At 41.0% G+C, this 144,179-nt stretch overlaps 6 protein-coding genes across 8 annotated transcripts in view; 4 read left to right on the top strand and 2 right to left on the bottom strand.

Annotated features, from left to right (window-relative positions):
• gfpt2 (glutamine-fructose-6-phosphate transaminase 2) overlaps positions 1-19,123 on the top strand; it is a 41,685-nt gene extending 22,562 nt beyond the window's left edge. The window contains exons 9-19 of the mRNA XM_088343876.1: positions 2,106-2,217; positions 2,283-2,446; positions 4,986-5,081; positions 5,783-5,880; positions 5,949-6,069; positions 7,618-7,775; positions 10,019-10,133; positions 12,847-12,974; positions 14,702-14,869; positions 15,994-16,155; positions 17,468-19,123. Of these exons, the coding sequence (XP_088200002.1) occupies positions 2,106-2,217; positions 2,283-2,446; positions 4,986-5,081; positions 5,783-5,880; positions 5,949-6,069; positions 7,618-7,775; positions 10,019-10,133; positions 12,847-12,974; positions 14,702-14,869; positions 15,994-16,155; positions 17,468-17,512 (1,367 nt within the window). The 3' untranslated portion in view covers positions 17,513-19,123. The remainder of the gene's footprint in view (positions 1-2,105; positions 2,218-2,282; positions 2,447-4,985; positions 5,082-5,782; positions 5,881-5,948; positions 6,070-7,617; positions 7,776-10,018; positions 10,134-12,846; positions 12,975-14,701; positions 14,870-15,993; positions 16,156-17,467) is intronic.
• Positions 19,124-22,422: 3,299 nt separating this feature from the next.
• On the top strand, positions 22,423-49,373 carry mapk9 (mitogen-activated protein kinase 9). 2 transcript variants are annotated; one of them, XM_088343873.1, is made up of 13 exons: positions 22,423-22,573; positions 29,189-29,328; positions 30,797-30,926; positions 32,578-32,636; positions 34,026-34,164; positions 34,252-34,417; positions 35,887-35,958; positions 38,920-39,102; positions 42,979-43,103; positions 43,174-43,237; positions 44,028-44,099; positions 44,172-44,300; positions 49,284-49,373. In XM_088343873.1, the coding sequence occupies exons 2-13, from the start codon at positions 29,213-29,215 to the stop codon at positions 49,292-49,294; spliced, it is 1,266 nt and encodes a 421-aa protein (XP_088199999.1). In that variant the 5' UTR covers positions 22,423-22,573; positions 29,189-29,212; the 3' UTR covers positions 49,295-49,373. The 2 variants fall into 2 exon arrangements, with proteins under 2 accessions (XP_088199999.1, XP_088200000.1); XM_088343874.1 differs by having other exon boundaries at positions 44,172-49,373.
• On the bottom strand, positions 48,513-55,647 carry LOC148360294 (uncharacterized). Its single transcript, XM_088343875.1, has 2 exons — positions 54,839-55,647; positions 48,513-49,659 (listed from the first exon to the last, which is right to left on the bottom strand). Exons 1-2 carry the CDS (start codon positions 55,645-55,647, stop codon positions 49,422-49,424), a joined length of 1,047 nt encoding a protein of 348 aa, XP_088200001.1. The 3' UTR covers positions 48,513-49,421.
• Positions 55,648-90,906: 35,259 nt separating this feature from the next.
• On the top strand, positions 90,907-131,445 carry LOC148360293 (ras-GEF domain-containing family member 1C-like). 2 transcript variants are annotated; one of them, XM_088343846.1, is made up of 14 exons: positions 90,907-91,149; positions 108,632-108,840; positions 110,801-110,923; positions 113,563-113,700; positions 116,959-117,177; positions 117,246-117,320; positions 118,981-119,082; positions 121,033-121,135; positions 121,204-121,283; positions 123,755-123,850; positions 123,910-124,005; positions 124,081-124,204; positions 125,893-125,965; positions 127,517-131,445. In XM_088343846.1, exons 2-14 carry the CDS (start codon positions 108,634-108,636, stop codon positions 127,539-127,541), a joined length of 1,461 nt encoding a protein of 486 aa, XP_088199972.1. In that variant the 5' UTR covers positions 90,907-91,149; positions 108,632-108,633; the 3' UTR covers positions 127,542-131,445. The 2 variants fall into 2 exon arrangements, with proteins under 2 accessions (XP_088199972.1, XP_088199971.1); XM_088343845.1 differs by having other exon boundaries at positions 108,628-108,840.
• A 2,040-nt stretch (positions 131,446-133,485) lies between these two features.
• tmem126a (transmembrane protein 126A) lies at positions 133,486-134,363 on the bottom strand. The gene has a single exon (XM_088343848.1). The coding sequence runs from the start codon at positions 134,247-134,249 to the stop codon at positions 133,632-133,634; it is 618 nt and encodes a 205-aa protein (XP_088199974.1). The 5' UTR covers positions 134,250-134,363; the 3' UTR covers positions 133,486-133,631.
• A 2,416-nt stretch (positions 134,364-136,779) lies between these two features.
• On the top strand, positions 136,780-142,676 carry clk4a (CDC-like kinase 4a). Its single transcript, XM_088343843.1, has 13 exons — positions 136,780-136,907; positions 137,323-137,483; positions 138,938-139,193; positions 139,721-139,823; positions 140,111-140,177; positions 140,246-140,362; positions 140,436-140,602; positions 140,672-140,766; positions 141,391-141,520; positions 141,589-141,671; positions 141,734-141,813; positions 141,888-141,978; positions 142,179-142,676. Exons 2-13 carry the CDS (start codon positions 137,323-137,325, stop codon positions 142,338-142,340), a joined length of 1,512 nt encoding a protein of 503 aa, XP_088199969.1. The 5' UTR covers positions 136,780-136,907; the 3' UTR covers positions 142,341-142,676.
• The last annotated feature ends 1,503 nt before the right edge of the window (positions 142,677-144,179 follow it).

Here is a 144,179-nt window from a genome sequence, read left to right as displayed (position 1 = left end):
GACTACGCCCCACGAAACCCGTTTTTCCCTCACTATCGGGAAATGTTCCTGCTACAAAACTAGCCGAATGAATCCATCACCATCATTAGATCAGCAGATTGCTTTTGAACCTTTATGTTATGTTTTGCGGTGTGGATAATGAACCCGTGTGGTGGAGCCAAGTACTGCAGGCATAGGTTTCCCAAAAAAAGACGGTATTTATTAACAGAAATCAATATCAGAGTACCAAACAAACAAGTGGGCACAAAATCAACTCACTTGAAACAAAACCCAAACTTGACAAAGTTCAAACTAGAAAAACTGGAAATGAAAACGGCAAGGTACAAAGTCACAAAGTAACAAACAAACATGGTTTTAAAGTAAAAACGAAACAGGGGATGACGGAAAAACTCCAAACGACCGGACAGAGCTTGCCGAATAAAAATGTCCTGTGAAAGGGTTGATTGATCATTGGACAAAGCTGTGTCCAGTTCAAAACACCATTTGGGGCCCTCTGGTGGTGGGAGCTATGCAAGACCATAACACATTAGCTTAACAAAGGAACGACCAGTGTTGGGCGTGTTACTGAAACTGTAATTAGTTACAGTTACTGGTTACTTCATTTAAAATGTAACTCCCTGATTGGTTGGTGGGTTGGATCCTTTAACCACACGGGTCGTAAGGGCACCATTTCCTGTGGTTTGTCTTGGGCAAGTTCACCCTGGTGACGCCCATCCCTCACCAAGCCAACATATGTTACTGACACCAAAAAGGCGTTGCTCCAAAAAGTAACTACGTATCTACAAATGAGCATCATCCAGTCGAGATGGAGAAACTGAAGCTTTCTGAATCAGTGAATCAATATGAAGCAATGTGTCAAAATGGTTCAGTGTTATGAAGCATTCGCCACGAATCAGAGTGGTGAATCCTGACACCACTTCATCAATGCTTTATGTACCATTGAAGCAAATGTGTCGAAATGGTTCAGTGTTATGAAGCATTCGCCACAAATCAGTGTGGTGCTTTACGTACTATTGAAGTAAATGTGCTGAAATGGTTCAGTCTTTCGAAACATTTGACACAATTTGGTGCGATGACCTCTGCTGGACAAAAATGGATTGACTTGACATCTAAGCAAAATGCAAAGTGTCATGATCAAAACGTTGCAATAGTTTAAAGAGACAGTATGTATTATTTGGTGCCTCCTAGAGGTTGAAAACAAACATTCATTCATTGTATAGAAAACGATAGAATTTCATAGTAGGGAAAAATGCATGAACTTTGATATGAAACTTAGTTAGAGATTGTTTTCACTAATTTGACATAAGATGAGGATCACCTAGGGAGCTGATATGTTTTTGGCCATCTTGCTGCTACGGGACCCCAAAAAAATCTAAAACTGAGTTTTTTCCCTTTTCTTTTTTTTTCTCTTTCTTAAATTTTTCTCTTTCCTTTTGTTCCATCTTATTTCAGTTCTCTCTCTCTCTCTCTCTCTCTCTCTCTCTCTTTCTCTCTCCCTCTCTCTCTTTTCTAGCACTAAGATATACAGATAATTAACATATTCTTTTTTTTCTTACCTTTCTATTTTCTTCTATTTTTCTTGGAATTTGCTCTTCTTTTTTCTACCTTATTTCATCCCCCCCTCTCTCTCTCTCTCTTGGCGGTGTCAGGGACGGAAAAAAACTGGTCGGTAGCCGGGACCGGGAGGGCAAAGTGTGGTCGGGGTCGGAAACGAGTCGTAAGCCAGGACGGGAGAGTAGACATAGTCGGGATCAAAATCGGTCGTAACCCGGGCCAAGAGAGCAGACGTGGTCGGGATCAAAACGGGTCGTCGCCGGAGACAAACGGGAGCAAAAACGGGACAGGTGGGAGTCAGGGTCGAGAAAGGCTTACAGACAGACTGACAAAAAAATCTTTTTTGAAGTAACAGAAATGTTACTTTTCCTGGAAACTGGTCACTTTTACGATAGAGTAATTCAGTGATTACATTTTTGGAAGTGGTGAGTAACGATAACGATTTCCTTTTTGAAAATAACGCGCCCAACACGGGTAACGACGTCGCCATAACGCGATAGTTTTATTTCGTAACGTCTTCAAACCTTCACCTTTCTTTTGCGACCCTTCAGCTCTCTTTAAGGAGGACATCCAAGAAAAGAACAACCACAACCGCCCCGGCGGCATCGTCAACTCGGTCGGGGACGGCAGACCGGTGGAGTATTACTTCGCTTCCGACGCCAGGTGAGCGGAAACGGCCGGCCTCCGCACGACCGGAACGGAATTCACCGTTTCCCGTTTTTCCGCAGCGCCATCATCGAACACACCAACAAGGTGCTCTACTTGGAGGACGACGACATCGCCTTGGTGAGAGGAGGGAAGCTCTCCATCCACAGGATGAACCGACAGGCCGGGGAAGATCCCGTCCGGGCCGTCCAGACCCTCAAAATGGAACTGCAGCAGATCATGAAAGGTGAGACTGTCGCCGCCGGGACGGAATCAGGACCCAAAAACCGAGCCTTAACCGCTAGTTTATCCAATAGAAAGAGGAAGGGCAGATCTTCCGTAGCGGGCGATGGCGGTGTCGGGGACGGAAAAACAGGTCGATAGCCGGGACAGGAGAGCAAAAAACGTGGTCGGGATCAAAAAACAGTCATAAGCCGGGACGGAAGTGCAGACGTGGTCGGGATCAAAAACAGGTCGTAGCCGGAGACAAACGGGAAGATTAGAAACGGACGGGTGAAAAAACGAGTGCAAAAACGAGACGGGCGGGAGTCAGGGTCAAATGCTTGCCTTGTAACAACAGAGGTTCGCTGACGAACTGACAACCGGAGAGTGAGAGAGAGTGTGAGAGAGCGATAGAGTGAGAGGGAGAATGAGAAATCCAAAGAGAAATAAAAAGAGAAAGAGAGAGAGAGAAAGATCCAAAGAGCAATAGAAAGAGAGAGTGGGAGAGAGAGAGAGAGAAATCCAGAGAAATAGAAAGAGACAGAGAGAGAAAAATCCAAAGAGAATTATAAAGGGAGAGAGAGAGCGATAAATCCAAAAAGAAGAAGAGAGAAGGAGAGAGAAATAGAAAGAGAAAAAGAGAGAAGGAGGGAGAAATAGAAGAAAAGAAGAAGAGAAAGAGAGAAGGGGGAAAGCGAGAGAGAAAAGAGAGAAAAAGAAAAAAGGAAGACAGAGCAAATTAATGTAAAAAGACAAAGAGAGAGAAAGAGACAAAGAGGAACAAGAAAGAGAAAAACAGGCAGGAGTCAGGGTTAAAAAGAAAGAAATACAAGTACAGCATCTTTGTGAGAGGCACCTGGCTTTGGCAACATCAAGTGGACTTATTTCAACCCGCAGCTTTTTTTTCCTCTTGTGCTTCTCTGAGCGTGGTATTTTTGTAATACTTCCAGCGGAACATTTTTTGTAGTATCGCTATAGGTGTAATTAGCAGTATTTTTGTTGTCATATTCCTCTAGTAGTCTTTTATATTATAGTAGTATGTATTGGTATTTTTTAGGATTTCAGTAGTATACTTGATGTATTCCCAAAGCAGTATTTTAGTAGTATTTTTGTTGTATTTCTGTAAAAGTATTTGGAGTGGACATACAATGTTGGCACCAAAAAAAGTCAACCAGTCTTGGGGGCCCCCTAGTGGTTGCAGGGCCCTAAGCAGCCGCTTCGCTCGCTTATGCCTTCTTGAGCGGGTTTTGAAAAAGACCTTTGAAAATAAAACAAAAAAACAAGACTCCGGCGCCCCCTGTTGGATAAAAACAGCCAGTACAAGCGTTGGTTTACTGTTACAATATCTCACTGGAATGAAATATAACAGAACACAACATGAAAGGCCTTAATGACAATATGTAATCAATTAAAAATATACTTTTCCGCCCCCTGCTGGCTAAAACATATATCGATACAAACATATTCCATTTCATAGCTTGCATTAACTGATTTCATCCAGCAGAGGACGTGATTTTTTTTTTACATAAAATATTACTCCATTCATTCATTTTAAACCATTTATCTTAACTAGAGTCTCGTTTTTTATTTCAATACGTATTGCAGTTTTGTTCTTATATATACATTGTTTTAAAGGGACAGTGTGTGAATATTTACAAAAAAACTTTCATTCTGTAAAAAACAAACATTGTGTCAAGAACAGGAACAGGACCCAAACGCGCGACGTTTCTCACGTTAGCCAGCGTGTAATGATAGGAAGGCAGAGGCCGACGAGATCGATACCAATTCCCCGGTTAGATATCGGACAGATGGGATCGATACCGGACAGGACGGACAGACAGGATTGATAATGAAACAGGATATTGAAAATGAACAGGACTAACTAGACAGGAACGAAACTGGAATCCATATTAAACAGGAACAATAAAAGGATGTTGAAATTAAAAAGGACAAACTAGACGGGAACGAAACTGGAAAGCTATATTAAACAGGACAAAATAAACAGGACAAAATAAACAGGAACGAAAACAGGATATCAAAATTAAACAGGACAAACTAGACGGGAACGAAACTGGAAACTGATATTTAACAGGACAAAATAAACTGGAACAAAAACATTACAGTACATCGAAATTAAACAGGATAAACTAGACGGGAACAAAACTGTAAACCGATATCAGGACAAAAATAAACGGGAACAATACCGGACAGGAAATACCAAAAGGAAACAGGACCGAGTAGGAACCCGTGTCTGGCGGGGCAAAGGTTCGTTGAAGGACTGACCAAGGAAAAGTGAGAGCAAAGTGAGAGCACTGAGCTTAAATGGACAGAAAGCTAATCTGTTAACGAGCCGTAGCTGGCGGCACAGGGGCGGGGCCAATTGGGCGCCATGGCAACCGTGACACATTGATTTGAAAAGTAGGCAAAAAAAACATGAACTATCATACTTTCTTTTTTACACAATTAGGTCGCCACCATGTTTGTCTGTCAGACAAACAGTGCCATCTAGTGCCATCAACTTATATTACACCACATTTATAGCATGATCATTTTCTTTTTTTCAGGAAACTTTGATTCCTTCATGCAGAAAGAGATCTTCGAGCAGCCGGAATCGGTGGTCAACACCATGAGAGGGCGCATTTGTTTCGACAACAACACCGGTAAAACAACTTATTCCTTTTTTTGATTTGTAACCAGATTAGTTTGACATCTTAAAGGGACAGTTAGTAATATTGAGTGCCTCCTAGTGGTAATAAACACATTGAGGGAGAAATTTTCATTTCTTTTATATCGTGGAATTGACACCTAAGGTTGCCGCCATATTTGTCTAGCATCTTGCTGCTTGCTGTGGCACTGGTTTTCGTTCGCATCAGACAACAGTGCCATCTAGTGGTCAAATATTACACACTGGAGGGTGGAATTTAGATTTCCTTTACATAGTGGAATCGATACCTAAGGTTGCCGCCATGTTTGTCTTGCGTCTTGCTGCTTGATGTGGAACTAGTTTTCGTTGGCATTAGAGAACAATGCCATCTAGTGGTCAAATATAAAACACCAGGGCAAGATATTCTCATTTCTTTTACATTGTGGAATTGATACCTAAGGTTGTCGCCTTATTTGTCTAGCATCTTGCTGCTTGCTGTGGTACTGGTTTTTGTTAGCATTAGAGAACAGTGCCATCTAGTGGTCAAATATAAAACACCGAAGCAAGATATTTCTATTTCTTTTACATAGTGGAAACAAAATTGAGGTTGCTGCCATGTTTTCCTGCGTCTTGCTGCCTGCTGTGGCACTGTTTTTTGTTTGTATTGGAGAACAGTGCCATCTAGTGGTCACATATCACACACCTGTCTTTTGGTAGTGATTCTGGGAGGACTAAAGGACCACCTCAAAGAAATCAAACGCTGCCGACGGCTCATCGTGATCGGCTGCGGCACCAGTTTCCACGCGGCGGTCGCCGTAAGTATGAAGTCGATGGTCGAAGGTGGAATAACAGCGGTGCTGATTTTCCTTTTTGTTTTTTTCAGACCAGACAAATTTTGGAGGAGCTCACGGAACTGCCGGTCATGGTGGAACTGGCCAGCGATTTCCTGGACCGCAACACGCCCGTTTTCAGAGACGACGTCAGCTTCTTTATCAGCCAGTCGGGTGAGAATCGCCTCAGGATTGAGATGATCTGATGAACGCGTTGTAGATTGGACATTTTTGTATGAGTAAAGTAGGGATGTCAGGACCAGAACGGAGACAGAACCCACTTGCGTTTCGTTTCTCTTAAGTTTTAATGGAAGAAAGAGAAAGGCTTGCGCCCACCATCCGGTAATCGCTCGACGCAGAAAGCAGGTCGCTCTGAAGAAGAAGAAAATCTAGCCAGCTCACAAAAATCAGGGCTCGAAATTGCTAATTAAGAAGCAAATGAAGTCAAAGTTACAGTGCATGAAGGTAAAATTACACGGGTTCCCCCGACGCTGTTTTTTAAATGCGGTATTTGGAAGTCAAGGTCGAAGTAGAACGAATTGGAGTCAAGTCAGTAGAGTTTTTCGAGAACCGGCTTCTTCGGCTCGGCTCACTAAAAAGAACCGGCTCTTTCGGGTCCCAAACGGCTCTTCAGGTGGTTTTTGCTTCTTTCATCCCTACACGACCAAATATGATGTCAAATTGTGCACAAAATGACTTAAAGGAAGGGGGAATAGAACAAAAAGGAAAAAAAAAGTAGTGAAAAGCTGAGAAAGAAGAAACAAAAGGAAGAGAAAAAAGAAGGAAAAATTCAGAAAAAAAGCCAGAAAAAAAGAAAAGAAAGAAACAAAGGAAAAAAAGTAAATAGAGAACAAAAAGAAAAAGTAACAGCTCGGCAAAAATAAACACAGATTTTTTAAAAAAAGGAATTTTAAAAAAAGGAGAAAAAAACAAGGAAAAAGGAAAAAGAGGAAAAAGTTTGTGTTGCATTCAAATAATTGGAAATTATATCAAGTGAATATTGTTGCCAACATTGTACTTCCACTCAAAAATGTAATTAAATACAGTTGTGTATCGTGCAACCGACTCCATAAGCCCCCCAAAATGTTAGTATTGTGCGACAAAAGATACCAGGAATAAAAGAAATGGAAATCTTGTGAAAGAATTGTAAAAACAAATGATGTTTGTAGGCCCTGCAACCTTTGCGATCATCTCATCTCTCATCTCATCTCATTAGCTGCACCGCTTATCCTCAGTAGGGTCGCGGGGATGCTGGAGCCCATCCCAGCAATCATCGGGCAGTGGGCAGGGGACACCTTAAACTGGTTGCCAGCCAATTGCAGGGCACTTTGCAATCATACATGAGTCAATTCATTCAAAAGAGAAAAATCATTTCGCATTGCCGGAAACTCAGCAAAATGTAAGGTGATGTCAAGTTTTGGACATGTTTGATCATGACTTAGTTGCCACACTTGGGATTGCCGTCGCTCACTGTTGTTTCAAGCGTAGCTCACCGACTTGGTGTCAACGCTCAGACCCGTAAGGAAAATGACAGGGTACACTGATTACCAGTACTTAAGTTTATGGCTGATGTTGACCATGCACTGTCTATCAATGTCCTTGCAACCTCCATTACAGCCTGGTCATCATGGGAAGGTGTTCTGTGCAGCCCTTTGAGACTTTTCGTGATTTAAGGCGCTATAAAAATGCGACTCGACCTGATCTTTTCTTGTCTCCCTCCAGGAGAGACAGCGGACACCTTAATGGCTTTGCGATACTGTAAGGAAAGAGGCGCATTAACGGTGGGCATCACCAATACGGTGGGAAGCTCCATTTGTCGGGAAACAGACTGTGGAGTCCACATCAACGCTGGGCCAGAGATAGGAGTTGCAAGCACCAAGGTATGGATATTTAAACTTCATAGAATAAAACAGGGGTCAGCAACGTTTTTGGTGTGGAGTGTCACTTTCAAATTTTCTTGTAAGTCAGTGTGCCACACCAAGATTCTGGACTTGCACAATATTTTTTTTTTTATATCCAACTGAGCTGCCATTTTGCACCAGTCCAAATATACAACATGGATAAATGTTGAAATCGTATAACTGACCAATTTATCTTCCTCTATTCTTGTTCATCAACACTTCTAGGGTAACCTTCTGTGACATAAATATGTCAGCACAGTGATTTTGAAGAGTTTCAGACGTTTTTCATAATATTACGATTATTAATCAATTTCAGGGTTGGGTAGGGTTACTTTAACTTGTTTATTTATAATGACTTTTGGATGACTCCAATAGCAAATATGCTCATAAAAGACAAAAGAAAGTAAATATGAATAAAATGATGACTCACAACACGTGGTAAGCTTTCTCTCCTGGCTTTGATCTCTTTGATCTCCGGCAAAACGAACATGAAATGCGACAGAAACAAAATTAAAATAAATCCAAACAGCTTGCCAACATCATTTTTGCTGTTCCATGTGTTCCGTTACTCCCCAAGCCTGCACAAAATTGAGTCATTTTATTCATATTTAGTTTATTTTATTAGCATTTTTGGCATTGGAGTCATCCAAAAGTCATTGAAAGTAATCCAGTTCAAGTAACCCTACCCAACCCTGTTAATAATAATAATAATAATAACATTAATAAAACGAACTAGATTTGTCGAACACCTTTTCAGTAAGACATCGCAAAGTGGAGGTATTCCTCTGTGGTTGGATCATAAAGCCCAAAAAAAACATAAAAGGTTTAAAGTGTGTCTTACTTTGCAAACAGTATAGGCAGGGAAGTCCGATTTTAAATGGAAAAAAACAACAACATTTGTTTACACCGTGGGATCCAATGCAACCAGGGTTTCATTCACAAAAAACCTGCATTCCGATAAGCAGTTCATTTGAGCTGTGAAAAGTGACGGGTCCCGGGGACTTGCATGCTCAAAAATCTATGGGTCCCGACAGAGATCTATGGCTCCCCAAATTTTAGTCTTATATTGAAATTGTAAATCGGCAACAAATATATCATATAAATCTATATATTCATTCCGTTTTAATCATCACACTTAATTGGTAATACAAAGCAGTTATCACTTCAGATTTTTCAGTTCACAAAAATATTGTCCATTGTACAAAATAATATTGTTGAAATATTGGTCTATATATTCATGCAGTTTTAATCACTTCAGAATTTTCAGTTCATATAATCTTCGTGGTTTGCTGTCCCGCCACCGTTGTAATGCCTTCTCAAGGTCCAATTGCAGCAACGGAATTTCCATAGCTAATTTGCGGTTTTCGTCGTCGTTGTGCCGATCCAATGTGCTTTTCTGAAAGTTCGTATTGCGAAATGATTTATGCAATCCAGTTTTTTTTGTCACGCTGGGTGCACGCATCACAGAACATGTAGCCTCCATTATCATCCTCCTCATAGCGTCACCAGGAATATAATTGAGTCCATTTTGGCAGAAATGTCCTTTTCTTGCTAGGAGTATTCTTTTGTTTATCTCTCGTCGAATCATTTGCTTCAAAACACTTGTTTTCCTTGCCTTCGCGGTCTTCCGAAGAATTTCTCAGCCGTTTTTTCGTGCCGAAATTATTGCAGGAGAGTCAGATTTAGGCACTACACGACACCGTACCTGGACACAGCGCGTTTTAATGTATCCGCCTTTTCAGACTCGTCCTTGAATTCATGTTCATGGTTCGTCTCGTCATGACGTTTAACACTTGAGGTGCGAGGTACAACGCTCTCGAGGCATCATGCACAAACAGCACGGTCTTTTTTTGCACAAAGCCCCAGTCATCTGTCCACGCTGGTTGAAAAGAACGAGATTCGTTCATTTATCGCGCTTCTGTGGGAGGGTTAAAACACGGATCTCTCCTCCTCTGTGAGGCACTGCGCAGACACATGCTCAACGTAAAGCTGCTAAACAACGTAGCGCGCAATGAAAATGTCAAAATTTCAGGTAAAAATGCGCATTAAAAAAAAAATCATTATTACTTTGCCGTGCGCTTGCATGCTACTGGTTAACCCCTCAAGTGTCACTGCTGGCATGCGTGCCATAGGTTGCCGACCCCTGAAATAGAACTTTTAGTTGCCTGGTGTTGCATTTGTATAAAACTTTCAGTCGTCATTTCAATGTGTTTTTTATCCAGGCGTACACCAGTCAGTTTGTAGCACTCACCATGTTCGGGCTGATGATGAGTGAGGACAGGATCTCACTGCAGAAGAGAAGATTGGAGATCATCAATGGCCTCCGAGAGCTCCCAGGTAAGAAAATCGGGCCCGGGGAGAAGACGAGGATGGAATTTTTTAGGAAATAAACAACATTAAAAATGTATCGTTTACCAAATTGTTCAAAAGAGTGATCTGACTCCATTCACCAAACACAACTTCCATTCTCCTAACAATGCATGCTCGTTTCTTTATGGAAAAATGAACAAGAGACCGGCATTTCCACACGAGGGCAGATTTAATTTCTTAAAGTATTTAACTAAGTGAATTCCATCGAATTAGCCAAATTAGTGTCGCTCTTCGTCGAGCCTCTCTCTCGATTGTCCCTCGATCGATCTCCCCCGATCTTTTCACAAGCTGCCGTGCCGACTCGTCCCGTGGGCGTGCCGACTCCTCCCATGGGCGCGCCAGGTGCCAGCTTCACCTCCTCGCCGAAGGGCGTCGAGATGTTTGTCCTTGTGCGTCTGGCCTTCTCCCGTCAACACTCACAGGAATTCTGTTCTCAAAATACGTCTGATGCATTCCAGACAGCCTAACTTTCTAATGTACCTTGAAGAGAAACAGTCAGTGAATCCCTCTACTGCATCAAACTGAGTACATGTACTTATTTTGTAGTTCATTTTATAATATCCTTTATAGACAAATGTATAAAATCCTTCAATGTAGAAAAAAATGAATTTGAAAATTTGAAAAAAATGTGCTGGATCGTAAAAATTGAGAATAGAAATGTAAGAATCAAATGAAATCCGTTTTTAGGGTCTGAAATTATGAAAGGGTGTATCTTCTAGTCAATCTTCTAATCCGATTATTGGATAATTTTCTTGGTTGCACCTCTACATTCATTGTGGATTTACCCAATGAAATCCATCTCTTAGTTCTTAAATCAACCGATTCATTGAGATGAACTCAATCAATTTAGCATTTCTCCCCTTTTGTCACCGAGAATTCTGATAGCAAAGTTGCTCAGGCATTCAGGTAACAGTTGAGCAATCAAATGGCCTTGTAGTGAAGTCCTCCCACCACTGGGGGTCAGGGTTTGGTCACCTGATCACTGGTGAAATGTGAGCGGTCGTTGTATCCTGAGCCACTGCATTGTCGTTGTGAATTGCAAAATGGCCGCATTTTAAATAAAACTCGTAAGGTTTCCAAACAATACATTATTGATAAAAAATATTTAGGTTTACACCTGTTTTTGTTGTGTTCGATTCTTAGTAAAAGTTGGTCAGATCCGATAAGAAAATTAGACACGCTGGCTAGGGATGAAAAAAGGCTTTGATGACTCAGATGAAGTGGGTTGGGAGGAGATTTGATCTCTGCTGAAGTCAAGGCATTATTGTGTCAGAAAATGATGCCGCCGGTCAAAAGTTTCTTGAGCCTTTTATATATTTGTCAAGGTTAAAACTTGAGATTGTATGAGGATGACGAAAAGAACACACTCTGAGTCGGAGATTTAGGTCTTATAAATCCAAAAGAAGAATCTGATTGGATTGGACAGAAAACACATGTTTAAATGGAGTGAATAATGCTGTTCGCTAGATGGCGTGTGAGACTAATAAATGAGCAATAAGAATAGTGAAACTTTGAAACAAGGAGGATACAAGATGAAAGAAATGTAGGAAGGGAGGCAAGCTCTTGAGCGGGCTTCCCGGCACCAAAGTGAAGGCCATCTTGATAAATAGTGAGCAGGGGTGTCAAACAGGTGGCCCGCGGGCTGGATCAGGCCCGCTAAGGGATTGAATCTGACCTGGCCTGCCAGACAATGCCGAGAGAAGCGCAAGAGAAAAATAAGCTGCAGGGTGATATATATCCACTTGATGTTACCAAAGCCAGGTGCCTCTCACAAACGCTTTACTTGTATTTCTTTCTCTCTCCCTTTCTCTCTCTCTCTCTCTCTCTCTTTCTCTTACTCTCTCTCTTCCTCCATTATTCTCTCACTCTCTCTCTCTCTTTCACTCTCACTGTCTCTCTTTTTCTCTTTCTTTGTTCCTCTTTGTCTCTTTCTGTGTCTTTTTACCTTCTTTTGCTCTCTCTTTGCTTTTTCCTTTCCTCTCTCTTTTCTCTCTTTTTCTGTTTCTCGCTGCTGTCTTGTTTTCTCCTTCTCTCTTTCTCCCTTTTTCTATTTCTCTCTTTCTCTTTACTGTCTTTGTCTCTTTGAATTTCTTTTGGGATTTCGTTCTTTCTCTCTCTCTTTCTTTACCGCTTTGTCACTATTTCTGTTTTTATTTATTTTGTTTATCACGCTCTCTCTCTCTCTATCTCTCTTTTACTCTCTCTTCCTCCTTTTTTCTCTCTTCCTCCATCTCTCTCTCTTTCACTCTCACTGTCTCTCTTTTTCTCTTTCTTTGTTCCTCTTTGTCTCTTTCTGTCTCTTTTTACCTTCTTTTGCTCTCTCTTTGCTCTTGTTTTCTCCTTCTCTCTTTCTCCCTTTTTCTATTTCTCTCTTTCTCTTTTCTGTCCTTCCCTCTTTTAATTTCTTTTTGGATTTTGTTCTTTCTCTCTCTTTCTTTCCCTCTTTGTCACTATTTCTGTTTTTATTTATTTTGTTTCTCACGCTCTCTCTCTCTCTCTCTCTCTGCTCTCTCTCTCTCTCTCTCTCTCTCTCTCTTTCTGCCTTTCTCTTTCTTTGTCCCACCTTCTCTACTTTTCTCTCCCTCCCTCTTTCGCTTTTTCCTTTCTCTCTTTTTTCCTTCTCTCTAATCTAAATAAACAAAAATCGTCATGACAACACCATTTTTTGTTTGTTTTCTAGATCTGATCAAAAAGGTCTTGTCTCTGGATGAGAAAATCAAGATTATTGCCGAGGAGCTCTACCAGCAAAGGTCTCTCCTGGTAATGGGTCGGGGTTTCAATTACGCCACGTGCCTGGAGGGGGCGCTGGTAAGTCCGACGTACCTTTGCCATGACCCTATTTTCCCGACTATAAGTCGCAGTTTTTTTTTTTCATAGTTTGGCCGTGGCTGAGACTTCTACTCCTATGTGAAATATTGAACGCAGTGGTCTATTCTTGCATTTTTCATTTTTATGACCAGTATATCATTTCTTTTGACACTAGAGGGGGCTCTAGCTTGTGTTGTGATGACATATTCTCATCACAACACCGCTAATTTATTAAAAAAAGACAACTGAGAAAAACTGAACAAAAATGGCACCGAGTATAAAATCATATTTTGCAGATCACAAACTGCAAAAAGTCAAATATGCAGCTAAAAACGGTAACCGAGCACAAGAAAGAGAGTTTGGTGTTAGCAAGTAGACGAAGTAACGATGAATATGATGTCAACGAACGAGGAGGAAGCGGCGCGTCTTGTTTACCGGTAAAAGTGAGAATGTGTCAAGAACCGGAACAGGACCAGGACCCAAACGCGCGACGTTCCCACACAAGCCTTTAATTTGACAGGAAATGGGGAGTCATGCCCGTTACACGGGGGTCTGGCATGAAAAGACAGGATCGATAATGTAACAGGATATCAAAATGAAAAGGACAAACTAGACGGGAACGAAAACTGGAAACCGATATTTAACAGGACAAAACAAACGGGAACAATACCAGACAGGAAAACAGGACCGTGTAGGAACTCACGTCTTACGGGGCAGAGGTTCGTTGACGGACTGACAAAGGAAGAATGAGAGCGCTGAGCTTAAAAAGACGGAAAGCCAATTCGTCAAGGAGCCGCAGCTGGCGCCCGACAGGCGGGGCCAATTGGGCGCCATGGCAATCATGACAGAAAGAGGATGAAGATTTTATTGGATTTAGTGATCTGTAAGTAAAACTGATAGTTCTTTATGCTAGGAATATCTGAATTCAATATTTGTAAATCCAATATATATTTTATTGTAATTTTAAATTGCTGTTCATGACAACATGTATGTTTTTGGTGATTTTTGTCACAGTTGCCCATTGCCCTCACTTGACTTTGCCCGTTTGGCGCCAGCTGAGGCTCATTGCCTGAATGGCTTCCCTCCTATTTAAGCTCAGTTCTCTCACTCACCCATTGTCAGTCCGTCAACGAACCTTTGCACCCGTAAGACGTGTGTTTTGACTCTGTCCGGTTTCCTGCTTGTGTTTCCTGTCCGGTATCGTTCCCGTCTATTTTGTCCGGTTTAAAATCGATCTCCAGTGTCTGGTAGCGTTCCTGTCTATTTTGTCCTGTTTGATATCGATCTCCAAAGTCTGGTATCGTTCCTGTCTATTTTGTCCTGTTTAAAATCGATCTCCAGTGTCTGGTATCGTTCCTTTCTATATTGTACTGTTTGATATCTATCTCCAGTATCTGGTATCGTTCCCGTCTTTCTTGTCCTGCTTGTTATCAGACTCCACTCTCCAGTGCCTGATATCGATCCTGTCTGTCCCGTCCTGTCCGGTTTCGACCCCTATCTATCCGGTATCTGCTCGTGTAGTTGGTGTCGAATCACTGGCGTTTGGGTTAACGTGCATGACTGCCCCATTTCCCGTAAAATAAAAGCTTGTGTGAGAAGCGTTACGCATTTGGGTTCTCCTCCTGTTCCGATCAAAAAAATTTGACTTCTACTCCGGGGCGACTTATAGTCCAAAATATACGGAAAATGTAATCATTCTGGGTATGTTCTCTTGAACCTACCTCCAGAAAATTAAAGAAATCACCTACATGCACTCGGAAGGCATCCTGGCCGGCGAACTGAAGCACGGACCTCTGGCTCTCATCGACAAACATATGCCGGTCATCATGATCATCATGAAGGACGCTTGCTACACAAAATGTCAAAACGCGCTGCAACAAGTCACCGCCAGATCGGTAAGTCTTCAAGATGAAATAACATTATTCACATCAAAAGGAAAAATGACTGAATTGATTTACCTCCGACATGACTTGAGTTGGTCAAGTGGAGTAACGGGTGGATGCAGAGGAGGACCTCATATTCAAACAGATCTTAATAATTTCACTTGCATTGTTCGTCGTGCCCTTAAAAGATTGCCTTGCTTCAGTCGCCTCCTCAATTGTCCCAATTGTTTATTGGTCAGACAGGCGGCCGGCGGGCCAGATCGGGCCCGCTAAGGGATTGAATCCGGCCCGCGAGACAACACTCAGAGAAGCGCAAGAGAAAAACAAGCTTCAGGGTGAAATATGTCCACTTGATGTTGCCAAAGCTAGGTGCCTCTCACAAGGACACTTTACTTTTTACATTTCATTTCATTTCATTTCATTTCACTTGTGTTTATCTCTCTCTCTCTCTTTCTTTCTTTCTTTCTTTCTTTCTTTCTTTCTTTCTTTCTTTTCCACTCCTTTTCTCCCACTCTAGGTCTCTGTCTCTTTCACTCTCCGTGTCTCTCTTTTTCTCTTCCTCTGTTGCTCTTTGTCTCTTTCTCTCTCTGTGTCTTTTTAACTTCTTTTGCTCTAACTTCCTTGTTTCCTTTTCTCTTTTTCTCTTCCTACCCTTCACTCTTTCTTGTCTCTTTTCTCTCCTTCTGTCTTTCTATTTCTCTTTGGATTTCTTTCTTCCTCTCCCTCTCTTTTCCCTCTGTCTCACGACTTTTTATCTTTTTGTTTCTCACGCTCTCTCCCTCTCTCTCTTTTTCTTTCTTTGTTTCGCCCTCTCTCCTTTTCCCTCCCTCTTTCTCTTATTTCTTTGTCTCTCTTTTTCTTTCTCTTTAATCTACTAGTCCGGCCCCCCAGTTAAAATGAGTTGGACACCCCTGGTTTAAAACATCCTATTTTTCAAGAAAGAATCATTTTACTCGAAGATGAGAATGACCTAGCATTATTTTCAGAAGAGGAAAATTGTCCTTTGAGGGCACCACGTCGGAGACGCTTGTTCTAGAGAATCTCACTACCTTAAGAAGACCACACGAAAAAGACAATCGCGATCGGAAAAGCAGGTCCAGGAGTTCCCGAAGCTCACCCTGCCATCCCTATTTCAGGGCAGGCCCATCATCCTGTGTTGCCAAGACGACCAGGAAGTGACCACCAACGCTTATCGGAGCATCGAGCTGCCGCGTACCGTCGACTGCCTGCAGGGAATTCTCAGCGTCATCCCCCTTCAGCTGCTCTCCTTTCACCTGGCAGTGCTGAGAGGATACGATGTGAGTCAAATAGACATCCTATTTACATTTTGGTGTAAGCTGGTACATTGGAGTAGCAGATGGATGCAAAAGGGGGGAGGAGACGGCGGATTGAAATTAAAACTGATTAGAAGGCTTGACTGCTTTAATCCCCTCTTTATACTTAATAATCGCCCCAATCTTCAATGAGTTATGCCCTATTTGTCAGGAACCGGATCAGGACCCAAACGCATGACGTTCTCACACAAGCCTTTTATCTTACGGGAATTGGGGAGTCATGCGTGTTCGACGGCGGTCTGGCGTGGGATGACAGGAAGACAGGAGATCGATTCCATTTGCCTGAATTAATATCGGACAGATAGGGTCAATACCGGACAGGACGGGACAGACAAACAGGATAGGTAATGAAACAGGATATCGAAAATAAACAGGACGAACAAGACAGGAATGAAAACTGGAGAGAATAATAAACAGGGCAATAATAGACGGGAATTAAACTGGAAACCGATATTAAACAGGACAGAAATAAACGGGAACAATACCAGAATGGAGATACCAACAGGGAAACAGGACCGAGTCAGAACCCACGTCTTGCGGGGCAGAGGTTCGTTGACGGACTGACAAAGTAAGACAGAGCGCACTGAGCTCAAAAAGACGGAAAGCCAATCTGTTAATGAGCCGCAGCAGGCGCCACACAGCAAAAACGTGGTCGGGGTCGGAAGCAAGTTGTAAGCCAGGGAAGGAGGGTAGACGTGGTCAGGATCAAAAACGGGTCGAAGCCGGGGGACTGTTCCCTTTCTTCTAATAAAGATTGTGAGAAACATAACGTAAGTGGGTCCTGTCTCAGTTCTGGTCCTGACAGGCACAGTGGTCAGCGCGTGTGCGACACAGTTCTAAAGTCATGAGATCGAACCTCTTGTGTGGAGTTTGCATGTTCTCCCTGTGCTAGCGTGGGTTTCCTCCGGGCACTCTGGTTTCCTCCCATATTCCCAAAACATGCTTGTCAGGTTCATTGACCGATCCAAATTGTCCCTCCCTGTGAATGAGCGAGCAAATTGTCTGTCCCTGTGTGCCCTGCAAATGGCTGGCAACCGGTTCAGGGATGGGCTCCAGCACCCCCGCGGCCCTACTGAGGATAAGCGGTGCAGATAATGGATGGATGGATGAGATTGAGATTTGATTTCATTTGCAATAGCCCAGATTGTTCCCATTTCTGTCATTAGAGAACCCCCTGGTGGTTGGTCCATAACTGTACAACAGTTGAATTTTATGCAGGCATATTTTGTCCAGCACTGGAATGGATTTTTATTAACCATAATTCACTTTTTTAAAGGTGGACTGCCCAAGAAACCTGGCCAAATCCGTGACGGTGGAATAAACTCACAAGGAACGCGAGAACATCAAAGCTCTCACGGAAAGCTGAAGTGCAATCGGACGTGACGTGCGTGAGTGTGTTTGCGAACGAGAGATGTGTAGATAATATTTTTTTTGAAATGTGAAGTTTGACCGATACACTGATGAGGGAGTCAAGTGCCTTTTCTATTATCGCTAGATGATCCCAAAAAACATCAGATGAATTGCAATATCCATGAATTAACAGTTGTGCAATACAAAGGTGAGCACCAAGTAGCTATCGGTGTGTGAGTGTGTGTGTGAATGGGTGAAGGCTATTGTAAAGCACTTTGGAGGTCTCCAGTGACTCTATCGATGCATTCCATCCATCCGTTGACTTGAGTAGCCCGCAGACTGGCTCTTGAAACGCCTCTCCGGTGGCATGTCATTGTGATTTTCAAGGAACTTTGATCTCTAACCGGCGTAAGAATTTATTAACATGATCGGTGTCTTTATGATACTTGATCGTTCATTCCAGTGTGCAATTTAGATCTACAAATCAGTGACCTTATTCAAGGCTGGTGTTTTAATGGTTTATGTAGCCTATTTTAAACAACTTCTAATAATTACAACCTGTTAATAACGCGATAAGTTGTAATATTAGGGTTGCATATCAAAAAAGTAGTTTTTGGCTTCAAAAAAGTTGGTGACCCCACCTCTAGTGACAACAGATTTAAAGGTTATGTTCAGGAACAGTAACTTGCTCACATTTTAATGCAGTTTTCTGCAGGGTAAGCTTTTTTTAAGTATTTATGTAAATTCATGGTGTTGCCACAGTAGCAAACCACTTGACCACACAAATTACACCTGGCATTGTCCTTTTCTGTCGTGAAATTAGTTGCCTTTCTCGCTAATCAGTCACAAACAAAAGTAGCTGGCAGTTTCAAAAAGGTTGCTAACCCCGCCACTAGTGACAAAAGAATTAAAGATTTTGTTCAGGAACAGTAACTTGCTCACATTCTATTGCGTTTTTCTGCAGAGTGAGCGGGTTTTTTAAGTGTTTATGTAAATTCATGCTGTTGCCACAGTAGCGGGCCACTTTACCACACGAATTACACCTGGAATCATTCTTTTCTGTCGTTGTGAAATCGGTTGCCTTTCTCTCTAATCAGTCACAAAAAAAGAAGCTCGCAGCTTCAAAAATGTGGCTGACCCCACCACTAGTGACAACAGATTTAGAGGTTTTGTTCAGGAACAGTAACTTGCTCACATTCTAATGCAGTTTTCTGCAGAGTGAGCTTTTTTATAAGTGTTTATGTACATTCATGGTGTTGACACAGTAGCGGACCACTTTACCACAGAATATTACACCTTGGTTGCCTTTCTTACTAATCAGTCACAAAAAAAGAAGCTCACAGCTTCAAAAAAGTTGATGACCCCTGCACTAAATGATCCTAAACACTTTCACTGAACATAATAACAAATACATTTCGGATGGAATTTCAGTTGTGCAATATGGGGATTAATTGCAATAATTACAACCTGGTAATAACATAGTAAAAACATCGTGACAACAGGATAAGTGGTTATTTTAGAAATACTTTGGCAGTAATGCGAATAAAGTACCAATGCTCCATTGCCATCGTGACAACAGATTTACAGGAACCGTAACTTGCTCACATTTTAATTTTCTGCAGGGTAAGCTTTTATTTTATGTGTTTATGTAAATTCATGGTGTTGCCACAGTAGCAAACCACTTTACCACACAATTTACTCCTGGCATAGTCCTTTTCTGTCGTTGTGAAATTGGTTGTTTTTCTCTCGTATCGAAACAAAAAAAGAAGCTCGCAGCTTCAAAAAGGTTGCTAACCCCACCACTAGTGACACACGAATTAAAGGTTTTGTTCAGAACAGTAACCTGCTCACATTCTATTGCAGTTTTCTGCAGAGTGAGCTTTTTTTAAGTGTTTATGTAAATTCATGATGTTGCCACAGTAGCAGGCCACTTTACCACACAAAATACACCTGGAATCATTCTTTTCTGTCGTTGTGAAATCGGTTGCCTTTCTCGCTAATCAGTCACAAACAAAAGTAGCTGGCAGCTTCAAAAGAGCAGCTGATTCTATGCACTCGATGATCCCAAATGAATACAATATAATGTACTTATAATTACAGTTGTGCAATATGCTGACTTAAAGTGCAATATCTATTCACGTAATTGTCCTCGATTTATTTTATTTTCACTGCATTAGGTACAGGAGTACAGTTTGTGCACTGTACCTTTATTTTACATTGTTTCATATTTAATCATGTCCTACTGAAAGGAAAGTACTTTTCACATTCTAACTTGTTGCTTTGTTTTTGTTACTTTCGAAGACCATTTGGTCGCTTGCAAAAGAAATGCTTTCATACTCCATTTATTCCGCTAAGCTCATCGTATAATTGCACTACAACAGGGGTGGAGAAGCTTTTTTTTTTATTGGCTTAAAATAAAGATTGATAGATTTGATTTATATACACAGTTTCGATACGGTACCTTGTGAATATATGAGGAAAAATATATATATATTTTCCAATATGTACTCATGAATAAATATACATGCGAATATTTATATGTATGTGTTATATTTGATTTTATATTTTTAAAAATCAAACGTTTCATCAAATTGGGTTTAAAAGACTCCGATTTCAAGAAAATGATCATGGCCATTTTGAGGCACTGAATTTTAGAATATGCATTCCAAAAGTCTTTTCTTTTGCATGTATATGTTGGTAAGTCAAATAAATATGTGATTTTGAAATGGAAATTTAGAAAAATGCTCGTGTGTCGGGAACGGAAAAAACGGGTCAGTCGCCGGGACAGGAGAGCAAAAAAAACGTGGTCGTGATCAGAAACGAGTCGAAAGCCGGGAGAGGAGAGTAGACGTGGTCGGGATCAAAAACGGGTCGAAGCCGGGAAACAGACGGGAGCAAAAGCAGGTGGGAGAAGGGACACTGGGGAAGACATGTCTTTTAATTTGTAGTACTTTTAAAAAAACTTTTTGTCCAGGGTGCCTTAGTCTCCCCACACTTCACTACAATCTACCAAAAATGAACTGAACAATATACCATTACTTTTATGAAAGTGTTTACTTTTTAGCTATTTGTATGTGTTTGTAATAATTTCTGTATTTATCTGATTTCTATTTTATGAATATAAAAAGTCAGATTTATATTTGTAAATGATTTTTGTATTGCTGACATGCTCTTTCAATCAGAACTTATATAAAGTATTCTATGCAAAAATGTGTCATTGTGCTTTTTTGATTTCTATTGACTGTCATGAACCGGAACAGGATCAGGACCCAAATGCGTGACGTTTCTCACACAAGCCTTTTATTTTACGGGAAATGGGGAGTCACGCACGTTAGGCAGCAGTCTGGTGTGAAATGATGGGAAGCCAGAGGCCGACGAGATTGATACCAAATGCCTGAGTAGATATCGGACGGATGGGGTCGATACCGGACAGGATAGGACAGACAGGATTGATATCAAAACAGGATATCGAAATTAAACAGGAGAAGTTAGACGGGAACGAAACTGGAAACCGATATTAAACAAGACAAAATAAACGGGAACAATACCGGACCGGAAATATCAACAGGAAACAGGACCGAGTCAAAACCCACGTCTTGCGGGGCAGAGGTTCGTTGACGGACTGACAAAGGGAGAGTGAGAGTACTGAGCTTAAAAAGAAGGGAAGCCAATCTGTCAACGAGCCGCAGCTGGCGCCACACGGGCGGGGCCAATTGGGCGCCATGGCAACCGTGACATTGACAGAATTTTACTGTTCAAATCAATATATACAGTACAATGAAAAGGAAATACTTGTTTGTAAATGAAGTACAAGTATTTAAGTATATATTCATATTATTAGACTCAACGCATAATTAATATCAATTTACAAAGTAAAATACAAAGAAAATACAATCGTCGAATTACCTAAAGGCGCAAAAAAAAATAATTAAATATATATACATATAACCAAGACACTGTAATTTTCACTGAAAAAAATCCTGCTACATGAAAATAAAAAAAACATTAAATTAAATAAAAATAAATACATTAAAAATGGAAAAATCGATTCGCGCATTTTGATCCTTTTGTTTTTAACCTTTACAAGAAAATATAGGCTAATTTGAAAATCTAAATAAAGATTAAAAAAATATTTAAGTAAAATAAGACCAACAATACTGTGCTCGTAAAGATAAGTAAGCAATTAATTTAAAATTAAAAAATAATAAATCGTTTATTTTTAGTGAAATAAGAAAAATAACACAAAGTCTATGTGAAAACGACAACGAATATAATAAACATAAATTATGAAAAGTAATATAAATAACAAATAAAATAACCAAATAACAATAAGAATATAAGCAAAAATACATATAAATCATAAATACTATACAATATTGTTCCCCTTTATCCCCAGTTATAAAAGAAAACTACTTGTCATGAGAAAATTATTTGTCAGTGGAAAATTATTATTTTTAAAAATTTAGATTTAGATTAAATTTGTTGACTGCGTTAATTAGTTGAGGAGATTAATTAGCAAAACGATAACACATGTTGAGTAATTATCGATTACTGTATACTTATTTGGACATTTTTTGCTGGAATGCTAGACTATGGAAGCCCCAAATTGCCAAAACACATCTAAAAAGCAAAAAATATATAATTATAATTATTCCAGATGTATTATGTATTTGTGTATGAATCCAGCATTACTCAAACGCCATATTTTGGGGAAAATAAATAGTTACTATTGTTTTTTAACTATACTCTTACTATTTTCTTCTTTTTGGACGTCTTTTGCGGCACACTGTCGTCGAAATCCCTTGAACCAATCAGAAGCCTTAGAATTGACGTCATTTTGCGTAGTGACGTCAGACGCCACACCGCCGCCTCCCGGTGACGTCGTCTCCTCCGCACTCGGCGAGTTGGGCTGCCGTCGTGACAGTAGGAAGCTTCTTCTTTTTCCCCCAAAAAGTTTTCCTCGTCGACTCCCCGAAAACGAGGGCGTCTTCTCCGTGCCGTCAATGTCCGCGAGGCGTCTCCGAGCGAGAAGGTAAGCGTCCGTTATCCGCCCTTTGGCGAGGCTGCGTGGACCCCGCCGGCTTTCACTTTCCCCGACTACCGCATTGCCTCCGTTAACTGGCAAAAAAATGGCGACATTTCATGAACTCAATAAAAATACACGATATATTTTATTACCAGACTATTTCGGTTGGCTGTTTGTTTTTGGGACCATTTTCGGCCCCGCTAAGCCAACGTCAAGGCCAGTTGTGCTGCGGCGGTTCGTTTTCGGCTTGTCACCCACGCGTGACTTCATACTCCCTGTTTGTGTTTTAACATTAAGCATGCGGGACATTAACCTGTCAAAATAAACAGGTTTTATAAGGTTAACAGGATTTTGATCTTCAACCATACCAATATAAATACATAAAGACATTAACAGACTGAGGAGATCAATTCTTCCTCATGCCATGAGGCTCTTTAACTCCACCCGGGGGAGTAAAATCCCGCATGAAACCCCACCCCCACATTTGCATATTACCCTATTTTTATGACAGTGTGTATATTCCGTAGCACTATTTAAATACTCCATCGACATATTGGGTATTTATGTATTCTATATCTTTTATTTTTCAACACAAGCATACTGCTGGAAGTGTGAATTTCCCTATGGGGATTAATAAAGTATCTATCTATTTATCCAGACATGTTGGAGAATTCGGACTGTTTTGGTCTCTTTTGTAAGGTAACGCTTTGAAGTTTTGTCCCCAACTGAAATAACCCCTGCAAGTGCTACTAACATTGAGTCATCTAAGTTGGAACACACGAAAATAGCAATCACATGCCCGCAGATGAGAGTAGCATGGACATCTTTGCCGGAAAACTGCTGAGACAATAGCATTAGGCTTTACCTGGTCCCAGGTCAAAGTTAATCACAATCTGAAAAACTAAAATTCGTATTTTCTGAATTTTTCTAAGAGTACGTCAAGGCGTTTCAAAAAGCGGCCATTCGGAGACTCTGAAAGTGTCATGATTACTGATGCGGGGCACCTGAGTCTGCTCCTTTGGCGCCAACTGCCTCGGATGCTGATTGGCTGCCTGTCACTTTTTAAACCGTCCGTCTTCCTGTCACCGCTTGTCAGTCCGTCTGTGAACCTCAGCTCACGCTAGGCAAGCCTTTTGACCTTGACTCTCTCCTGTCCTGATTCCTGTTTGATTCCCTGGCTCCAAACCCTTTTCTGAACTTGACTACCTTTCTGCTCCCCCCGTCCCGGCCATCGATCTGTTTTTTTCTCGCTCTCGACACTGCCTTCGCTCGCCACGGAAATACCACTTCCGCGTCTGAGTCACCTGCTTCCCACGATCAACGATCTTCGGATCGTGTATACGACCCGTTCCCTTCTTCCTAATAAAACTAAGAGAAATGCACGCAAGTGGGTCCTGTCTTCGTTCTGGTCCCGACAGAAAGGACCGGTGACATCATACAGACACTCTTTGCTTCTCAACAGTCTGAAAGGCCCTGTCACTTGTACTCACCCTTGGATGCATAAGTGGGGTCAAAAGTAACCCCATGGGTGGTTATTCTTCAAAATATTTAAAAATAATAACTCTTTAAATTGTAATATTCCAGGTACTCCTCATAAGTAAATGACATTAGTATTTTTATGTTTTCACCTTCCATTTTCGACCCCACTCATAGAAGAGTGTATATACTGGTAGGTCATCCATCCAACGAAACTAGCACAGGAAATGCACTTTTCTTTTAAAATCAAAAATCGCATCAAAATTGTAATACTGGTCTGAAAAATTGCAAAAGTATTTTTTTTCCCCCAAATTGTGCAGCCCTTGTTCATTTAGTGCCAAAATTCTGTCCATGTATGAAATGATGTTCTATTAGTGCTCAAATTCTGCTCATGTGTAGTTTGTCAATGTCATGCGGCAACTGTTGGCATTATGTGCCGTTGCTTGTGTCAATCACAGCAGCCATTGTATATGTGTAACCGCGGTGTACCTGTCCCACCAAGGATACACATTCAGGCTGGACTGGATGATGAGGCTTTTAATACAATTGTGTTAGCAGCGCGCTGGAGACTGCAATGAGCGACACAACATACAGACACCATGTGGTTAGGGAGCTGGTCATTGCTGGACACTTATACACAAACTACACAAACACTGGGCGGCAGTAGCTCAGGAGGTAGAGCGCTCGACTTGGGATCAAGAGATCGCAGTTCGAATCCCGGCTCCCCCGTGTTACATGTCGAAGTGTCCTCGGGTAAGACACTGAACCCCTAATACCCCCAATAAGCAGGTTAGCGCCGCAATTGGGAAATGTGAAGCACACTGTAAAGCGCTTTGGGAGGTCTTGACTTGAAAAGCGCTATATAAAATGCAGATCATTTCATTTCATTTCACATATTTCAGCAGCAATTTCAACAAGACCAAAGTTATTATTAAACCCGTTACATATGTACATGTGTGACATGTACTATGGGGTTCCATTTATGCCAAACATCCGTCTATGTATAAAATAACCTTCCGGTAATGCCAAAATTCTGCCCATGTGCAGTTTGACGATGCCATGCTGCGTCTGTTAGTGCTGCGTGTTGTTGCACGTGTCAATGTTAACTTTCCTTGTATGTGTGCACATGTTGTGTGTAAATGTCACGTAACATGTGCATACATACAAGACAACTTCACATCAAAACTGTGGAGGAATAACCTTTTTCCCCTTGTGTTTATTTCACTCAGTTTTGTGAGAAGAAAGGTTAGAGGCTGAAATTGATGAGCAATTCCGTCTGAGGTTTTGTTTACAGAATATTCTGGGCACGATTCTTGACGAACTTTATAAGTGCAAACATAAAAAAATGGCTGACAATCACTCTAATACTAAAAATGTGACATTGAAGGCCACTTGTGCCTACAAAATGAAGCACAATTGAAACAATGGTAGAATCTGTAATATTACAACTAAATAAATGAAAAAGATTATATATAAATAAATCATACAAACGGGACTAAATAGACGCATTTTAATATTACAACATGAGCATGTAGCTTGTAATAGTTTCACATCTATGATAACTATGTTAGTTATAGCTGTTCTTTTTCAAAATAAACTAATTGGCAAAAGTAAGCACGTTGCTCGTGATCAGACATTAAATATACAACACACAAATTCAATTATAATGTAAAAAAATAGTTCAAACCCAAAACGTACTGACATGTCAGAGCCACACTCCTGTTGTTTTGCAGGAACAATGCCCACAAAAATTGTGCAATGTTCTATTTACTTCCATTTGTGTTAGTGAATTCTGCAAAATATATATTTTTTCTTTAGAATAACGCCCCCTAAATTGTTTCATTTTAAACAACACATTGTTATTATAGTTATCGTCAATGTCTGTGCATGGGAGGGAGTGAAATGAAATTTTGATTCCTTGTATGTCAAATACATCTGAGGAAATTGGCAAAAATGAACTTTGACCTGATTTTGAAATGGGTCATTTTGTTGGGTTGTTTTGTGTTAGATGACCCAGAAAAAGTGATCCAATTGATCCAAGTATTGGGTTAATCCCAATTCGACCCGAAAGTGCAACGTCCCAGAAAGAATACCCACGTGAACGAGTAGAAATTGTTTGCTAGTAGCATGAACTCCTGTACACTTATATGAACATAAACAATAAAGGGGAACAAACCAATCCAGGAGAGGGAAATACATTTAGCTGGGGATTTCTACACAGAAATAGTTTTACCCTTACTTCCCTGTTCGTAGAGTGTCCAATGCAGTTTGACATAATTATCATACATTAAGAAATAAGGTCTGAAGGATTTTATACATTTGACTATAAAGCATTTTAAACGATTGAATTCAAGTTACATTTATTGAGTTTAATGCAATATATTCACTGACTGGGCTTTAGTTCAATGACGGGTCACACTGTTCCAAATGCAGAATATTTTGACTAGGGAATTTTGATAACAGGACTCGGACGGAGGACGGCAGGCGTTGTTTTGAGAACAAGACGTTCGTCTATGAGATTGTGAAGCCCACGTTGGGCTTCCTTGGCACGCCCATGGGAGGAGTCGGCACGCCATCTTACAAGAGACGCGGGCCTAGAAGGGAGAGCAAAAGGACTGGAGTACACTTTGTTAAATTGTTAATGAAATTAAATCTGCCCCCGTGTGGAAATGTCTGCTTTCCTGTTCATCTTTTCCGTCAAGAAACGAGAGCGCATAAATTGTTGTGTTTGGTTCATGGAGTCAGATAACTCGTTCGAAGAATTTGGTAAACGCTACATTTTGACGTTTAATTCCCAACAGGTCTTAGGATAATATTCATGGAAATGCCCACATTAGCATGAGTTTGAGAATCTCCGGGCAAGGCTAATCCAATCACCCACTCGGCTCACTGACTCCCGAATGCGAGCTACGGTCATGTAGGACCCCAAGGCTCGGACTTCAGAGTGAACATCAGTCGTGAAGAGTTGAGGACGGCGTTGTGAAGGTCACTCTTCATCATATCATAACCACATCATATGCTTACGTAACTGCGGGTTTGCAGGCTGGTATCATGAGATGTATGTTGGCAGGAAAACAAAAGGATTATACAATCGCACCCGCTTTTTTATTGTGTTGCAATGTCACTGTTATGAAGGCTGCGAAATTAAAAGAAAAATGGTTGCGTGTTATGTCACAAAAAACAGAATTTATAGTGATGATGTGGTAATCCGTGTTGGGAATGAAATATTAAAATGTATCATTTACCAAATTGTTGGAATGAGTTATCTGACTCCATTAACCAAACACAACCTACATTCACCCAACAATGCGCACTCGTTTCTTGATGGAAAAGATAAACAATTGAACAAGAAAAGCCAACATTTTCACACGGGGGCAGATTTAATTTCATTAACAATTTAACAAAGTGTACTCCATCGAATACGGCCGAATTAGTCGAATTAGTGTCGCTCGAGTCTCTGGGAAGCCCTCTCTCCTCCCATGGCTGTGCCAGGGAAGCCCCACGTGGGCTCCACCACCTCGCCTCGATGTCTGGAAAACTCAAAACAGCAGAGCGTGTCTCAAAACATTGCCTGCCGTCCTCCGTCATCAGGGGCCCTCCGCATCTGGATGCGCCGATTATCTTATGAGGCCTCACGTCCCGTTCCCGCCATTCCTGTAAACATCATTCTCCACTAGCGTGCCCTGAACTTTCACTGCTCATTGAACTTAACCTTACTCGGTGAAAATCTCCATTGCACTCAATAAATGTAACTTGTATTCAATCGTATAAAATCCTTTATAGTCAAATGTATAAAATCCTTCATCAGGAAATATGTTGAATTGAATTGATGTTATTGCCATTGATATCAACGTTGTGGAACATTGTATGCAACGAGATTAGAAATGTAACTCCAGGATAAAATTGTAATCAAGACTTTAAACTGAATTTCATGGCTACCTTAACTGCTAGGGTCGTAGTGGCACCACTGCCCTTGCTGTGTCTTTGGCAGGTACAGCCTTGCTGGGTCCATATTTTCAGAATAAATAGGCAAAAAATATTTACAACATATTGCTTAGAGACTGACCTTAGTTATAATAATAGTGCAGTGAAAAGAAATGCATTAACGTGTTCCTAATTCCTAGAGAAGTCTTTCCTTTGCCCTCACGAAAGAAATAGAAGGGTAGGGCAAAGAGGAAGTAATGGGATTTGAGCCTTAATCGTCAAGCTTTTGACCGATTTGAATAATATAACATTTCCATAATGAAGTTTGCTATTGCGCAGTGTGTTAATCATGTTTCTGATTGACAATGTTTATAAAACAACTTAACATGTTTTGCTTCTGTTGTGTTGTCAAACGTATCAGGAGTCTAACCATTTACATTTACATGAAAAATATTCTCTTTTTTTGGGGGGTTATTGGTTGCCGAAAAATCTGGTGTTACATTCAAAAAAATTGCCAATATATCAAGTTAGTCTTTTTGCCAATACTACTTCCACTAAAAACATGTGATTAAATACATTTCTGTATTGGGCAACCGCCTGAATACATGTTAAGTAAGCTTAAACGTAATTGCTCAATTCCATTCAGTTGATGTTCCTTTTGGCCGTCTCTTCGTCTTCCTGTCTTTGTTTAAAGGTGTCGGCGCTTTTCCATGGGGGTGGTCTATTGTCTTTTGTCTCTGTTTCAACATACCATTACTTTCCTATGTCTTGTGGTTTCAATCAAACACAGAGGCAGACGGCGGGTGACCCAGAGTGAGTGAGTGTGGACAAGCGAATTGCTTGTCTTCTTGCTACTCCCCCCTGCTACAGCCGGTTAAAAACTTTACAAGTCTTTGCCTGATATTTCTTCTACCGTTAGCCAATTTATAGCTCTCTCACATGTCAGTGGTCTACTTCTTAGACCCCACAATACATCCAACTATCTTGTGTTACACAAGATACTTTATGAAAAATGGAAATCTCAACAACACCTACTAATGGTATTTTTCTGAATAAAAGTGGTATTTAAGACAAATGGCTTTTTCCTCAGCGTGTTTGTTTTATATCTGGGTTGTGAGAAGATCACAAAACAATTTCTTTAAAGTTTTATTTTACAGAATATTCCAGGCACAAAATACATTCCTAGAACTTCTAGTGTATTTTTTATTTTTATTTCCACAGACACGCCCCTGACAATCCCTCAAAATGAGTGAGGCAGAAAGTCAGTTTTACAGTGTCCAGGTGGGCGACTCCACCTTCACTGTGCTCAATCGCTACCAGCAGCTCCGCGCTATCGGCTCCGGGGCCCAAGGCATCGTTTGGTGAGTGCTTTGAAAAATCAAGGAAATGCATTACTGGTGATAAAAACAAAGCTGTTGAAGAGTTAGCATATTTTCCAGACTGTAAATCAGGTTTTTTCTTTCCCTAGTTTGACCAGTTGTGCACCATGTACTTTTGTCTGAAAATGTCATTATGGGTATATCATTTCACTATGCTCCAGATTACGAGCTGCAAGTAGTAAAATATGCCGGCAAAATGTGAAGCTATCGGCAGAAAGAAGCAGGTATTCGGAAACACATGAATGGTTTTGAAAACTACTTGGTATTTTATTGTTGCTACTGTTATGAGAATAACTCTTAATAATAATAATAATTCTTGTTCCACGGACAGACTAAGGAGATCATTTCTTCCTCATGCCATGAGGCTCTTTAACTCCACCCGGGGGAGTAGAAGCCCACATGAAACCCCACCCCCACATTTGCATATTACCTTATTTTTATGACAGTGTGTATTTTCTGTAGCACTATTTAAATACTCTATAGCAACACGTTATATTGGGTATTTCTGTATTCTATATCTTTTAGTTTATTATTTTATTTTTCAACACAAGGATACTGCTGGAAGTGGGAATATCCCTATGGGGATGAATAAAGTATCTCGCTCTCTCGCTCTCTTTATCTAATATGTTAACATACCAGGCACGTTCTCAGCTTTGTCATGTAGTGTAAGCATACCATTCAGCCCATTTTGCCTCTATTTAAGATACGGTAATTAAATTGCTCACGATGCATAGATAATTCCGGGTTTTTTGTTTTTTTTTCTCCGTCACAGCTTTTGTTTTTTAACTTTGATTTAAAAGCTAGTGAGTAATTAAAAAGCACTTTGGCTTCAGCCTACTTTCTTTGCGAATTTTTTCAATTATACTATTGTATCGTACAGCTGTTTGTATTTTTTTTGCAAATATTTTTCCTTCCTTTTGTAAGTGGGTGGTGGCCTCAATAAGTCAATTGTAAACAAACGATAAAGAAAGTATGTCTCGTTTCCCTGCTCTTAAAAATACTGTGCCTTTAAAAGACATGGTTACATTCTGTTCTGTCCTAAATCCAGTTCTCAATATTCTCCATAAGTTTTTAGTTGTCAAGCATAAAATCGAAAGGAACTCATTTGCAGGGCAACAACCATGCGCTCTGCGGCTAATGACCAGGAATGCTAATGAACAGATTAGGATGCTCTTTTAATGCGTATGCGCTTGCTGAGCTATGACTTCAGCATGAAAGTGAAGAATTATCTTTGTGTAACCGAGCGTGCTTTGTCAACGGGCCCAATCGGCTGTCACCATGTTGTGCTCTGTATCTTAACGTCTTTCTTTAGTGGTTAGCACATCGTTCTACCGTTTTGCGCTTCATCAACTTTCTTGACTGTGGTCGCAAGTGCCAGATTGTTAAGTGTAACTACAAGTTATAAAACGAGTTTCTCGGCTGTGTCACATGCTCTGTATTCTCTGCCCAGCTCTGCCCTAGATACAGTCCTTGGCATCTCCGTGGCGGTGAAAAAACTCTGCCGGCCCTTCCAGAACCAGACGCACGCAAAACGTGCTTACAGGGAGCTGGTCTTGCTAAAATGCGTCAACCACAAAAATGTAAGACGAACAGAAACATATATTATGACAAAATATTAACGGGGTTTTGTCGGGTGCTTAAAATCCTTGAAAATGCTTAAACTTTAAAGTTTTTAATGTTTGAAAAGTGCTTACATTTTGGGTGAAGTACTTGGAATAGTTGCCATGTTTATGGCAGTCTGCTCAAAAGATGTAAAAAAATAAAACAAGTCTGCTTAAAAATGACGCCAACACGCCTTCACATTGCCATTGAATATCTCTTCCCCTCGTGATTTAACGGCAGCTGGCATTTGTTTGTATTTGTCGTTGTCATGTGAAGCGCCATAACCCTCTATGGGTCATGCCGGAAGGCCGCGGATATAATGAACCATGGCTAGAAAACGGGAAATCAAAACAATGGCTAAAACGTAGAAAAAATCCATGCACAGCTTGCTAAAAAGTGTGCAAAAAAAACGGGATTCGACTCTTCCCAATGGGAGGGCAGCTCTCTCCAGTCATATGATAGGTAATTTACAGAGATGGCAAGCTTAACTTTTTTTTGCTAGCTGTGTGCCACCTAGACCTAAACAGGACACTATAAAAACTACTAAATGTGTATTAGTACAAGGATTTCATCCCAATTATGGGCCATGTAAAAATAAGGTAGCGTTTCCCAGTAGTAAATTGGATTGGGAAGAACTCTCCGCAACTGAAAATGTAGGCTACATATTAACATATATATATATTACCTACAATGGCTTGCAAACCTATTTGGCCCCCTTGAACTTTGTGACAAACCACATTTCAGACTTCAAGCATAACGATAGAAAACTAATTTCTTGTGCAGCATCAACAATAAGTGGGACACAATCATGAAGTGGAACACACTTTATTGGATATTTTAAACTTTTTTAACAAACAAAAAACGAAAAAGTGCAAAATGATTTAGCCCTTTTACTTTCAGTGCAGCAAACTCTGTCCAGAAGTTCAGTGAGGATCTCTGAATGATTCAATGTTGATCTAAATGACTAACGATGATAATTGGAATCCACCTGTGTATAATCAAGTCTCTGTATCAATGCACCTGCACTGTGATCGTCTAAGAGGTCTGGTTAAAGCGCAGAGAGCATCGTGAAGAACGAGGAACACACCAGGCAGGTCCGAGATACCGTTGCGGAGAAGTTTAAAGCTGGATTTGGAGACAAAAGGATTTCACCAGCTTTAAACATCCCAAGATGCAGTGTGCAAGCAATAATATTGAAATGGAAGGAGTATCAGACCACTGCAAATCTACCAAGATCGGGCCGTTACCAAACAAATATATTGGTAATTTACTCAAGATCTAAAAGTCATATATCTTGATAAGTGCCCCCGCAAGATTAAAAATTGCAAATGTAAATAACAGATATATTTTTGGCTCTGTCAAATACATGATTCATACTGTTTTTTTCTTTCTTTAACGGTACTAGAGAAATAGGAAAATTTGCTGTGGAAGTTCTTAAAAAGTGCTTGGATTTGGCCATCAAAAAGGTGTACAAACCCTGTATTTAAATGTTTCCCCATATTGTTGCTTTTTAACGTTCATCCCTGTATTAGAATATCTTACTTGTAAGATTTAAACTGAAAGGAACAAAAGTGTTTTTGTCAATACATGAAACTTTCACCATAAACAAAGTTGTCTTTCTTCTTGCAGATCATACGTTTGATCAATGTATTTACACCTCAGAAGTCTCTGGAAGAATTCCAAGATCTGTAAGTCATCCTTTTTTCTTCAACCAAGGAATCCTTGGGTGCTGTTCATTTTTCAGGGGGAAAAAGCTGCTACACATGGCAACATTTAGCTTTCTCTGTCCCCGATCTCAGCAAAAGTCAACAGGGGATAATAAATTGCGGCAAAATCAGTGCGGTTCAATTTAAGCGGGTCACAAAAAAACTGAAAAAAAAGCCTTCTGCCAGGCCAACTTTCAGTAATAGTCTACCGGGGATAATGAATTTCGGCCACAGCGGTGCATTTCATTTAGGCGGGCCAGAACGGCACTCTTCCCAACAAAAAAATTTCTGACTGTCTTTCCTCGCAGAAATATGGGATAGGGGATAATGGATTGTGGCCGCACAAGTGCAGTTCATTTTGGGCGGGGATGAATTAACAGGGAAAAAAGAGGTATCGAGCCGGACAAAATTCAACCAGAAATAATGGATTGCTCCTGTACAGTTGTTGTTCATTTTAGGTGGAACTATAGGCTGTCAGGCTTGACAAAAGTGCGCCCTGCTGGTACCCGCTCGGAGCAATATATGATTGAGGATAATGAATTGCAGGCGCACGAGTACAGTTCGACTTTTGCTGGACCGAACAGCAAAAAAGAGCTGCCAAGCTCAATAAAATTGCGCTCTGCCCATATCGCTCGCAGCAAAATGCGTTCATTGAGATTGGATCAAGGAATATGTTTCACCCCTTGATGTAGTGAGTCTGCAAAGTAGCAAAAGATTTTAGTACCTACAGTATCGAACTGGAACAATTTTGCGTTAATCAATTCCAAAGAAGTAGCTCTAAGCCTCAAAAACTTTGGTGACCTCTATTATAAACCCAGTTTATATATTTGTCTGTGCTTGCTACGATAGAATAACAAAAATAATCATATTTAGTAGAATTACCTCGTAAAATTGAATGGTTTGTGAGGAAATCCTTTTAACTTCGGGCAGCACGGCGGAGCAGTGGTTAGCGCGTGTGCGGCACAGTTCTAAGGTCATAAGATCGAACCTCCTGTGGGGAGTTTGCATGTTCTCCCCAAGCTTGCGTGGGTTTCCACCAGGCACTTCGGTTTCCTCCCACATTCCAAAAACGTGCATGTCGGGTTAATAGGCCGGTCCAAATTGTCCCTAGCTGTGAATGAGTGAGTTGTCTGTCCCTGTGTCCCTGCAACTGGCTGGCAAGCAGTTGAGGGTGTCCCCTGCCCAAAGATAGGTGGGATGGGCTCCAGCACCCCCGCGACCCTACTGAGGATAAGCGGTGCAGTTATTGGATGGATGGATGGATCCTTTTAACCTCTTCAGGCTGATAGGAATACCTGGATTTCAATTTGCATTTTAATTGAAGATGGTCCTTCAAGTTTGGCAGTTTCTAATCATGACTTTGCGTTGTAGATATCTGGTGATGGAGCTGATGGACGCCAGTCTGTGCCAGGTGATTCACATGGATTTGGATCACGAGCGAATGTCTTACCTGCTGTACCAGATCCTCTGTGGCATCAGACACCTGCACTCTGCTGGTATCATTCACCGAGTACGAATATTTTTGAATCCGCTCTCGCTATTTCCACTATATTGAGAGTGGATTTGCAATTGATGGTGCACATTTGTGTGACTTCAGGATCTGAAGCCCAGTAACATTGTGGTGAAGTCAGATTGCACTTTGAAGATCTTGGACTTTGGCCTGGCGAGGACGGCATGCACCAACTTCATGATGACTCCGTATGTGGTGACCAGATATTACAGGGCACCGGAGGTGATACTGGGCATGAAGTACAAGGAGAATGGTGGGTGGAGGAACTCCAGTTGATGTTAAATATACTTTTTTTTTTTCACTAAATTTCACTATACCGAATGGTATTGAATTCACTTGAATATTTAAAAAACTGATGTTTTTCAGACTAATATTATTATGGGCTTTGCTTTTCCACTATTTCTTATGGTCTGTGTTTTTTATTTATTTTTTTTAAATTTATTTTTAATCTTTTTGGGTATGAATTTTTAATTTCGTTTGAATAATATTTTTTTTCCTGTTTATTGAAATTTTTTTTTTTTTTTTTGTGAATAATTATTTTCTTTCGGAATAAACTATTTTAAAAAAACTGGGGGGAGGGAACAAATATTTAAAGTTTAAAAAAATAGTTACTGAGAAAAAAACTTAAAATCTATTCAGAAAGATATATTTCTTTTAATGAAAAGAAAAAATTCAAAAAAGGAAAAATGGTTTTAAAAACATAAAAACTTCAGGTAACAGAGGACTTTTGGGGAAAAAAAACAGAAAAAAGATATTTCCAATAAAAAAAAAAAAAACTGTTTACGAAATGAGCAGCACGGCGGCGCAGTGGTTAGCGCGTGTGCGGCACAGTTCTAAGGTCTTGGGAACCTGTGTGGGTTCAAATCCAGCTACCGGACTTCCTGTGCGGAGTTTGTATGTTCTCCCCGTGCTTGCGTGGGTTTCCTCCGGGCACTCCGGTTTCCTCCCACATTCCAAAGACATACATTTCAGGTGGATTGGCCGGTCCAAATTGTCCCTAGGTGTGGATGAGCGAGCGAGTTGTCTGTCCCTGTGTGCCCTGTGATTGGCTGGCAACCAGTTCAGGGTGTCCCCTGCCCACTGCCCGATGATTGCCGGGATGGGCTCCAGCACCCCCGCAACCCTACTGAGGATAAGCGGTGCAGCTAATGAGACACAGATATTGTCAACATAAAATAGAGGTTATTCATATGCTATAGAAAAGAAGTGCTCCCAAATTATTTTTCGGAAGAAAAAAAAACAGAAAGAAAAAATGATTTAAAGACGGGGAAAAAATATTTTAAAGGTGAAAAAGAATATATAAAATCTGAACATGTGTTTTTTCAAAATAAAAAAACAAAACAATAAAACATAGACCCATAGTGTACGATCGTGCAGTTAACTTCAAACCCAACTTAAAAGTCGACTCGCGATGCGGCCACTTTCAATCGGACCGAAAAGAGTTGGCGGCTATTTGTCACACATCGAGCGGGAAAAAAGTCATCCCAGGGAAAAATTGAGAGAGGTCCCCGTGCCTCCCTGCCAGGCACGCGATGGCAGCAGCTGTGGGAAATGATAAGCGTCCGAGAAAGATGAAAGCGCTTCCGCCCGAGGACCAGCCTGATGATGAATGCGAGCGACAGACGAAAGCGTGCGACGCTTCGTGTTCACTTCAAAGGATTCGCCAGTACCGCTTCGGTCTGCTTGTTCCACGCCAAATGAAATCCGCTTCTCTCTTTGCAGTCGACATCTGGTCCGTGGGATGCATCATGGGAGAGATGGTCAAAGGGAGCGTCATTTTCCAGGGGACCGACCGTATCCTTTTATCTCTTCACGGGGAAGATCCGTTAAACAGTTTTACAATGTTTAGCGTGCAAAGCGAACAGTCCCGGAATACGACATGAATCTCTTCTGAGGTGGAGATCGGAAAGGTAAATTGCTGTATAGCGGGTGGATAAAATAACCTGTGGTGATTTGTGTTCCAAACCTCCGCATCCCCAGGTAAAGACAGTAGATTTGTATGTACCAGGGGTCAGGAACCTTTTTGAGCCGAAGAGCCATAAAAGCAAAAAATGTTTTCAAAAGAAATTGAGAGAGCCGCATCCTATATTTTCAGACAGAATTGAAAAAACTGCCAAACACGCTCTCTAGACAAAAGCTCATTCTTCAGCTCATTTGATTTCACTGAGTGTCATTTGATGATTTCATCAAATGTATGAAATGGAAAATAATGCCAAATCCTGTGTCCCAAATCAATGTCAATATGCAATTTACAATTTGTCGTCCACCTTCAGTTAAGAGTGTTGAGGCCATTTTTTTCCATGAAATTTGTCCTCAATAACGATTTCAAAACAATGTGCATGCAAAGTTCTTTCGTAAAAATGTCACCAATGACTGCAAACAATAAGCATATCGTCCTATTCACTTTGGGTGTAGACTGCACTGAGCGAAAGAGAGAGAGAAGGAAGGGATCCGCCCACCTGTACTGCTCACCCAATCAAAGTCCTTTGCCAGCGTTTTGATTGATCAGTTGAAATGGTTTCTTTTCGAACTTCTGCAAGAAGTTACTTCGGCTTTATATGAAGAAAAAAATCGGGATGAAATCAGTTGACTTTGGAATGCCACCGAGAGATGTGCAATAGTTACATTTGATTTCGGAGACATATATGGCTCCCGAGCCATAGATTCCCTACCCCTGGTATATACAGTTGCATATTTTGGTCTTTTTCTAAATGAGAGAGTTTTGAAGTGACTGGGTAGCCCAGGGGTCAGCAAGCCAAAATGTTAAAAGAGCCATATTGGACGGGGTAAAACTTGTCTGGTGCTGCATTAAAAAACATTATGTAAGCCTTATAATAAACACCTCCTGTATGTATCTATATGAGCGTAATTAGCCTACTATCTTTATGACTAAGTTGAATTTAGCACATCCTGAGAAGAATGATGCAACACGTGACTACTGTTTTGAAGGATACCACCTCAAGTTTAACGTCATTACATCATTAATAAATTACGATATGTGTCTTTGCATTGATAGAATCAAAGAAAAGCAATAAAGAAATCCAAAAACAGTACAATATAACGCAGTATGTTTTCATAAAGCTAAAACGGCAGCCTTTTGAAAAGCTGAATAAAATCAATTTAATACAATTTAAGTTTAATTTCTCAACGAATGTCACGAGTTAGTGCATGGGTAAAACGCAGCAGCATCCCCTTCTCTCTCTTTCGATACCAAATCAAAGCACCAATCCTTGGGCCTGAGCAGCAAAACACAAATAATATCCCTAAGAGTCATTAGAAATATAGACTGACAAAAATCAGGAGTCACTCTACTTTGTCACTAAAAAGTGCCTATGTCAGAAGTGTATTCTTAACCATTTAATATGTATTTTGTGTTTCAATTGGAGCTGTAGCAAGAGGTTGAATTACATCGTGATGCTGGCCCTTTAAGAGGGGCGGAACTTGTGCTACGCTCGACTCCGAGTTGGAGCCTCCGACACAGGAAACGCAAGAGAGAAGAAAACAAGCACAGGAGAAATGCGGCAAAGTAGTTGAAATTTATTATTTTACACATTTTTACAGCATTGGAAATTGGATTTTTGTGTGCATTAGTCCTCGTACGAAAACCATATTAAAAGAAAATATAATTCCCCCCTGTCAAGAGCCGGATCGGGATCAGGACCCAAATGCGTGACGTTTCTCGCACAAGCCTTTTATTTTACGGGAAATGGGGAGTCACGCACGTTAGGCAGCGGTCTGGCGTGGAAAGACAGGAAGCCATAAACCGACGTGATCGATACCAATTGCCTGAGCAGATATCGGACTGACGGGGTCGATACCGGACAGAACGGAAAAGACAGGATTGATGTTGAAACAGGATATCGAAATTAAACAGGACAAACTAGACGGGAACGAAAACTGGAGAGAATAATAAACAGGACAAAAGAATAGACGGGAATGAAACTTAAACCCGATATTAAACAGGACAAAATAAACGGGATGAATACTGTACAGGAAACGGGACCAAGTCAGAACCCACGTCTTGCGGGGCAGAGGTTCGTTGAAGGACTGACAAACGGAGAGTAAGAGCACTGAGCTTGAATAGAAGGGAAGCCAATCTGTCAACGAGCCGCAGCTGGTGCCCCACGGGCGGGGCCAATTGGGCACCCTGGCAACCGTGACACCCCCCATCTTTTTTCAATTTGTAAATATTTTTGGAAAAGTGCCCGAAAGCCACTCGGCAGCGCTTGAGAGCCGCATGTGGCTCCTGAGCCACAGGTTGTAAACTCTGGGGGTTGCCAAACATAACTTCCCCAGTGACCAAAAGGGGGCACTATGACAGTTAATTATATTCTAGGAGTGAAACAGACCATAAAACTCGGTGAAGGTCACTACATTTAGTCTGTAGATGTCATGATTTGTTCAACACGCACACTTTGAATTGATTGAATATTATAAACAGTGTTTATTCAATCTAAATGCCACTTAAAGCAGTGCTTTGATGAATCCGAGGATTGTCTTAGAAGACTCAGTTGCTCTAATTACCTCTTTATTCTTAGTCATTATTCCGATTGTCAATTGGTCAATGCCATATTCCTTGGCGAATGTAATGACGCCTTGACCATCGTCATCTTTATGATCGCAAGCTTCGTTTCCACTGTGATCATGTTTTGCTTCTCCCTTTAGCATCACTGCCATTCCTGGGACCTAAGAGTAGTCAAATCCGGAGGGTCCGCTTTACATGAATCTATTTTCCCTAACAAGTTTCTGCTCCAGACATCGACCAATGGAACAAAGTCATCGAAGTCTTGGGCACGCCCAGTTTTGAGTTTATGAACCGTCTGATGGAGACGGTGAGAAACTACGTGATGAACAAGCCGCAGTATCCCGGCCTCAGTTTCGCAGAGCTTTTCCCCGACTGGGCCTTTCCTTCCGAATCGGAAAACGACAAGCTGAAGAGTAAGATTGATTCCTTTTGTTTTAGATTTTAGGAGGCTGCTAGCAGAAACGCTGTTTGGGTCGGCTTGCTATAATGATGCGCTGTTTATCTACTAGAAGAATAATGGGCTTTGAAAAAGATAAATCCGGGCGTTTTTGCCGACAGCACCTTTAGGGGAACTTCTCAGCCCACTTAAACCTGAGTGGTTTCTTTGCTTCTGGAATAACTCTGGATGCACGTTGACTCTTGCTTCCTACTGATTCCAATACTCTATATAAGGGGTCAGCAACGTTTTCGGTGTGGAGTGCCACTTTCAAATTTTATTGTAAATCAGTGTGCCACCAAGATAAATGACTCGCACAACATATTTTTTAATATCCAACAGAGCTGTCATTTTACACCAGTCCAAATGTAAAAGATGGATCTACATTTTAATCGTATAACTATGGACAGCTACCATACCATTCATCAATGATATCTCGTTGCAGAAAATATAAAAACTTGAAATAACAGCAGCAAAGCAGAAGGCACGCTCGCGCTCATATGCACACACACGCGTGCACACACAGGCTTCTTTAAAATATTCGCCATCAGTCAATGGTTTTCTGTGCTTTGCTATGCAGTGAGCAATGTGATAGCTTGCTACAGTGGTGGTGTTTTTAGCAGTGACAAAGGTCTTCAGGGTCTGTGTTTGTTTGCCGTACCTGGACACAGCACGTTTTAATGTCTCCGCCATGTCGGACTCATCCTTGAATTCATGTTCATGTTTCGTCTTGTAATGACGTGTAACGCTTGATGTGGGAGGTACAACGCTCTCGGGGCATAATGCACAAACTCGACGATCATTTATTTTGCACAAAGCCCCAGTCATCTGGAAAGAACGAGATTTTTTTAGCTGGGGGAGCCGTCAGGATTTGTTCATTTATCGCGCGTGTGTGTTTTGTTGGCTGGGTTAAAACACCGATCTCTCCTGCGAGGCGCCGTGCAAACACACACTGACACAAAACCCACGTAAAGCCTAACGTTAAAGCCTCTAAATCACACGGCACGCAACTGAAAATGTCTATATTTCAGATAAAAATGCGCATTTTTAAAGTACTTGCTTATTAGGGGCATTAGGGATTCGGTGTCTTGCCCAAGGACACTTCCACATATAACACGGAGGAGCCGGGAATCGAACCTGCAACCTCCTGATCTCAAGACGAGCGCCCTACCTCTATCCTGCTATATCTAGAAAATATACATAAAAACACATGCGCAAAATGTTTGCCAGTGGGAGTTGGACTCCGCCAGGGCTGCCCTTTGTCACCGATTCTGTTCATAACTATTATGGAGAGAATTTCAAGGCACAGCCTTGGTGGGGAAGGGGTCCGGTTTGGGGGCTTCAGCATTGCATCTCTGTGGTGCTGTTGGCTTCTTTAGGCCGTGAACTTCAGCTCTCACTGGAGGGATTCGCAGGCGAGTTTGAAGCGGCCGGGATGAAGATCAGCACCTTTAAAGTCCGAGACCATGAGACTCAGCCGGAACAGGGTGGCATGCTCCCTCCGGGTTGGGGATGAGATCTTGCCCCAAGTGGAGGAGTTCAAGTATCTTGGGGTCTAGTTCTCCAGTGAGGGTCATGCGGACCCTGTACCGGTCCGTCGTGGTGAAGAACCAGTTGAGGTGGCTCGGGCATCTGACAAGGGAGGTGTTCCGGACATGTCCCACCGGCAGATGGCCCCGGGGACGACCCAGGACACGCTGGAGAGACTATGTCTCTAGGCTGGCCTGGGAACGCCTCGGGATCCTGTTGGATGAGCTGGAAGAAGTGGCTGGGGATAGGGAGGTTTGGGCTTCGCTGGCAACCCGACCCCGGATAAGCGAAAGTTAATGGATGGATGTGCAAAGTCGAATTATTTTTATGTGTGTCTTTATTTGTTTTAACAGTTACAATTGTATTCTACAGCATTGGTAAACGCATCTCGAAAGACTTGTATCTAGGAGAAAAAAACCTTGACCTAATCAATAAGTGGCAATAATCAATACTGTACTTACTTTGTTTGTCAGTAAGAACCATATAGTAATGCCAAGATGCATGTATGAGAACCATACCACTGACTAATAGATATTGCAGAAAATGATTGTGGGTGTGGTCGTTATGTGAAAATATATACTTCTTAACATTATTCAAGTGCTCTAATACTGAATGGCACACATGTCTCAGCTAAGAAACATAGATTCATGATTTTTATAAGTGACATTTCCTGATTGGGATGATTTGCTAATAATACATTCTCCGAAGCCTCACGCACATTATGAAGAGGTGAGAGGAGACACGACTAATTTTGCTACTACTATAGAAAATGAGAGTATATTCTAATAAGAAGCTTATAATTTAACAAGTAGTGTCAGATGATTTGATATCAAAGAATGTTGTCAAGTGATAATTGGCTTTTTTTTCTCTATCGGGATGATAACTGTGTCACAAATATGTGATGCCCTTAATCTCAAAGAACTGCACAGGCCACAATTACATCTCCTGATCTATAACCTCCTGAAGGCAAGGAAAAACTAACCTTGAGAAAGGGCCTCACAAGTGGTCATCACACTTCCAGGATGACCAGCCCACAATAGATGTTGCATTAGGTAACGACACACAAAACGTAGTGAACATCAAGAAAAGAAACATAGGTAAAATGTAAAAATTGTCGAAAAAGTCCAGGACAGCAACGACGCAGCTTCCCAATTCAGTTAGCTGGTCCATGAAGATGATGACATGCTTCAGGTCAAGGTGCTGATCCACCGACTCATCCCGATACATCCTTTTCCCTAATTTCACCACCAACCAGGCAGTCGGAAAAAGACAGGAAAAGGAAAGTATGAGATTGGCATAAAGCTGATTAAAGGTCTTTTTGGGGTCCTTGGACCTTCAGTTCTAAATATTATGAACATATCACTCCTCAGGTGTAGTTTCATCAGCTTTTAAGGCCGCTGTTATTAACCCTACACTGAAACGACCCAACCTTGATCCAGAAAGCTTTTGTAATTATAGACCTGTGTCAAACCTAGCGTTTCTTTCTAAAGTACTTGAAAAAGTTGTGGCACAGCAGCTGAATGATTTCATATCCGAGAACAATCTTTTTGAATCTATGCAATCAAGATTCAGGGTTATCCACTCTACTGAGACAGCCTTGATCTCATTGGCCATCCTCTCCCTGCACAACGGCGCGCCGACTCCTCCCATGGGCGCGCCAATAAAGCCCCCCGGGCTCCGCCACCTCGGAGAAGAGCGTCGCAATGTCTGGAATTAACCAAAACAACACTGAGCGTTTCTACGTCATCAGGGCCTTTTTCTTAAGTCCTGTTATCAACAGTACTAGACAAAATATTCTGCATTCGGAACGGCGCGACCTGTCATTGAACTATAGCCTGCTCGGTGAAAATCTTCATTGCACTCAATAAATGTAACTTGTATTCAATCGTATAAAATCCTTTATAGTCAAATGTATAAAATCCTTCAAAAGGGAGAAATCAATTAGGAGAGATGAAAAGCACACGTGCATCAAACATTTATATGTTAGTAGGAGAACCTTACAGTCACATCTTAAGTGAACCGGGAGCCAGTGCAAGTTAGCTTAAGGTCAAACGTTCTTGTCTTTGTCAAAAGTCTCAGAAGACCAGAGAGCAATACAGTACCTTACAGTCATCAAACTGAGATGTAATATGCATATATTACCAAGGTGGAAGAAAGCTATTCTCGTCGTATTTTCCACATCCAACTGAAGCAACGAATTGGAATCAAAATTAGGATCACACCTAGATTTTTGATCCAGTCAAGGTTCAGAGCTCTGTTTGAGAACAATAGACGATGCATCGCTATTAATCCCAATTTCTTTTTTCTCCCGTGGCCGTGACAGCGAGTCAAGCTCGAGACTTGTTGTCGAAAATGCTGGTGATCGACCCCGAGTGCCGCATTTCAGTGGAGGAAGCCCTCAACCACCCTTACATCCACATGTGGTACGACCCTGCCGAGGCTGATGCGGTAAGGCCTGCGCCTTCCCCACCCGAAGATAGAGTGTTTCTAGTCTGTCATGTTTCATTTGGCCCCTCAGCCTCCTCCCCAAATTTCGGACAAGCAGCTAGAAGAGAGAGAGCACAGCATCGAGCAATGGAAAGGTAGGATGCACTGTCCTCTAGTGGAGCGGTTAGGAATGACTTCATTTGCTAAAAGCTATTTTTAAATTGTTTTATTTCGACAAGACACCTTTTTCTGCAGAAATAAGTATTTTCTGCAGAAAATATTGAAAAATGTACTGCAATTCTCACATTTACTTTCGATTTTTCTTATTTCTTCTTATTTAACTGGGTTTTAAAACCCTTTTTTCTAGTATAAAAAACAATACTTAAAATGGCCAAAATTGTGTGTTAAAGGGGACTATTTATTTTAAATTATATCATTGAATAATTTGCCAATTATTTTTGACAAATAAAAAAGTTACTTAAAATAAGCCAAAAGAAAAAAAAAATTGAGTAGGAAATTTGATCATTTAATTTATTTTCTACTTTATTATTTTAATATTTCTTTTATAAAAGACAAAGAAAATATGAACTTAAAATGAACAAAATGAATTTTTAGTAAAACAAAAAATTTAACCAGGAAATATAATTATTTATTATTTACAATCTGTTTTAATCATTATTTTTGATTAAATAACAAGTAAATATAATAATAATAATAATAATAATTTCCTTTGTAACAATGTACACAGAACGAAATGTCGATACACCTGACCCGTTGTATAGACTATAAATGAGCATTTTCTTAATCCGCAGAACTATACATTTTGATTCGAAATATTATTATAATAACTATTTTACGATTTATTTTAATCGTTTTTATTTAAACCAGAAAAGAGACTATTATAAAAGGTTATGTGTGTAAAATGTTTTTTTTGTTTATTCTCAGAGCTCATTTATGAAGAGGTGATCGACTGGGAGGAAAGGAATAAGAACGGTGTTACGAAAGAGGACTGCTCAGGTAAGGTCCCTTGTAAGCAATTCATTCCAAGGCGAGCCTTCTAATGAAATCTACTTTCTGATGACTCCTCAGAGGCGGCGTCCCGTTCGGCCTCGCAATCGTCCTCGGCCAACGACATCTCGTCCATGTCCACGGAGCACACTTTGGCCTCCGATACGGATAGCAGCAGCATCGATACCCTCACCGGGCCCCTGGACGACAGTCAGTGAGCGCCGTCCGTCTTCCTCCTTTCGCCATCGTTTCTTTTCTTCCAAGTAGCGGAACGCACGCGCACAAAAACCAGGTCGGGACTGCAGCTTAGCGATCAAAACGCGCGCCATGCCGTTTGTTCTATTTTCAGGGTTCGTACAGGTGCTTGAAAAGCGCTGGGGTTAAATGCTTGTCAATGCTTGCAATCGTTGCCGTGTTCCACAACAAGTCGGCTTAAAATGACACCGACGCTGCTCTCTGGTGGCTTTGCGATTGATTTTTTTCTTGTGATTAACGGCAGCTGCATGAGTTTGTATGGTGTTGACCAATGTCGCATCTATGGGTTGCTACACTCAAACAGGGCACTATGAAATGTATTAGTGCGGATATTATGTATCCATTTCTTTTAATGGCCATGCAATTGAAGTAGTGTTTTCTAGTGCTAAATTCTAATGGGAAGAACTTCCTGCAACTGAAAATGTAAGCTACATATCACTCTCCAAAATCTTCAAACACGAACTGTTCAGATCCACAAATAATGTATATTTAGGATTTACTCAACATCTAAAAATATTGATAAATGCAGACGCAAGATTAAAAATCGCATATGTAAATCGCAGCTATATTTGTGGATATTTTAATGGTACTGGAGAAATTAGAAAATTGGCTTTAAAAGTCCTTGAAAGTGCTTGAATTTGGCCATGAAAAATGTACGAACCCTGTATTTTGGTGGATAGTGCATGCATTGATTTACCAGGAGCACACGCGGTTTGGTCATTATTGTTGTATTTCAATAGTTTTATTTTTGTAGCGAATATGATGTTGAAACAAGAAGTTTACTTTCATCACATGAATGCAGGAAGTGCACCAAATGCAGACCACAGACGTTAATAGTTCTCCACGAAAGCTCGTTGTCGCTTAAAATGGAGCTAAAACATGTGCATTAAAAGGAGACTCACTACAGAAGCCCAAAGGATTCCATTTAGCAACATTTGAAAGCTTAATTTCACATTTCCTTGCTATCAACCTTACATGAAAGCGAGTGTTAATCCCCGCAAGCTATAACAAAAGACAAGACTGGATACCCCTGAAACAGCTGGAAAGAGCCCATTACTGGAGTTGGTCAGAGATTGTGTACGTCGTCAACTTTAAAAGGAGAAGCTACTGTCAGGTTTTAACATTTCTTAAACTGACATCTGACTCCATGACACTTCACGTGTCTTCTCCAAACCCTTACAGTTGGAGCATGTCCAAAAGCCGGAGAAGCTATTGAGCCGAGTATAGTCCACATTTGAATTTATTTAGCCGAATCAGAGTTTAACAAATCAGGTCTCTGCCTGTGCCAATTTTACAATTGTGTGCAGGAGACGACGGGGGCTTCCGGGTTGCCCCTTTTATGACACATGGGATGAACTGTCCACGCCCCATGATCAAGCCTCTGGCTGATTAGTCCGCGCTGTGTTGATGCAATTTTCCCAATCGTCCTTTGAACAATTGGGAGAAGGGGTGATAGGTCATCGCCCCTGCCCCCAGGCGAGGTGGTAAGTCATTGTTATCTACACAAACAGAAACCAAAGACACATTCACAAGCAGAGGTGTTTTTACGACAGCCTTCTCTCAGAGTTTGCCCTCAAACACTGAAGTCTGATTTTAGAACAAGTATATTTGACTTTATGTAAGATGAAACGGTGTAAAATAGTATATAAATTCACTACTAAAAAGGCAAGTAAATGATTGCAACAGCAAAGCAGAATTTTTCAGGGATCGTAGGCCTGAATCACAAAACTTGGCGACATGAGTGGCTAGAGAAGGAAACAGTGCTGAAAAGCCTCGGATGCCCGGTTCATGGAACACAGTTGGGGAAGGCAAGTGGCTCTAAAGGAGCAGCTTACATAAACAATATCAGCGAATAATAACAAGCAGCCAAGTGGCTATCATAAGTGGCTAAAATTAGAAACTGAGAAAAAAAGGCCAGATGACTAAATCGCAGAACTTAGTGACATTAGCTTACATAAGCAGCTAGGGAAGGCAAGTGACACTGAAACATGAAGCAAGTTTTATTTACACAGAGAGGCTATTAAAAATAATAGAAGCTAGCGGGACGTCAAATTCTGCAGCTAAGTGGCTAACATGAGTGGCTCGAGAAGGAAACAGTGGGAAAAGTAGAAGATATCGGAATCACGAAACCTGTTCGCTTGCATGACAAGTTGTAGATGTGACCGACATTGAAGGATGAAGCAAGTTTCAATTACACGGAGAAGTTAATAGAAAAAATAGCAGTGAGCCGAAGCCTGTAGCCAGGTGGCTGAAATAAGTGGCTAGAGAAGGAAACCAGAAAAAATGCGCAAGATGCCTGAAACTGATAACTCAATGTCCGCTTGCATGGGCAGTAAAAGGCGGGTGACACTATGATGAAGCAGGAGCTGCTAACGTGAACAATAGTGGATGGCAGTGGGCCGTAGCCTGCAGTCAAATGGCAAGCCGAAGTGGCTAGAGAAGGAAACCGTGGGGAAGTAAGTGGAAGATACCTGAATAACAGGACTCTGCAACATTCATTTGCATGACAAGCTGTTGAAGACCAAGCAAGGAGCAGCTAACTGTGAGCCATAGTCTGCAGCCAAGTGGCAAGCCGAAGTGGCTAGAGAAGGAAACCGTGGGGAAGTAAGTGGAGGATACCTGAATAACAGGACTCTGCAACATTCATTTGCATGACAAGCTGTGGAATACCAAGCAGGATTAGCTAAGTGTGAGCCGTAGCCTGCAGCCAACATGAATGGCTAGAGAAGGAAACAGTGGGTAAAAAAAAGACAAAGCGAGCATCACTGCACCAACACTCACATAGGCAGGGCTTAGGTGTGTCCGGTAAATGCTAGAAGCACCATGCGGGACGAGCTACCTTTGCAAAATAGTCATTTGGGCTTTTGTAGTAGTTTTACCTGTTATTTAAAACAATCTTATTTTATTTAGATGAATGAAGTATTTTTACACCACCAGTGATTGTGATATAATTTGCACTTGTTTAGATTCATCCCTCTGTATTTTTTCTCTGTGGTCGCATTATTTCTTTCATGTAAAATATTGTATGTCAAGACTCACATTGTGGTTGTAGAGCAGATTCATTGCAAAAAGTGTTTCATTCAAAAAAAATTCTGCCTGTGGATATGTATATTCATTGCAATTGCTCCACATTTGTTGTGTAATTCGTCTAGAACAATGTTTTTCAACCTTTCTTTAAAAAAAAAAAAGAAATCCCACGGCCCATCAGCAGTCGGTGCCGTTGCATCTCCGGTAAAAGTAAATCCAAATGAAAGATGGCTATCGCTAGACCGCACAGGCACAGTACGACGATTGATCAATGCTCTGCGGCACAGTGGTTGAAAAATACTGCTCTAGAAAAGCAATGTGTACAATACATCAAATCGGAATATTATATCCCGTGAACTCACAGATCTGCTTTTATGATGTTGATAAGTTTTTCCTTGCAAATGTATGCACTTTATTTCTTTCTCTTTTTGCACACACACAACTTTTCTTCTTTTTTTTTTACCATTCCAAGACGACATCAGCCACAAACTGAACAACACACCGGGGGATGTTGCACGGAAATTCATTTCGGCAAAAATGTTTCGTGAGGAAAAAGTCATGATTGCAAGTCATACTTTCATGTTTTGTTCAGGAGGATTTAAGTGACCATCTAGGATGTTACTGTACAACTTCGTCTTATCATTTCAAGTTAACAGTTAGGGGCAGCACGAGGCGCAGTGGTGAGCGCGTGTGCGGCACAATTCTTGGGTCATGAGATCGAACCTCCTGTGTGGAGTTTGCATGTTCTCCCAGTGCTTGCGTGGATTTCCTCCAACATTCCCCCCCAAAAAAACATGAATATTAGGTTAATTGGCCGGTCTAAATTGTCCCTAGGTGTGAATGAGTGAGTGAGTTGTTTGTCCCTGTGTCCCCTGCCCACTGCCCGAGATATCTGGGATGGGCTCCAGCACCCCCGCGACCCTACTGAGGATAAGCGGAGCAGATACTGGATGGATGGATAAAAGTTAACAGTTACAGAATGTATAAGAAGTTGTTGGTAACCAGTCCCCTACAGCCTGGTACAAAACACAGAAGGCAAACCTTGTTACTTTCAGGTTTTGTGAAAGAATGTACTCCATTTTGTTCCTTATCTTGGTTTAACTGAGATCTGTCCAGGTTAACAAATAATAATATTATTTCTTTAAAAATCGAAAAGAAACCAGTTCAGGATGTCCCCTGCCCAATGCCTGACAATGGCCGAGATGGGCTCCAGCACCCCCGCGACCCTACTGAGGATAAGCGGTGCTGATAATGGATGAATGTATGTATGGATGGAAGTTAACAGTTACAGAATGTATAAGAAGTTGTTGGTAACCAGTCCCCTACAGCCTGGTACAAAACACAGAAGGCAAACCTTGTTTCTTTCAGGTTTTGTGCAGGAATGGACTCCATTTTGTTCCTTGGTTTAACCGAGATCCGTCCAGGTTAACAAATAATAATATTATTTATATTTATTTTTTGAATCAAAAAGAAAAGTACTAAACTCAGTCATTCAAATGAAGCGAACTTTATTTATGTTTTTTTTTTAAGAATGATAAGTTCATTATGTTATCCAGAAATGACTCAAGAACCAGAATTGGACTAATTAGAAAAATAAGGGAGCATGTATATTCCCAGGTGATATCGGTATCAGGAGAGAAAATGTTGTATCGGGACATCCCTACTCAATAGTTTTGCACATCATTTTACATTGTTATCCTGCACAATCACTTTTTCGGCGGAATTTAGTCAAATTGATTTCAAGTTGTATGTACTAGCAGAAGAAATGTTGACCTCGAAAGGGGACATTAGTGAAAAATGTTGAAAGAATGATATTTGCTTTCTGATAACACCGAGAGAAAAAAATGTGTCCAGTCACCAAATATTTGGCTAATGCAGCTCAACAGCTTTCATGTACGTATTTTTTTCCAGATTTTTCATGAACTCACCATTGAAACCTTTCCCAAAAGAAACCGAGGGAATGTTCTATCGAGGAAGAGATTAAAATTACATACAACAACATATTGTGTTCCGATTGTTGATTACAGGTAAGTAGCTTCTTTTTCTCTTTCAAAAACTCCTGATGATGCTCTCCGTTTTCTTGGCCTCGTTGTTCAGATCGCCGAAGGTGTCGAAGAACTGTTCCATGTCCTCCTGCAGCGAGGAGTTGCGTAGCTCGGCGGCGGCGCGTTCTTTTTCCGACTCTTTGATTTTGGCTTGCACGGCTCGGTACCAGTCGCGCTGCCGGGAAAGGTTGCTTTCTAACAGGACCACTTCTGCCTCCAGCTCCTTGTTTCTCTCCTCCAGGCTGAGGGAAAAGACAGGGGAATGCCATCAAAGACGGATCAGTTATGTTAGGAATATTCTTTCATTGCAATATTTCCTCAAGTTTAGCAATGGAGCCCTTATTACCATGGGGGCGCCGGCGCCCCAGTTCGGCAAGCACTTTTTTATTTACTGTTACTCCACGACTGTTGGATTCATGAGAAAATCCAACAGTTGTTGAAGATAGAACCCTTGATTTCAATAAAATTCAATCATTGTTCTTCAAAACACCCAAAAGATGGTAGCAACTTCCCACAATGGATTATCTCTCAGGCATCGGTATTACAGCCATCCACGTGTGGCAACCATCAAATCACAGGCCAGAAACGGAATTGGAGCAAAACAGAGATGGAGTGTTAGCCGTTTGAAAAAAATAAGTGAGTAAGAACATGTCTAGAAAATCTCTGAGAGTAACAATCCTGTCAAAACGGTTGATAGAGGAGGAGAGTGGAGAGTTTGCCTGGAGCAGATCAATTTCAACCTGAGTAATCAAAACAAATCCCGGCAGCCTTTTTGATACTTGGTCAGTAATCTGTTCCATGACCAGCCATATCAGGTGAATTTCTACAAACTAGAAACCCCATTCCGTATACATATAATGTATGTATTTGATATACATATAAGGTTGAGTTTCCTCATTTGCTAGGGTGTCGCATGTTGCATGCGACACCCTAGCAAGTCCAACCAATTGCATGGAAAGTGCTATGGGAGAACTGCCAGCCCCGCAACACCCAAAACCCAAGCCTACAACATATCCTGTCTGATTGCTAGACAGCACTGGTGCAGGGTAGGGTCAGGGTAGGAGGGGGCACGATCTGGTCTCGCTGAAGCTTGCAGAGGTCCTGGAGGAGCGAATCATGGAAACTTTCCAAAGCCCCTCCTTCCAGGATTCAATCACTGATATGATTTATTGGGCAAGGGTCCAGATGTCCTAACATCAGCCAAAGGGAGAGTCCACCACTTTTAACACCAGGATTTGACTGGAACTTCTGGATGCACCTCGATCGTATTCACTTTGAAAGGTCTGCCACGATTGAACCCGGAATGAATATATTCTGAATATTCTATAATAATTAAATAAGTTGGACTAAACTTAATTTTATCATGCAATCAAATGTTTTGAATTTCTATTTTACTTGCTGAATTCTACATTACCCAATTGTAATTGGAACCGTTAGAATGTGCTCAATCGCGCCCCCACTCCCCATCCTCCTTAAAAAGACTACAATTCCATAAAATCCTTAACAGGAAGTGACGTCGATTGATTTGAGCGGGAGTTTAACTGTGAAAAATAGGTAAGCTTCAACTTTTACTCTCCTTACTTTTTTTCATTTTTAAATGAGTTACACTTGTTTGAGGTGCACTCAAAGTTCTATCTTGTTATAGCAAATTATGGAAAACTGTTTATTGAGTAACGTTTTTTCAAACTCATATTAGGTTTGGTTATTAAAGTGTTGTTATTCTGTTGAAAATGAGCTAGCTTAAAGTTGACCAGCTAAAGAGCTACCGCTAGATTAGCCAAAAATCCACCTGTTGGGTCTTAACAGGTTGGGGAGTGATAACATTAATATTCTCTATTATTAATACCATTATATTATTAACTTCATATCGTATAGATGTATGTGTTTATGAACAAAACATTTTAAAAAAAGCTATTGATTCTATGTTTGTAGGGAAATGAAAGGATATGAAATATTTCGAGACACTGTTTAAGAAAACAAGCTAAAATTATAATTGTATCTTTTCCTGATTTTGACCAATATGTATTTCTAAGTGTTGTCATCAAATCATAAAAACACAGGAGGTTTTTTTTCTTTTTTTAAAACGATGTCGCGGATATCAAAGAATCAGCCACCTCCAATAGAAATCTGTCATTAGAAAACTTGTCTACTTTTTGGGTTTAGTTTTAGTCATCTTTTTGAATCCAAATTTGTATCATTCACCATTAGGTATTAATGCAAACACAATTTCATTAGCGGCTTACGGTTGTGTCAACAAAGCTAGCATTACTGTCATGAACTGGAACAGGATCAGGACCCAAATGCGTGACGTTTCTCACACAAGCCTTTTATTTTACGGCAAATGGGGAGTCATGCACATTAGGCAGCAGTCTGGCGTGGAATGATAGGAAGCCAGAGACCGACCAGGTCGATTCCATTTGCCCAAACAGATCACGGACACATGGGGTTGATATCAAACAGGACGGGACAGACAGGATTGATATCAAAACAGGATATCGAAATCAAACAGGGCAAACTAGACGGGAACGAAAACTGGAGATAATAATAAACAAGACAAAAACAGACGGGAACGATACCGGACAGGAAACATAGGCAGGGAACCAGACCGAGTCAAAACCCACGTCTTGCGGGGAAGAGGTTCGTTGACGTACTGACAAAGGGTGAGTGAGAGCACTGAGCTCAAATAGGAGGAAAGCCAATCTGTCTGGCGCCACGGGAGCGGGCCCAATTGGGCGCCATGGCAACCGTGACATTTACAATAAGTAGCAACGGTCCAGGAATTGTTTTTAGCTACAAAATGATCCAGCATTATCTTTTAAAGTGATGATCACGGCTAAATGAAGATAGCCACCAAAGCAATGTTATTTATGGATCCTAGCTGCTGCATAATAGAAGAACTTGCCCCAGAAAGAATCTAACTTTCCTTTTTTTTTGCGATTATAGTCTTGTTTCAATCCTTCACGATCTAAAATGTACAAAGATCTGTTCTTTGTTGCTGGCGGTTCTCGTTCTGTCCTGACCTTTTGGCTAGCCTTGCTCCGGCTATATTAGTAAAAAGGTATGCGTTGGGACCAGGTCGGTAGCATGGCCTCTCAATTTAGCACACCGCGCCCCCGTTGTGCCTTGAGTCTTTTTCCATACAAGCAATTACCCAGGAAATTACTTTAAATAAGGCATTTTGGTGATCATTCATTGAATCCCTTAAAACATTTCGACTGCTTTTCACTCTTTAGCATTGCCCTTGAGTGGCCTCCATTAAAGAGAATTTCCAGGAGTATCGGGAAATACAGTTCTGGCAATATTCTGTTCCAATTGGATTATGGTCTGTATGTAAACATACCCAGTGGATTATCAAGTTTTCTCTTAAAGGCACAGCACGGTCGAGTACATTATTTGAGGTGTCCTTAAAAAGTTACAATGAGATATGTTCCCCGTTAAGTATGCGTTAACAATGACCTGCTGAGTTCAAAGATAGATAGTTTATTCATCACTTCACTTCACTTCTACTCTATAGCATATGAATAACCTAAACTGCTCGTGTGTAATAACCCGTGAAGCCCTTTGAGACTCTTTGTGATTAAGGGCTATACAAATAAAAATGACTTGACTTGACTATCTCTATCTAGACAGCTAGATCCATCTATCTAAATCCAGGCAGCTAGATCTATATCTATCTAGACAGCTAGATCTATATCTATCTAGACAGCTAGATCCATCTATCTCTATCTACACGGTTGATTTATCTATATCTATTTCTATCTAGACAGCTAGATCTATCTATTTATCTAGACATCTACCTTGACATCTATCTATCTCTATCTAGGCAGCTAGATTTATATATATCTATTTCTATCTAGACAGCTAGATCTCTCTATTTATCTAGACAGCTAGCTCTATCTATCTAGACAGCTAGATCTATCTATCCATCTATACCTATCTAGACAGCTAGATCTATCGATTTATCTAGACAGCTAGATCTATCTAGACATCTATCTATCTAAGTCCAGCAAAATTCTCGTGTTAAAAAATAAAATAAGAGATATAGAATACAAAAGTGCATGTCTATATTTATTTTCACCGCGCCTATCTGCTATTATTTTCGGTGTTCCTGCCACAAAACTTATTAGGCCGGAGGAAAGGAGGTGAGAGGGATAGAGAGGGTAGAAGAGTGATTTCATGCATGGGCTCGAGGTTATGCTTTAACCTGGGATGAAAATGGTGAAAGTAAGAAATGGACCGTTTCAACTACAGTTTAAATGCCAACCCAGACCTCCCAAAAGATGAAAATAGTTTATTCAAGCGCGTCAAAGAGAGACACATCTGTGCACGAACCATACAAGCTGCTTGACAGAGGCTGCAATGAGAATTTCACCCAGAAGATGGCATCAGCAAGTCCAATATTTTGAAGTTACTGACACCACGTTTAAGAGCAGTGAAAAGTATGCGGTCGGCCAAAAAGTTGTCGTATGTGGTATGAAAATAAACGTAGAAAGTGACATTATCAAGTTGTCCCTTAGAGATACAGATTGTGTAAGAGCAGGGAAAGTTGTTAACTGAATAAAAATCAGATTATGAAATGTCAAAACCAGAACGGAGACAGGACCCACTCGCGTCACGTTTCTCACAGTCTTATTGGGAAGCAGGGAATGGAGCGCACACCCGATCCGGAGATCGCTGGTCGCGGGGAGTAGTTTGCTCAGACGCGGAAGTGGCACTTTCGTGGCGAGCGATGGCGGTGTCGGCAACGGAAAAAAAGTCGAAAACCAGGAGAGGAGAGGAGACGTGGTCGAGATCAAACAGATCGTAGCGGGAGAAAAACAAGAGCAAAAACACAGGACAGGCGAAAAAGGGCTTTGCCGCGAAAAAACGGTGATTCGCAGCCTGACCTACAAAAGGGGACTGACAGGACAAAGTTTAAATACTGACAGGGAGCCAATCCGTCAACAAGCTGCACCTGGCACCCACGGGAGGTCCCATTTGACCGCCATGGCAACCGTGACAATGAAGATTGACTATACTCTGCATATAATCGTACCCAGATACATTATCAAGTGGTCTCTTAAAGGAACAGTATATTCAAGAGTAGGCTAATATGCGCAGTAGGAAAAAAAATACATGAGAATCAGATTATGAATATTGATTATTGCTTGCCTATAAACGTACCCACTGACATCAAGTTGTCGCTTAAAGGCACAGTATGTTTAAGAGCATGGAAATCTGCACATTCTGTTCAATATAAATCGATGATTGCCTGCTGTAAACGTAGCCTGTGAAATTGCAGATGTTTTGAGGGAAACAGGATGATGGGGTGAAATGCCTGACCTGGAAATCCCAGCGGACATAAATGCGATCCTCGGAATTCCACACTTGGTGGAAACGCATTTAGATATGGTTTTAAGTCTTAAAATCTTGAGAAATTACCTGAGGATCCGGGCCTCATAGGCTTGGTGTTGTCGGACCATGATCTGCTGAATGTTGGTGAGGAGGCTTCGGAGTGCACTGGCGGAGGGGTCGGCCAACGGGAGAGGTGGGGGCACCTTGGGAGCCCGGTGAGGTTCTTCAGGGTTCTGCATTTCACTTTGGAGCCACGACGACTTGAGGTCTTGCTGAGGTGAGTCTGATTCTTGCAGCTGTAAGATTTGGTCCTCTTGGAGAAATCTAGTCATGAAAGGTTCTGGATGTCCGTCTTGGTTCTGGACGTCTGAGCTCCTTAATAAAAGTTTTGGCTCAGGTTCCTGCCAGTTCCTTTCTTGCTTCTGGAGGTCCAAACTTCTTGATAAGGGTTCTGGCATAGGCTCCCGCTGATGTTTCTCTTGGTCCTGGATCCCCAAACTTACTTTTAACGAGTCTCGAGTCGCCCTCATCTCAGGATCCCACACCATTTCCTGGAGGTGCCCCCTGAAGTCAGCTTCCATCTCAGTCCTTGCAGTTTCAGCTCCAGAGATGTTCTCATAAAAGGACAACTCGCTCTGGTGCTCCTCACTCGGCGTCGGGCTGGGACTGTCATACCGTTGAGATTTTTCTCGCCAGTGCTCATCCCCCCTCTCTCCTCTCGCTCTGTTTATTCCCAGATCATGCTTCAGTACTCCCAAGCCTCCACAGCTGAAAGGATCTGGACATCCGCCAGGTGACCCTGCGGGAAGCTCAGCCGCCACGGGGGCCACGACTGCCCGAGGGCTGCCAAGACCAAAGGTTCTGGTTACAGATGGGTACGCAACTCCGCTTTCCATTTCTGTTTCTCGGGTTCCAGAGACTAGGGACTGTTCTCAAACACCAAAATGATCTTCTGCTGTCCTGGACCTTCTGAGATTAGCAAGAAGTCCTCCTACTCTTAAGGGACATAGGTTGTCCTGATGTAGGGGCGTAACTATAGGATCAGCTGTTACTTTATTACCCACTTGATCGGGTGCGGAAGATCCGTGCTAAAAGACAGGACTGAGACCCCCGAAATAGACGCTATGAGTAGTCTTAAAATGTAGGCTAGATTATTTCTGTCTACGTTGCACAATCTGAGGAGATAGAATACCAAACCTGGGACATATACAGTACCGTATCACCTATTGATATTAAGAATGAATGAATGAAAACTGTATTTCGAACATTATAAAATAAAAACAGGACAAAAAACAAGAACTCAACAACAAAATAATGTTAACATGTTGGAAAAGGGGTAATAAGAAGCAGATGCTTCTTTTCCCTAGCCCTTCATCTTCCCTATGAAATACATTTGACAAATCCTCCTTTCCTCTCATGTCTAATATAACAAAGTCTCACAGATATACATATTACATAGGTCAGATATCAATCATTATAATCACAATAGTCAGATATTTTATACTCTAATCATCGTAGTACCCATCTATTAACGCACAGGTGTCAAAAAGGCAGCCCGCGGGCCGGAACGGGCCCACTAAGGGATGGAATCCGGCCCGCGAGACAACACTCAGAGAAGCGCAAGAGAAAAACAAGCTGCAGGTTGAAATAGGGCCACTTGATGTTGCCATAGCCAGGTGCCTCCAACAAAGACACTGTACTTGTATTTCTTTCTCTCTCTTTCACTCTCTCTCTCTCTCGCTTCCTCCCTTTTTCTCTCACTTTCTATCTCTCTTTCACTCCTTCCGTCTCTCTTTTTCTTTCTTTGTTCCTCTTTGTCTCTTTCTCTATCTGTGTCTTTTTATCTTCTTTAGCTCTCTCTTCCTTTTTTCCTTTTCTCTGTCTTCTCTCTCTCTCCTGCGTCCCCTCCTCTCTCTCTCCCCTTCTCTCTTTTTTTCTTTCTTTCTTCCTTTTGTTATTTCTTTCTTTCTCCCCATCTTTCCTTTTCATTCTTCCTTCCTCATTAGTCCGGCCCCTGAGAGAATGTTTGTTCTGTCGCGTGGCCCCCGAGTTAAAATGAGTTTGACACCCCTGTATTAACGTTATAATCCTACTAGTCACTTGATATCATTGTGACACCAATGATAATAACAAGATTAGCAATAATAACAGTTAACTTATAATAATAATAACAGTAACAACAAGGTTAACTTTAGTTGTAAACGCAGTATTTCCAATCTCTATTATCACTCATATGCCATTTTCTTCATCTCTGTATTCTGCCAGTAATGTTTTTTTTGTATTTAAATGTGAACACGTGAATCGTTGGACATTGTTTGATCTGGTCTTGTCAATTGTTCCAAAGTTGGACTCCGCACACAGAGACACACATACTTTTCCTGGTGGTTCTCACCTTTGGGATTATAACATGGAATTCAGGGAATGGAATGGAATGTATCCAACTTAAATCATGGAAAAAAATTGTTATGGTAGTTCACCTAGTATTCAAATCAATGTGTTTTTTTTGTACCACTAACTATGACACAATGTCCATTTAATAAAAGTACATGGTCTGCATTTCTCTAGCGCTTTTCAAGTCAATGAAGTCCTCCCAAAGTGCTTTACAATGTACTTCACACTTACCCATTCACACATACTCAGACACCAATAGCAGCGTCAGCCATGCAAGGCGCCGACCTGCGTATTGGGGGCATTAGGGATTCAGTGTCTTGCCCGAGGACACTTCGACATATAACTCCAAGGACCCGGGAATCGAACCTGCGACCTCTTGGTCCCAAGATGAGCGCTTTAACAAACAAACAAAGAAAACAAATACACAAATAAAACCACAAAGCTTGAAAAATAGTAGTAAAAGTGTGATCAGAGACTGCTTTATCACTCCAGAGACTGGACAATTTACTCTGATTGATAATATTAAAAAAAGAAAAAAAAAAAAAAATCCAGATTTCGTAACATTCAGATTGTTTTGTAGTAGTATTTTGAGTCCCAAAACAATAAAAAAATATAGTTAAATGTCCTTGTTCCACTGGCAGATGATATTGCTTATTTTAAAGGAATTGTATTGTATTTAATTTCAAGTAATTCTTATACGTTTATAAAAATGAGAAAATACAAGACATTGTAAAATATTAGTGTCAGTGTCTGTAAATTAATTAATTTATATTTCTAATATAATAATACGTTTTAGGTAGCTGCTCACCTATAAGGCTGAGCTTCAATCTCTCATTCCTTTATTTCCTTTTGCATGATTTTATGTAACTTTTTGTTTTGATTTTTTTGTGCAGCACACCCGGGAAAAAAAGCAAAACAAATACGAACAATTAAAAAGAGTTTAGAATGCATATACAATCAGTGCCAGACGATGAAATGAAGAACTTCACTCTAGAATTGATCCACCAGGGAGCGCTGCAGACTTTTAGAACTAAAATGGAGTATCTGGTCTCCCTTAGGATCGGGATTCAGGACTCACTGACCTTTTCGAAGCTAAAAGCTCCTTTTTTTCGTTACAGATTAGTGCTAATGACTACCAATTTGATAAAAGGATAATGAAAGAAAGAAGAAGAAAGACAAACATAAAAAAGCAAGGGAAAAAAGAACATAAAATATAAGAACAAAGAAACTGAATAAAGAGAAAGGGAAAAATATCAAAATAAATAAAAAAACTGGAAAAAAACGATTTAAAAAAAGAAAAGCAAGAAAAAAAAAAGAAAAAACAGGTGATTGGAGGCAGCCATAGCAGCAAAATGGCCAACAATGATGTTAGTTTCCTCTATGTGAGCCTTATGTTAAACCAAATTTCCTGACCTACAAGTATTTTAAAAATGCAAGTTTATATCATAATAAATGTATTTTTGCCTTTTCAACAGTATGAGGCGTTGTAAAACGCACTTGGTCCCTTTAAGCCAGGAGTTGGGAACATATGGTTCTTAAGCCATATATAACTCTGTTCATGCGATACTGAATGTAGCCTGTGTGAAGCAAGATTGAATGGAATTGAGGTCCGGTCCAGTACATATGGGGCACCGTCTCAACTCAGGATTCCATTATATGGAAGCTCATCAAACAATCTATGGTAACTGTTAAGACACTTTAGGACCAAAACCCACAAAACAAACTGTAAACACCCCAAAATTCTAGCAAAGCACCCAGAGCAATGAGATTGGGTGAGCAGTAGGAATGGGCGGAGCTATACTGCTTCTTCACCTCGCTCAGTGCTGTTTGCAGTGTTTTGTGACATTTTTACAAAAAAAGGATCCCGATCCCTGCTTCAAACCTTCGGAAGAAGTCCTTAAACTATCACCCTACGGGCCACATTTGGCCCCCGGGCCGCAAATTTGAGATCCCTGCTCTAGATTGTAACTCGTGTTACAAATTGCATAGGGGGCGGCACAGTTCTGAGGTCATGAGATCGAACCTTCCTGTGTGGAGTTTGCATGTTCTCCCCGTGCTTGCGTGGGTTTCTTCATGCGTGTTAGGTTAATTGGCCGGTCCAAATTGTCCCTAGGTGGGAATGAGCAAGTAAGTTCTCCGTCTCTGTGCTCTGCGACTGCCCACTGCTCGAAGAAAGCCGGGATGGGCTCCAGCACCCCCGCGACCCTACTGAGGATAAGCGGGGCAGATAATGGATGGATGGACAAATTGCACGGATTCATTTTGTTTTTCAATGCATTTCTTTGGAATCACGCGCAGCCCTGCGTTTAGGAAATGCAAAATTCTCATGCAGGAGCAAACAACACTGAGCGGGAAAGATCCAGGTTTTACCGCTAGGTTTCTGATTCCGGTTTCTATGCCTTTTTGAGGATGTTTATGTTCCAAGGAATGTCGCCACATTTGATATTTGAGTGATATTTAGTCCTCGGCGACCTCGTTGTCCTCGACTCCTCGTAAACGAGCCGACGTGCAACGGAAGCAAAACAACCTGACATTTACTTAGCGGTTCCTGTATTATGTCAAGCTCCGCCCCCTCCAAAATGCTAAAAGACCTTGTGGCGACCTTGTGCTTTTTACCTCTGCTCCCCTCTGACCTCGTCGTTTGCTCTTTGGATGCAAATGCCATCGTCGCTATGACGACCGGCTCCATGGCAACGTGACCCCCGAGGCAGTCCCGAAAACCTTTTCGTGAGGAGATGTTGGACTGCATCGTTTTTATCGAATCACTTTAGCTTGAAAACAGTTATTGCTAGTAATTACTGACACCCAAAAGTAGCACGTTACTCTGAAAGTAACTACCTGTCATGGTTGCCCAATTGGCCCCGCCCGTGTGGCGCCAGCTGCAGCTAGTTGACAGATTGGCTCCCTGTCAGTATTTAAACTCTGTCCTGTCAGTCCCCTTAAGTCGGTCCGTCTGCGAATCTCTGTTTTTACACGGTAAGCCCTTTTCGCCTGTCCTGTTTTTAGTCTCCTGTTATGATCTGTTTTGATCTCGACCACGTCTGTTCTCCTGTCCCGAATAACAACCTGTTTTTGATCTCGACCACGTCTACTCTCCTCTCCTGGCTTTCGACTCGTTTCCGATCCCGATGCTCTTCTATCCCGGCTACTGACCCGTTTTTTCCATTTCCGACACCGCCATCGCTCTCCACGGAAATACCACTTCCCCGTCAGAGCAACCTACTCCTCGCGACCTTTTAATAACACGCAGAGAGAACCCAAGGAAATACAAAATGCACTTTTCGAATGCTGCTTGCGTTTATTATGGCTCCAAAACCAAAACCTGTCACAGACCAGGAACGGAGACGGGACCCGATTGCGTTTGTTTTACTCAGTTTTATTAAGAAGGAGATAAGGATGATCACAGGTAGCAGATAGCTGGAACGCGGAAGTGGCACTTCCGTGTCGAGCGAAGGTCGTCGTCGACAGCGAGAAAAACAGGTCGATGGCCGGGACGGAGGAGCAAAAACATAAACGGGTCCAGAAAAGAGGTCACCAACGCGAATCGGACAGAAAATAGGGCAGTATAGAGTCGGAGAGTCACAAGAGCTTGCCTAGCCGGGAGCGTGGGTTTGTAGACGATCTGACGAGTTCTTTCAGGAAAACGGGAGTTTAAGATCATTGGTAATGAGTCTTTCACAAAGCTGTGGAAGAATTTTGGCCCGCTCTTCTTTGTGAAATTGTTTTAAAACTGCCATATTGGAGGGATGTCTGTTTAAGGTCACATCACAGCATCTGAATTGAATCCAAATCTGGACTTGGACACTCCAGAACCTTCAATTTGTTTTTTCGAGCCATTCAGAGACTTGTTGCTTGTTTTAGATTGCTGTCCTGCAGCATGATCCAAAAGCTCTTGAGTATAAGGTCACCCAACTGATGGCTGGACGTTATCCTTCAGGATCTTCTGGTAAACATTCGAATTCATCATTCCATCAACCACAACTAAATGTCCTGGTCCTGAGGCAGCAAAGGAGCCCCAATTAAGGTCATTATTCCTGACTCCACTATAAGAAAGACACTGGCCAACAATGGAATCCATGTGAGAGTTCCCAGGCAAAAACAACTGCTCCCGCAAAAGAACACAAAGAGTTGTCACACATTTGTCAAAAAGCATCTTGATTATCCTCAAAAAAACATTCTGTGGACTGGTGAGTCAAAAATAGATCTTTTTGGATCGTGTGTAGCCTGTTACATCTGGCGTAAAAATGAAGGGCATTTGTCAAAATGAACACGACCGTAAAGCATGGTGGTGGCAGCGTAATGGTCTGGAGCTGCTTTGCTGCCTCACGACCAGGACAACTTGCTGTGGTTGACGGAAGAATGAATTCTGTGGTTTTCCAGAAGATCCTGAAGGAGTACATTCATTTTCTATGCCTTAATTAATGGAGTCAAAACTGCATTTAGTATTTCCTCGGGTTGTCTCTGTGTGATATTAAAATGGTTTGCTGATCTTAAAACCTTTGTGCGTGATAAATTGGCAAAAAGCAAATGTTTTTTCACGGCACTTCTCGTGGTGGTTAGCGTTATATCGAGAGGCAAAGTTACCATGGGAACAATTTCTTTGAGTGAGAAGCAAAAAACCTAGCAACCGAGCTGCTTCTCTGCGAGTCACGGATGTGAGTGACATTTTGTAGCCGTTTCTCCAGAGTACTAGATGTTCTTTTCTGTTTTTTTGTTTTTTTTCGTAAATGTCTGGCAAGTGTTAAGATTTCCGGTGGTGGTTTTAGAATTTTACACACTGTTACCTTCCACAGCTGAACCCTGCATATGATTTTCCCCTAATACAGATATCTTGTGATTCTTTTTCCACTGTTTCCATCTCTAGCGCCCTCATGTTATTCTTTTGGCTGGCGGCTATGGTTTATCACTCGCCGCTATTACGAGCTGCTCCTGCTTTGTCCCTCAGTGGGACTCGCCTTTTGCAGCTGTTCATGCAAGAAAACGTTTCTGAGTTCCATGATTCATGCATTTGGTGTTTTTTTACAACTGTTTAGTTCTCTAGCCACTCATGTTAGCCACTTGGATGCAGGCTATGCCTCGCTGCTATTATTATTGTTATAAACTGTTCCTGCTTTGTAATTGTCATCCGCCTTCCACAGCTGAGCCCTGGTCACCAAGCCCTGTCATTCAGTTATCCTAAATATTTTCCACTGTTTTCTTCTCTTGTCACTCCTGTTAGCCTTTTAGCTGTAAGCTACAGCTTGCCACCTACCCTTTTTATTATTGTTAGATATTCTGTGTGAACATCGATAGCTTCGGCCTTCAGCTTTGCCTTCGTCATGTGATCATGCTCAGGAAACATCACTGGGTTCAGTGATTCAGCCATCTCGTGTTTTTTTCTATATTTCCTTTTCTAGCCACTCAAATTAGCCCCTCGGCTCTAGAGTATGGCTCGTCACTATCCATTGTTGTCGTTAACTTGTCCTGCTTCGTCTCTCACTTTCCACAATTGTTAATGCAAGGGAACACCATTTATTCCAATGTTTCCTTCTCTAGCCACTCATGTTAGCCACTTGGTCGCAGGCAATGGCTTGCCGCTAGGTGCGACTGTTAGCTGCTCCTGCTCAGTTATTCAGAGTTACTCGCCTTCCACATGCATGTGATAGTCACCGAGACCTGTCATTCTGATATCGTCAACATTTTTCCACTGTTTCTTCTCTAGGCAATCGTGTTAGTTGCAAGCTATGGCTCGCCACTATTCGTTACTGTTATTGTTAGCTGTGTAAATAAAGCTCGCTTCATCCTTCAGTGTCACTCGCCATGCACTCGTGGCCATGCGAGAGAATATGGCTGAGTTCTGTGATTCAGGCATCTAGTGCTTTTTTCCCAACTGTTTCCTTCGCTAGCCACTTGGCTGCAGGAAATTGCCTACCACCAGCCGTTATTGTTATCGTTAGAGGCTCCTGCATTGTCCCTCACCTTCCACAGCTTATTATCCAGTTTAATAGCTTCTACCGCTAGCCTCTCTGGTCCGTCTCTTATACCAGTTCTGACCAACTCTGGCTATTGGCTCTTTTCAGCCGCTAGAGGAGTTTCCAGCTTCGAATGGTGAATTCTTACACACTGTCTATTTAAGGAAACCCAATGAGTAAAAAATGGGCACGAAGAAAACACACTTCACACTGAGTGAACCACGGGGAGAAAAAATGTGGGTTTGATGACTTATTCAGGGTTTCTTTGGAGTCCTCCTCCGAGGGTTTCTTTGAAAAATGGCACATTTGATGTTGCTTTGCAGTTGGCGGGAAGATGCGCAGCTGAGGGTTGCTGTCCGCCCGACGTTCCGACAGGGAGGAGGTGTGATCCTGGAAAGCAAGAGAGAGAAAAGTTGGCTGGAAATAAGAGCAAATGTTGCATAGACTGCCTCCTCCACACAAACGAGCCCACGTTAAAAAAAAACGATGGAGCTGAAGTGTGTGCTATCAACTAGTGGCTATAATGAGTGGCTAGAGAAGGAAACATCGATGCCTCAATTACAGAACTCCGTGATTTTCCATCGCATGACCCAAAGGTGGAGGAAACTGAATGACAAAGTAGGAGCAGGTAACAATAGCAATACTGGCTAACAGCAAGCCATAGAAGCCAAGTGGCTAACATGAGTGGCTAGATAAGGAAACATCGATGCCTCAATTACAGAACTCAGTGATTTTCCATCGCATGACCCAAAGGTGGATGAAACTGAATGATGAAGTAGGAGCATGTAACAACAGCAATACTGCCTAACGGTGAGCCATAGCCTGAAGCCAAGTGGCTAACATGAGTGGCTAGAGAAGGAAACATTGGGGTAAAAGCACCAGATGCCTGAATCACAGAACTGACAGAAGCTCCTTTGCATGACCACCTGTGGAAGGCGAGTGACACTAAAAGACGAAAAGAGCTACGGATATGTTTTTCTTCTACGTATACAATTACATATTTTTTGTATTATTCTTGATGTATTTTAAAAAAAAAACTACTGAAAATCTAATAATCATTTTACGTCTTTAATTTTGAATACATTCTCATCAACAGCACGACCAGTAACTGATGTCATTGATATTTTTGCCATTATCTCTCCGACAAATACCGGTTTCATGATTATCGTGCATACCTGTATTTTTTTCATCCGAGATGAATTCTGGGAAAGAAGTTAAAAATGAAAAGTATGAATGGATACTTGAAAAGATTAACCGTGATTCAATTATGAATCAAAAGCAGCTCAATTACAATGACGACAAAAGAAGAGACTGATAACACCGCCAGGCTCCTGTTCCATTTCTCCCGAAATCTGTTATCCCTTTCTTTTGTCGTCTCTCCTAATTCCCATGCATGAACCTCAAAAAGAAATCGCAGAAATGAGGATCGTCCTTTGTCGGAAACGGCAAATGAATATCCTGCCTTTTATCTGGGATGCAAATAGAAAACCAGAGTTCCTTTTGTTCTGCCTGAGGAAGATGGAGGAGAGAGTTCGTTTGCCTGTGTTAGGCTCTCCAACAGTACCTCCCCCTACCACCAGAGAGCCCCAACCGGGGTTTGAACTGGGCACAGGTGTGTGGTGATTGGACAGGAATTTTCTTGTTACTTTCTGGGGGTTTTTTGGTGACTTTGCTCTATGTAATTTCCAGTTCCAGTTTTGGTCTTTGTTTCTGGCTCAGATATTTCCTGTTTGTTTTTTTTAACCAATGTTTGGTTTTGCCACTTGGTACCTTCTTTTGTGATTAATACCATCCCTCTTTTTGAGAACATTCGTTTCCAGTTCCTGCCTACCCCACATGGGTCCAATCATTCACTTAAAACTTTACAGAATGACCCAAACATTAAGGGAACCCTGTCTCAGCGGCGGTTTTTGGTTCCTATCTCAGTGGCAAGGAAAAGCTCCCTCTGCCGTGCCTGGTTCCTGTCTTGGTGGCGAAGAGAAGCCCCTGTGGCCGTGCCTGGTTCCGGTCTTGTATGCGAGGGAAAGACTCCTTGGCCGGGCCCTTGTTTCCCGTCTTGGTGGCAAAGGGAAGGCTCCTTGACCTCGCCCTGGTTTCCTGTCCTGGTGGCGAGAAGAAGGCCCCCCAGCCACACCCTGGTTTCCTGTCTCGGCGGCAAGGAGCGAAGACCTTCAGCCTATTCCCGTAGTTGCATCTTTGTTATGGGGGGGACAATCTGGTATCCCTGGCCCTTGACAGGGAGGTTATGCTAGGGTCCAATACACCTGCTACGACCAGAGGGCCCCAACCGGGGTTTGCTCAACAAAAATTAGGCCAAATCACCACATACCTGTGCCCAGTTTTCCAGGTACATCATCCTTCAAAAACTTAACGCGTAGCTTTAACATCTGGGTTGTGGGACGTGATGGGTAAAACGAACACTATAGTTGGTTTTTATTAAAAACAAAAAAACAAAAGAATATTCTGGTATTTTGATGACAGAACAAGGCTGTAATGGTTTACCAGTGCGCGTTTGAATATACTGTCAACCATTTATATACAAGAGGGGCGGAACAGAGCAAACTATGTTAAAAACGAATCAAGTCAGTGGAAAATTTCCAAAACCGAAGCAGACGCTCATACATTTTCAGATTTTGCAATTGTTTCCTCCGACTCAATCGCTGTTTTCCACTTTTCCTTCCCCTTATCACTAAATTTCTTGCAACCCATTATTATGTGCAGAAAAAGGAAATAAAACCGACAAAATGACAATAAAATAAGACGTGGTCCCTTTCAAACGCATCGAATAACTGAACAGGTAGAAGCAATCGAGCAGTTTATTATCACTGTCTGTAAATGAATTTTATTTTTTTCCAAGGAAAAGACCCGCGACCCACATTCGTATCCTGACCCACCCGTTGAAAACCGTCGATCCAAGACTCTTAGTCGGGATGGTATTCATAATGCGGAAGATTTCCGGGGCCGAACACGTAACATGAATCCATAATCACATCCCCTCTTAAGCCGCCCGACGCCCCATCACATCCCTAAAAGGAATCCTCTTAATTGCTTCCCTCTTTTTCCTAAGAAGCTTCATTAAGGAGAAGGCGAGGCCCCGTCTCGCTCCCCAACATTTCTCCTCCTCGGGATTCGACTCCGACCGGAGAAATCAATTAGGAAGATTAGTGAGACTTGCAGTCCTTCTCATCGTTTGGCCATTAAATCAAACTCCAGACGGGGATGGAGTGTGAAGCTGAATCGAAATAAGAGGAAAGAAGGCCGTGATAGAGATTCACATCTACTTTATTGTCATTCTTGTACAGAAGGAAATGTCCATACGTCCGACCCGCACAGTTTCCTTGAATATACAGATATAAATATGTAGCATTGAAAAGAGATTTTATGTACGACAGTGCAAAAAAATTGTAGAGTGAAACACGCAAGTGGGGGATCATATCTTGTAGAAAAAAAAAATATGGATGTGCGATGGTAGGTAAAGGCAAGTAGAAGCAGAAATTGGAAGTCGCTGATAAAAAAATCAAATAAATTACATTATTACTTCAAGCTTTCATTTTGAAATTCGTTGGGATTGAAACCAATTATTCTTTACTGCAATCAGTAAACCAATTTGCCTCTAAGTGTTGCTGGTGCTTTACAATAAATCATTTTTTTTCTCTGAAGGATGTTAGAATTTCGTACACTGATAAAAAAAATACATTATTACGTTGAGTTCTTTGAGTTCTTATATGAATTACTCATCCCAAGAAAATGGATTCAATGAACCAGGCTGATTTTGCTTTTTTAGCGGCTTTTCGAGCTTTAATTTTGAAAATTGTTAGGATTGAAACAACTTATTCTTTAATGCAATCAATAAACCAATTTGCCTCTAGGTGGTGCTGGTGCTACCCCATAAATCTTCTTTTTCTCTGAAGGATGCTTGAATTTCCTACACTGATAAAAAAATAAAATAAATTACGTTATTACTTTGAGTTCTTGTATGAATTATTAATCCCAAGAAAATGGATTCAATGAACCAGGCTGATTTTGCTATTGTAGGGGCTTTTCGAGCTTTAATTTTGAAAATCGTTCGGATTTAAACGAATTATTCTTTACTGCAATCACTAAATCAATTTGCCTCTAGGTGTTGCTGGTGCTCCCCCATAAATCTTTTTTTTCCTCTGAAGGATGCTTGAATTTCCTACACCGATAAAAAAAATTATGTTATTACTTTGAGTTCTTTGAGTTCTGATATAAATTACTAATCCCAAGACATTTGATTCAATGAACCAGGCTGATTAAATTCTATCTATCTATCTACCTTGGTCATATCCCTCAAGAGGGGTGACCGACAGCTAGACAAACACATATACAAAAACAAGGAAAAGAAAAAAGGAAAAAGTAGCAAAAAACAGACCAAAAATTGGCCACGGCCAAACGCCCAAACACCCAATCAAGTTAGGCACCTCGGCACCCGAGTCGGTCATGCTTTCGTCCCTCCAGATGAAACGGGACACCAGAAAGCGGCCTTTCCACTCGGGTCAGGGTAACGCACTCTTCTGTTCAACAGCAGGGCCCGACAGCTTTCACTGGTTTACCCCTGCCGCATCATATGAGTGCCCTGCTCAGAACGCGTCCAAACATCCCACTATCCTTTAACACCTCTCCACTCATTCCTATCACCAATAAGAAATCTAGCTTCCATTATATTTCGACCTCTTTCCTGCAGTGCACTCATAACACCATCCATCCACGTCAATCGTGGCCTCCCCCTTGGTTTCCTTCAAATGACTTCTGCTCTGTAGATCCTCTTCAACGTTGGCTCCTCATCCATCCTCTCCATGTGTCCAAACCAACCCAGTACTCTCTTGTCCACACGCTTGCTCCGTTCCACGACTACTCCAGTTCTGTCTCTCACAATTTCATTTCTCAATCTATCCAGTCTTGTCATTCCTAACATACTCCTCAAACACTTCATCTCAAAAACATTGAATTTCCTTCTTAAATCTACGTTCAGGCTCCAAGTCTCTGCACCGTACAACATAATCGGCACAATCACACTCTCATACAGTCCCCTCTTAACATCCATACTCATACTCTTGTTGTTCATCACTCTCTTCAGAGCACCCAAAACCTTGCTTCCTTGATTGACTCTGTGCAATACCTGGCACTCCATTCCAACAACTGCAGCCACATCACAATCCAAGTACCTAAAGCTTTCAACTTTTTCCAGCCCCTGTCCGTGCAAACTGATTTCTAACGCCATGCCCACTCCACCACGTAAACACTTCATCACCTTACTCTTCCCAACATTGACACATAACTTACGCCTATCACATACTCTTCCAAACTCCATGACCAACCTTCTCAATGCTCAGAATCAGCCACAAGCGCTGTGTCATCTGCAAACAACAACTGACTTCCCTGCCACACCCTTCCACTGATTAAATTAGGACACACAATTTATTAACACAGATGATTAATGATAGGAAAAAGGGAGGGGAAAACGCAGAGATTACGGGAGTTTTTAAGTCTCTTACTTGGGGTACTGAAATTTGCAACACAATAGCTAGATACCAAAGCTTTCCATCTCCCGCCAAAAGAAAATGTCACCTTATAATTGACACCTCGGAATGGTTTAATGCCTTATCCCGGGAGTTTACTCTATCACGCTCTATAGGGCGCCGTAGTAAAGGCCAACTTCCTTTTGAAAACCCGGCCTAAAAAACTCATTTCAAAACGGCTTTTTCCCTAAAGTGTAGAAGATAAAGAAGCGCTCGGAGTTTTTCTCGAGGGCCGTAAAATGATTTTACTCCTTTTCTATTTTTTTTTTGCAGAAAAAGAAAAAGGCACGCGGGGCACTTTTTATCCATTGTCCGCCGCGAGTCATTTCTCCATTAAGCGCAGGAACGTCGAGCGGGCCTGCAGGATTAGAAAGGAAACCTGCTCCCTTAAAAGGATTTGCGGCGAGGGGGGAAGCACGGAAGAGAGGTCATAAACCAGCTAAAAGGAAAGAAAAAAAAGATATATAATAGTTTGTGATCCATTTCTTTCATGAACTGGTGAACAGTCACTCGGATTTAATTGTCTCTTTAACTTGCGGTCGGGCTCCGTCGCTTCTAATCAAATGAAAATGAGGACAAAACCAATGACTTTATGTGTCCATGTCTTCAAAAATGTGTTTTTGACCTTGTGACAAACCTTTTCAGTTGAAATGTAAAAAGACTAAAAAATTTGTATTTAGGGCTGCAGCAAATAATCATTTTATTATAGGCTAATTTGTCTATTGTCACGACCAGCATAAGGGTAGACCCAATCGCGTAACGTTTCTAACAAGGTTTATTGAAAGAAAGAGGAAGGGCTGCGCCTGCGATCCGATGCTCGCTGGGCGCGGTAGGCAAGTCGCTTTTGCAATCGGACTGCGACCCGAATACGGAAGTGGATCTTCTGTAGCGAGCGATGGCGGTGTGAGGGATGGAAAAACGGGTCTGTAGCCGGGACTGATAGAGCGAGGCGTGGTCAGGGTCGGAAACGAGTCGTAAGCCGGGACGGGAGAACAGACGTGGTCGGGATCAAAACGGGTCATAGCCGCAGACAAACGGGAGCAAAAACAGGACAGGCGTTAGTCAGGGTTGAAAAAAGCTTGCCTTGTATACACAGAGGTTCGCAGACGGACTGACAACAGGGGATTGACAGGACTGGGTATAAATAGAGTCGGGGAGCCATTTAGAACCCGCAGTGGTTGGCCCCAAATGGTAATCATGACAATTTCTGTTTTCAGCAGTCATGAATCCCATCTAAGAGGCTTGTTAACGCTATCTAGTTAGCGTTAGCATCACACACCCGGATAAATGTAACGGAGAAGCAGATCACCGGGGCCCGTTATCTATTCCCGTAAGCCGGACCACATCGGAGAGAGAGAGAGAAGCACGGAATAGAAGTCGAGAGGAGAGCTTCACGCTGTTTTGTTTGGTATCTACTCAGCGGGAGATGCCGTAACCGTGCAGGAAGTCGGACGTATACCTGACGGCATCCCGGGAGAAGCTATAAAGTCCGCACGGTAAGTAAATGCACCGCCGGCAAATCACATTCGGCTGTGACACTCCATTTGAATCGGCAGTTTCCTTGGCGATGGAGTGATGATGTGTGAGTGGAGGTGGAGAGAGAGAGAGAGAGAGAGAGAGGGAGAGAGCGGTCCGGCATATAAAAGCAGAGGAAAGGAAAGAGGTAGGCCATCAAATTTAGGGACTCTGAATTGAGTCACCGGAAGTGGGGTATAGAAGTCTTATTTTGATAACGAAAACAGACCCAATTTTCCGCATAAAAGTTAAAGGGGTCGAATTTTATTGAGGAACATTTTGACTCACCTGATCTTTTGTGTATGTGCAGCTCTTTGCTTGAAAAATAAAATGCATTTTAAGTACCATTTTTTTCACAAATTTTACCAATATTTTTGTTTTTTATCTATTTTTATTTTAATGTTCGAATAAAGTTTTCATTCATTCATTCATTCATTCAATAATCGTTTCTATTATTTTTGGGTAAAATGCTTTTGCTGAGATACGCTTCCCCAAAAAAACATAATGAACTGATATGGCATCATTTTAAGGTTAGTTATTACTACGATTATAAAAATGATATCTGTATTAAAATAAAATCGTTCTGATTATTTTAAGATATTTTTCCCCAAGATGATTAAATAATGCCTAAAAAAAAACACTTACTGTATTTACCGATTATAATATCAAACAATTGTTTTATTTTGAGAGGTATTCATCTCTTTTTCCATACAATACAGTACTGTATTAAGAAAATAATACAATAAATATAGAATATTTATATTCTTATAGTTATATTGTCACGATTCTCTCACTTGCCTGCTAAATAGCCTCACCAGCCCCATCTCTCTCCTTATTTAAGCACTCCTTTCTCGTTCACTCTTGGTCAGTCTGTCAGCGAACCTCAGCACATGCGAGGCAAGAACTTTTTGACTCTGGCTCCTGTTCCGTTCCCGTCCTGTTTCTGTATCCTGCCCGATTCCGTCCCGTTTCCTGTATCGATCCCTGACCAATGTTCCCTGTCATTTTCCACGGGTCTAAACGTTCACACAAAGTCGGTGAGCGACGCTTGAAACAACAGTGAGCCACCATAATCCCAAGTGTGGCAAGATAATTCATGATCAAACATGTCCAAAACTTGACATCAAGTTACATTTTGCTGAGTTTCCGGCAATGCAAAATGATTTTTCTCTCTTGAATGAATTGACTCATGCCTACAAACGTCGTTTGTTCTTACAATTCTTTCACAAGATAATCATTTCTTTTTATTTCCTGATATATTTTGTCGCATAATATTAACATTTTGGGGGGCTTATTGAGTCGCTTGTAAGATACAGAACTGTACTTAATCACATTTTTGAGTGGAAGTACAATGTCGGCAACAAGATTGACTTGATATCATTGGAAATTATTTGAATTCTTCTTTTTTCGGTGTTTTTTTCTACTTTTTTTAAAATTCCTTTTAAAAAATCTCATTGTGTTTATTTTTTCCGAGCTGTTACTTTGTTCTCTATTTACTTTTTTCCTACATTTCTTTCTTTTCTTTTTTCTGGCTTTTTTTTCTAAATTTTCCTTCTTTTTTTTCCCTTCCTTTTTTCTCAGCTTTTCACTACTTTTTCATTTTTATTTTTTTTTTATTTTTTGTTCCATTCCCCCCTTCCTTTAAGTCATTTTGTGCATAGTTGTACATAATATTTGGTCGTGTTGGGATTGAAGAAGCAAAAACAACCTGACGAGCCGTTTAGGACCCCGAAGAGCCTGTTCCTTTGAGTGAGCCGAGCCGAAGAAGCCGGTTCTCGACAAACTCTACTAACTTTACTCAACTTTGTTCCAATTCGACTCGACTTCAAAATACCGCATTTAGAACACAACGTCAGGGGAACCCGTGTATTTTCACCTTCATGCACTGTAACTTTGACTTAATTGGCTTCTTAATTGGTAATTTTGAGCCCTGATTTTTGTGCGCCGGCTAGATTTTCTTGTGCGCTGAGAATGTGCGAGCAGTGCGCAATTGCGCACGCGCGCAGCTTAGAGGGAACACTGTCCCTGACCACGATCCGTTCTCTCGTCCTGGCTACCTGACTTGATCCGGTCCACGATCATGAAGGCCACCCCTTTCCCATATTTAACATGCACAATGCCAGGCCCCACTTGCAGCAATAGTCAACTGGAGGTCATGGATCGCAGTCGCTCAGGTGCTGTTCATTTCGGGCGAAAAGAATGGAAAAAAAAATGCCAAGCATGACACAAATTTGCTTATTTAGCACTCGCTTACTGCTGGGGATAATGGATCATGGCCTAAAGGGTGCAGTTCAGCGGCCCAAACTGTGTCCCGCTTCATCTGGAGGGACGAAAGCTTGACCAACTTAGGCGCCTAACTTGTTTGGGTGTTTTGACATTTTGATTGGCAATGGTTCATTTTTTTTGTTTTTTGCTATTTTTTTCCCCTTTTTATTTTCTTTATTTTTGTATGTGTTGTCTTGCTGTCGGTCACCCCTCTTGACCAAGGTAGATAGATGGATAGAAATATACAAAAAACACTGAAATCAGGAGGGGGGGGTGATCACTTTTGCACTGGCGGAGGCAGGCACGTGCTGCACGTGCACGCAGACGGCGGGCGCGGGTGGGTTGCGGCACGCTTTCCCGAGAAGCGTCTTTGAGCGAGGCGCGCGTGGGTTTATCGGGTGGGTGCAGGATCTTCAAAGCCACGTGCGTCATTCTCATACTTCTATACGCTTGCCATGCTTATAGAAGCCATCTTTGCTGGCCAGAAGTCAAGTCCCTTTTATTTATATCATCAGGAGAAGTCTCAAAGGACTGCACCATCCCCTGATCTTAAACCTACAACTGCATTTAGTCAACGGATAACTGGATATCATGCAATGCCAAAAATCAAATGGTTGATTGTAAATCATTTTGTTTTAGCAGACTTTTGCAAATAATGGGGGATTCCGGTCCCCATTAAAAGTGATAAACGAGGGATTAAAATAAATAATAGTGGCTTTTTTTCAGTTCTTTTCACCTAAAATGAACAGCATCTACGTGGCTGCGATCCGATATCTCCAGTCGACTGTTTCTGAGAGCACATGTTAAAAATGATGGGGGTTTGTCATGTCCAGCATGGTCGCCGTGGTGACCGGCTGGCCCCGCCCCCTGGGCAAGGCTGCAGTAGATCAGCTCATTTGCGTGTGTGCTACTGAAGGGTGGGTTTGGGGTTTTGCGGGTGCTGGCTCATTGCATTTTCTGTCTGCATTTCCCATTCTGTTTTGCTCTGTCCTGTTTCGTTTGAGTCGGAAGAAACCTGTGTTTGCACGTTTTTAGTTAAAGCCTGTTTGTTCTGTCTTGTCCCTGAGTTTTGGACGACTTTTATTTTGCTAAATAAAAGTTTTGATCGTCAACGCAATTGAGTTCTCCCTTCCTGCCTCCTGCCTCCGTTCTGGTCCGGTCTCCGCGTGACAGGGGTTATTGAGCACTTTTGCAAATTATGGGGGATTCTGGTCCCCATTTAAAGAGATAAACAAGGGATTAAAATAAATAACAGTGGCTCTTTTTTCAGTTCTTTTCACCAACGATGAACGGCATCTACACGGCTGCGATCCAATAACCCCAGTTGACTGTTTCTGAGAGCGCATGTTAAAAATGATGGGGGTTAATGAGCAGACTTTTGCAAATTATGGGAGATTCTGGTCCCCATTAAATGCGATAAACAAGGATTACAATAAATAATAGTGGCTCTTTTTTCAGTTCTTTTCACCGACAATGATCTGCATCTACGCGGCTGCGATCCGATATCCCCAGTCAACTGTTTCTGAGAGCGCATGTTAAAAATGAAGGGGGTTATTGAGTAGACCTTTGCAAATTATGGGGGATTCCGGTCCCCATTAAACGCGATAAACGAGGATTACAATAAATAATAGTGGCTCTTTTTTCAGTTCTTTTCACCGACAATGATCTGCATCTACGCGGCTGCGATCCGATATCCCCAGTCAACTGTTTCTGAGAGCGCATGTTAAAAATGAAGGGGGTTATTGAGTAGACCTTTGCAAATTATGGGGGATTCCGGTCCCCATTAAACGCGATAAACGAGGATTACAATAAATAATAGTGGCTCTTTTTTCAGTTCTTTTCACCGACAATGATCTTCATCTACGCGGCTGCGATCCGATATCCCCAGTCAACTGTTTCTGAGAGCGCATGTTAAAAATGATGGGGGTTAATGAGCAGACTTTTGCAAATTATGGGAGATTCTGGTCCCCATTAAATGCGATAAACAAGGATTACAATAAATAATAGTGGCTCTTTTTTCAGTTCTTTTCACCGACAATGATCTGCATCTACGCGGCTGCGATCCGATATCCCCAGTCAACTGTTTCTGAGAGCGCATGTTAAAAATGAAGGGGGTTATTGAGTAGACCTTTGCAAATTATGGGGGATTCCGGTCCCCATTAAACGCGATAAACGAGGATTACAATAAATAATAGTGGCTCTTTTTTCAGTTCTTTTCACCGACAATGATCTTCATCTACGCGGCTGCGATCCGATATCCCCAGTCAACTGTTTCTGAGAGCGCGTGTTAAAATCGATGGGGGTTAATGAGCAGACTTTTGCAAATTATGGGGGATTCTGGTCCCCATCAAAAACGATAAATAGGGATTAAAATAAATAATAGTGGCTCTTTTTTCAGTTCTTTTCACCTAAAATGAACAGCATCTACGTGGCTGCGATCCAATATCCCCCAGTTGGCTGTTTCTGACAGCGGGGCTCAGTTGACGGGGAGGTTACTTCTGGTCCTATTAACCGCAATAAATGGCGGATTACAGTAAATAATCGTTTAAATGATCTGTTTTTGAAACATGGATGCTAATCGTATTAGCTTTTTCTCTTTCTCGGCACGAATTGAATTCGGAAGCAGGCAGATGATTGTAAACGGGTGATGCTAATAAATGAGTCAGCCCGGATGATGTCAGCGCCTCCTTTGGGACGCTAGCAGAGCCATGATGTCATGCGCTAGCTAATGGTATCCGGGGCTCTTCATTAGCGCTGACGTGGTTTGGAGATTTGCAGGACCGATGATGTCATTCTTCTCGCCTGCCTGTCACCTGATTGGCTTGGGGGCGGAGTCAACGTTTATCTGCAGATTTATTATTTATTATATATATTATATATTCATTGAAATTTGGAATTGAAAACGGGAAAAACTTGGAAAATGGATTCAACCTTTCAGATAACTTATTATAATTAGCACAAAGCTTTTGAGTGAAAGATAGATAGATCCCCGTAGGAAAATTCCCACTTCCAGCAGTATCCTTGTGTTGAAAAATAAAATAAAAGATACAGAATACAAAAATACCCAATACAATGTGTTGCTATAGAGACTCATTTGAGCTCAGGGGCCAAACGATAGAACAAACATTCTGTCAGGGGCCGGACTAGTAGATTCAAGAGAAAGAAAAAGAGAGATCAAGAAATAAGAGAAAGGGGGAGGGAAAAAGAGAGAGGGCAGGACAAAGAAAGAGAAAGAGAGAGAGAGAGAGAGAGCGTGAGAAACAAAAGATAAAAAGTCGTGAGAGAGGGGGAAAAGAAAGGGAGAAGAAAAAAGAAATCCAAAGAGAAATAGATAGACAGAAGGAGAGAAAAGTAAGTGCGAAGGATAGGAAGAGAGAAAGAGAAAAGAGAGAAAGGGAAAAAAGGAAGTTAAAGCAAAAGAAGTTAAAAAGACACAAACAGAGAAAGAGACAAAGAGCAACGAGGGAAGAGAAAAAGAGAGACACAGAGAGAGAGACAGAGACAGAGAGTGTGAGAAAAGGGGGGGAAAAGAGGGGGAAGAGAGAAAGAAAGAGAGAGAGAGAGAGAGAGAGAGAGAGAGAGAGAGAGAGAGAGAGAGAGAGAGAGAGAGAGAGAGAGAGAGAGAGAGAGAGAGAGAGAGAGAGAGAGAAATAAATACAAGTACAGTGTCTTTGTCCGAGGCACCTGGCTTTGGCAACATCAAGTTGACCTATTTCAACCTGCAGCTTCTTTTCCTCTTGCACTTCTCCGAGTGTTGTCTGGCTGGCCGGATCCAATCCCTTAGCGGGCCTGATCTGGCCCAAGGGCCACCTGTTTGACACCTGTGCTATAGAGTATTTAAATAGCGCTACGGAAAATACACACTGTCATAAAAATAGGCTAATATGCAAATGTGGAGTGGGGTTTAAAGTGGGTTTTTACTCCCCCGGGTGGAGTTAAAGAGCCTCATGGCATGAAGTATTCATTCAAAGTTATTTTATCTCCACCTCCCCTCCAAAATCATAAAAAAGAATAAATAATGAGATAATGCAATATTTATGTACAATAAATAAAGTTAGCAAAAAATAATGATTTCAATAGATAAATAATATCGATTTTTTTTTTTTTTAATAAGTTACGATTTTGTAAATGATTTTCAATTTTTTCAATTTTTTTTTACTTTTAATTTTCGTTTCCTTTTTCCGAATTCAGAATTTAACGATATCCAGGAAGTCACCGGCTCTTTTTATTGTTGTTAATTGAAGCGTAATTTGTATTCAACGCCAATAAAAAGTTAAAAAAAACCTTGTAAAATCTATGCATGCAAACATAAACCTACAAAAAGAATACAGCATGCACCATTGTCTGCATTTTGATAAAAACTTCATCATTTGCGGTCAATTTAAAAGAATAAATGTGATAACAGAAATTTAAATCCAAAATGATTTAAAGAGGAATTTATTTTTAAATCTAATGTTTTTTTAATTTATCTTTCAACGTGAACTGTTTTTATTTTTATTCAATTGCAAATGATGAGGTCAAATCATAATGACTAACATTTTCTGCATTTGGGTTCAATTACTGCAGTAAACATTTTGTCACGGTTGCCATGGGGCCCAATTGGCGCCAGCTGCAGCTCATTGACAGTTTGGATTCCGGTCTATATAAGTTCAGTGCTCTCACTCAACCTTTGTCAGTCTGTCAACAAACCTCTGCCCCGCAAGACGTGGGTTTTGACTCGGCCCTGTGTCCTGTTGGTATTTCCTGTCTGGTATTGTTCCCGTTAATTTTGTCCTGTTTAATATAGGTTTCCAGTTTCGTTCCTGTCTAGTTTGTCCTGTTTAATTTCTATATCCTGTTTTTGTTCCCGTTTATTTTGTCCTGTTTAATATATGTTTCCAGTTTCGTTCCCGTCTAGTTTGTCCTGTTTAAATTGATATCCTGTTTTCGTTCCTGTTTATTTTGTCCTGTTTAGTATAGGTTTCCAGTTGCGTTCCTGTTTATTTTGTCCCGTTTAATTTTGATACCCTGTTTTAGATCCTGTTTAATATCGGTTTCCAGTTTCGTTCCTGTCTAGTTTGTCTTGTTTAATTTTGATATCCTGTTTTTGTTCCTGTTTAATATCGGTTTCCAGTTTTGTTCCTGTCTAGTTTGTCCTGTTTAATTTCGATATCCTGTTTTTGTTCCTGTTTATTTTGTCCTGTTTAATATCGGTTTCCAGTTACGTTCCTGTCTAGTTTGTCCTGTTTAATTTTGATATCCTGTTTTTGTTCCTGTTTAATATCGGTTTCCAGTTTCGTTCCTGTCTAGTTTGTCCTGTTTAGTTTTGATATCCTGTTTTTGTTCCTGTTTAATATCAGTTTCCAGTTTCGTTCTTGTCGATTTTGTTCTATTTAATTTCGATATCCTGTTTCGTTATCAATCCTGTCTGTCCCGTCCTGTCCGGTATCGACCCCATCTTTTCGATATCAACTCGGGCAATTGGTATCGATCTCGTCGGCCTCTGGTTTCCTATCATTTCAAGCCAGACTTGTTCCTAACATGCATGACTCCCCATTTCCCGTAAAATAAAAAGCTTGTGTGAGAAACGTCACGCGTTTGGGTCCTGATCCTGTTCCGGTTCATGACATTATCTGCTTTTTGGTACATTTCATCTTCATTTCTGTTTCTCGACCCGAGATCTACTAAGGTTCAAAGGTTTCCCCGTCGTAATCTGCTTCATCCCGCTGCTTTTTCAAGCTCGACGTGAGGAAGGGAGCCCTGGGTTATGTCGAGCGATCCCGCGAAGTAGCTCACGGGCCGTCTGACCCCGGCGACTCGTGGGCAATTGAAAATGACGAGGACCACAGGCGAGAGAGTCCCCGAATAGACGAGCTTTCTGGTGGTTCCTGACAGGCCGCAGCATGCGAAGCGCAAGTCTCTCTTCGGGGTCACAAATCTTCAAAAGCCCAAATGAAGACGAACGACGCTTTTGTTTTGGAGTGTAGGATTTCCGTCGCGTTCGCGGCGGCTTCCGATTTTGCTCAATGGAGTGCGGGGACGCCCCGTAATCCGGTCTCGGCCCATCGAGTCTCACCGGTGGGAACGGCTTTAACGGGCTCGGACATCCGCGCGTCGGCGAAAAGAGTAAACGGGTGCACTGACTCTCTTGTAGTTCGGCTTAAAGGAGTTTATGGGGATTGCTCAGTTTTCCATGCGGGAATTTCTCCCCAGATCTTTCCCTTGTATTAAGTCTTTCTTCTAAAGTCAATCATTGGGATGAACTGCCAATGAAGGGATCTCTTGGTGCTTGGAATTGAGGAATTGAAATGATCTGCGTTTCTATAGCGCTTTTTAAGTCAATGAAGACTTCCCAAAGCGCTTTACAATGTGCTTCACACTTACCCATTCACACACACACACCAATAGGGAGTCAACCTCCAAACGTTTTGAGGATAATCAAGATGCTAAATGGTAAATGGTCTGCATTTCTATAGTGCTTTTCAAGTCAATGAAGAGCTCCCAAAGCGCTTTACACTGTGCTTCACACTTACCTATTCACACGCACACTCACACACGCCGATAGGGAGTCAGCCTCCAAACATTTTGAGGATAATCAAGATGCTAAATGGTCTGCATTTCTATAGCGCTTTTCAAGTCAATGAAGACTTCCCAAAGCGCTTTACATTGTGCTTCACACTTACCCATTCACACGCACACTCACACACCAATAGGGAATCAGCCTCCAAACGTTTGGAGGATAATCAAGATGCTAAATGGTAAATGGTCTGCATTTCTGTAGAACTTTTCAAGTCAATGAAGACTTCCCAAAGCGCTTTACAATGTGCTTCACACTTACCCATTCACACGCACACTCACACACCAATAGGGAGTCAGCCTCCAAACGTTTGGAGGATAATCAAGATGCTAAATGGTAAATGGTCTGCTTTTCTATAGCGCTTTTCAAGTCACTGAAGAGCTCCCAAAGCGCTTTACATTGTGCTTCACACTTACCCATTCACACACACACTCACACACCAATGGGGAGTCAGCCATGCAAGGCGCCGACCTGCTTATTGGGGGCATTAGGGATTCAGTGTCTTGCCCAAGGACACTTCGACATATAACACGGAGGAGCCGGGAATCGAACCTGCGACCTCTTGATCCCAAGACGAGCGCTCTACCTCCTGAGCTAATGCCGCCCGAATAGGATCTCACGCTCGTCATTGCAATTTTCTAGGAAATTGAAGGATTGTTATTAAGATCAACTTTTGAAATTTTCAAAGTTAGTCCCATTTTATTTTTTAATGTCACTTATTTGAAATGGACATATTGTTATTCATTTTCTATTTTATTGTTACTTTAGTTTTTCAGTGATACAAGTAACAATAATAAGTCAAATACACAGTTTTTGGGTATTTAAATGTAAATCTATTTTTAGATCCCTCGTTAAATTTGGAATTTGAATTTCATTTGAACTAAATGATTTTAAAAAAATGTTATTTGATAGTTTTTACCAAAACATTTTGGGAATCAAAGACAATAACGTGTAAAATACACAATCTGAAATGTAATGATCAAATACATACTTGTTGTATTTGTTTTTAAAAAGATTACTTTCATCAAATCTACTTTGAAACACAATTGAAAGTAATCGGTGTCTTACGCAAAAAAAAATAGTTTTGTTAAGGGAACACTTAACTAAATTATTTTCTGTATTCATTTCTACATTTATTTGTTCAGTTTTAGCTGAAAAGCATCCATGCGGGAACTTTTCCCAATATCTTTCCACAGAACAATGTGTTTATTGTAAAGTCAATCAATCACGGTTGCCATGGCGCCCGATTGGCCCCGCCCATGTGGCGCCAGCTGCGGCTTGTTGACAGATTGGCTTTCCGTCCATTTAAGCTCAGTGCTCTCATTTTTCCTTTGTCAGTCCGTCAATGAATTTCTGCCCCGTAAGACCTGGGTTCTGACTCGGTCCTGTTCCCTGTTGGTATTTCCGGTCCGGTATTGTATTCGTTTATCTTTGTCCTGTTTAATATCGGTTTCCGGTTTCGTTCCCGTCTTTTGTTGTCCTGTTTATTATTTCCTCCAGTTTTCAGTCCCGTCTAGTTTGTCCTGTTCATTTTCGATATCCTGTTTTTTTATCAATCCTGTCTGTCCGTCCTGTCCGGTATCGACCCCATTTGTCTGATATCTACTCGAGCAGTCGGTATCGATCTCGTCGACCTGTGGCTTCCTGTCTTTCCACGCCAGACCGGCTGCCTCACGTGCACGACTCCCCATTTCCTGTAAAATAAAAGGCTTGTGTGAGAAATGTCGCGCGTTTGGGTCCTGTTCCAGTTCTGGTTCACGACACAATCATTGGGATTAAGGGCTCTCGAGGTGCTTGTAATCGAGAATGTAAGAGGAAACACTTCCAAGAAATTAAATTAATTGCTGGATTTACGTATACATTTATTGTTTGTTGCCATGGCAACCTATAGTTTATTGTGCTTGCTCAGTTTTAAAACAGATGCATCCGTGCGGGAATTTCTCCTTAGATGTTTCCACTGTATAGAACAGGGGTGTCAAAGTCATTTGAAGTCGGGGGCCACACCATAGAACAAACATTCTCTCGGGGGCCGGACTAGTAGATTCAAGAGAAAGAAAACGAGAGATAAAGAAATAAGACAAAGAGGGAGGGAAAAGGAGAGAGGGCGGGACAAAGAAAGAGAGAGAGGGAGAAAGCGTGAGAAACCAAAGAGATAAAAAGTCTTGAGAGAGGGGGAAAAGAAAGGGACAGGAAGAAAGAAATCCAAAGAGAAATAGAAAGACAGGAGGAGAGAAAAGAGAAAAGAAAGGGCAAAAGGTATGAAGAGAGAAAGAGACAAAGAGCAACAAAGGAAGAGAAAAAGAGAGACAGAGAGTGAAAGAGACAGAGTAGGAGAAAGAAATAGAAAAAGAAAGAGAAAGAGAGAGAGAAGGAGAAAGAGGGAGAGAGAGAGAGAGAGAGAGAGAGAGAGAGAGAGAGAGAGAGAGAGAGAGAGAAATCAATACAAGTAGAGTGTCTTTGTTCAAGGCACCTGGCTTTGGCAACATCAAGTTGACCTATTTCAACCTGCAGCTTGTTTTCCTCTTGCGCTTCTCTAAGTGTTGTCTGGCGGGCCGGAGTCAATCCCTTAGCGGGCCTGAACTTGCCCGCGGGCCGCCTGGTTGACACCTGTGCTATAGAATATTTATTATAAAGTGAGTCATTGAGATAAACTTTGGATCAAGTCGACCCAATTTGCCTCTAATTGACAACCTAAAAGGAGGCGCTTCTATTCAATTGAATTAACAGTAACAAATTCAACAGGACAAAATCGACAAGAACGAAACTGGAAACCGATATTAAACAGGAACAAAAACAGGATATCGAAATTAAACAGGACAAACTAGACGGGAACCAAAATGGAAACCAAAATTAAACAGGATCAAAAACAGGTTATCAAAATATTGTGTTGGAGGAAAGTTTTTTGTACCACTAGGAGGCACTAAATATTCTGCAACGTCCCTTCAAAAATGCACCCTAACCCTTGAGGTCTCTCGAATCGAGAATTGGGCTATTCTCTCTGTTGTTTTGGTTTCAGTACCCTGGTGGAGATGTTGGGCCGAGTTGGCAGAGTGAAGCAACCCGCCCCCCTCCCCAAAAGACCACTCTTTTTGTCACTTCGGCCATTTATTCCCTCGCCTTTTGAGAGCGAGAACGGCGACCGAGAGGCGCCGGGGAGGATGACAAAGGGGGAGAGTCGAGAGGTGGGCTGGCGGCCATCTTTTATAGGCGGCGCTCCATTAACTGCAAAGTCTGTCTGAGCTCACAGACACTTTGGAACCGTGCTTCTCGACCGGTCTGACTTCGATACACACCGTTTCGCCCGAAATTGCCACCCAATTCGAGAAAAACAATGCACTTCTTAAATGTATCCATTGAAAGAATTGTGCTGAGATAGTAAAATATACATTGCCGTGAAAAAGTACCGTATTTTCCGCACTATAAGGCGCAGCTAAAAGTCTTCATTTTTTTCAAAAGCTGACCATGCGCCTTATAATACAGTGCGCCTTATTTATGGATCAATATTAAATCGCAAGGTCTCGCAACAGCCGCCAACTCGATTTTTCCCCAAACATGGAGTCGTCCGCGGTGTATGCTGGGATTTATATACCGGCGTTTCATTGGCTAACCAATGTGTCAATCATCCGTTAAATCGATCGCTATTGGCTAAAGTTATTCGGAGCCTCGGATAGGCTAGAGGGCCAAGACAAACCCTGCAATTGGCCAAAAAGATGTGTCAATCATCCGTTAAATCGATCGCTATTGGCTGAAGTTATTCGGAGCCTCGGATTGGCTAGAGGGCCAAAACAAAGCCTGCAATTGGCCGAAAAAGATGACTGTGAATAGCAAGCTTGCCAAAGTACGGCATAAAGAAACATGTTTCATTAGTCTGTATTTGTAAGTATTTGACTCTCCTGGATTTACTTCACTCACGGTTGTAAGAAAACCATGATTGCGTATCATTATTGAACGTGAGAACTTAGGTGAGCTATGCGGCTTTATATTTTCCCGGTATCTTGTTTTAGAACCATCTTGATGTTGCTGTGATGAGTTGAGTGAATTCAACTCAAATTCCAAGTGTTTAATGTCATATGCACAGTAAAGTTGCGAGCGAAAAAGAAAATAGAAACTAAGGAATGGTTGGCATTTCTTGAATCCCAAGACTTTAAACTTCCGAATGATGGAACGATGCATTTGAGTGACATCGTACGGACACTGTTTCCGTATATGTCTGAGACACGTATTTGCTTCTTTGCAAGCTTTGGGAATGTTAAGGGGGGAATCAGTTTGCACTATCTGACTGTTTTGTCCACGTTCCCATTGTAGCGCCTTATAATCCGGTGCGCCTTATCTATGAAAGATATAGGACCAAAAACTATTTTTTGGGGGTGCGCCCTATAACCCGGTGCGCCCTATAGTGCGGAAAATACGGTACTTGCCCCCTTCCTGATTTCTGTGTTTTTGCATATTTATCACTCTCCAAGGTTTCACATCATTCAACCGATTTTAATATTACACAGAGACAACCCTAGGAAATACAAAATGCACTTTTCAAATATTGATTCTATTCATGAAGGCACCCAAAAAAATCATAACCTATCTGCCCCCCAATGAAAAAGGAATTCCTCCCTGCACCTCATAGAGAGTCGGGACACCTTTGGCAGCGATAACAGAGTCAAGAAATTTGCTTTCAAATTTATGAATTTAATCTCATTTCTGAATTCATTCAAAATAGCCTCATGTTGCGTCCAGCATTGATCACAAAGGAAGCAATACCCTAAACCACAGGTGTCAAACAGGCGGCCCGCGGGCCAGATCAGGCCCGCTAAGGGATGGAATCCGGTCCGCCAGACAACACTCAGAGAAGCGCAAGAGAAAAACAAGCTGCAGGTTGAAATATGTCCACTTGATGTGGCCAAAGCCAGGTGCCTCCAACAAAGACACTGTACTTGTATTTTTCTCTCTCTCTCTCTCTCTCTCTCTCTCTCTCTCTCTCTCTCTCTCTCTCTCTCTCTCTCTCTCTCTCTCTCTCTCTCTCTCTCTCTCTCTCTCTCTCTCTCTCTCTCTCTCTCTCTTTTCCACCTCTTTTTGTCCCACTCTCTGTCTCTGTCTCTTTCACTCTCTGTGTCTCTCTTTTTCCCTTCCTTTGTTGCTCCTTGTCTCTTTCTCTCTTTGAGTCTTTTAACCTCTTTTGCTCTAACTTCCTTTTTTCCTTTTCTCTTTCTTTCTTCCTACCCTTTGCGCTTTCCTTTCTCTTTTCTCTCCTTCTGTCTTTCGATTTCTCTTTGCATTTCTTGGATTTCCCTTTTTTTTTCACCTCTCTCACGACTTTTTATCTCTTCTGTTTCCCACGCTCTCTCCCTCTCTCTTTTTCTTTCTTTGTCCCTCACTCTTTCTTTTATTTCTTTATCTTTCTTCCGGCCCCCGAAAGAATGTTTGTTCTATGGTGTGGCCCCCCGAATTCAAATGAGTTTGACACCCCTGCTCTAAACGTATTTTATTTTTAGCTTTAAATCATAAATGTTTCAGTTCGTTGATATGGTTAATGATTGATCAGTCCAGAAAGAAAACAATACAGGGAGTGCAGAATTATTAGGCAAATGAGTATTTTGACCACATCATCCTCTTTATGCATGTTGTCTTACTCCAAGCTGTATAGGCTCGAAAGCCTACTACCAATTAAGCATATCAGGTGATGTGCATCTCTGTAATGAGAAGGGGTGTGGTCTAATGACATCAACACCCTATATCAGGTGTGCATAATTATTAGGCAACTTCCTTTCCTTTGGCAAAATGGGTCAGAAGAGGGACTTGACAGGCTCTGAAAAGTCAAAAATAGTGAGATATCTTGCAGATGGATGCAGCACTCTTAAAATTGCCAAGCTTCTGAAGCGTGATCATCGAACAATCAAGCGTTACATTCAAAATAGTCAACAGGGTCGCAAGAAGCGTGTAGAAAAACCAAGGCGCAAAATAACTGCCCGTGAACTGAGAAAAGTCAAGCGTACAGCTGCCAAGATGCCACTTGCCACCAGTTTTGCCATATTTCAGAGCTGCAACATCACTGGAGTGCCCAAAAGCACAAGGTGTGCAATACTCAGAGACATGGCCAAGGTAAGAAAGGCTGAAAAACGACCACCACTGAACAAGACACACAAGCTGAAACGTCAAGACTGGGCCAAGAAAAATCTCAAGACGGATTTTTCTAAGGTTTTATGGACTGATGAAATGAGAGTGAGTCTTGATGGGCCAGATGGATGGGCCCGTGGCTGGATCGGTAAAGGGCAGAGAGCTCCAGTCCGCCTCAGACGCCAGCAAGGTGGAGGTGGGGTACTGGTATGGGCTGGTATCATCAAAGATGAGCTTGTGGGGCCTTTTCGGGTTGAGGATGGACTCAAGCTCAACTCCCAGTCCTACTGCCAGTTTCTGGAAGACACCTTCTTCAAGCAGTGGTACAGGAAGAAGTCCGCATCCTTCAAGAAAAACATGATTTTCATGCAGGACAACGCTCCATCACACGCATCCAAGTACTCCACAGCGTGGCTGGCAAGAAAGGGTCTAAAAGAAGAAAAACTAATGACATGGCCTCCTTGTTCACCTGATCTGAACCCCATAGAGAACCTGTGGTCCCTCATCAAATGTGAGATTTACAAGGAGGGAAAACAGTACACCTCTCTGAACAGTGTCTGGGAGGCTGTGGTCGCTGCTGCACGCAATGTTGATCGTGAACAGATCAAAGCACTGACAGAATCCATGGATGGCAGGCTTTTGAGTGTCCTTGCAAAGAAAGGTGGCTATATTGGTCACTGATTTGTTTTTGTTTTGTTTTTGAATGTCAGAAATGTATATTTGTGAATGTTGAGCTGTTATATTGGTTTCCCTGATGAAAATAAATAATTGAAATGGGTATACATTTGTTTTTTGTTAAGTTGCCTAATAATTATGCACAGTAATAGTCACCTGCACACACAGATATCCTCCTAAAATAGCTAAAACTAAAAAAGCCCCACTCCAACTTCCAAAATATTCAGCTTTGATATTAATGAGACTTTTGGGTTCATTAAGAAAATGGTTGTTGTTTAATAATAAAATTAATCCTCAAAAATACAACTTGCCTAATAATTCTGCACTCCCTGTATATACTCACACATAAATAATGCAATAAACGACTTTTCTTTACATAATAATAATAATAATAATTTCCTTGTATTGTCATTCTGTGTAACAATGTACACAGAACGAAATGTCGATTGCACCTGACCCGTTGTAGCGAGCCGATGCAGCCGCAGCCAACAGAGGGCGCCGCCGACCACTTTTTAAGTCTTAGGAATGACTCGGCCGGGGCGCGAACCACCGACCTCCCAGTCTCAAAGCGGGCGCCTTACCATCTAGGCTACTGAGCTGGTGTGACCCGGGTGTCACAAGCCAGAAACGGAGACAGGACCCAATAGCGTTTATTCAGTTTTATTGAGAAAGAGAGCAGTGCTTGCTTCCACCATCTGATGATCGACAGACACGGGTAGCAGAAAGCGGGAACGTGGAAGTGGCACTTCCTTGTCGAGCGAAGATCGTCGCGGGCGGCGGGAAAACTGGTCGATAGCCGGGACGGGGGGGCAAGGGCGGTAACGAGTCCAGAAAAAAAGGTCGGCAACAACTATCAGGCAGGAAACAGGGCAAAACAGGTGGTTGGCCGGGACGGAAGAGCAGGGCAGAAACGGGTCCAGAAACAGGTCAGGCAGGAGAAAACAGGGCAGGAGATTGTCGGAAGGTACAGAGCTTGCTGAGCTGAAAGCGTAGGTTCGCAGGACGGTCTGACAGCTTCTTCCTGGAAGCGGGGGGTTTAAAAAGAGTCAGGGAACCAATCAGGGACCTGGGCTGTTGGTGCCAGCGGGGCATTCGCAGGTGCCCCGAATCAGCAATCATGACACAGGGAACTTGGAAAAAACCCAGAGAATAAAGGACATTGTTGACAGGAGAAACTCGCATTTGTAATTAACAAAGGAGACGCCGTGTTGGAAATAGGGAGTTGATTAAAGATGGCAACGTCATTTCTTAGAAAAAAACACAGGATTCTGTGTTGTGCGTCATTTGAGAAATGGGGGGGGGGGGGTGCATGGCCCATGTGCCCCTCCTTTGCAAGCATACTTGATGAATGTGCGCAGAAATTTGATGTGATTAACAGAAAACCTACAATTTGGTTGCATATGCTAAACTTTCTCCTGGTATGCCTGTTGGTAAATTTCTCAAACTAAACATTTTATGATCAGGAATCATCTAACGACGGCATGTCGTGGCATGGAAGCACAGCCCCAGATTTTCATTATAATGAAAAACGGAATCTTAGTTCTACCGGAAGACCCGTCCAGGTGTCTTCGTCACGTATTAGCACCCAAGCAACACCTCCGGATAAAAACAAATGCGTGTGTCATATTTCACATGCAAATCCACTCGGCAGAAATTAAAAAAAAAAAAGTGTGCGAAAGCGTCGTCACGGAGACTGTTCCGACACATTCGTTGTATCATTTCGGCAACTGAAGAGAGATGTGAAAACCTTAAAGCCCCACTGTGTCTTATACAGCTGGCAGTCAAATGACCTAAGTCATTCCAAAAAACACCATTGATTCAAATAAGAAGCAAAAAAAAACATGTGCTATCTCAAAAACATGGTCTTGGGTGTAAAGAGTGTCACAGACCAGAACGGACACAGGACTCGATAGCGTACGTTTCTCAGTTTTTATTTGAAAAGAGAGGGAGAGTAAGGCTTGCTCGCTTGATCCGAGGACTGACGGAAAACGGGAACGAGCGAGGCGGGAGTGACACTTCCGTGTCGGACAAAGACAGGCGGGAATAGTAAGTCGTTTGGCCTGGGCCGGAGATCAGAGGCGATGTCGAGTTAGTCATCGGGGTCGTAGGCAGGAGGCAGGCAGGCATCGAGGCAAAACAGGTCAAGTAACGGGAGGCAGGCAGAACGGGCATCATCAGGTCCAGAAACGGGTCAATAACAAAGATCAGGCAGGAAAAAGGCTTAGCAGAAACGGAGTCGGACGGGAATGCTCACTGAGTGGAATACAACAGTTCGCAACGATCTGACGATCACTGAGAGGAAGCCGGGGGTTTAAAAAGGGAGTGTCCACCAATCAGCCGCCACAGGTGCTCCGAATTGGCAATCACGACAGGGATAATTGCTATATATTATATTTATTTGTTTCAGAATTTAATTCAGTGGTTACCGAGTCGACCAGCAGATGGGGCTGACGATCCCCCAACGAAAATGGTCCAAAATAGCCTCATTTGTCTCAATAATATCACAATGGAAGCAGTCCTCACAACATATTGTATTTTAGCTTTATATTGCAGTTCATTGATATAAATATTGATTGATCGAGCCAAAGGGAAACATGTAGACACGCATGAAAATAATATTCCAAACAAACTACGATTTATTAACATGGCAGGGAAAATTATACAAAAGAAACAAAGGACATTGTTGACAAGAGAAAATTGCGCGCTTCTAAAAGAACAAAAGAAAAGGAACACTGTGGGGGGAAAGGCGGGGAAGAAATTCTGTAGTCGTTGAAAGTGCTGATCAAATGATCAGGAATTACTACATAGCGTGTCAGAGTGATACTTCTACCCAGCACCAAGAATGGTTTGTTTTGAAATCTTGGGTTACCTTTGAAACAAAAGCATCTCGTGGGAAAACAGGTCATTGCATGTCCCTCTGAAAAAAACCAAGATTTCAAGCTTTCAGCCAAAGGAGAGGAAGGGAAGGAAACACGGGTCATCCAGGCCTCGTAGACGGCGTGCGCCAGGCTTCCTGGCAGAGGGGCCAAGGCCCTTGGCTTCGGTCTTCTTTGTCCCCATTGTCCAAGGGGGCAAAGGCCAGACAAGGCCCCCCTCTAGGCCGCTTTTCTGGAGGCAGATGTGAAGAAAGAGAGAGGGAGAAGGCTTTACTGCCTGAGCTTTTAAATGCAGATGATGTCACGGGGGAAGTGTCATGGTGATGGTGAGGCTCTTCAAAATAAAGTTCTCCAATTAGCTGATGGATTAATAGGCGAAATTTCATTTAAAAAAAAAACGACGAAATAAATATCTGGCAATAATCTTTTGATTACAAACTAACACTCTGGAGGTTCAAAGATACAGGTGGAGAGCCTGTAGGTCAGGGGTGTTAAACTTATTTGGCCACACGACAGAACAAACATTCTGTCGGGGGCCGGACTAGTGGATTAAAGAGAAAGAAAAAGAGATAAAGAAATAAGAGAAAGAGGGGGGGAGAAGAGAGAGGGTGAAACAATGAAAGAAAACGAGAGAGAGGGACAGAGCGTGAGAAACAAAAAGAAAAAAAACTAAGAGATAAAAAGAGAAGTCGTGAGAGAGGGGGAAAGAAAGGGAGAGGAAGAAAGAAATTCAAAGAGAAATACAAAGACAGAAGGAGAGAAAAGAGAAAAGAAAGCGCAAAGGGTAGGAAGAGAGAAAGAGAAAAGAGAGAAAAAGAAAAAAGGATGTTAGAGCAAAAGAAGTTAAAAGACACAGACAGAGAAAGACACAAAGAGCAACAAAGGAAGAGAAAAAGAGGCACAGAGAGTGAAAGAGACAGAGACAGAAAGTGGGAGAAAAGGGGTGGAAAAGAGAGAGAGAGAGAAATAAATACAAGTACAGTGTCTTTGTTGGAGGCACCTGGCCTTGGCAACATCAAGTTAACCTATTTCAACCTGCAGCTTCTTTTTCTCTTGCACTTCTCCGACTGTTGTCGGCCAGATTCAATCCCTTAGCGGGCCAGATCAGGCCTCTCGGTTCGAACAAATCGGTTCTCGACCCAAAATTTCGAGAAATTCCTGCTTCGCTTTTCGTTCCAAAAATCGGAGTTCGAACGCCGGTACGCCAGGGGCGATGCTGAGCGGCGTACGCGTGTAGATTGCCCCCGCCCCTCCTGAAGAACTGTTGTCACGGCAACGCGCACTCCTTTTCTGTTTTCGTTTTTCAAAAGCGGCGAAGGGAGTGTTTTAGCCCCTAATGATGCCTCGAAAGAAGGTCGGTGCAAGCAGCAAAGTTGCTACAGGTGAAAAAAGAGGAGTAGTGCGTACAACTATTGCATTTGAGAAAGAAATAATAGCAAAATATGAAGAAGGTGTGCGAGTTTCCCTTCTTTCAGGAATACAGCATGGCTTCTGCCGACCGGTAAGAAATCCTATTCATAATTCTTTTCTTTATCCTTTAACCGCTCACCACTTGTTGTGGAGACCCGGGTGCTAAATGACGTGTAAACGACCTGATTTTTTTATTTTGACGCGTTCATATTAGCGTCATCTTTCGTACGGAAGATGATGCTAACGCGGACGTACGATTAGCCTGGGTTAGCTTTACGTTAAATATTCAAGATAAACATTCAGGGTGTTGGAACGGATGAAAACAATTTGACATTACTTTTAATGGGAAAAAACGGCTTCACTGATCGTACAAATCGGTTTTTGTACAAAGAAATGGAACGGATTATGGTCGAGAACCGAGGTTCCACTGTATATATTATTTTTTCAATTATTAGTTTATTATTATTTTTTTAGAACCAGTTGATGGGGACCAAAACCACCCGCGAAAAGTGAAAATCCGCGAAGTAGTGACTCCCCTTCAAAAATGTTTTAAAAAAAATATATATATTTTTTTTTTAATTATTATCTTTTAGACCCGCGGAGCTCTGAACCCGCGAACGTGGAACCGCGAAGTAGCGAGGTCCCACTGTTATTGGTATACCTTTTGAGCTCATCCTTATTATAAAGTTTCTGAAGCAGTAGCCAGTATTATTCCCACACCAATAAAAGCACAACGAAGACTTGAAACACGATCGGTTGACGGTAGAAGTCTTCCCGTGGCGTTTTATTTTGAAAGTCTAAACCGGATGTGAGGTGTACGAATTCCGCTTGACAACTGCGAGTACTTCTCTCTCCTCTCGCCAGCGAACGTGTTGATGAAGCTCCATCGAGCTGGACGTCCGCCACGCCTTCGGGGACATACTTCCACACGCCTGGATTTCTTTCATTTCTCCTTCTTCTCTTTTTTCAAAAAAGGGAACCTTTTATCCGCGGACGTCAATTGCGCGGACGCCAGAAATTGGGAGGATATCGGGAGGTGTTCGGCTCTTTTCGGTTGACATCGGAGAAAGAAACGCGTCGGATTGAGAATGGGACTTGACGTGTAGTGGAGGTAAGGAAGGAAAGATTTTCGAGGATTTCGAGAATAAAATCAATTCCCTCCGGAGAAAAGATACCATGTGGCGCTATTCAGAAGACCCCGTGATACATCATTAACTGTTTAGTGAAATCGTCGTATAGCGGGGAGAGAAATCGACTCCAATGAAGCCCAAAATGCAAATATTAAAAAAACAACGTAGGATAGAGTCAGTAGTACTTGTGTGAATTGTATATGGAAATGATGAAATCATCTTATAAATTAAACAACTGGTTTTAGTGTACAGGCGGCCCGCGGGCCGAGTTAGGCCCGCCGAGGATTTTGATCCGGCCCGCTGGACAACACTGAGCGAAGCACAAGAGGAAAATGAGCTGTTGTTTAGATAGCAAAGCATCTGTAGTAGTATCTCTCTCTCTCTCTCTCATTTTTTTAGATATCTCTCTTTCTCTTTCTCGCTCTCCTTTTCTCTTTCTTGCTTTCTCTTTTTTCTCTTTCCTTCTCACACTCTTCTTTCTCTGTCTTGTTCTCTTTGTTTTTCTCTTTCTCTCTAACGTTCTCACTTTCTTTTTACTTTTTCTCTTTCCTTTTCATTCTCTCTCTTTCCCTCTTTTACTCATTTAGTTCTATTCTCTCTCTCCTTTGCTCTTTCTAATGCTCACTTTTGTTATCTCTTTTTCTTACTCCATCTGTTTCTCCTTTCTTATTCTTTTGATCTTTCTCTCTCGTTCTCACTTTCTTTCTTTCTTTCTTTCTTTAATTTTCTTTCTCAGTCTCTTTTTACTCTTTTCCGCTCTCAGTCTTTCTTTCTCCTTTTTTTCTCCGTCTTTTTTTCTCTGTATCGTGTTCTCTCTATATCCCTCTCACTTTTTCTCCCTGTTTCTGTCTCGCTCACCTTCTCTGTCATGTTCTCTCTCTCTCTTTCTCTTTCTCTTTCGTTTTCTCTCTTCATTCCCTCTCTCTTTTTCTCTTTTGCTCTCTTTCTTTTTCTTAAACCTACTCGTCCGGCACCAGTGATATTTTTCTTTTTAGCATGTGGCCCCCAGCTTAATTGAGTTTGACACCCCTGCTTTAGTGTGTCATGACGTGGTCGAATATAGTTGCGGGTGGATGCAGAGGGAGGAGGAGATAGCGAATTGAAAAGGAAACTGATTTGAAAACTTTGACTTGCAAGTTTCGTCACGTCCCTCAGAATACTTTGTCGTTTCAATCCATGTCACAATGTATGTGCCTTCGTCCTATTTCCTGATAATCTCGAGCTTTATTTCCGTATTATGTTTTTGCTTCTACCTGTAGCATCATTGCAAGCCTTGCTACCCATATTTAATAAACACAGTACCAATGATACGGTATTGTATCACCAACTTGCTCAGACTTTACAAAGCACAGCTTTGAACTGAATGAATAGAAAGCCATCGTGGGAGGTCATTTAGCCAATACTGGCATTTTAAGTATGCTTTGACGCCAACCAATCGCTGACCAGCACCTTATCTACGTTGATCAATCGCAAACAGGCATCTAAGAGACAAAACTCAGTTATACGAACAAAAATTGTATGGGTACTCAACTCTTGATGACTCTATACTGATATACGGTAAAAATATCACTACCATCAATCCCAACATCGTTTCCATGGTTTGTCAAATGGCCTCTAGAGGGCAGCGGATACTATTAACGATACCTTGTAAAAGGCTAGTACCGGCACCTCCACTGACACCTTGTATTGGTACTTGCTCGTCTTTATTATGAAATACCAGACCTGTTCAAAAGCACAGCGGCGTTCATTTTTTTGGGGTTTGAGCACCCTCTAGTGGCTGTTGTATTTGATTTTTAACTAGTAATGTTTTGACCTTTCCTTTTTATTTATGTTTATTTAAATATGTTTCAATTGTGTATTTATTTTCAGATACTATCGTGGTACCGTGATGTTTTTATGACAATATGTATACGATGACATCCTTAGTATAATTTAACAAAGAATAGAAGTGCTTCACACTTCCCCATTCACACACACACTCGCACACCAACAGGGAGTCAGCCATGCAAGGCGCCTACCTGCCTATTGGGGGCATTAGGGATTCAGTGTCTTGCCCAAGGATAAACATTTAATAAAATAATTAAGTTAAGTTCAACTTACTTTTGGAAGATGAGCTTCAAGAGTTAAGCGGCCTCTTCCGTGGTAAAAAGTGGATGAAAAAAAGCGATCCAACCATTTTCTCAACCGCATCAAGCTTTCTTATTCCACTTTCATTTCAAAAGAAACAGCTCGCCTCTTCTTTAAGCTTTACACCACAGGTGTCAAACAGGCGGCCCGCGGGCCGGATCAGGCCCACTAAGGGATTGGATCCGGCCCGCGAGACGACGCTCAGAGAAGCGCAAGAGAAAGAGAGCTGTAGGTTGAAATAGGTCCACTTAATGTTGCCTAAGCTAGGTGCCTCTCACAAATGCTGCACTTGTATTTCTCTCTCTCTCTCTCTCTTCCTCCATTTTTCTCTCACTCTCTCTATCTCTCTCTCTTTCACTCTGTCTCTTTTTCTCTTTCTTTGTTCCTTTTTGTCTCTTTCTCTCTATGTATTTTTACCTTCTTTTGCTCTCCATTTTTTCCTTTACTCTCTTTCTCTCTCTCTCTCTCTCTTGCTTTCCCCTTTCTCTCTTTCTCTTTGTCTCTCTTCTCTCCTCTTTTTCTCTCTTTCCATTTCTCTTTGGATTTCATTCTTTCTCTTTCTTTCCCCCTCTCTCACTATTTCTGTTTTTATCTCTTGTTTTCTTGTCTCTCTCTCTCTGTCTCTCTTTCTCTCTTTCCCTTTTTTGTCCCACCCTTTCTACCTTTCTCTCCCTATCTTTCTCTTATTTCTTTCTTTTTTTTTTCTTTCTCTCTAATCTCCTGAACCGGCCCCCGAGAGAATGTTTGTGGCCCCCGAGCTCTTTGACACCCCTGCTCTACACCAACCGTATTGAATGGATGCACGAGATTTGACACAGTAAAAATGCATTCGTGTATTTCATTGTATAATAGTTGCAAAACAAAAAATGGGGTTTCTACTTCTCGGGTTGCCCAACAAACCAGGAATCGCTGTCGTGCAGTACAGCAGTCTGTTTGGTTATTATTATGATTGTTGTTTTTTTGCCGGAGGCGTACCGCTGTAGCCGCGCTAAATGGGATTTGTTATCATTCTTCGGCAGCTTAGCGCAAAACGCAGCGGCGTGAGACGAGCACCCACACAAACCAGTTGGGTGCTGGGAATTTTGCTCATCTTACCAGTCCAACCACTTACCGGTTGTTTCCGTCCCCACACCCTGTCCTTGAATTCCAAAATGATATGAAATGTAAATGTAGGCTAAAATTTGAATCATGCTAAAAACGGTGTTCACCGTAAAAATGCAAGGATTAATTGATTCATTTTGAAATAGAAATTCTCAATCAAGTATTTCGCTGACATTATCAACAATATTCACATATCTTGTTTATATTCCAGTATTTCCTTGATTTTCACGGTTAATACAATATATTTGTCTTTGAAAAGTTTATTTATTTTACTTATTTATTTAGTATTGACGAAAAATAGAAACCGTCTTTTTTATTTTTGAATAAAGCAAAGTCAAGTCAAGTCTATTCTAAGTCTATTATGACACCATCCCCTGATCTAAAACCTACATGAGGACAAGGAAAAACTCAAAAACCTCAAGTCATGTTTATTTGTTTGGCCCTTTATCAGAAAGAGTCTCAAAGGGCTGCACAGACCACAGACTATTGCAAACTACAGACTGTTATTACAACATCCCCTGATCTAAGACATTCATGAGGGCAAGGAAAAACTCAAAAACCTCAGCGTGAGTGAAATATATATCTAAATAAAAATACAGTATTAGTTGAGTATTTTAATTCACCAAAACTTATTAACAAGTCATATTGTTATTAAATATATTTGTAATTATAATAAAATATGATTACATTTGTTTGAATATAAAAATACATTTTATGTATTAGATAAAAACTCAATAGCTGTGCAAAACATTTATAAATGATTCATTTTTTAATAAAAAACGTGTATTCAATTTTCAGATAACACTAATTGAGTCATTTAATTTTCAACAAATAAGTCTCATCTCATCAGCTTCACCGCTTATCCTCAGTAGGGTCGCGGGGGTGCTGGAGCCCATCCCAGCAATCATCGGGCAGTGGGCAGGGGACATGTTTTCAATTTTCAGATAACACTAATTGAGTCATTTAATTTTCAACAAATAAGTAATTAACATTAAATCATATTGTTTGCATTTAATAGAGGCTCTTTTTTTGACGAAAAGTATTCTCTATATATTTAGTAACACAGTCTGTTTACTGATGTGCAGTTACCTCTCAACTAGGAGATATCGATGCCGCAAAGTAATATGGGACTTGTAGTCCAGACACGAACAATCTATGCCTCTATATTTAGTCCTTGTGATTTCTCCGTGGACGTTTTGCCACTGTTGTATCCATTCATGTATAGTGTTAGTCCATGATTCAGCCAAGCTATTTACGAGCACAACTTGTAAACATAGGGGATGCGGGAATGGAGCTCACGTTTAGAGCAAACAAGCTCAGTACTTTGTTGATTTCTGTGAGCGACGTGAATGAAATCATCCCTCAAAAGTTAACAATGTCTATTTACGTTGCTTATGTGGATAGCGCGGGAATACTCTCGCGAGTTGAACTGAAAAAAAATACCTGTAAAGAAAAAAATGACATATTATGTGCCTTTGGTGTGACATGACGTGGTCAAATATAGTTGCGGGTGGATGTAGAGGGAGGAGGAGATGGTGAATTTAAAAGGAAATTGATTTCAAAACTTCTACTTGCAAGGTTTGTCATGCCCCTTAAAATACTTTGTTACTTTATTCTATGTAACAATGTGTGTGCCTTCATCCTATTTCCTGATAATGGCGAGCTTTATTTCCTTATTTAGCATGTTTTTGCTTCTCCCTGGAGCATCAAGGAAACCCTTGACACCCATATTTCATAAAGACAGTACAAATGATACAGTATTATATCACCAACTTGCTAAGACTTTACGAAGCACAGCTTTGAAGTGAATGAATAGAAAGGCATGGTGGGAGGTAATTTAGCCAATACTGGCATTTTATCCGGGGACGCTGCTGTTTTGTTTTCTGCCTCCGGGGCGAAAATGCCACCGTTGTATCCATCCATGCGTAGTGTAAGTCCATGTTTCAGGCAAACTATCTACGAGCACATAGGTGATCCGTGGGAATACTGTTGCCAGTAGAACTGAAAGTAAAACCCGCAAAATTCATCTGTGAAGGGCCGGTTTCTTGAGCATGCGTCTCACGTAGAAGCGGACGAGCAGAAGAAAGCCGCGCAACACGTGTCCTAATCATCTCCTCTCTCGTAGAGCAGATTTCTTCTCGTGATGACGTGCCGTAATTAGCAAGCTGCTCTCATGCTAATGCTTGTGCTAATATGATTAGAGGGAGCGCTAGCTTGCGTGAGACAACACGAGAAATCATTTTTGTACAGTAGGGATTTACGTAAGAGTCATCTGATTCATCATATATATATATATATATATATATATATGCTCTTTAGACTAATTGGTTTATTTTCATGTTATTAAATATAATAATTATTATAATATATATAATTTGTTTTTATCGAAAAATAAAAAGATTTTTTAAACGTAAAACAGGGATTTAATTTTTTTTTTAATTGAAAGAATATTTTGATATAATAATAATAATATAATAATTTCCTTGTATTGTCATTCTGTGTAACAATGTACACAGAACGAAATGTCGATTGCATCTGACCCGATGCAGCCGCAGCCAAGAGAGGGCGCCGCCGACCACTTTTTAAGTCTTAGGAATGACTCGGCCGGGGCGCGAACCCGAACCTCCCAGTCTCAAAGCGGGCGCCTTACCATCTAGGCTACTGAGCTGGTTCATATATATTGATAGATATATAATACATATATACAGTATATATATATATATATATATATATATATATATATATACAGTAACTGCATTAATTACTCCTGTAATGATTCCCAGAAAATATGTAATATTTATTCTAAAAATAAATTAAAATTTAAAAAAATCAAAATATTCTTCCAATTTTAAAAACTTTAAAAAAAAAAAGTTAAATCCCTGTTTTACGTTGAATAAATATTTTTATTTTTCGATTAAAGCAAAATATTACTTTAATAAAATGAATGAAAATGAAATGAAATGATCTGCATTTCTCTAGCGCTTTTCAAGTCAATGACTTCCCAAAGCGCTTTACATTGTGCTTCACATTTCCCAATAGCGGCCGTGATCTGTGCAGCCATGTAAGGCGCTAACCTTATTGGAGGTATCAGGGGTTCAGTGTCTTACCCAAGGACACTTCCACATGTAACACGGAGGAGCCGGGATTCGAACTAGGATCCCTTAATCCTAAAACGATCGCTCTACCTCCTGAGCTACTGCCGAAAAGTTTCTATATGAAAATTCATGTTTTAGAAATTTATTTTTATGAAAATTACTTTATATTAAAAAAAGTGTGACATTTTTTCTGTTTAGAAAACATTTTTTGTATTTTTAAATACAAAAAAAATAAATCTTAAGTCTTTTAACTCACAAATTATGTATCAATAAACTTTATATTTTTCCTTTTATTTGAACCTAATTTTTCATTAATTTTTTTTAACACAAAAACTATTTATTGTCTTGTTCCACGAACAGACTGAGGAGATCATTTCTTCCTCATGCCATCAGGCTCTTTAACTCCACCCGGGGGAGAAAAAGCCCACATGAAACCCCACCCCCACATTTGCATATTACCTTATTTTTATGACAGTGTGTATTTTCCATAGTACTGTTTAAATACTCTTTAGCAGAACGTTATATTGGGTATTTTTGTCTTCTATATCTTTTATTTTATTATTTTATTTTTCAACACAAGGATACTGCTGGACGTGGGAATTAATAAGTTATCTATTTATCTATCTCTATCTATCTATCTATATAGCCATCTACCTATATAGACATCTATTAATCTAGACATCTATCTAGACATGTATCTATCTAGCATTCTATCTATCTAGACATCTTCTAGACATCCTTCTACCTATCTAGACATCTATCTAGACATATATCTATCCATCTAGACATCTATCTATACAGACATCTATCTATCTAGACATCTATTTCGACATCTATCTATCTAGACATATATCTATCTATCTAGACATTTATCTATCCAGACATCTATCTATCTAGACATCTACCTATCAAACATCTATCTACCTATCTCTATCCAGACAACTATCTATCTAGACATCTATCTCGACATCTATCTATCTAGACATATATCTATCTATCTAGTCGTCTATCTCGACATCTATCTATATCTATCTGTATCTATTTAATGGATTTTTGTCACATTCAAAATGAATAAAGACTAAAAACATTAAAATACTTTTAAAATACTTTGATTTATCATGTCAGAATGAATATATACAATGATGAGTTTTAAGAATAGAAAAATAATGGTGCCATTCACTGATTTTTCTTGTATCCAAACGGGAAAAAAATCAGTACATGCGGGGCCGATCGATGGCAACAATATATTATCGGAACCTTTTTAATCCCACGTGGAATCGGTAACGAATCGGAGTATCACGAGACGACGTAGAGTACGGCTGAACGCGGTCCCTTTTTCCTTCTCTAGCCGGCTAATATGCGTGTGTCGATAATCGGCGACGGTGTCGCGGGAAGGGTTTCCATGGCGCCAAAGGTTCCCTGTCGGGAGGTAATTAGATGCCTGTTGAATTCCTGGCTGTGGCCCCCCCGAAAGCGCCGCACTTGCTGCTACGGAAAAATTCCATATCCTGGCGCGTCGTCCTTTCATTCATTTTTTACGTAAAAGCAACTATTGAATATTTTTTCCTATTGTTTCCGAATACAAATGAGCTCCTGAGTGTTTTCCTTTTTTATTCAAAAGTATATATCAAAAATACTCAAAGGAATTTCAAAATGTGTTCATAAAATTGTTGCTTTTTAAATTTATTTTCATTTAAATTATTTTCTGGTGTTTTTAAATGTAGAGAAACTATTAAACATCCTACGATATGAATATAAAATAATCAATTATTTAATATTTTTATATTGTTTGTAATGTCATGTCAAGAAGCTATTAAGTATTTTCCGTTTTTATTTCAGAATATTAAAAACAATTCACATTTTTTAAATTCGAAACTGTTTTTAGATAACCCTAACCCTTAAAACAGTTATTTGTTGTTTAAATTTTATTTAAAAAAAAACTGTTTTAAAAAGGTGTTTTAAATATTCTTTGTTTAAATTATTCTTTTTTTTTTTAATTTAAAAATGTGTTCTACTTTTTTTGTCAGGACCTGAACGGAAACAGGACCCAATTGCGTTACGTTTCTCACAAGGTTTATTAAAGGAAAGAGGAAGGGCTGCGCCCACCATCCGGCTTTCGCTAGGCGCGGGAAGCAAGCTCTCGTACTCGGTTTGTGATCCGAACACGGAAGTGGATCTTCTGTAGCGAGCGATGGCGGTGTCAAGGACTGAAAAACAGGTCAATAGCCGGAACAGGAGAGCAAAGACGTGGTCGGGGTCGGAAACGAGGCGTGAACGGGAGAGTAGACGTGGTCGGGGACAAAAAGAGATCGTAAGCCTGGACCAGGAGAGCAGATGTGGTCAGAATCAAAACAGGTCGTACCCGGAGACAGACTGGAGCAAAAAACAGGTGGGAGTCAAGGTCGAAAAAGGCTTGTTTAGTATACACTGAGGTTTGCAGACGGACTGACATAAAGGGGCGGATTGGAGTGGGTTTAAATAGGGAGAGCCAATCAAAATCCGCAGCGGGTGGCGTCAAAGGAGCGGGCACGGGTGATTCACATCGGTAATCATGAATTAAATTCATGAATTAAATACATTAATAATTTAAATGAAAAAAAGGTATTTAGTGTTTATTTTCATTTCACGTGTTTTCAAAAAATATATCTATTTTTAATGACCAAAATATAAACCTATACAACCATTTATATTAAAAACATTTGAATAAAAAATTCATTACAATTTAAATAAATAAAAAAATCTATCATTTAACATGGAAAACATTCAAATATATCATAAAAAAGCAGAAATAACGAAACTATTGAAATAGTTATTTTAAGAAATGTTAAATCTGTTATCCCCAATCCCAGATTGCTATTATTCTTTTCCTGATCACTTCTACAATCCTAATTAATCTTGAAGCCGGTCTGGCGGCCCGCCAAATCCAAACCCATTTATTTGAATGGCAGTAAACGTCCCGTCGGACTCTCCGGCCGATCGCGGCAGGACAGATTCATCCGTTGATTTAGGACCACCGAGATCCTTCCTGATTGTATCAACCCCCCCAGATATGATTTTAGCGCGATTGCGGTTTTGATTGCTCTTCCTCCAGACTGATGAAATGACATGCGGTACGGAACGGAGAATCGGAACTCCTCTTCTCACGCCATAAACCTTGTGGAGGTCATAAATCTGTCATGGCCACCCCCGCCCCAGACAGACAAACACTCCCCGCAGCCCCCTTTTAAAGGCAAATACTGGTTTGGTACGCACCTGATTTTAGCTCCAGACTTGTCAAGTTGCGACGCACGGTCTGGGCCCGCATCGTTCTTGTGACTCATGCGCCGTTCCGATGAAGTCATATACTTCCTCTTACCGTTGTCAAACAAGAATCCGTGTCAGTCGAGTCAACTTATATTTATTTATCACAAAAAAGCTGCCCACACCACCATCGTCCTTCTCCCTCAAGGACAAGAAAACCCGTATGAGATCCACCCATCGTTTAGAAGCTATTGGATAGAAGTGTGTTTTAAGCCTCGATTTAAAAACTTCCACTGAGGTTGCAGATCAAATTTCAGAGGGTAAAGCAGTCTACATCCCTGGGACCCAAATGAAGAACTCTCTGGAACCTGCAGACTTCTTCTTGGCTCTTGGGATCACTAGTAGACCCGCATTTTTCAAGTGTAGGCTCTGAGCAGGACCATGAAGGGGCAATTCACATTTGTATTCAGGTACAACACACATTTTTTTCTTTTTGGTACCGATGTGATGCACCTGTGCCCGCTCCTTTGGCGCCAACTGCCTCGGACTCTGATTGGCTCCCTGTCTCTATTTAAACCCACTCCTATCTATCCCCTTTTGTCAGTCCGTCTGCGAACCTCAGTGTATACTAGGCAAGCCTTTTTCGACCCTGACTCCCACCTGTTTTTGCTCCCGTCTGTCCCCCAGCTTCGACCCATTTTTGATCCTGACCACATCTGCTCTCCCGTCCCGGCTTTCGACCTCTTTTTGTCCCCGACCACGTCTACTCTCCTTTCCTGGCTTACGACTCGCTTATGACTCCGACCATGTTTTTGCTCTCCTGTCCCGGCGACTGACCCGTTTTCCGTTCCCGACACCGCCATCGCTCGCCACGGAAGTCCCACTTCCGCGTCCAGAGCGACCTACTTCCCGCGTCCAGCAATCACCTTATCGTGGGCGCAACCCGTTCTCTTTCTTCCGATAAAACCTGTGAGAAACGCAATGCAGGTGGGTCTTGTCTCCGTTGTGATCCTGACAAATACCAGAAAGATTTCATTTGAAAATATAAAAAGAAATCAATCCAAAAGCAGAAAATCAAGAAAACTAATTCTACATATAATTTTCTTTTGTTACTAGAACAACAGTTTTTATTTTGTGCGGTTTGGAGAGATTTGCAAGGTATTTTTCTTTTACACACCCTAATTTTTCATATTTCTTTTTTTTCTTGATACCAAATGATTGTAAATTACCCCTATGGTTTGGTGACATCATTTTCTGATTCAGAATACTTGGATTTAAATAGATTTTTTTTCCGTTCATCCTATTATTCGATTCATCTGTAATACATTTATTTTTACCGTAATGACGTATTGCAGTCATTTTTCATTTCAGAATACATGGATTGAAGATTGAAATGAATTTTTATTTTGTTCATGCATCTATTTGAATAATCCTTATGATAATTCCATTTTCAAATTCAATTATCGTGATTACTACTTACAGTCAAGTCAAGTCATTTTTATTTGTTTGGCCCTAAATCACGAAGAGTCTCAAAGGGCTTCACAGATTATTACACTATGTTACACAGACTATTTTTCAGTTTAGTTTATTACTTTTTGATTGAAATCCTTTTTTTTTCATTTATCCAATAATTCAATTTACCAACATAATCATTCATTCATATGACTGATATTTGATATTACCCTGAAAGATAAAACATAAGAAGAATTAAAAAATATCTATTTTTGACAACACCCACTTGCGTTGCGTTTCTCACAAGTTTTTATTGGGAGGAAGAGAAAGCGCTGCGCCCACCATCCGGTGTTCGCTGGAAGCGGGAAACAAGTCGCCCTGGTACTCGGATGGTGCTCCGAACGTGGATCTTCCGTGGCGAGCGATGGCGGTGTCAGAGACGGAAAAGCGGGTCGGTAGCCGGGACAGGAGAGCTAAACGTGGTCGGAAGCGAATCATAAGCCACAAAAGGAGAGAAGACGTAGTCTGGGACAAACAGAGGTCGGAAGCCGGAACGGGAGAGCAGGCGTGGTCAGGATCAAAAATGCGTCGAAGCCGGGGACAGACGGGAGCAAAAAAGGGACGTGTGGGAGTCAGGATGCAAAAAGGCTTGCCAAGTGTTCACTGAGGTTCGCAGACGGACTGACAACATGGCATTGACAGGACTGGGTTTAAGTAGGGACAGGGAGCCAAACGGATCCAACGGCAGTTGGCGCCAAAAGAGCGGGCACAGTAATCATGACATATTTAAACACTCAAATTTGAAAAACAATTGCAACAAATACAAAGAGAAAACACAAATATTTCAACTCAATTATCACAAGCCTCCTTTTTCCTTTTATTTCATTTAAGTTTGATATCTATCTCGTTTCGGAAATGTTTTGTATAAAACTGAGGAAGATTAAATATTGCACATTTAGACACCTGAATGGGCAGCACAGTCCGCGGCGCAGTTTTGAGGTCATGGGTTCAAATCCAGCTACCAGCCTTCCTTTGCAGAGTTTGCATGTTCTCCCCGTGCTAGCGTGGGTTTCCTCTCACATAATTGGCTGGTCCTAGGTGTGAATGAGTGAGTGAGTTGTCTGTCTTTTTGTGCCCTGCAACTGGCTGGCAAGCAGTTCAGGGTGCCCATTGCCCGAAGATAGCTGGATAAGCTCCGGCACCCCCGTGACCCTTCTGAGGATAAGCGGTGCAGATACTGTATGCATAGATAAACAAACACCTGAATGTCCAAAACATTCCTTTTCAGCCAACACGGTATCATTACCTTGATATTAGCATTAGCTGGCTTGCAGATATTCATTATTTCAATAATCTGTATATTTTTGGCCCTTTTGGAGTTAAGTTTTACATGTACTATTTCAAGTACGTAACAGGTGTCACAAAGGGTTTCCCTGAGAAATGTTTCGGCATGTGTCATTTCATTGGTGGAGAATAGGTGGGGGCGGGGCTCCAAAATTCCTTTGTGGTTACTCAATCCTCCTTGTCGCTGCAGTGTTTCCTCATTTTAGCTCCGCCCCCCAGACAGCATTCGGAAGCTTCGTTTTTAGATTCCTCTATTTTGTTTTGATGACTCGTTTGGAAGCTATTGATTGAAAATCGGAGTGAGTGTGTGACGGAAGAGCCTTTCCGGAAGTCATTTTCAAAGATGTAAAAACAAAAAAAGAGGAAGATGCGTTTGTTGTTTGGAGCGATGCATTGTGAAACCGTCACCGCCATTTCCTGATTCGCTAAATTTAGGAGATTCGAGTCACGGGATATTTTTATTCGAAAGAGCGACCTGTTTCAGCAATAGCCAACCAGGGATAAAGGATCACGGCCAAAACAGTTCATCTTAGGCAGGCCAGAACGACACACCTTCTGAAAAAAAGTGCATCCTGCTAGTCCCCAGTCATAGCAATATGGAATTGGGGATAATGGATTTTGGCCCATTGAGTGCACCTCATTTTAGGCTGGAAAAACTGCAAAAATGGGCCTCTGGCAGTGCACTCTGCCGGTCATCGCTTGCAGCAATATGCAACTGGGGATAATGATCGTGGTCATACAAGTCCAGTTCATTTTTGAGTGGATAGAAAAAAGATTTACCAGTCACAGCTTGTAGCAATATGCAAATATGGGATAATGGGTCAAAGCTACACAAGTGCAGTTTATTTTTGGGGAAACTAAAGTAATGGTAAAAAATAAAGAGCTGTCGGGCCTGATTAATGAGCCCCACTCGCAGCAGTTGTCGACTGGGGATAGTGGATCACAGCTATACAAGTGCAGTTCATTTTGAACAAAAAGAGATGCCAGCCCAGAATACAGAGTTTTGCCAGCCACAGTTTGTAGCAATGTGCAATGATAATGGACGCTAGCTACACCAGTGAGGTTCACTTTAGGCGGAAATAAAGACAGGCCCGACAAAAGTGCCCCACTTGCAGCAAACATTGACTGGAGATATTGGATCACAATTGCAACTGTTTATTTAGGTGGATAAACGGAAAAAAAGGCTGCCACACATGACACAAAATTTGCTCTCTAAGCAATAGTCAACAGGAGATAATGGATCATCGACGAACAGGTGCTGTTCATTTTGCGCGTGGTGAAGCGGGCCATCCCAAATGATAAATTTGCTATCTCCAATTTAGGATCGTCTGAGTGCATTTCACTTTCTGGTGGACATAGAGACAAAATGAGGCCGCTAGACTTGAGAAAAATGTACTCTGTAGGGATAATGGATTGCCCTTTCTTCCAGTCCCTCCTTACAGTTGACAGGGGATAATGGCTCATAACTGCGGGTGCTTTTCATTCTAGGCCAAAAGAATGAAAAAATATAGCTGCCCCGCACGGTGAAAATGACCAGCAATACGAGATGGAGGATAATGGATCTCAGTCGCGAGGGATTACAGTAGAACAGAAAAACATTTGAAAAATAAGCAAAATACTAGTCATCAACGAAATCCAGGAAGAAACCTGAGAACCTTACTTTTATGTCCCATTAACTGGTGACCTCTAAAGCCCCAACCCCCCCCCTTTGTTGAGCTACCTCAATGGAGGGGAGAGGGGGGGGGGTCCGTATGTGAAAGGTCAAAGGCTTCTCGGGTTTCCTGTGAGAATGGTTCAGTTCGTCTTTGTCCCGCAGACCCAATTCCCCCCGTTCTCCCCCATCCTGACTTCTTCATGCATGTGTAGCTAAATGCACCCGGACAAGCTAACAAAGGGTTAAATTGGGGGAGGGGGGGGCGTGCATCCTGTCTTGTTAGAGGTTAAGCCCCTCCCCCCCTTCCAAAAGCAAGGAAGCCATTTTCCACAACAAATAATAAAAAAAGAAGAGCAAACTCTATGAGTTTTTATTTGTCGAAATAATGACCGTTTCAGTTAGCTAGCTAGCTAAACGACGCTAGCATTAAGCGCCTGTAAATTCATTCTCAATCCTCTCCCGTTTTATCTTTCAGTTTCACGTAAAACATTCATGAGATGTAACCAGATAATGAGGCTAGCTCAAGAAAATACTTTAGCAATGTATGCTATCTAGCCCATGCTAGCATCAAGTTACTGTAAATTCAATGTTTTAACTGTTTTTTGTCTTATCTCTCAGTTTTATATTAAAAATATTAATGAGAAGTCACAGGATAATGATGCTAGCACTTGGAAATATAATAGTTGCTACAATTTCTGCTAGCTAGACAATGCTAGTTTTAAGCTACTGTAAATTCAATGTTTTAACCGATTTCGTCTTATCTTTCAGTTTTACGTAAAAATATTAATGAGACATAACTAGATAATGATGCTAGCACTTGGAAATTGAGTTGTCGCTGCGATGACAATTTCCGCTAACTAGCCAATGCTAGCATCAAGCTACTGTAAATTCAATGTTTTAACAGTTTTTTGTCTTATCTTTCAGTTTTATAATAAAAATATTGATGAGAAGTCACAGGATAATGATGCTAGCACTTGGAAATATAATAGTTGCTACAATGACAATTTCTGCTAGCTAGACAATGCTAGTATTAAGCTACTGTAAATTCAATGTTTTAACTGATTTCGTCTTACTTTTCAGTTTTACGTAAAAATATTCATGAGATATAACTGGATAATAATGCTAGCACTTGGAAATTGAGTTGTCGCTACGATGAGAATTTCCGCTAGCTGACCCATGCTAGCATCAAGCTACTGTAAATTCAATGTTTTAACCGATTTTGTCTTATCTTTCAGTTTTATGTAAAAATATTAACGAGAAGTCACAGGATAATGATGCTAGCACTTGGAAATATATTTGTTGCTACAATAACAATTTTCGCTAGTTGGCCCATGCTAGCATTAAGCTACTGTAAATTCACTGATTTATCCGATTTTGCCTTATCTTTCAGTTTTAAGTAAAAATATTATGAGACATAACCAGATAATGAGGCTAGCACTTGGAAGTTGAGTTGTTGCTACAATGACAATTTTGGCTAGCTAGCCAGTCCTAGCAGTATTATGCTACTGTAAATTCAATGTTTAAACCGTTTTACATTAAATATTAATGAGGTGCAACCAGAAGACCACGCAAGCGCCAGTTTGAACTGTTCCTTCCTGTTCTCAAGGCTAAAATTTGAAATCCGAAAGTACGAATTTCTCGTTTACTTATTATTACTGACTTACTGATTATTTTCCGACGATGACTCGATTGATAGCAACAAAAAACTCTGTCTGGAGTTCTCTTTATCGTTGTCTGGCGGGCGTGTCGTCGCCCCAAAAACAATAATGACAGAGTCACGCCGTGGTTATTTCCTTTTGTTGTCGTCTGAAAAACTTTCCGAGTATGCGTACGAACCGGAGTACGTGTGAAAGGTGTAACGAGGCGAAAAACTACGAAGAAAATCCAATCTTTATCTGGACCGAGGCGAAGGACAACATTTTCTGTGAAAATGACTGAAGGTCATATCTGTTTTATCCACAGTCCCTGAGAAAAGAATTCGAAGGTTGCGGCGTTATAATCGCATACTTTCGTCATTGTGGCTGTTTTGCGCTCTAAAAAGAAAAAACATATTACCCTCTTTTACGGACGATAAAGTGCACTGATTTACGAGGGCCCCTTCAGAAATTGTGAGAAAACATATACAGTGGGTACCTCGGTCCTCAACCACAATGTGTTCCTGGTTGAGTACTGAATTTTTTTTGCCATAGGAAACAATGGGAAGTATTTTAATCCGTTCCACCCATAAAAAAAATACCTAAAATATTAAGAAAACGTGTATCTAAACAACTGTTTAGAAATTGTCGACTTTGCAATGCCATATTGCAAGACAAGATCTATCTATCTATCTACCTATCTATCTTTTTATTCATCTATCTATCTCTCTATCTAGCTAGACATCCATCTCTCTATCTAGACACCTATCTATCTAGAATCGATCTATCTAGACATCTATCTATCTAGACATCTAGACATCTATCTATCTAGGCATCTATCTATCTAGACATCTATCTCTCTATGATATCTATCTATCTATCAATGGTATCTATCTATCTATCTATCTCTATCTAGACCTCTATCCATCTATCTAGCTAAACATCTATCTCTCTATCTAGACATCTATCTATCTAGAATCTATCTATCTAGACTTCTATTGCTCTATCTAGACATGTATAGCCCTAGACATCTATCTATCTATCTATCTATCTAGACATTTATCTCTCTAGACATCTAGACATCTATCGTTCTAAACATCTATCTATCTATCCATCTATTCTTCTATATATCTAGACATCTCTCTCTATCCATCTATCTAGATATCTATTCATCTATCTAGACATCTATCTATCTCTCACTCTCTCGCTCTAGCTCTCTCTAGCTCTCTAGCTCTCGCTCTCTCTCTCTCTCTCTCTCTCTCTCTCTCTAGCTCTTTCTTGCTCTCTAGCTCTTGCTCTCTCTCTCTCTCTCTAGCTCTTGCTCTCTCTTTCTAGCTCTCTCTAGCTCTCTAGGTCTTGATTGACTTGAAAAGCGCCATAGAAATGCAGCCCATTTACATTTACATTGAACCTCTTGTTTGCCCCGCCCCTCTGGTGACAGACAAGCGTCCTAAGAAGCATTGTAATCATCTTAATAACTTCCGACGTGTTTCACACCATCTCCTTTTTTTTCTCTCCCGATCGGACCTCCAGGAAACACGACACCATCTGTAACTTTATAGTGTCCGTGCACGGGTTTCCCCTTACGCCGTCTTGAATTTTTAAAGGACTTACGGGACGGGAATGGAGGACAGGCACTTACTTTACGGCTGGTTTCCTTGGCGACTGAGTGACCCATATTTTCATTGGGTCTTGTGGGAGACGGCACAGCTGGTGAAATAGGGGCCACGGGGGGGTCCTCTGTGTCCCCCGATAAATAGAGGACCAAACACGGAGCATCCTTTTTGAAGCTATCGTTTCCCTTTTTCGCAGCTAGGAATGCCCCAGACCGCGTTCTCAGGCAGTATGTTCACCACCCCGAGTGTCTTCAGCCCCCATCTGGCCTGCGCTCCGCCCGAAGAGGAAGTGGCCCCCCAGGAGGGCCAGGGGCCCGCCGCTCGCCTGGCCGACGGACCCCCCATCGGCTCTGCGTCCCTGGAAACGCTCATCCAGAATTTGGTACCTACTGCTGACTACTACCCCGAGGTAGGAATTTTGCACGTTTTACTTAAGTTTGAGTATTCATAAATTGCCCAATTAGTGGTGTAAAAATACTTCAAAAACACATGTACTATCTCGTAAACAGAATTTTAGGTTTAAGTCAAGTCATGTTGATTTGAACTGTATATCCCTTAATCACAAGGAGTCTCAAAGGGTTGCACAGATCAATGACTAGTACAGACTACAGACTATTATGACACCATCGCCTAAACTAAAACCGACATGAGGGCAAGGGAAAACTCAAAACCTCAGCATGAGTCAAGTCAAGTCCTGTTTATTTGTATATCCCTTAATCACAAGGAGTCTCAAAGTGCGGCACAGACCACACATGATTGCAAACTACATACTATTATGCCACTATCCCCTGATCTAATACCTACACGAGGTCAAGGGAAAACTCAAAACCTCGGCATGAGTCAAGTCAAGTCATGTTTATTTGTGACACCCTTGTTTACAGGGAGTATCAAAGGGCTGCACAGACTGCAGATTATTGCAAACCACAGACTATTATGACTCCCCTGATCTGAAACCTACATGAGGGCAAGGAAAAACTCAATAACCTCAGCATGAGGAAAACGAAAAAACCTTGAGAAGAAACGGCACAGTTATTTGTTTCTAGGCGCTGTGAAAAAGATATAAAAAGGCTCTTTCAACTCAGTTGGGTATTGCTAACACATACATAAGAAACAAAGTTTACTTTTGAAAGACTTTTCATTATGTCAGAATTTCGGTTCGTCTGGCAATTTGCATACTCGGCAGCCAATCATAAGCCTGCATCGAATAACTTTGTGCTTTCGGACTTTCCCGAGCCTTATAAGGTCGTGATTTTCCAAAGTGAACGGTCAGAAAACACAAAAAAATAGGGATAAGTGGACAGGAATCAAGCCTAAACCTCAGCCCCAGAAGAAAGATTCAAAAGAAGCTAACAAAATTGATGACGCTACAAAATGTAAAGCATGGTGGAAAGAGGAGTTCACATGGCTTGTAGCAAGCATTGCATGAATGAAGATGAGTCAATACAGGTACATACGGATGGCAGATGGAAAACAGCCATGTCAAATACATGCAATGAATGTTAGTAGTAGATTTATAATAAACTGTCGTTCCTTTATTTATATTCTGATGATCAATCCTTAATACTTTGCAACAATGATTTTTTTTTTTTTTTTGCGATGAGTCGTCTTATTGCCTTTCAAGTTGTGAAAAATGGGGCAGGCAACTTTATGGCTTTTTAGCGTTGTCTTCCCTGCTGTCCGATAACTTTTTGTCACGAGTTTCAGAAACTGGTAATGCTTAAAATGAGAAAAAGGACTTCATTGAGCAAAATCAACTGTTACTTTCCATATGAGATTGTTTTGTTATTGCTGGCTCCATCTCATAATTTGATGCTAATTGATATCATTTGACAGCAAAAAAAACTGTAATAACATTGGTAAATTAGTATAACATCCATCCATCCATCCATGATCTGCACCGCTTATCCTCAGTAGGATCGCGGGGGTACTGGAGCCCATCCCAATTATCTTCAGGCAGTGGGCAGGGGACACCCTGAACTAAAAGCAGGGCACATAGGTACAGACAACCCACTCGCGCATTCACACCTAGGGAGATTTCGGTTAGGCCAATCAACCTGACATGTTTTTGGAATGTGGGAGGAAAACCACGCCAGCACGGGGAGGACACGCAAACTCCACACAGGAGGTTTGATCTCATGACCACAGAACTATGCCGCACACGCGCTAGCCACCGCGCCGTCTTAGTATAACATTATGATGAATATTATCTACTAATTTCAGTACTCTTTACAGTCCTCTGAGACTTCACGTGTTTAAGGGAGATACAAATAAAGATCGATTGCATTCTTCTTTTCATTATCCGTCCCTATGTGCATGTCCCCACGTGTGTCTCGTGGACACGGCGAGGACTAAGGTGTCCTTTTTAACAGAAAGCCTACGTCTTTACCTTCCTGCTGAGCTCCCGTCTCTTCCTTCCCCCTACGGAACTTCTTGCACGAGTCTGCCGGCTCTGCATCGAGCAGCAGCATCTGGACCGGATCCCCCTCGATACGGTCAGTGCTCCTTCAAAGAACTGGAGGATTCCTTAGAACAGGGCTGTCAAACTCTGGGGGCCACAAATGCTATCACGGGGGCCGGACTTGTACGTTTTAGAGAAAGACAGAGGGAGAAAAAGAGAGAAAGAGAAAGCCATAAACACATAGGGAGAACAAGGAAGACAGAGTTACAGTGAGAGAAAGGGAGAGCAGAACTGAGATATAAAGAAAGAAAAAAAAGAAAGAATTGAAGAGAGAAAGAAAAAGAGAAAGATAAAAAGAATGAGAGAAGTGAAATGTCAGAAAAAGAAAGAGAGTAAGAGTGAGCAGGGGAAAAAGAGAGACAAAGTCAGATCAAAAAAGGGGAGGGAAAGAGAGGGTGAGAAGGTAAGAGGAAAAATAGAAAGAAAGATAATGACAGCGTAAGTTACAGAGACAGGAAATAGAAAGAGAAAAGAGAGAGAGTTGGAGAGTGAGAGAGGAATAGAGGGAGGAGAGAAAAAGAGAGTGAACAGGGGAAAGAGAAATAAAGAGAAAGAGAGGGAGAAAAAAATTCAAAAAGAAGAGAGTGAGAGAAAAATACGAGCACAATTGTTTTGCAAGTGTTAACTGGCTTGGGTGACATCCGGTGGAAATATTTAAAACGACTGCTCATTTTCCTCTTGCACTTCTCTCACTGTTTTGGGGCTAGATTTAAACCACTGATCTGGCCCGCAGACCGCCTGTTTGACACCTGTGCCTTAGAAATATATCATATATTGTTCTAAATATCGGAGAGAAATAGATCAATATTATTTAGAAAATATGTATAAATTATAGTATTCTGGTGTTTTATTCTGTTTTGTTTTTTGTTTTGTTTTTTATTTGTGGACGGACGGATGCTCATTTTTGACAATGACTATAAATATACTGAATCTGAATCTCAATGACAAACTATACAAAAACGAATACATCGATGTAATGTATGGTAAATACTAATTGATTCAAAATATATCCGTCAAGAACCGGAACAGGATCAGGACCCAAACGCGTGATGTTCTCACACAGGCCTTTTTTTTTACGGGGAATGAAGAGTCATGCACGTTGGGCAGCGGTCTGGCGTGGAAAGACAGGAAGCCCAATTGTCCGAGAAGATATTTGACGGATGGGGTCGATACCGGACGGACAGGATTAATAATGAAACAGGATATCGAAAATAAAAAGGACAAACTAGACAGGAACGAAAATTGGAGAGAATAATAAACCGGACAAAAATAGACTGGAGCAAAACTGAAAACCGATAATAAAGAGGACAAAATAAACGGGAAAAACACCAGACAGGAAATACCAACAGGAAAATGGGACCGAGTCAGAACCCATGTCTTGCGGGGCAGAGGTTCGTTGACGGACTGACAAAGGAATAATGAGAGCACTGAGCTTAAAAAGACGAAAAGCCAGTCTGTCAATGAGCCGCAGCTGGTGCCACACAGGCGGGGCCAATTGGGTGCCATGGCAACCGTGACAATATCCATATATACTAAATACTAATAAAAATATATAATACTAATTAAAAATGATCCATGATAAAAAAAAATACTAATACATTTAAAAAAATATACACATATGTAATTAAAAAAAATACCTAATGAGATACTGTATATAAAACTAATAAAAAATCTAACAAAAAAATAATGTAATAAATACAGTAATACACAGAAAATCCTTGATATTTATCATTTGATATATTATTCTGCCTAACATGCAAAAGGTCTACCAGGTGGAAACACTAGTTGGCCTGGAGAAGGATGGATGCCACCAGGCTGTACTTGCCCAAGACACACCACAGAAAATGGTGCCTTTACAAGCCCTAGATGGATAGATAAAAATACATACATAAAAGATATACTTCAATAATGATATCATACATTAATTATGTTTAAAAAAATATATATGTTATTTAAAAATATATGAGATGTATCCTTAAAAACTATTTAATATATAACACATAAATAATAATAATTTCCTTGTATTGTCATTCTGTGTAACAATGTACACAGAACGAAATGTCGATTGCACCTGACCCGTTGTAGCGAGCCGATGCAGCCGCAGCCAACAGAGGGCGCCGCCGACCACTTTTTAAGTCTTAGGAATGACTCGGCCGGGGCGCGAACCACCGACCTCCCAGTCTCAAAGCGGGCGCCTTACCATCTAGGCTACTGAGCATATATATATATAAATAAAATATTTAAAAAGTATGAAATATTGAAAAAATATATATATAGATAGATAGATAGTTTATTCATCCAGGTAGGGAAATTCAGACTTCCATCAGTATCCTTGTGTTGAAAAATAAAAGAAATAGTATACAAAAATAGCCAATATAACGTTTTGCTATAGAGTATTTAAATAGTACTACGGAAATTACACACTGTCATAAGAATAGGGTAATATGCAAATGTGGGGGTGGGGTTTCATGTGGGCTTTGACTCCCCCGGGTTGAGTTAAAGAGCCTCATGGCATGGCATGAGGAAGAAATGATCTCAGTCTGTCCGTGGAACAAGACTGTGACAGCAGTCTGTCGCTGAAGCTGCTTTTCTGTTTGGAGATGATGCTGTGTAGATATATATATATATATATATATATATATATATATATTAATTGTTGTCCTCCACAAACAGGCTCAAGTGCGCAAGTTTGGCCCCAAGATCCTCCAGTTGCTCACCGAGTGGACAGAAACCTTCCCCTCAGACTTCAAGGAGGAGAAGATGGTGGGGCTCCTCAAAGACATCATCCACAGGATCGCCCCCTGCGATGAGGTCATTCACTCACTCACTCACTCACTCTCTCACTCCAAGGTTCATACAGATGCTTCAAATCCTGGAATGTTGTGTTTACAAGGATTAGAGTGTGTTTTAAATGCTTGAAATTGTTGCCATGTTTCACAAGTCTGCTTAAAAATGACACAGACACTGCTTTCTGATTCCTGGCATGAGTTTGTACGGTATTGTCCTATAAAGGGTCACACCCAAGATTACCGGTGCATGCTTCACCTGAACAGGGCGCTGAAATGTGTATTACTGCAAGGATTCCGTATTCATTTTGGACATTTATGATGGGATATGCAAATAAAATAAGATAGCGTTATTAATTGAAGAACTTCCTGCCACTGAAAATGTCACCTACATTTTACTGTCAATTTTAACCAATTTGATTTGTAATTTACTCAAGATCTGAAAATTATACTTCTTGATAATTTATTGAAAATCACATGTGTACTCTATTTGTGTCACTGCAAAATATATGATTCACACTGGATTTTTTTCTTTTAATGGTACTGGAGACGGGCAGCATGGCGGCGCAATGGTTAGCGCGTGCGCAGTACAGTTATGAGGTCATGAGATCGAACCTCCCGTGTGGAGTTTGCATGCTCTCCCCGTGCTTGCGTGGGTTTCCTCCGGGCACTCCGGGTTCCTCCCACATTTCCAAAAACATGCATGTTATGTTGATTGGCTTAACCAAAATGTCCCTAGGTGTGAATGAGCGAGTGAGTTGTCTGTCTCTGTGTGCCCTGGGACTGGCTGGCAAGCAGTTCAGGGTGTCCCCTGCCCACTGCCCGAAGATAGCTGGGATGGGCTCCGGCACCCCCGCGGCCCTACTGAGGATGAGCGCTGCAGATAATGGATGGATGGGTTGGCATTTGGACCGTATTTAAAACAGTCCTTTTCTTACTTTCAACATTTTCATCCTGAGATAAAAACCCCCCTGCCTCCTCCCCTACAGTGTAATGCGCTTCGTGGCCGGAACACAGATGATAAAAGTAAGATAAAAGCAGATGAGTGCAGTGGAAAAAAATATATAAAGGCTCTTGAAACTCAGTTGGGCATTGTTAACACATACTTAATAGAAAAAAATATTTGATTTAAAACTTTCTAAGGACACCTCAAACTACTCTTTTAAAGTCTTTAGGACATGTTCTACCCTGGAGTGCCATGGTTAATCTCCATCCATAAAATGTTTCACAACGTGGATATCAATGACAATAAAGGCAAGCAGTTGAGGGTGTCCCCTGCCCACTGCCTGGAGATAGCTGGGATGGGCTCCTCCAGCACCCCCGCGACCCTACTGAGGATAAGCACTGCAGATAATGGATGGATGGATAGAAGTTAACGGTTACAGAATGTATCAGAAGTTGCTGGTAACCAGTCTCCTACAGCCTGGTACAAAACACAGAAGACAAACCTTGTTTATTTCAGGTTTTGTGCAGGAATGGACTCCATTTTGTTCCTTATTTTGGTTTAACTGAGATCCATCCAGGTTAAGAAATAATAATATTATTTATCTTTATGTTTTTTAATCTAAAAGAAACCAGTTCAGGATGTCCCCTGCCCAATGCCTGACAATGGCCGAGATGGGCTCCAGCACCCCCGCGACCCTACTGAGGATAAGCGGTGCAGTTAATGGATGGATGGAAGGGTTCTAGAGACATTGGGAATTTGGCTTTGAAAGTCCTTAAAAAGTGCTTAAATTTGACCATGAAAAAAGGTGTCTGAACTCACTCACTCAGTCAGTAACTGTTCGCGAGCATCTCTCGGATCTCGCCATTGCATAACGAGCAGCGACGAGGAAAGCGATTCGGCTAAATCCCGAGCGCCGCGTCACCGCGAGCACGAGTAGCCGCGATGAAGCGTTACACAACGTTCGCACGAGAGGAGAGAAGGACGTCGAGAGAGAGTGTTTGTGCGAGAGGCCTCCGGGGAGGGAAGGAAGGAAGGATGGATGGACGGCAGGAAAAAGAAAGAGGGCGAGCAACCTCGGCACGTGCTCCTTCGGAAGCCACACTGACCTCGAAATTCGGAAACGCTTCATCACATTTGCACGAAATATCCGTCGGTTGTATCATTCTTAATCCGAAACCGAAGGATTATGTCGATGTTCCATTGCTTATCAATAAGGAATAATTAAGAAAGCAGAACATTTTAAAGCTGATTTCAGAAATTATCAGGTTCAATCCAACACTTGTAACAAAACCTGCATACAAAGACACAAAGAATTGCGTATGGTTTTACTTGCAAGGGAAGTGAACGGAAAACCGCTTCAGTTACAATCCTCCTACTCACTCCAAAGCAGTCTTCCCTCTGCTTGCCTTTTTAGTTAGAAAGGTAATTACAATGGTAGTTACAATGTGGTTTCAACTGCTAAACGGAAGGGGTGCGTTTGAAGGTTAAATGATTCCGTTGAAACCAGTTCTTGCACAACAACTTGTTATTTAAAATATGACAAACTCTCTTTACGCTATTTTCAGGAAAGAACCTTGGCCTGCGGTCAAATCTGTAACTGATTCATACCGTTAGTTCTCTCTAGGGTGCAGTGAAAAACTTGAGTGAGAACATTCTATTTTGTAAGCACAATATTTCAAGCAAACATATAATACACATAGATTATAGTAAAGTTGAAGAACTTATGTACATTATTCCAACAGAAAGGGCATATGATCATGTGTGACTTCTAAACATAGACGTGATCTAATATCGAATGTCACTCATGACTTGGCTGAAAAAAATATCACTGATTCTTAGTGTTATCTTGGCTGTACACATTCATTAAAAGAAAGCTTGATGCGGTTGAGAAAATGGTCGGAACGCTTTTCTTTCGGCCACTTTTTATTACGACGGAGGAAGTCGCCTAACTTTTGAAGCTCATCTTCCAAAAGTAAGTTGAACTTAAATGTATCTATCTTTAAAGAGCATACTATTTTATGAAATGTTTATTTGTTAGAATAAAACAATACAGGTTACTTATATAAACCTTAAACATACACAATATAGCACTGAATCAACTTATGAATAAATTCAACTTACGAACGATCTTGTTCAGAAGTCGGACGGTGTCTGTACACAATTGCGCGTTATGCACGAAAATATTTGCTACTTCTAAATAATTTCCCTCCATTTAAGTCGCTAATAAATGGACTTCCAGGTTCCTTGTTTTGTACTCCACCATTCTCCTTGACGTCCACCATGAAGCCAAATCAATTTGATGTTGTTCTAAATCCTGACTGGTTCCTCCCCCTCCAGGCCTACTGGAAGACCCTGAACCAAGTTCTGCAGAAGCTGAGCCATCGCTTGTCCCTGATGAGCCAGGGGGAGGAGAGCATCATCAAGGTGAAGGCCTCCCACATCTCGGACAAGCCGGTGGCCTTCAAGAGCAACAAGCCTCCTCCAGTCCACAAGGACATGCTCTCCGTCTGCAACGACTCTTACGCCCTGGCGCAGCAGCTCACTCACGTGGAACTGGTGAGAAGAAATGAGAAGAAGGTGATTATGGAGAGGAGAAACGGACGGTGAAGGTGTTTCTCTTCCAGGAACACTTGCGTCGGATCGGACCGGAGGAGTTTGTCCAGGCTTTTGTCCAGAAAGACCCGCTCGATGGGAGCCAGGTAAGGTTTTTGTTATATAGGGCTTTTTCCACAACTGAGGCTGATGGCACTTTAGATACATCCACATGTTCCTGTCTTAAAATTGAACAAAAGGAATTGTAATTTCCACACAAAAAAATCCACACAAACCATCTCATGGTAAAGCCGCAAGCGTGGTGGGTGATACCTGTGTCGATAGCTGTCCTGATTTATACTCGCCAATCTCCAGTGCTTTTTCTTCATGTTCTTTATGTTCTTCTTCTTTGTGTTCTTTGTTTTCTTCTTCATGCTCTTCCATGTATCTCTTTTTCTTGATGTTCTTAATGTTCTCTCTTTTCATCTTCTTCAGTTTATTCATATTCTTGATGTTCTTCATAATGTTAAGTTCTTTTTCTTAATATTTTTCACCTTTATGAATTCTTTGTGTTCTTTTTCTTCTTGGTCTTCTTCTTTGTGTTTTTGCTCTTTTTTTTTCTTCTTTCCTTCTTCATGTTCTGCATGTTCTCTTTTCATGTTCTTATTTATGTTCTTCATGCTCTTTCATGTATCTTTTTCTTGATGTTCTTAATGTCCTCAATTTTCTTCTTCTTCAGTTTATTTGTATTCATTATGTTCATCATGTTGTTTTTCTTCATCCTCATATTACTTTCTGGATGCTCTTCATTCTATTTATGTTATTTTTCTTCTTATTTTTCACCTTTATGTATTTTTCTTTGTTTTTTGTGTTCTTGCTCTTTTTTGTTCTCCTTTTTCTTCATTTTCTTCTTCATGTTCCGCATGTTCTCTTTTCATGTTCTTATTCATATTCCTTTTATTCTTTGTTATTCTTCTTCATGTTTTTCTTCACGTTATTCATGTTCTTCTTATTTTTTGTTTGTCATGTTCTTCATATTTCCTCTTATTTTTATTGTTCATCATACTATTGTCTTTTGCTTTCTGAAAACACATATATATTTACCCAAAACTTCGATAGATAGATAAATCAGATACTTTATTCATCCCTGTAGGGAAATTGACACTTGCAGCAGTATCCTTGTTTTGAAAAATAAAATAAAATAAAAGATATAGAATGCAAAAATACCCAATATAACGTGTTGATATAGAGTATTTTAATAGTGTTACGTATAATACACACTGTCATCAAAAATGGGGTAATATGCAAATGTGGGAATGGGGTTTCATGTGGGCTTTTACGACCCCGGGTGGAGTTCAAGAGCCTCATAGAATATATATATATATATATATATATATATATATATATATATATATAAACTTAATTTTATCATTTTAAATACAATTAGTCCTATTCAATTTCATTCTTATTTTCTTTTTAAATAAGATTCACCAAAATCTCCAATATAGAAAAAAATGAATGTTATGATATATTAAATAGAAGCAAATAGATGTTCAATTGCACAAACCCTTACGATACCAAACTGTATGTAACATCCTATATGCTGACATTTCTTGGGTACATTTTGTGTCAATGATAACTATAACCTTATCCTCCTTGTTTTATAACCTTATCTTCTCTGTTCCTTTATCTTCCTGGCTTTTTTACCTCACTGTGAATGTGTGAAACTGGAGTGTCATGCCCAATTTCGTTGTCACAATATGTTAACCCATTTTGTAACAATGACAATAAAGGTAGATTCTATTCTATTCTATTTCCCGCTTGCAGAAGCAGCCCCACTTCAGCGAGCAGAAGAAAAGCTCCAACCTGGAAGCCTACGTCAGGTGGTTCAACAGGCTCTGTTATTTGGTGGCCAGCGAGATCTGCATGGTGAGTCCCCGAGATCAGATGGGAGAAAGAAAACCGCTTCAAAAAAGTTCCATTATCCTGCTGTCGTTTCTTACAAATGACTACTGCCCTCTAGTGGTGCTTTGTGTACGCACACGTTCTCTGCCAGGATTCAATTGCCAAATGAATCGTTTCAAAGCACTTTAATCTGATCTCTCTCTCTCTCTCTCTCTCTCTCTCTCGCTCTCTCTCTTCTATATATATCGTATTTTCTGCACTATAAGGCGCGCCGGGTTGTAGGGCGCACCCCCCGAAAATAGTTTTCGGTCTTATATTTTCCGTACATAAGGCGCACCGGATTATAAGGCGCTACAATGGGAACGTGGACAAAACAGTCAGATAGTGCAAACTTCTTACCCCCTTAACATTCCCAAAGCTTGCAAATACGTGTCGTAGACACGTGCGTATGCGCTGTCCGTACAATGTCACCAAACAAACATTTCTTAGTTTCCATTTTGTTTTTTGCTGGCAACTGTATTGACAGCAATGTAAGAATTTGCTTGTGATGGGAAACGGGGTTCTTTACCGTGCATATGACAATAAACACTTTGAATTGAATTGAGTTTCAAAATAGACTCATCACAGAAACATCAAGATCGTTCTAAAACAAGATACCGGCAAAATATAAAGCCGCATAGCTCACCTAAGTTCTCTTGCAGCCATCACCTTCAATAATGATACGTAACCATCTTCTTACAACTGTGAGTGTAGTCAATCCACGAGAGTCAAATATTTACAAATACAGAATAGTCAAAAATGTTTTCTCTATGCCGTAGTGCAACCCAACGTGTGATTCACATTCATCTTTTTCGGCCAATCGCAGGCTTTGTTTCGCCCCTCTAGCCTATGCGAGCCTGTAAATGATAAAAAGGATCCGCCCCCTTTACCTCCGAATAACTTTAGCCAATAGTGACTGATTCAAATGATGATTGACACATTGGTTAGCCAATGAAACGACTTCGCTTTCGGGGGAAAATCTAGTGGGCGGCTGCTTGCCTTAGTTGCGACTTAATATTGATCCATATATAAGGCGCACTGTATTATAAGGCGCATGGTCAGCTTTCTAAAAAAATAAAGGCTTTCAGGTGCGCCTTATAGTGCGGAAAATATGGTGTATATATATATATATATATATATATATATGAAATTCATGATTTTATTCTTGATAAATGCATACGTGTGACGCTCCAGGGCTCCATGCCCTTACAAACTGTCATATTTTCCCTTACAAAATACAAAATAATCTTACACCATATTTTTTTTCCAAACGTGTTTATTGATGTCGTTGAACATGTTATAGTGTACATGTGTTTCCTTATATCATATATATTGTTCATGAACATTTTGTCGCAAGATCCTGAGTTGCTCGACATGAATGAGCTTTATTATAAAATTATCGCTTGGACGTTGACTGTAAAAGGAAAAAATACATGAAAATAGAATGAATTCAAATTATGAATTCATTTTCTGCATTCAATTATTGTGAGTAATATACTGATTCAAGGGATCACCACAAACCTGTCTTTTTTCATTTTCTCCTTTTATACTTCCTTTTTTTTTTCACTTCTTTATACAACATCATCATTCGTAATAGAATGCATCAAAGCAAGTGAGCCGTCTGAGAGCCGGTTCTCTTGAACGAGTTGAGCCGAAAAGGCCGGTTCTCTAAAAAGAGACGGACTTCCTTTCACTACACAACTCGAACTGGTTTGACTCGATTGATTTGCCGTTTGGTGATCGTCGGTATATACCGGATGGTACCCTTTGTTGACAAATTTGTGTTTTTCCGTACAGATTTTCTTCTACGTGGTACACGTCTTAAAATGCATCATAAATGTACTTTCTACGGCAAAAACCTACAGCTTGACAGTTATGTGAATGATCTAAATAATATTTATGAACGACTCAGATCTTGTGGTTTGTCCACGACAGCCGGCGAAGAAGAAACAGCGCGCCCTGGTGATCGAATTCTTTATCGACGTGGCCAGAGAGTGTTTCAACATCGGAAACTTCAACTCGCTCATGGCCATCATCTGTGAGTCCTTCCAGCCATCTGATTGGACGAAACTCCACCTTAACGATTGAAATATGTCTCTGTTTCAGCCGGCATGAATATGAGTCCTGTGTCCAGACTGAAGAAGACCTGGGGCAAGGCCAAGACTGCAAAATTCTTCATTTTGGAGGTACCTTTAAAGCCCTAGTATGGATTATAGGGTGACCCCTAGTGGTGGAAAAATAATTCACTCATTTAAGTAAAAGACTTGAAGAGGCCCGCCGTTTTCCTACTACGGAAGCCCAAATGACCATTTTTGAAAAGGTAGCTTATCCCAGTGGTGCTTTCAATCCTAGACTGCCAATTACTGCCCACAGCTAAGCCATGCATGTGATGGTCGCCAGGATTCAGGCACCTGACGCTTTTTCCCCACGGTTTTCTTCTCTAGCCACACATGTGGCTGCAGACTGTTGCTCGCCACCATTTTTTGTTGTTAGCTGCTCCTATTTGTCCCCCACAGTTGCTCATGTTAGTGAACATCGTCGAGTCCTGTGATTCAGGCATATGGGGCTTTTTCTCTACCATTTCCTTCTCTAGCTACTAAAGTGCTGATAGCTACTATGCTAATATTAGCTGTACACTGTGAAGCTTTGTTTACCTTTCAGTGTAACTCCCCGTTCAGAGCTGCTCATGTATAATGAAGGTCGCCGAGTGTCGTCACAAAGGCACCTTCAGCTTTTTGTTCCACTGTTTGCTTTTCTAGCCACTCGTGTTAGCCACTTTGCAGCTGCTAGCCACTATTGTTATTTTTAACTACTCTGTGTAAAGCTTGTTTCACCCTTTACTGTCACTTGTCTTCCATATTTTGGTCATGTAAGTAAAAGCCGATTCCTGTGATCCTGGCATCTTGAACTTTTACCCACTTTTCCCTTATATTAGCATTACCATTAGCCACGAATGTTAGCTACTCTGTGGAAAGCCTACTTCATCCTTCAATCTCACTTGCCTTCAACAGCTAAGCTCTGCATATGATTGTCGCTGCATCTCGAGTCAGACTTTTGACTCTTTTTGTTGTCCACGGTTTCCTTCTTTATCCATACAAGTTAGCCATTTGCTTGCCGGCTAAGACTAGCTGCTAACCACTCCTGATATTCATCCTTGTCCATACTAAAAACTATGAAAGTATGCATCCGAATTTTGCCAAGTGGTATCTTTCGGGCTCCCGTAGTATGTCTTCTCTGAATCCACACGCTTTAGCCAATCCCAAGTGACAGTGACCTCTAGTGGGGACTTATTACACACTGTCACTTTTAGCAATCATTATTCAAGATGGAGATGATTTTCTTTATTGCTTTATTGTGTTTATTTATTCAGCCAGTATAAACCATAAACATGATATATACAAGAAATCATTTGACACGCGAAATCTAAATAAGGATAATATAATGGATTTGAAAGAATAAAAAGAATAGAGTCAAAAAGATATTGTAGTGTATAATACAAGGTAATTATATAGAATAGTTTCAAAAGAAAGAATATGTAAATAACAAGACTAGAGTAGAATGGGTCGGAAGAACGCCGTTGGCATGATAACACTATACACAATAACCTAAATCAATTCCCGTTGAACATACGGATAGCGGAAGGGTAAAAACTCTCTTTAAGACGTGAAGTCTTGCTCAAAATGGAGCGAAGACGGCGACCTGACGGCAGGTCATCAAAGTACCTGCGAGCAGGGTGACTGGGATGGTCTATAATTTTTAGTGTCCATTTTCTAGTTCGATCAATGTAGATACTTTTGCAGGAAGGGGAGGCCAGTAGACCTATTATTTCATCTGCCGTCCTCACTACAGATTCCATCTTTGACCATTCCTTCTGATTGACCAAACTGTGATTGACCTAGTTAAAACGGATTCAATGATAGCACGATAAAAATGGACTAGAATGGATTGACGGACTCCGAATGATTTGAGTTGACGAAGGAAGTAGAGCCTTTGTCTGGCTGACTTTAGAATATCAGTAGCATTGACAGTCCATGTGAGGTCAGCTGACAAGTAAGTACCCAGAAACTTGAATGAATGGACCAGTTCCACCTTACTACCATTGATTGACAGTGGCACATGCGGGGGAGGCTTAGGACGGAAATCTATTATCCATCTCCTTAGTTTTACCTACATTCTATAACAGATTACTCTCATGACACCAGGTGGAAAGTGAATCAATTTCGTCTCCATTTGAAAATAAAGCCAGTAACCGTGGTGTCGTCTGCATGTTTAGCGAACAGTGAATGGTCAGAATTGGGTTGACAATCATGTGTGAATAGGGAAAACAAAGTTGGAGACAATGGACAGCCCTGAGGCGTACCAGTGTTGAGGACAATAGAACACGAATCTTTCTCACCAATGTGAACGGACTGTTGAGAAGGAAATCTAAAATCCAATTTGATAGTAAAACGGGAAAATTGAGGTCATGAAGAAGTTTAAAACGCAGTTTAGAAGGAATGATAGTGTTGAAAGCTGAACTAAAATCTATGAATAAAACCCTAACGTATGAATTCCTATGCTCAAGGTGACTTAGAATCTCATGAATACAAACCGAAACGGCATCATCTACACTTCTATTAGCACGAATTGGTACGATATTCCTCATCTTTTTGGACAGCATCAAATGGACCCGACGGGAAACTTCTACAACTACAGGACCGCTCTGAGGGGCGCCGCCCATCGATCCCGGACGGCCAATAGCAGCAGAGAAAAGGTGCGCATCCCTCGTTTTCTCATCTCCGTCTTCCTCCTCACTTCCTTTTCCTCTTTCAGATCGTCATTCCCTTCTTCAGCCTCCTCATCAAAGATATCTACTTCCTGAACGAAGGATGCGCCAATCGGCTACCCAATGGCCACGTTAACTTTGAGGTGACTTTTATTTTGAAAATTCAGACAGGAAACATCCTTGGTGACTGAAAAATAACATTTTTTTTGTGTGTGTAGAAATTTTTGGAGCTGGGCAGGCAAGTCGGTGAATTCATGATTTGGAAACAGGTGGAGTGCCCGTTTGAGGAGGATCCGGACATTCTTCATTACCTCCACACCGCCCCCATTTTCAGTGAGGATGGTAAGTGCCTTATTGTTTTGTCAAAATAAGATGTTTTTGTGTGTTCAATCAATTAATTCATTAGATTTGCAAAAAATTGAGATAGATGAATAGACTGAGATAATATATGCATAATAATATATATCCATCCATCCATATACAGGGCAGCACGGCAGCGCAGAGGTTAGCGCGTGTGTGGCACAGTTCTGAGGTCGTGAGATTGAACCTTCCTGTGCGGAGTTTGCATGTTCTCCTCGTGCTTGCTTTGGTTTCCTCCCACATTATAAAAAATGCATGTCAGGTTCATTGACCGGTCCAAATTGTCCTTAGGTGTGAATGAGCGAGCGAATTGTCTGTGTGCCCTGCGATTGGCTGGCAACGAGTTCAGGGTGTCCCCTGCCCACTGCTCAAAGATAGCTGGGATGGGCTCCAGCAACCCCGCGACCCTACTGAGGATAAGCGGCACAGATGATGGATGGATGGATGGATATAAATAAATATTTATAATCCAGTGTTTGCAATAACACACAGTAAGAAGGCTCAGGTGGGCCGCCATGTTTTCATTAGGCCTGCCGGGGCCTCATAAACTTGTATTATTTAAAAAAAATCTAATAACAGTGTCTGAAACTCAAAAAGTTATCGGACACCAGGGCAGACAACTCTGAAAAGTTACCTGCCCCGTTTTTCACAACTGGAAACGCAATAATACGACGCATTGCAAATAAACCCGTTGTTGCAAAGTATTAAGGATAGATCATCAGAATATAGAACAGAACAACACTTTAAAATGAAGTTTATTAGAAATCTACTTAGAGCATTCATTGCATGTATATGACATCTGCCATCCGTATGTACCTGTGTTTACTCCTCTTCATTCATGCAATGGTTGCGTCGTCTGCGACAATCCACGTGAACTCCTCTTTCCACCGTGCTTTTAATGTATGTTTACATTTTGTAGCGTCTTCAGTTTTGATAGCTTCTTTTGAATTTTTCTTCTGGGGCTGAGGTTTTGGCTCGATTCCTAATCACTTATCTATTTTTCTTGTGTTCTCTGTGCGTCTACTTTGGAAAATGATATGCAAACGGACGACCTTATAACGCTCGGGAAAGTCCGGAAGCGCGAAGTTATTCGATGCAGGCTTCTGATAGGCTGCCGTGTAAGCAAATTCCCAAACGGACGGAAATTTCCAAACGGAACGAAGATTTCGAAATCGGAATCAAGCAAATGTTTGATTTTCCATAAAAATCTTTCGGGTTTTTTTTTCCTTTTTCTTTTTGTTTTTCTTGAAAAAGTTGTGGTCCACCCGGGCCCCACCTAAAAGATGCACGCCCCAGGCATCCGGGCAGACGTTAATTCAGACACTCCTAATAATAGTTTTAAATGTAAATAAATATGAAAATAATCAAAGAAACTTTAAGATATCTCGCAGCACAATTATTTAAAAATGAGTCTGACTCAGACTCATTTTATTGTTTTTGATGGCTCCAAAGCGGAGTGCTGTTACTCTATGCCAAAATGATCTTTTTCTTTCTGTTTTATACAATTTCTATTCTTTTCTGAGCTTCTGTGTTGTTTCAGTCTACAGTTGAATTGTAAATAGATACAAGTTGCTATTTTTAATTTTATTGTGTAGTTGTTTTTTGTCAGAGATTCTGTATTGCTTGACTTTAAAGTTGCTCAGTCTAAAAAAAAAATCACATTTTCTCAGGTCTCTACCTCGCATCCTACGAGAGTGAAAGTCCAGAGAACCAAGTGGAAAAGGACAGGTGGAAAGCTCTCAGGTATGTGTCCTTCACAGCCATTCAACTATTGGCTCTGTATCAATTTTGAATCATTAAATGAATGGCTTTTTTGCCAAGGTACAACTTTAAATATTACTTCTTTTCTTCAATATATTCAAATCATCCAATAGATAGATAGATAGATAGATAGATCTAGCATTCTAGATAGGTAGATAGATGTCTAGATAGATGTCTAGATAGATAGATGTCTAGATGGATAGTTAAATAAATAGATAGATACTTCACACTTCCAGCAGTATCCTTGTGTTGAAAAGTAAAATGATAAAATAAAAGGCATCGAATACAAAAATACCCAATGTAACGTGTTGATAAAGAGCATTTAAATAGTGTTATGAAAAAAAACACTGTAATAAGAATAGGGTAATATGCAAATGTGGGGGTGTGGTTTCATGCGGGCTTTTACTCCCCCGGGTGGAGTTAAAGTGCCTCATGGCATGAGGAAGAAATGATCTCCTCAGTCTGTCTGTGGAACAAGACTGTGACAGCAGTCTGTCGCTGAAGCTGCTCTTCCGTTTGGAGATGATGCTGTGTAGTGGATGTGTTTATCACATAATAATAATTTCTCGGTTTCTGGTTTATATTCTAGTGAAGCCACCGGCGGTCGTCTTTCTCGCTAGTTGCTACGCTTGCTAAACTTAAAGGGACAGTGTGTCATATATGTGACCTCCTAACGGTACAAAAAAACTCCCTGAACTATCATTCCAATGTTAAAGAATAGGTCGATAAATTTTGTTTATTTTATTTAATGGAATCCCTCGCTGCATTTTGCTGCTACGCTGTGCTCTGCGACACTGGTTTCTGTTCGTATTAGACAACAGTGCCATCTAGTGGTCAGATATTAAACACTTGGGCTTTAAAGGGACAGTTTGTAATATTTAGCTCCTTTTAGTGGTACATTGTGCAATTCCTACCTAAAGGTCACCGCCATGTTTGTTTGCCATCTTGCTGCTACGCTTTGCCTTATAGAATAGAATAGAATAGAATATACCTTTATTGTCATTGTTACAAAATGGGTTAACATATTGTGACAACAAAATTGGGCATGGCACTCCAGGTTCACATACTCACAGTGAGGTAAAAAAACAAAACAAGAAGATAAAGGTTGTCATTGACACAATATTTACACAAGAAATGTCAGCATGTAGGATGTTACATACAGTTTGGTATCGTAAGGGTTTGTGCAATATGCATTTGCTGCAAAAATAGTCCTAAAAGATGAGAGATAAAAGAACACTAAAAGTAAAAAGATTTACTGGAGAGACATATGAAGCCGCTGCACTCGCGCGCGCCGCCATCTCGAATAACTAGATTTCATTCGCATTAGACAACAGTGCCATCTAGTGGTCAGATACTAAACACTTGAGCTTGAAGCTAAAATACATGAACTATCATACCAATGTTAGTTTTAATTTAAAAAAAATTGTATTTCTTCTTCTCCACCTTGTTTACCTAGTAGTGCCATCTAGTGATCAGATTTTACTCACTGGGGCTTTTACTCCACAACTTCCTCTCCATCTTTTTCTTTTTCAGGTCAAACGTTCTGGCGAAGACTTGAGTCTGGGACGGCAGCTTGTCCTCATTGCACTAAAAGGAACCGTGAAGGAACCAAGCTGGCACTTCGCTCGTTTCCAACAAGAAAAGACGGAAGATGAACTGGATTCATCGCCCAAAAGGTCGGACGGAAAAATGTGAAAATAATTAAGCTACTGAACAAAATGAGATAGTGTTTTGGTTTTTGCTTCTCTTTATTTATATCTTCGGTCCACACACTGGAAAATCAATCTTACTCTGTCGGAAGAAAGAAAATGCTTATTTTAAGTGTGTTTTTTTTGTTTGTTTTTAAATATTTTAACTTATTCTTTAAGTAAGGTTTATTTAATATAAGAAAACATATCTAATGTAGCAGCACGGCGGGGCATTGGTTAGCGCGTGCGCGGCACAATTCTGAGGTCATGAGATCGAACCTCCTGTGCAGAGTTTGCATGTTCTCCCCGTGCTTGTGTGGGTTTCCTCCCACATTTTAAAAACATGCATGTCAGGTCGATTGGCTTAACCAAAATGTCCCTAGGTGTGAATGAGCAAGCAAATTGTCTGTCCCTGTGTGCCCTGCGATTGGCTGGCAACCGGTTCAGGGATGGGCTCCAGCACCCCTGTGACCCTACGGATGATAAGCGGTGCAGATAATGGATGGATGGATGGATCGTTTTGATTATTGTAATGTTATTTTTTTCTTTTTTAGAAACAAAGAATATTAACTGAAAACAAGAAAATATTCTGCCTTAAGGAAGGGATTTATTTGCCACATTATTAGTTATTTTTCTCGTTTTACGTATATTTTCGTGTATATGTATATTAATAAATGTATAAATAAATGTATAATAATAATAATAATAAATAAATAATAAATGAAATAATAAATAAAATAATAAATAAAATAATAAATAAAATAAATAAATGAAATAAATAAATGAAATAAAAAATACATAAAGTAAATAAATAATAAATAAATGTATATTTTTATTAATTAAAAAAAAGCCCATTTTTAAAAATGTCAACAGTACAAAAATGAAATTCTTATCACATTGACCTAAAGGTTTATCTTCAGTATTTTTTTTCTTGATAGAAAATAAATATTTCATATCATAGAATAGGGGAAATCCATCCTCACAAAAATAAATTATAACATAAGAATGTAAAATAAATAAATACAAATTCAAAGTGTAAAAAGATTTATTAGAAAAGGCAAAATAATATTATTTCCGGTCTTTTCCAGGAAAAAAAAAGAAAAACACTGAAAAAATACTTAAAATTACAATATTTTCTCCCATTAGGTAGGAATTGAACTTTCTTAAATTTGTATCTTATTTTAAAAAACATTTTTTATTTTAGTGTTTGTCTGTATAGAGTAAGATATTTTCTAGAAATGTATATAGCACAAGGTTAATATTTGCAACTGGCTGGCAACCAGTTTAGGATGTCCCCTGCCCACTGCCTGGGATGGGCTCCGGCACCCCCGCGACCCTACTGAGGATAAGCGCTGCAAATAATAGATGGCTGGATGGATGGATGGTATATAGCACATGGTTAATATTTATGTTTCATTCAAGAGAAGCTGAGTACATTCTAATTTTCACCAAGAACAAGTTCAAAAGAGGAAAAAAAATGAAAAAACAACATTTTGAAATAAGCATCATTTTCTGCTAAGGGGGTAAGATTTATTTGCCTGCGTAGATATTCAAGTTGTGTTTTTTCTTTCTTTGCATTTGTCATGAAACCTTCCGAGATGCGAAGGGCGCTGGCTTGCCCGTAGCAAATAGTGACTTTTATACCGTCGCTCTTTTTTTTCCTGAAAAGGTTTTTGCGGGAGAGAATTGAAAAATATTTGAATCGTCAACCCAGATTGTTTATGACGTGAACGACTGGACCTTCTTATTTATTTTCAACTCTTATTTATTGTATTTTATTGTTCAGGGTTGAGTCATGTATGCTGTTGTCAGAGTAAAAAAAAACGGTTTCCTTTCGTATGTATTTTTTCCATCATCCTTTCATGTTCTGTACTTTCTCCAATGTCATGTTCGAGATTTACAGAAAAGGAAGTGAATGGTGTCCAGGGACAAAACAAGAAAGTCAACTAGGATCGTCAAAATTGAAACACGTCAAAGCTGCACGAACTTGTGCCCAAGAACACATTCCGGCGATATAATCTTGAAACGCTGACAAAAAAATAACCTGACACAACTTGAAAGTCAACACGGGATATATTGAAATACCATCTGGTTTCAACAGAACAAAACACAAAAGGAACAATGCAGAGAACATACTCGCGCGTGGAAGGAACTAAATTATGTTTCATAACCTTCGAAAATGTAAAGGAATAAAACATGAAAGAAGGATGACTCATGGACAGAAGAACGAGAGTGCCATGAGGAGGAGACCAGCAAATACTGAATATTGTTGGAACATAAACTAGCTCTTACTGAACTGAACCTTAAAGAATGACAATCCTAGATGTGTTGGAACACCAGCTATCTTAGTCTGTGTGGGAATGTTTTGTGTGTTGTCTATATATCATGTTTTGTTCAGTTAGTGCTAGTTTTTCCCCCCCCTCAATATATCCTGTGTCTTAGTTCTCTTTCATGTTGTATTCTGCTTGAAATAGTTGTGTTGTTTTTCATGTTTTGTTCAGTCAGAACACGTTTGTATTCCAATATAGTCTGTGTCTTTCATTTTGTCTTATGTTGGAACGACTTGGTCGTCTAGCACAGCTTTCGGTGTCTTTCTTTTATATTTTGTTCAGTTAGAGCTCGTTTGTGTTTTAATATATCCTGTTTTCTTCATTTCATGTTTTGTTTTGCCTTGACTAGTTGGAGTTCCAACATAGCCTGTGTCGTCCTTTTCATGTTTTGTTCAGTTATGGCCATTATGATCCAACATGTCTTACGACTTATTTGTTATAGTTTTGTTCTGTTAGAACCTGTTCCTGCTCTATTTCTCTTTCATATTTTGTTCGGTTAGAGCTAGTTTGTGTTCCAACAAATCCTGAGCTTTCTCTCTCTCTCATGTTTTGTTACTTTAGAGCTAGTTGCTGTTCTGACATTGTGTTGTCATCCTTTCACGTTTTGTTCAGTTAAAACTACCTTTTGTTCTACAATATCCTGCCTTTTCTACCTCTCTTCATGTTTTGTTCAGTTTATGTACACCATCCAATACTCATTACTCTTTGCTAAATACATAAACTCATGTTTATTTGTATAACTCTTATTCCTTTCTTTAACAAAGACATCAGAACAAGATTCTACCGAAAGCACAAGAACAAAACATGAAACTATAGAAGGTACAGAACATGAAAGTAAAGGTGTGTGTCGTCCATCCTTTGTCTTTCTGCTCTTCGGGAAGTCTTTTTCTCTCGACTGACATTCAGTTATTATATTTATGGAGATTTCTGTGCTGACAGACGTATTGTTTTTTATCGTATTTTTACTTTCAGATGACGTGAAATGTGACGTGGTTTTTTTTTTGTATGTGTCCTATTACATTGTTACGTAACAAAGGGAAATCGTGCCATATGAATTTTCTGCTTCAGGTGGATCTTATTTGAGGTGTTTTGTGGGTTCCTTCTTGGCCTTTTCTCATATTTGCTTTATATTTTTAGCCTTTCGTTAGAATGTCCTTATAAGGAAGTAAGAGGAAACATGTCATTAGAAGCATTAAAAAAAACATCCTCATAATTAAAATAGCTAGATGTCAATATGTTCTTCGAAATGACGAAGTCTGCTCCTTAGCCGAGTCCCGTGATTCTGCTCTTTTTTTCCCCAGTTTTCTTTTCTAGCCACTTGGCTGGACTACACCATTGGATTACATTTGATATGGAGTGTTTTTCTTTTGTTATTGGAGTCAAACTGAAACTTGCCAAATGTGTGTTACTGAAAACCTTTAATAAAATAAGCCATGCTGAGGAATTTGTCTTGTTATTTTCATGCCGCACTGCAGGACAAACTTTTTTTTAAATGAATGTACGAAAAGCAATTGAAAATAAAAGGTCTTATGTGCAAATAACCACAAATAAATGGAAACAACAACAAAAATTAAATTGACACATTTAAAATATATAAATTTCCATGTATGTTTTTGTTTTGAATTTATAATTATTTTTCTTACAATTATTTATTCATATATTCATACATTTTTGTTTTTATTCCTATCTTCTGTATATCTAAATAAGTCAATATGTTGTTTCCATTCACATTTGGACCCATTCGGTATAGTCACATGCGGCCTCTCGTCAATACTGAGATCCGGCTCATCTCTGAAAAGCCCGATGACGAAAAACAATGGCGACCGGACGATGAAGGTGCTGTATCTGAGTCAGATCAGGAGGCTGTTTCGGCTACTGGTAACTACGGAAACCAACACTATCTGTTCTATGTGGGGGAGCAAACCCCTACCCATAAAAATGGCCTGAAGTGGGATGGGCACCGGCATGCTGTACCTGCCCAAGACACACCTCGAGAAGTGGTGCCCGTACGACCCTGCAGGGTAAGTGAGCATCTGTATTTAAGTATTTTATTTTAATTTTATTTTCAAACAATACAGATAAAATGTCTAAATAAAATGCAAATGGTTCGAAATAAGCAATACAACCAGGAATTGAATTCAATATATACTAATATTTTTATACTTTCAATTTTCGTGATGTTTGAATTTCTATTCACTTTTATTTGGTTGGTTGCTTGGATCCCTTAACACAGTGTTTTTAAATCCTTTTTGAACCAAGGTACACTTTTATTTATAAAAAGGTTCCGTCCGTCAAAAATGTTTGAAAATAAGGTGATGTCAAATATTTCACTCTACTACCTCATAAGCAGATAAGTATATAAAAAGAAGAAAATAATACTTAAAAGAATAATGTGCTTTGTTTTATTTTTTACAGTGCAATTTTAAACCGCTTTGTTAAACATATTCAGTTATTAAATGTACCGTGCTACTTCATGAGCAGATGATGAGTATATAAAAAGTATATAAAAATCTACTGCCACCTACTGATATGGATTATCACAGTTCCTTGTCTGAAGATAGCAAAAATACTGAATAAAGGCCTGATTTTTTGGAAAGATAAAATTCGGCAAATTCCAGCGGCACACTGGTTTAAAAACACTGCCTTAACCAGTAGGGGTGTAGGGGCACCATTTCCTGTGGTGTGTCTGGGGCACATACAGCCTGGTGGTGCCCATCCCTCTCCAGGCCAACATAGACTCCCACCTGCTTTTGAACCGGTGACCGTTCGCATTAACTCTTTGAATTACAAATGATTTTATGACATTCATTTTTATTGATTTAGCTTGGATTTTGACAGTTGATGTACTCCATACTACCACAGATCTATCCTAAGGATAAAAAAAATCCTAAGTCCATAATGTCATGTACAATAATAAAATGTCTTTTGTGTATCATGTAGGTATTTCAATGCATTAAAATATCTGAATTTTGGGAATTATTATTACAGGTAAAGGATTCTATACAAGTTTCATTTATTGAATGCGATGAAGATTTTTCCACAGAGAAGGCTTACGTTGCGCCGTTCCAAGTGTGGAGTGTTTTGGCTGGGGAATTTTGATAACAGGGTGCTGACGAAGGACGCGAGGCATTGTTTTGATAAACGCTTGGTGTTGTTTTGAGTTTCTTCAGACATCGAGGAGACGAGGCGGAGTCCACGTGGGGAGTCTCCGGCCCGCCCGTGGGAGGAGCCGGCACGCCAGCTTGTGAAAAGACGCGGGCAGAAGAACTTCAGAAGATCGATCGAGAGGGACAATCGAGAGAGAGGCTCCAAGTAGAGCGAGACTAATTTGATGGAATTCACTTAAATACTTTAAAGAAAATAAATCTGCCCCGTGTGAAAATGTCGGCTATTGTCCATCTTTTCCCAGAAAACAACCAGCATGCATTGTTAGGCGAATGAAGTTTGTGTTTGGTTAATGGAGTCAGATAACTCATTGGAACAATTTGGTGAACGATACATTTTTTAATAGTTTCATTCCGAACACAGGCTACAGAATGATGCTGATCTGAAACATGAAATAAGCAGTGGATCCACCTGCGAGTTCCTGAAAGAAAAAAACAACACCGAATAGGAAATCCTTTGCACATTTCATTCGTTCAATTCCTCAGAATTCATGCCCGAAGCGATCTCAGCCAATTTTTTGTAGCTTTCAAAGTTCCTGGAGCTGAGAAAAACCCCAAAGAAAGCCTGCAGGACGACAACCGCCCTCATCTTCTTCAAGATGGGCCTGGAGAGCTGCATCCAGTACCGCAGCACGTTTCCCTTCTCCGGCATGGGCGCGGTGTTGTAGCGGGCAGCCAGGCCCATGTTGACGGGTAAAGCCAAGAGGATGGGGTAGAGCGAACCCCCGATCACACCCACCAGGCCCCCCCTCATCAAGACGCAGGTAGGACAGTTGAGGTCACCGGACAGGAGAGGGCTGAGCACCACGGCGTTATAGAGAGCGTAGGTCGTCAGGAAAGGGAGGAAAGCCATGGGGAGGCTGGAGCTGATCCTCCCCTGGGTGACGTGGAGCGCTCGCCGGTACAAACTGTTGGCGATCAGACCGGCGAGACCCGCGTTGCCTCCGAAGTAGACGGGCCCGTACTGGAAGATCTTGCGGTCGACTTCGGGCAACTTGTCGTAGTTCTTCATCAGCAATTCGGCGATCGTTTCTCGCATGTGCCTTTTATCGGCAACGGTGTTCTTTTCTATGTAATCCGACATGATTATGGCGATTAAAAATTATTTTGTACGATTTGGGTCGAGGTACTGTTTCCCTTCTGTCGAGCAGGGCGCTGCCATTTTTTACCCACAATCCTTACCGCCCGACACATGTTTTTTTTCTCCTGATTTTTGTCTTTCAGGACAACAAGGTCATTAAAAAGTAAAGAACTGGTATGAATAAAGAGCAACAAACAGTACAGTTGTACATTTATGAATCAAACGCTGATTTGCTGTAATTTATATCTTAATAATAGTATTACTAATCAATTTGAGCTTTTGGATCTAAAAATTGGACACACTTTTTTAATGCTTTATCAAAAAAACGCATAAAAATGTCCACACAAATATTGCATGGCAACGTTGTGTAACATTATAATCGAACGTACAACAAAAGAAATACAGAATAAATGAATGGTAAATGGTCTGCATTGCTATAGCGCTTGTCAAGTCAATGAAGACCTCCCAAAGCGCTTTAAAATGTGCTTCGCACTTACCCATTCACACACACACTCACACACCAATAGAGAGTCAGCCATGGAAGGCGCGAACTTGCGACCTCTTGATCCCAAGACCATCAATGTTTTATGAAAAACCTGAAAAATTTAAGGAGCCGCTTGGGAGCTGTAAGAGCTGACCGGGTCTACTCAGACCCCAAGATACTTGATCTTCTCCACTTAAAGCAGGATCTCATCCCCAGCCTGGAAGGAGCATGCCACCCTTTTCCGGCTGAGTACAATGGTCTCGGATTTGGAGGTGCTTCACACTCGGCTATAAATAATGGTCAGGTAATAGAACGTCTTGTCAATAAATGTTAAAATTCACATTTCACTAATTATTATACGTGAAGGTTTTTATACATTTGACTATAAAGGATTTTATACGATTGACTACAAATTACATTTAATGGAAAATATATTCACTGACAGGGCTGTAGTTCAATGTCAGGGCACCCTGGTGGGAAATGTTGTTTACAGGAACAGCGGGAACGGGACGTAAGGCTGACGAGATAATCAGCACATCCAGGCACAGAAAGGCCCCGATGACGTAGAAACGCTCAGTGTTGTTTTGAGTATTCCAGAGATCGCGACGCCCAGGGGGGGCTTCCTTGGCACGCCCATGGGAGGAGTCGGCACGCCATTATGCAGGGAGAAGATGCTAAAGGACTTCCCAGAGACTCCAACGACACTACTTCGGCCATTTTCGATGGAGTACACTTAGTTAAATTGTTAACGAAATTAAATCCGCCCCCGTGTGAAAATGTCGGCTTTCTTGTTCATCTTTTCCCATCAAGAAACAAGCGCGCATAAATTGTTGGGTGAATGTAGGTTGTGTTTGGTTAATGGAGTCAGATAACTGATTCCAACAATTTGGTAAACGCTACATTTTGATATTAAATTCCTAATGTAACCGCGGTGTACCCGTCCCGACGATCCACATTCACGCTGGACTGGATGATGAGGTTTTTCTTACAGTTGCTGCAAATAAATGAGTCACACACAACATGTGGTTAGCTCCTCTGCTGACTTTCAACACGTTAGCAGCGCGCTGTAGACTGCCCAAAACACATCAAATAGCTTTCTTTTCAGTTTACATAAAATACATTTTAGAATATCAACCATCGCAATACATTTTTACATCCATTTTAACAAGATACTTTTAACAAGAGATCGTATAGTGTTTTTTTAACGTTCACAATGAATTCAACATATTTTTCTTTAAACTGAATTTTAACCAACCTCATCCTTTTTATATATATGAGAAAATAGAAATGATAATAATAACGAGTATAAAAACGGGTAGTATTTACCTGCAAATGAATGAGTTACACACAACACGTGGTTAGCTCTTCTGCTGGCTTTCAACACTATAAGGGGAATTAGCATTTTAGCACAACATGCAACGTCCGGCAAAACTAACATAAATGGCGACAGAAACAAAACGAAAATAAATCCAAACAGCTTGACAACATCAATCACATTACTGTGCATGTTGAGAGATTTGCCAGCTGTGGTTTTAATGTTTTTTTCGGAGCACCAAAAGATCGTGGCTTAACGTTAGCAGCGCGCTGTAGACTGCCAACGGCATCCGCCTTCCGGTCACAAGATCAAAAGCCAAACCAAGCCTTACCCCATACCAGCAGGTGGCGCTGTTGGACTCATCATTGCAGTACACATACACAGAAACGATATAACATATTTCAGCAGGAATTTCAACAAAACAAAAGTTATTATTACACCCGTTACACCAACATACGGGATTTAAGAACATTTCTTCGCTGGATTCCGAATATTCAAATTGCAGTCAGTTTCTTGACTACCTATTTTTTACTCAGCGCTTTGATTTTTATCTTTCAGGACACACATATCAGAAAACAAGAATTTACATAAATAGAAGTTTAAAAAACGCAATAAAAAGTCTTATTTATAGTCATTTTTAAGTTTTGGCAACAATGCTCTTCTATTTTGGATATTAAACCTTGACGTGGTTCTTTGTCACGTGACACGAGGGGCGGAGCAAGGATTCTTCGTCAACTTGGTAAGGGAGATTCAGCATTCGCCATTTTGGAAGAACGTCGTTCAAGACACTTGTCGTTTTCTTTCGACGTTTCTCTTCATACGGTTTTGTTAATCCAGTGTTATAAGATTGAATTCAATTGAGGTAAGTTTTGGGTCCTTAAACTTGCCAAAAAAGTGGCCACGGAGCCCTTGAGGGTGTTTTATTTTTTATTAAGGCTAAATTTAGCATGTTAGCTTCTAACGTCGACTGCAGGGCCAACATGGCCGCGAGGTGTTTCAGCTAAGCTAATGCTAAAGTTAAGTCATCTATTCCTCTGTGGAATCGACTTTTGCGCGATTATATACCTATTTTGAATCAATTGGAGATTCATATATATATTTATCAAGCAAAATAGGAAGATTCACGTCATCTTTGTTCCTGCGCTGATAGGGCCCAGGCAAATAGTGACGCAGTTGCATAAGACGGCCAACGTAATCGCCTCGTGTTTATTGTTGTACTCTGTGTTTAAGTCATCGATCATTTAATTTGTATTGTAATCAATGTGATGATTTTCTAGATGCGCCATTGCACGCGAGTGTACTCTCCGGGTGTCTGGCTTGACGAGGACAGTTGGCAAGAAAGAATGGAGTATCGGAAAAGGAAGGCCAGAGACTCGCACAGCAGCGAGCGAGAGAACAAGTACAGAAGGACTCAGCGATACCACAAAACTAATGATGGGTACATCAAACTCATTTCAAATGACATGCATAAATGTGTTTATAGCCATAATCACCTCAAGGAATCTTAAACTATAGAGCAGGGGTCTCATGCTCAATGTACTAGGCCGGGGGACATTGGAGTTAAGGTCTGAGTGAGGTTGGGCCCTAATGTCTTTTACAACAATGTTTAAAATCCAGACCCGATATGAATAATTTTAGATGTGTCAAAAAAATACATCTGTATTAAATAACTAAAATGTTGGCAAAATAATATTGTCAATGCAAAAACTTGAAACCAAACTTGCCTCAGAGGCAGAAACTGGTTTATGCTAGGTGCATCCACCGTCCTTTTAAGCTTCAGTTCAACAATGGTGACGATATTTCCCCACATCCTTATCGCGTTTTAATTTAAGTACAACATTTTGCAATTAGATTGAGAATAAAATCAATCCAATGATCTGTCCAAACTGATTAAGGTCGAATTGGGAAGTAGCTTGCCATTCTTATTCCAGAGCAAACGTACATCAATTTGAAAACATTGTTGTGTGTATGTTGAGTCCCGCCTAACCAAGTAATAAGGTAGTAGCATCCATATTGAATTCCCTCTGGCGGTAATAACATTAATTCCAGACAAAGGTAGGGCGCCACAAACTATTGCCCCGCGCAGCGAGTTTGAGATCCCTGCTACAGAGGCTTCAAAGGATCACGTCATCTGTTTACCATATTGGATCGCAAGCAGTGATATTAATAAACGAGTGAATTTAGGGATACATGTATTAATAGTAGTGAAATGAAGTGCTGTTTATTGATGTGGGAGTTGGCGGAATCAGGACAAATCTGTTTGTCAGCCAGGATAACAAATATTGTGATAATATGAGTTCTCGTCAAACTTTGAGGAAAAATGTCTCAAACATAAAGAATATAATTAGAATTGTCATTGATGACAATCTCTAATGAAGTTTGCAATGAGATTAGATGTGGCACTCTGAGATAAACATGTACACAAGGCTTACTGGTGGAAAAAAAAAAAGAATTGTAACAAATAATGTTTACAAATCCGTTCTTGGGAATGGCCTAGGTTGGAAGTGCTGATTCCCTTACCCAGTCATTACCAAATTGGTTATATTTTTTGGAGCTTAGTAGGATTTACCCCCAACTTTTCCTTGCAATAAGTATTTAAAACCCTGTCTGAACTTGTATAGTACGCGGATCTATTTGCAGCTGCAGGTTCTTCTCGTTTTACTTGTCATGTAATATGGCAACGCTTTAAAAGTCACGCGACTCTCTGAAGCTTGTTTTGCTAACTATAGCTCATTTGTTGAGCTTTTACACTTTAAAATTGGTGGAACAGTCAGGCATTTGGCATCAGGATTATAACTACAGCATTTGTGATATTATTTGAATAAATGGCGTGGCAATTTAAAAATGCCACATTCTTTCAACTCGGCATTAATGCTTTCTGGTACATTTTAGGTACTACCTAGAGAACCGGAGTTTGAACCATAGTGTGGAATCCCGGGATCGGGAGACCTGGGAGCAGCGCAGTTTGGACTTTGTTGGTGCAGAGGACAGCCGTGATTGCGCTTTCAAAGACCCAGACCGCGACTGGCACCATTACAGCAAGTCATCGGGGCGAAGCGGAAGGAGCGGACGCAGTAGGAGAAGCAGACGAAGCAGGAACAGAGACAGGCGGCACAGACGGAGCTACTCTCGGCACAGGTCCTCATCGGTACGAGTAACTTCTGTGTCTCTACCTTAGTTTTTTTAATCACACCAATCAAAGGGGTCATGATCACATGTGCTTAGCCAAGCTGTCCAACAACTAAGTTTTTTTTGTCATATAAAATGTGAACATAACTGCTTAGAAAGAAAATTCTAAAGAAGATCTTACATGGGTGCCGTTACGAAATCTCATGAATGATTTGCAAAAAGATACATGAAAAAGACATTGTCATTAAGTTCAATTTTGATCTGCACTACTTTGAGAACGTCTCATCTGAAAATCTTGTTGCCATGTTTTTCTTCTGTAACGCACACTATGTGGTGGCTGGCGCCCAATTTCTCGATGGGTCCCGAATTTGAAATTGCTGCTCCGTCCGTCCAATCGCCCGGCTGTGTTACCGAACGGGGGCCGAAACTATCCAACCCTTCGCCTACCCCTCGGCCTGCTTGAATGAATGACGGTGTCGCGTTGTGGTGGCCTGGTGCCGGCTGACTGATGGGTTAATGATGTGATGGCGGATTGCGGCCGTGCAGAGGAGGAGCCGTCGCAACAGGAGCAGGAAAAGATCCCGGAGTGTTGAGGATGATGGCGAGGGTCACCTCATCTATCACAATGGAGACACGCTGAAAGCCAGATGTATAGAACATAAACCTTTTTTTCTACTGTTCACATTTTGTTTCTTTCACACAGTGGTCAGATTTTTTTTTTTTTTTAATATCAATCAGATAATACATGTCTGCGTTAGATGCAATTTTTAGGTTTGCTACTTCTCGTGTAACCTTTAAACATTCAATTTCATGACACTTAGTGTCATTTTTTTTTTTTTTTTTTTTAATTGTAGTGTAGCTATCTAGAAGCAGCCGATGGGCCGCCTTTGACTCGCCATTGCTTGTGTTCTAACGTGACTTCTCTATTTTGTGTAGATGAGATTGTGTGTACTCTTGGAGAGGGTGCCTTTGGGAAGGTCGTCGAATGCCTAGATCACCAAAAGTGAGAACCCATATAACTCGGGTGTTCTGTTTTCCCCGCCGTGTATTCACGGTCTTCTCGCGTTGCAGCAATGGAGCTCGTGTGGCTCTGAAGATCATTAAAAACATTGATCGCTACCGCGACGCGGCAAAGTCCGAGGTTGCGGTGCTGGAACATCTCAAGTCCCTCGATTCGCAGAACAGATAGTGAGTAGCGACGGGCCGCCTTGATTCAAGTCTGCCGGCGGAACGCTTGACGGCGGTTTTGTTTCGGAAACAGTTCGTGCGTTCACATGCTGGACTCGTTCGACTACCACGGTCACATCTGCATCGCCTTTGAGCTGCTGGGCCTCAGTACCTACGATTTCCTCAAGGAGAACAACTTTGCTCCTTTCCCCGTCGAGCACATCCGCAAAATGGCCTATCAGATCATTCGTGCTGTCAGATGTAAGATTTTTTTCTTCTTCCGTTTTTGTGTCCTTTTAATGCACTGACGGTATTTTCCTTTTTTTCCAGTTCTGCATAAAAATAAGTTGAGCCACACTGACCTGAAGCCAGAGAATATTCTGTTTATTAATTCAGAATATGATCTCAAGTACAATCCATCAAAGGTAACGTCACTCCTTTTTTATTGTCCCAATCTCATCTCATTAGCTGCACCGCTTATCCTCAGTAGGGTCGCGGCCAATCGCAACTCGTGGTGTAAAAATACTTCATTCATTAGTATTGATTCAAATAGCAAGCATAACGCATAAACATTTTTTTAGGTTTAGAAATTTGTCATTTTATTCCACAATTGGAAAAAGGGGAAAGTTTTGGCAGTCATCTTTTGACTGCGGAAATCTTCTAGTGAGCTTGTCTCGATGGTGCTATATTTACGTTACGGCCACTTCCCTTCTACACCTGAAAACTGCATAAGTCAGCGGGTTGTTTTTCTCGCATTTTGTCTTTTTTTCTTCTACATTTTGTATACTTTAACCACTCATGTTAGTCGCTTGCCTGCAAGTGACGGCTTGCTGCTACTTGTTATTGGGATTGCTAGCGTCTTCTGCTTCGTTTTTTGTGTCATTTGCCTTCCGTGACTGGTCGTGCATTTTAGGTAGTGCTAACGAACTCCGGTGGATCCTATTTCAATTTTTCTGAATGTATCCAGTTCCTCTCAAATAATACCACACTGTTGTTTAACACCTGCTCGGTCGCTGCAGTTTCCTCACTCGGTGTGTTGTCGTTCCCAGAAACGAGACGAACGCACGTTGAAGAACCCCGACATCAAAATCGTGGATTTTGGAAACGCCACCTACGAGCACGAGCATCACACGTCCGTGGTGTCCACGCGTCATTATCGCGCCCCTGAAGTCATTCTGGGTAAGAGAACGCTCAAACTGTACCGGGTGCCGGCAAACAATGGTTCACGCGCTGGTTTTGTCCCTCAGACCTGGGCTGGGATCATTCGTGCGACGTATGGAGCGTGGGCTGCATCATCATCGAATACTACCTGGGTTCCACGCTTTTCCAGGTGCGAGTCGCGAACGTCGAGCGCGGCGATCCGAAGCGCTCATCGCCGTTTCTTTCTTTCAGACGCACGACAGCAAGGAACATCTCGCTATGATGGAGAGAGTCCTTGGCCCCATTCCCTCCGGCCTCCTTCAGAAAAGCAGGTCAGCTTTCGGAGGATAGCTGTAGGAAAGACTGGCGTTGCTATTGGAAACCACCACCTCTGTTTTCCTTACAGGAAGCAGCGCTACGTCCGTCGCAACAAACTGGACTGGGACGTGGAGAGCTCCGGGGGACGATATGTCCGCAAACACTGCAAACCTCTCAAGGTAGGAAAGGCGGAGAAGATATGGCCAATACAGATTTAAAAATGAAAATTGTTTGAAAACTTGGATTTTCTTGCTCTAATGGCACTTTTTAGTGTTGCTTGATCTCATAGGCATCATTTGTCATATGCACGACCACAGCAAAGTTTAAATTTGATATGTATGTGGGAACACCAAACAAACGGTGCCTCGTTGTCATGCAGCGTTACATGGCGTCCCAAAGCGAGGAGCACCAGCAGCTCTTCGACCTCCTGGAGAAGTTGTTGGAGTACGACCCGGCCAAGCGCATCACGCTGGAAACGGCGCTCCAACATCCTTTCTTCTCCTGCTACCACCAAAACGGCGACGCTTCCAAAGAGCACTGAGCGTCCGAAAGGGGGCGCTCTTTTTTTCCCGACGTGACGCACTCGCTGTCCGGGAGAAGTCAACATCGCGCGTGACTGTATCAGTCAATCGTCAGCAACTCGTGTCTATTTATTTGCCATACTTAGACTTAACCGTTGTTGTTTTTTGTTGAATCACGGTTTCCCAAAAATTCCTTCTATTTTCTTCTCGCGATGTACAGTTTGTAATGGGCTCAATTGAATTCTCAGCATTGGATTGTAAAAAGTTATCAGGCAGGAAATGTTTGTATTGTACATAGAATTGGTGCTGGTCTCTTGTAATATCATGTTTTCTCAATAAATATGAATGATATCGAACGGATAGGTGTGTTGCTAGGTGACAAAACCACTCTCGTGAAAATACATTGCGATAACGCTAGGGGGCGTCATCGTCCTTTGGTTCCTGTAATATTTTTGGGCCAAAATAAAGCCGAATAGATGATGCCAGTAAATGATGATCGAACAAAATCAACAAAAAGTGGTAATTAAACGGTAGAGAACAAAAAATATATATTTCCTCTGGTAAGGGATGTAAAACCATTACTTTGATGAGGTTTATCTTTTGTGCTCCTGCTACATGATTCAAATTGAATCGTTTCTCCGGCGCCGTCACGAATGGCAGCCACTCCAGCAGCTCCCGTGTTATTTTCGATTGTTCTCAGTTATTTTCGATTGTTCTCAGCTTAGGGATGCTGCTGGAAAAGTGAATTTCCCTTCGGGGATGAATAAAGTATCTATCTATCTATCTAAGCAATGCCCTGTATAGAGAAGCACGAAGCTGGCCTTAAAGGGACAGTGTATAATATTTAGTGCCCCAGAGAGGGACAAAAAAACTTTCAAAAACATAACAATGATTCTAATAATAGGCAAAATACATGACCTATCATACCAATGTTATTTTTCTATAAATATTCATAGGTCAGGAAATGTCTTTTACATGGCAGAATCCATTTCAAGTAGTCGTCGGCATGTTTGCCTCACTTGCTGCTATCATGTGCTCTGTGGCACCGGTTTTCATTTGCATTAGACAATATACTTCCATCTCGTGGTCAAATATTACTCCATGTACCTTCAAGACAGCCATGTCCAAAGTCCGGTGCTGGGGCCAGTTACAGCCCACGATTAAATTTGTACTGGCCCGTGTCCTCTTGTCATAAAATTGATATGTGACCCGCATTTATTGGCCTAGAGAGGAATGGGGGCCACCAGGCTGTACTTGCCTAAGATACACCACAGGAAATGGTGCCCATACGACCCTAGTGGTTAAGGAATAGACATAAACACCCAGTACGTGGCCCTTCAGTAACGTTGACCGCAGTATTAAATAAATTTGAACAAAAAAATAATAATTCACCATTTCACCAGATGATGGCAGTAGCCCTTTGGCCACTTTGTCCTTGGCTTTCTGTGAGACTTTTAGCCCACTGCATTTCTGACATGCCGACTGTAAATGAAAAAAAAAAGGAAAGTTGACTTTGAGGGCCTTAACTTCAAAGGCAAGTGGACGCCGGAGTGTTTTTTTTTCACTGAAATCTGACAAAAAAAAACAATTTGTCAGGCAAATGTGGATGTTTTCAAAGAGTATAATATCAAGAGGCACTGCTAGACAAAACATGGTGACTTCGACAAGCTAACTGGAAACAAACGATGTGAAAAGGCGAAGCAACTAGAAGCTGTTTGGAGGGAACAGCAGCGCTTTTTTACGAGACCCCGCCAGTCAAATGGAAATGCTACAAAGGCAAGCTACGAAGTTGTGACGCCGATTGACGAACAATGCAAACCTTTCTCGGAAGGTGAGTTTATTAAAGCCTGTCGAAAGAA

Source organism: Urocampus carinirostris, chromosome 9, assembly GCF_059441175.1.
Source record: "Urocampus carinirostris isolate Australia breed hairy pipefish chromosome 9, RoL_Ucar_1.0, whole genome shotgun sequence".
NCBI lineage: Eukaryota > Metazoa > Chordata > Actinopteri > Syngnathiformes > Syngnathidae > Urocampus > Urocampus carinirostris.
Note: the sequence above shows the minus strand (reverse complement) of the source record. Positions and strands in the feature narration are given on the sequence as shown.

Coding starts and splice junctions, on each gene's coding strand:
- mapk9 (XM_088343873.1), top strand. CDS start 29,213: ATGAGTGAGGCAGAAAGTCAGTTTTACAGTGTCCAGGTGGGCGACTCC. Junction 30,927..32,577: donor AATGCGTCAACCACAAAAAT/GTAAGACGAACA, acceptor TTCTTCTTGCAG/ATCATACGTTTGATCAATGT. Junction 35,959..38,919: donor CATTTTCCAGGGGACCGACC/GTATCCTTTTAT, acceptor TTTCTGCTCCAG/ACATCGACCAATGGAACAAA.
- LOC148360294 (XM_088343875.1), bottom strand. CDS start 55,647: ATGGAAAGCGGAGTTGCGTACCCATCTGTAACCAGAACCTTTGGTCTT. Junction 49,660..54,838: donor TATGAGGCCCGGATCCTCAG/GTAATTTCTCAA, acceptor CTTTTCCCTCAG/CCTGGAGGAGAGAAACAAGG.
- LOC148360293 (XM_088343846.1), top strand. CDS start 108,634: ATGCCCCAGACCGCGTTCTCAGGCAGTATGTTCACCACCCCGAGTGTC. Junction 113,701..116,958: donor GGATCGCCCCCTGCGATGAG/GTCATTCACTCA, acceptor CTCCCCCTCCAG/GCCTACTGGAAGACCCTGAA. Junction 124,205..125,892: donor CCCCATTTTCAGTGAGGATG/GTAAGTGCCTTA, acceptor ACATTTTCTCAG/GTCTCTACCTCGCATCCTAC.
- tmem126a (XM_088343848.1), bottom strand. CDS start 134,249: ATGTCGGATTACATAGAAAAGAACACCGTTGCCGATAAAAGGCACATG.
- clk4a (XM_088343843.1), top strand. CDS start 137,323: ATGCGCCATTGCACGCGAGTGTACTCTCCGGGTGTCTGGCTTGACGAG. Junction 139,824..140,110: donor AGACACGCTGAAAGCCAGAT/GTATAGAACATA, acceptor TATTTTGTGTAG/ATGAGATTGTGTGTACTCTT. Junction 141,979..142,178: donor AACACTGCAAACCTCTCAAG/GTAGGAAAGGCG, acceptor GTTGTCATGCAG/CGTTACATGGCGTCCCAAAG.